This window comes from Nannobrachium achirus (genome assembly GCF_963921795.1).
Source record: "Nannobrachium achirus genome assembly, chromosome: 17".
NCBI classification, from domain to species: domain Eukaryota; kingdom Metazoa; phylum Chordata; class Actinopteri; order Myctophiformes; family Myctophidae; genus Nannobrachium; species Nannobrachium achirus.
Window position 1 is genome coordinate 49,881,308 of NC_137824.1, and position 129,186 is coordinate 50,010,493.

Consider the following 129,186-nt stretch of genomic DNA (forward strand, 5'->3'; position numbering starts at 1 on the left):
ATTTTCAAGAGCCTACAATAAACATACACAAAGGTGACGTCTTTCACAAAAATGAGGACTTCTCCCTGAAGGCAGTAATGTGTCGCAATTTGACACAAGTCTAGTCTAGTCTGCCGGAAACCACAAAAGAAGAAGAAAGAAGGGACGTCATTCACAAGCACAGGACCCCGAACTCAGGCCGAAGGTATTAGGGATGTACCTTTTAAACTGTCTGGGCCAGCAGAACACACTTCTGTCCTTGCTGGCACTTGCCTGCTGGCGCCAGTGAAAACATTAACATTTAATAATTTCACATAATTTCCCTGTAGTAGGCTGCTGTGTTTTGTAACCATAAAATGAATAATAAGTCCCACCCAGTGGAAGTGAGCGGTTGTTCATACGGACAGACAGACAGACAGACATACACACTCGGTCAAATGTTGGAGCCCCCATTCTGATATGGAATAGGCAGCAGATGTGTTGTTTTTTGGCTTGTTTATTTTAGGAAACAAACTGGGATTTTTATTTTAGGGAACAAATTTAGATTTTTATTTCGGGACCAAATTAGTTTGTTTTGTTATTATGGAGATCAATACCTGACACATGTCCTGGGCCAGTGGTTACTAGTGGTTACATTAACCTCACATTACATTAATCACTGCTGACCCAGTTGGTGTTGGGGAGGGTGAAGAGACAGCCATGTGTCTTCTCTGACACCTGACAACACCAGCTTCTTCTTTTCACGTGACAGTGAGGCGTTTCACTGGGATTGTGTTACTCGTCGAGGAGAAACACACTATAACTCCCCCGATACGCTTCCCGCTGAGATCACCCACCCGTGAAGACAGCCAATAGTATTTCTTGTTGGAATGCACCGGCCTAAGACAGATGGACCGCCCACCAACAGTGTCTTCATGTTTTTCATGAATTGAGTACAAAAGGACCCCCATGCAAACAAGCCATTGCACTTTGTGTGGTCTTTAATGCCTTTTTAGTAGACCTTGTATCTGAACTGTTCTGTACTATTCCTATGCAAACTTCTAATAAAGTATTCACTCATATCAACTCTCCTCCGGTTTGCAACCTTTTAAGGATGCGACCCGCCAACGGAATCATATTTGAACTGAGGACCCGGCCCCCACCCTGACAAACACTTTTTTGTTGGAGTTGAGGCATTACATTTAGTTTGTCTCGGTTTCACAGATAAATATTGTGGAAATTGCAGATCTACAAGCTCACACCGGCTCGTGTTGCAAGTCGTTGTGAGCTTGTAGATTTGCTATTTTCACAATATTTGCCTCTTTCTTTGGTAATTTGACAATTTGGGCATTTTTATAGTACAGTTTGTTGGTTACTTTTCTGTAGCCTAATAGTCTTATTTTTTTCTCCTCTTCATTTTATAAGTGTTAAAAAGGGCTTAGGTCCTTAAATTGAGACTTTAGAAATGTGTAGATAACCATCTATACACTTTTTCATTGTACATTTTGGAATTTCTGTAATAAGGATAAATGCTGATATTTATTATTAAGAACAGTTATTTTTCATTAAGAACGGTTATTCTTCGCAGTACAGTACATACACTTATACTGTATGTTGATTTTTTTTAAAGATATTTTTAGGGCGTTTTGCCTTTATTACACAGTACAGTATAGTTAGACAGGAAACAGGGAGAGAGAGACGGGGAGCGACACGCAGCAAAGACCATCGGGATCGGTACCCGTCCCGAACCCACAACACGCTGACAGGCATCAGAGCCATGTGGTAATGCACCTGGCCCTGGACCAGTAGGCCAGCGGGCGCCCAGTTTGTTTACTGTTGAGTGAGAAAACAATGTTGCACATTAAGCACATCATCTGAGGACCCCCTCCCCACAAATTCATTTGGGGACCCCCCTGGGGTCCCCGACCCACAGGTTGAGAACCCCATGCCACCCAGATGCTATCGTGACCACATACTGTCCTTCTGAGTCACTTAACTGAGTTTTCTCTTGGTCAAACAGTAAAAAAGGTTCAGTTTGTCACCAATTTCATTCCTGCTGTTGTGAGTATGCTGAGTAACTTGCTGTGGGTGATCCCAAAGAGACACGTTGCGCTCAGATGCTGTTGCTGATGATGGTGGGATGTGGTTAATGGCAGCAGAAATGGAATACAAGGCTAGTTCAGAGCCACAGTCCCTTCCACTAGGTTGATGCTGTTGATACAATATTAAAATACCAAATGGACAGATTCAAAAGGAGTGTTTCTGTAAATTAACAGGAATATTACATATTATGGTAGTAATGCCAATACCAATACAGGTATAATTCTTTTTTGTTTTTGTTTGGGAATGGTGTTATAGTAGCCATTTTAATGTGTCACTGGAAACTATTCACTTCCAGCTACAGTATACGGAATGGCTTCCACCTTATAAAGCTGTTATGTGGCTTCCACCGTACTGTTATGTGGCTGTTTAACTAGAACACTTACAAGCTTGGATTACACTAACACCAGGAACATGATGAACGGCTAGAAGATAGTTGTTTGTTTTCCTAAAATATCTCTTGCGGCTGAGTCTTTATCTGTTTTCCTTCCCTTTTCTCTCTCCCTCTCTCTTTTTGTCTACGTCTCTGTTTTGTCCTCTCCCTCTCCTGTGCTCTCAGTCCTGCCCCGCGTCCTGATGCTGTTGCTCTGTTTGGCAGGGAGCCACGGAAGGTGCTGCTGCACAAGGGCTCCACAGGCCTGGGCTTCAACATTGTCGGCGGCGAGGACGGGGAGGGTATCTTCGTCTCCTTCATCCTGGCAGGAGGACCGGCAGACCTGAGTGGCGAGCTGCGGAGGGGCGACCGGATCCTCTCGGTCTGTGATTTCAGCTCATTTTCGCCCACCAATTTAACCGCAATTACTCACTGATCATAACTTTGTTGTGTGAGGGAGTGAGTGCACAGATGAGTAGTCTCACGTAGTAAAAGGCCAGACGATCCGAGATCTCTGCCTACCCAATACGTCTGGGGAAATCTAAATTCGATGTAGGGGGCTGGGAGGACAGTAGAGAAAACCTCTGCTAACAAAGAGTACACACTGTCTACACTTTTGAACACTTAGGTCTGGCTGGTGTGTGGGGGCCTTAACAGATGAGAGTCCACCACTAATAGATTTTAAAGCTCTAATAAATATTTAAACAAACTTAACTCCTTAACGTGTAAATTCTGTGCAAGTTTGATTTATGACAGGGAAAATGGGATTTTGGCAATCTTCCGAATCCAACATAACTTAGTTGATACTCAGGTCTGCAGTACTTCAATGTTGTACAAATACTGCTAACGTAAGCAAACTTTCTGCAGCCACTAAATACATTTAACTATGACACATACCTTACTTGAAAGGGTCCGTAAATCATTTTAGTGCGAAAGAATGTCTTGAAAGCACAAAGAAAACTGAGTTAGGGGTTGGTGTATTACACCATACTCACTGCAATTGCAGATTGGCATTTTAAGTGGATGACTGACAAATTGGACTCCAAAAAATTCACTGATAATGACATCTAGCATGGTGCCATAATTTGTTGATAAAACAAGATGTTTAATTAACAGTTGAGGTCAACGAATTATTTAGAGAAATTAAGTATAGTATAAACAGGTTTTGGCAAATGCTGACATTTCCACGATGAAAGACAAGTACCTCTGCAGAGCATGAGGTTGCTCCGCGCATGCCCCCTCCCTGATATGACTTGCATCTAGGCTTTTTTTAGTCGCAAGTTTCTTCATCATCTACATGAGAGTCTTTATCTCTCCTTACTTAAATGAACCTTCCAACTGGAGATCCAGTGGTCATGACAGACAGCCTATTTCCTCTGCGGATCTCCATAAACAAATCAGACTTTCATCTGTTTGTTGTTTTAATCCAGACATAGTCTGGTCATATTCATTGTACAGTACTGTATCTTTCAGTAAATTACAGGGATAAAAAAAGAAGAAGAAGGAAACAAGAACATTTAAAAATAAACCTTCTGACATTTATGACACTTTAAGGCGACAGTGAGCGTAAGCACTGAAGCTCAGCAGGTAGACAGACAGGTATTCAGTGTGCAACACAGAGTGTCATATTAGTATATTAGTATTATAGGTATAATTATTTATGGGGGATTATGTCTGCATGGTTTGATTCAGGTGAATGGGGTCAACCTGAGGAACGCCACTCATGAGCAAGCAGCCGCAGCACTGAAGAGGGCTGGACAGACCGTCACCATTATCGCCCAGTACCGGCCTGAAGGTAGGAGCACCCCTCCTCTAGGGCTGTGGTTCTCAACCTGTGGGTCAAGACCCTCCCCAGGGGGGTCCCCAAATTATTTTAGGGGGTCCCCAGATGATTAACTTAATGTAAAACATTGTTTTCTCACTCAACAGTGAACAAAGTTTAAGTGTATAGAGGGTATCTGCACATTTCTAAAGTGACAATTTAAGGCCTTTTTAATACCTCTAAAATGACAAATTAAACATTGGCCAAATTGTTAAATGTTACGGACAGAAATTGTGAAAATAGCAGATCTACATGCTCACAATAGCATTTAGATCAGCTATTTTCACAATAGAACCGTGTTATACAAAATGTAATGCCTCAACTCGTCAAGGTGGTGTGTGTGTGTGTGTGTGTGTGTGTGGGTCCCCAGGGGGGGTCCCCAGTTAAGATTTTGGGGGTCACGTCCTGAAAAGGTTGAGAAGCACTGCTCTGGGGCTGTCGCCATTATGACGTTCTACTTATGGCGATTTATTGTCGCTGATTAATGATTTAATTGTGTTTCTGTCGTTGAACATTGGAACATTATGAATAGAAATTACATTTCTGTTTGGCTTTTCGGCTTCATGAACTAAAGTTGCACAGCCTGGACAGATATATGACAAATAAATTACATATTTAATAACTTTATTCTCAAAAAATAAAACATTAATAGTGGAAATAGCAGATCTACAAGCTCAAACCGCTTATACCCATATATGGAGATCTTTGACCATCTGTTTGCCTGTGTCCATTTATGCCCATAATGGAGATATCTGTATCTGTCTGTCTGCATCCATTTTATGCCCATATATGGAGATCTACTGTATGCAGACACAGTGCCGGTTATGGAAAACCCTGATGTCAGACATCAGAATCCGAACCTTTCGTGCTGGTTCCAGAAAATCGTGTATCGGGTCGGGTCAAGGCCGGGCACTGCACTACCTGCTGCTGCGGGGGAACGTGCGCCCCGAATTTGAAATAGGGAATGAATGCCCCACCCTTTAATGCAAACCCCATTATACCTGTTGTCATAGGACCCGTTTTGACCATCTGTTTGCCTTTGTCCACTTATGCCCATATATGGGGATCTCTGCAGACACAGTAACGGTTCCGGAAAACTCTGATGTCAGACATCAGCTCCGCATACAGGCATCCATTTAATGCCCATATATGAAGATCTCTGATGTGAATGCCCTACCCTCTACCCTTTAATGCAAACCCCATTATACCTGTTGTCTGTTTTGACCATATGTTTGCCTGTGTCCATTTAAGACCATATATGAACATCAGAACACGTCATACTGATGACATTCAATACGTAACCATGGCATTTTTTGTTTACTCATGTGAAGTAACAGAAGACAGAAGAAGGCCAATCTTTATTCCTTTATAACCAGTGCCTTAATGAGCAACGCTTGTGCTTATCATTTGTTTATTGTTCTTTGGAAACAAAGCAATCACAGGTGGTTTGAGAGTCAACATGGTGATGTTAATTTTGCCTTTTCTGGTTATTCATACATTTATAATTTATAATTGTTTTGTCACAAGTTCACAAACCAAATAATTGGTCTTCAACAAACTGTTAGCATCCATTTCCATGACAATATTTAATAATCGACAAATGAAAACAATGCTTGCTTTGTTCTTTAAAGCTGGCTTGATTTGTGTAACAGTTGTACCCTGTGGGGCTGCAAATGAGGACAGTGCTCCAGTCCTCCTGATAGGCTTACTGTAAAATAAAGGAAAAAAGGACTATTCAGGTTCAGGGGCGCCCCAAAATAGGCGATCTGCAAGCTCACAACGTGTCGCGTAGGCGACGCGTTGTGAGCTTGTAGATCGGCTATTTTGCAAGGCTGAAGGAAGGCGGGCGAATCATGGAGCTCTGCTGTCCTCCCCCCTCCTCCTGACCTGCCCCGTTTCCAAGCCTCTGTCAGCGGACTGACTGGGCGCACGCACACACACACACACACACACACACACACACACACACACACACAGGGCACAGGCACACGGAACAAGGGGAGGAAAGAGGAAACAAGTCCAACGGGGAGAGAGAGTGGAATGGAATACAGCCTGCATTATTTATTCACTGCGAGGAAACTTTCTTATTAAAAGAAAAACGGCTTGAAGCGGACAAAAAGCGGGTAGCGAAACACACGGCGGGACCCTCTCCTCCTCCTCCTCCTTCCGACAACTTCTCCTCTTGCTGTACTACTTACTTTATTTAAACGCGGATGAATGGGGGATGGGCTTGTGAATACAAACAGCAGCAGAGAGAGGAGGACACAGACAGGAGCAGCTCTAGAAGCCGCATGAATTCCCTAATGGCTGGGTAGAAGAAAACACAACAAAACCACCAGAAGTCCATTAACAACTGAACCGAGGTGAGCCACCGAGAAAGACCGACCGAGCCGAGCCGGGGGAGGGACGACCCTCCCCGGACACTAGCAGGCAGGCGGACCCTCCTCGACACGAGCAGGAAGGAAAGAAACGTGTTTGTCGCGGTTGGTAAATAACATGGCACCGTTGTTGTGGCAGGTACAGGAGGCGCTTCGGCGTGGGAGGTTTTAAAGGAGGATTTCGGCCTAGTTTTTTCTCAAACTGTTCATGTTAAGGACCCCCAAATTGACACTTATTAGCCCGCGGACCCCCCCGTTTGAAAAGATACGCCAGGGACCCCCATAAGAGATTATTTGGACGGCTCTAGCTAGTGATTCTAGACCATTTTAATTTCGAGGACCCTCAGTTTGACATGCATTATAGGCTACCGACCCACATTTAATGGTATTTATTATCTCTGAGACCCCAATTTATATTGTAAAATCAATGTTAATCAATGTAAATCTAAATCTAACTTGAGTTACAGTCAGACCCATAAGGGTCCATTTGGTTCCTATATATCATTTAGCTGGGGACCCCCTGGAAGTCTTGAACTCCCTCAAGGACCCCTATAGGTCCCCAGACACCACAGAGTCAATGGGTTAACGTGCTAACCATTGTAAGAACAAGTTTGTGGGATTAGCTGCTCTCAGCTACTGTAGTGTACAGTCTGTGAGCTGCTAGGTCGCTGCTATTCTTAGCTGCAGCTTTTCTAGCCGTTAAGATCACGTTTAGAACTGGACACTGTCGCAGCACCGGGGTTCAAGTTGTTGTTGGTGAGGGGATATCACGTTATTAAATCGATAGACGTTAAACACTGACTAACACAAATACTGGCTGACTGGCCGCAGGCTGGCTGTTAGCCTATGTGTCTCGTTCTACAGGCGTGTTCATGACTGTAGTTTCAAGGGAACTGTCAATGGTTCATACTTCATTCATTCATTCATTCATTCACATTTTTAACAATGCACTATGGTGGAACTTGAACAGTATTCCCGGTTACTGGCCAAGTCAAAACTGGACACACAGGCGTGTTCTCTCTTTTTTACGAGGTGTGGTCACTAGACAGGTGTGTGTTGTCATATCAGCTCTGCGGTTGTGGAGACGTTGACATCACCAGTGAACTTGATTAAGTGGTGTTAGGTTTCGTGAGAGTAGTGTACCAGAGTTCCTGGTTGGCTTCCTCTTTAGCCTTTCAAGTTTTCCAGTAATTAAGCTGGCTAGATCAATTATTATGAGTATATGACAGTGATTCTCAACCCTTTGGATTCCCAGGACACACAGTTTGTTATGCATTGATTGGGCCATGCCCACAAACTTAGAACAAGAGGATACCAGCACTCACGGAACTGTCATTTAAGGCACTTTTATTAAAGTGTGTCAGTTGGCATGGCACGTTCTAAGTTATGTTCCCGACCGTGCACCCGGTAAAAAGATTTTTGGAGTCGTGCTTGCTTCCTTGTTGTAAACATGCCCACAAACCCCATTTAATTATATCTTCTTAACAGCAGTATTTATTTAACTCTGCGAGTGTTGTACAAATGGAACCAAATAGGAACCCTTAAGCATCCATTTGGTTCAGTTTGTAGTGTGTACGTTACACTATCAGAGCTATAAACCCATAAAAAGGTCCATTTGTTTTTTCAAGTATCAATCATTTACCTAGGGACCCCCCTGAAAGTGGAACCTCCTCAAAGACCACTGGGGGTCCCCGGCCAGGACACCACATTGAGAACCAGTGAGTTAGGATATTATAGGCCGGTAATCTGTAATCTTACATGCAGGCACTACTGTCTTAAGAAACTGCTCACTTCCCACTGCGGATGTATGGGCTGTCTGTTAATGGATATTCATCTTGTCATTTACAGTTTTACTCAGTTTGTCGAGTGGCTTTGAAGCTTGTCACGTGCATGGATTTGGGCTTCTGCGGCAGCATGTTATAACAACAACGTGGAGGATATTATGAGATTTATGTCTGGGCTTTGTTCTCAGGTTGGACTACAAGAGGAATGTGGGAGACTTAAGTCGCAGCAAGACCCTCCTCAGATTTCCTTATGCTTTCAATAAAACATAAACCTTAAAACCTTTCCAATAATTCTCCAATGCCATATAAATGGACAGGAAACAAAATGGGCTCACTGAGGGGAATCTTGTGTAAGAAAACAGATCCCAAAAAACCTTTTATGTTCTCTGTGCACCTGCGAAAGTTATTATCAATGTTGCACTATATAATGCCTCTTTCTTATCTTTGTAAGTTCATTCTTGTAGTCTTAAAAGGGCACTAAACAAGCAACATGTTGAATATTTGTTTTGGTTGAAAGGAGACATTGTTTTTGCACCAATCCGTGCTTCAACAGTACTGTGCCTCCTTTGTAGGACAGTGAAGGACACTCCGATGTGCTTGTGTTGCAGAGCTGACAATACTTAACCAGTTTAAACAGATGAGTCAGATGAGTACTACTGGCAAATGATTGACTTCCTGCTTCCCCACTGATGTTCTTAAGATCTGTAGCCAATAACTCCGCTGTTACACTGAGCACTTGTGTTACACACGTCTTTTGCCGGGTTTGGAGTAGGAGAGACCCCAGCGTGCTATAGAGGACAGTCAGTCAAAGAGGAAGTGAAGTGTTAGCGCTTTTTTTCATGCCGGGCGGCGGGCAAGCTGCCTGGAGTACTCTCTGGGGCCCGGGGCCCAGCCGTCCACAGACCTCTGAAGAAAGGCCAGCGCTGAACACTACATGAAGCCACAGCGGAGCACATAGGATACAGCAGGAAGCCCTCCCTGTCCCTCATTAGCTCACTGGAGCATCACCAAATCTATTTTTTTTTTAACTCGGACTCGGAATGAGCAGCCTGGGATTGAATGGAAACAAGGGGCGCATGTTCGCATCCACATGTTCCCAGTTCTACTCTCAAGGAGTGTAATTACAGTAGACCTTTCGCATTTAGGGTAGCGAAGGAGGGGCCATCGGAGGAAACCTCAGACCCCCAGCACAGCAGCAGCACTACATGCATGCAACCAATTCCTGTTGCACACATTTTAGTCTCCACTAATGCACAAATATATGCATGTTGTTTGGAAGTGTGCAGGCAGTTGCCCAATTAAGTTCAAAAACACCTGCATCACCTTGTTAAACTAGGGGTTGTTGAAATATATAATAAATGCCATCATGGGTGCGCTTGTGCAGTTGATCAGAAACAGGACTTTGAATGTGTATGGTGAGGAAGTTGACACTTTTAAAAGCAAGATTAGCATAAATAGCAGCAGAATTGGATTTTAAACAGCAGAATAGAATTAAATGGAACAGCACTTCCTAGGAAATGCGCTAGTGGAAGAATATAGCCTCGCTCCAGGATGCAAACGGCGAGTTAAGTGTCAAACCGTCTCAAACACTGTTTTGGTCTCCAGGGCTGAAGTGAGAATATAACACATTCTCGTGTTACTTGTGCATCCTGCCGCGTTGCATAACCTGGATCACGATGGAAGAGACGAGACGAACCTCTAAAATAAAAATAAAAAAAATGAAATGCCGCACAACAGCACAACTAATGAGGACAAGCCGTGGCAAAGTGTGTTGTAGTAATGACCCAGTTTCTATTCAGTCTTCCTCTTCATCTTCCTGTGGGTCCTTCCAAATAATATAGGCTAGCCTCCTCAGTCCTCTCCTTGCTGTCTTCCTCTCATCTCACATGAATGTGTTGCTCTTGGGTGATTGACATCCAGCACTGTACGCATGTGTGTCTGTCAGGGATCTGAGGACTGCTTGTTCCTCTGTTATGACTTGGATTCAGGCTCACATGTATCAGGTTCCACCCAAATCCCCACGCGAGCCGGGCTGACTGCTGATGGCCCGCTACAGCTGTTTGTCCCATGTGCTGCTGTAGCGACCAGCAGCTGGAAGGGGTCTGCAGTAGGGTGGTCTTCCTGTTCTTGCAGTTAGGGATGGGACGATGTGAATTGTGAACATTTCATATCATGATTATTGTGACAAAAGAAATCACGATTTATGATATTATCGCGATAATCAAAATCCATTATCCTGTGGCGGAACATTTGCCAAAATAATTGATCTACAAGCTCTTGTGAGCTTGTAGATCGGGTATTTTTTGGCAAAGACATTTGATAGAGAGTGAGAAAAGACTGTAGAAAGCACATGTATTATAAGCAATTATACCAATTATAGAGGGTTTAAATGGTACCGGATATGCAGCTCGGCAAATAAAAGGTGAATTGATCCCAGTGCGTGACAGAGGACGATATCACGATAAATTAAATCTCCACGATACGATTATCGTGAGTGTTTTTTATCACGATAAACGATAATATCGCCTATCGTCCCATCCCTACTTGCAGTCTCTCCAGACTGCTTTAGACGAGAGCACTGGGATCTACGCTACAGGGTCTCCACTCCAGGCCCCAAGGAATGTGAGCCAGCAAAGCTTTTGAGCTATGCCACCTGTGCTACTTTACACCACTGTCTCACCACCCACTGCTCGGAGCCAACAATTGTTGCTATTGTGAAGCAGGACATTGAGCTGTCTCTCTTCTTCATTTAGCTAGGCTTTGTCTTCATCCCTCAGCCCCTCCTTTCACTATTTGCCTCCCCTAATGCTCCATTCTCCCTTTCCTCCTGAGTATGAGACCCAATGGACTAGTCTCTCTCTGTGGCTGCTTCCGCATGCAGTGTACCTGCTGCTCCTGATAGCGCCGGGACGTTGCTCCTGGTTACCAGCCGTCAGGCGGTGGTGTCGTGTTACCTCACCTTGCTGTGTCACCCGGCTGTATTGTTAACCCCTTACAGCAGGTAGCAGGGCGTGGAGGCCAGGCAGTGCCTGCCTGAGGTGTGGTTTCTATTTGCTTTCAGTCCACGCTGGGTTTCGTTTCGGCCAGGGGGTCGGCAGAAAGGGGGGCGTTTGAAGCCTGTTTTCACACCTGACCCAGCATTTCTTTTTCTGGATTTCCGCGTAACCTCGGCTAAGTAATCATTGTAGGCATGGTTGTTTATATTTTCAAGGCTACTACTTGTACACTTTGTGTCAGAACCTGGACTTTGATCTCTGCTTTTCATGTTGGAATGGGAGAGTACTGCCAGCCGTGGATGATTAAACCTTAAAGGTAGGAGGCATCCCAAGGCTTGGCAGCAAAAAGAGATGTTGTAAATGTATGTGATATTCTCAAAGATTGTTTCTGTTTTATAGACTAATTATGATAATGAAAGGTATTACAATAGGTAATCAAGCTAATGACTGGTCTGATCATATATCGTCTCCGTCGGGTGTAAAGTGAAACCTCGTCCTCACATGTCCAAAACTTTAACTTTCGGTCATATGACTCTTGTCAAGTTCAAAAGTAGCAGATCTACAAGCTCAAAACACTGCACGAAGCTTGCAGATCTGCTACTTTTGTGACACTAGTATGATCAAGTAGGACATTAATTTACAAAAAAGAGTTACTAGTAGGAAATAAATATATTTTTTATATATTATAAAAAGTAATCGATCAAAAACAAAAGTCTAATTACAATCTCACATTGAGTGTAAAATTGGGAGAGTAAGAGTTTAATCAGACTAATCAATTTAGTTGATTGCCGAATAATAGAAAAAAAGATTTAGAATGATAAAACGACACATGTCTACTCTTTTGATGCATCGAAAAAGTTATAAATTGAATAATCTCCAAGAAAATAATCGATAGTGATTTATTATATTTCCTCATATTACTTCAAATTTGTATTTTCATGATTGACCCCATCGTGTGATCCTATCGTGTGATCCTGTCTTCTTTTGTTTGCTCACATGGGCAGCCAGCAACTAAGCGTACTTGCTTTTCTAGCTCAGTCTGTTGGTCGGCTTGTTTTTCTAGCCGTGGCGTGCACTTGTATGGGTTCGGTTGCCTGGCTTGTTCTAGCAGCGCGGCCACAGAGCAGCACACAGCCGGCTAATGAGTGCATTCTTAATGAGGAGGCCCAGGTGGATTCATATATCATCCCTCAGCTCCCTGCAGCAACTGGATTTACACAGCCATGACAAATGGTCATCCATTCAAACTTGTTGCAGGCCCCCCCCACTGCCGCACCACCTCAACCACGCTAAAGAGTCCATGTTGAACTTAATTAATCTGCATAATTAATTACCTGACATGAGATATTACTGGATGTGTGAGGGCAGATCTGTGATAAACCTCCATCTGGTCCCAGGGTCATTAATCAGGCTGAAAGGAGCCGCTGAACCTTCTCTAACACTGGCTCACTCCGCCGCACAGACCTCCATTGATGATGAACACGGCCATCCCTCCCCAAAAATGTTTTTACCTCCATATTCAAAATATTAAAATCACCAGACGCTTACTTCATGCGTGGGGGTATATCGTAAAATAATAACATTGAAAGTAGGATTATATTGTGTGTGTCTGTGCTTAAGTGCGTGCTCACCGTGCTGTGTGCTGATCCATTTTTGTTGTGTGCTTTGTGTCTGTGCAGAGTACAGCCGCTTTGAGTCCAAGATCCACGACCTGAGGGAGCAGATGATGAACAGCAGCATGAGCTCGGGATCGGGCTCCCTGCGAACCAGTGAGAAACGCTCTCTCTATGTCAGGTACAGACGGAACACACACAGCCACACACACACACCTCATCAAGGGCTGAGCTTCATGGTCGAATAAACCACCCTCTCAACAAATAAAGTTAGCCTGGGAACCAGACAATTATGATAGCTCATTTCTAAATTTGCTCTGGCCCCGCTCCTGTTCAGCCCATGTGTGTCAGGCCCTATATTTATCTTATATGGGTGCGGGTTTCAATGTTGCTCCAGCAATATGTCCGGGTACCAACACACATTACGCATCTCTGTTAACAACCACCCAGCTTGTTTTGACAAACAGAAGGTAAAATGTACTCAAATTACTGTAACTTGGCTCTACTCTACGGTATCATATTATCTCTATAATGTTGTTTTCTTTTACTTTGTTTGAACTTAAAGAGATGAACACGAAAGGCTGTGTCAAGCCCATGTTCTTCAGCTTTCTTCAGAAGTTCTTCTTCTGTGTCTTGAGTTTGAAGTAGAGCAGTTGGCTCGAAAACATCAAATGCTCAGCAGTCTTTGTGTGGAGCCCTAAGAGAATCTGCACTTTCCCCACGGTGTCCCCTTCTAGTGGTCAAGGTTTTCCTGGAAAGAGGAATATTTGGCACCCCCCCAAATAGGTTTCCACTGGTATTCGTAGTATGCATGTCATGTAGATATGGGCTGGTAGGTCAGAGTACGTCTCTAACCAACTTACTATAAGAACTAAGATGTTATAACCGTCTCCTGTGGGGGCGCCCACTGGCCCAGGGGTCCATGCACATACCACATATAGGCTCTAATGCAGCCTGACAGCTTGTCGCATGTTCAAGTTCTGATCCCGACGACCTGTGCTGCATGTCACTCCCCATGTCTCTCTCCCTGTTTCCTGTCTACCTCCTGTACTATCAATACAGGCAGAGTAAAGTCCTTTGCACACAGGACAGTTGTGTTTTTTTCGTTTGCTGCATGAATAAAACGCATTAGATTTGGTGTGCAATGCTGTGCGGAATCGGCGCTGCGGATCCCAAAAGGAGTCATAAAAGGAGTGATGAGTTTTTTTACCGCATGCGACAAGACGCACGAATCGAACTGGGTTCGAGAGAGAAAAAAACGCACGGCCGCAGTCACTCGTCGCACGGCCAATTCGGATCCGGTGTGCATGAGGTTGTAGAGAATCATTGTTTTCTTTTTAAAAAGTGAAATTGTCCGTTTTATCCGTACGGATAAACGCACCTGTGTGCAAAGGGCTTAACGAGGAGGGAAGAGATCTTAGTTTCCTTTGCATCTCTGTTCTCCATAATATACGTTCCAAATGAACTAGTTACTTTGGATTGTGATTAAAGATAAACCACCATGTTAAACATAACATGGTGCTGTGATGTTACACCAGAAATACACACTATATCTCAAAATAACCCTAATTACCGTAATTCCTCTAACCTTGTGCATTTTAAATCTTTACCATGTATGTCACCACCCACCCTCCTACTCCCACCGCCCCCTGGTGATCAGATGGTGTATTATTGATTTGTAATGGTGATGAATCATGTTATGAAAATAGCAAGGATCTCTCGAGCCTATTTATAGGTCTATCCAATTGTGTCCAGAGGCATTTTGATCTGTGTGCCCTTTGGAAATCAAAAATGAACTCGGACATTACAGACTAATTCACATTTGCGTATTGGTCTTATAATTGCCTGACTTAAGTAAAGCCCCATATGCTTGTGATTCTGTAATGTGTGTGTGTGTGTGTGTGTGTGTGTGTGTGTGTGTGTGTGTGTGTGTGTGTGTGTGTGTGTGTGTGTGTGTGTGTGTGTGTGTGTGAGCGAGGGTGGAAAGACAACTTGAAACACTTGCCTTCACAACCAGGCGCTATTGCACAAATAGCATGTGATATATGTTACTTATGGTTTGATGCAAGGCCGATATTGCACTGGTCTGGTGCCCTAGTTTACAGGGTAATAGGCGATTTAGCCGGTTGACACTTGCGTCACTGTCAAAGAAGTTGATGAACAAGTATTTCCTGTCCCATCCATTGGATTGTTGTTTTGATGACACTCAAGAGCCCACTTTATATAATGCATAACCTTTGGCTCCATGTTATCTCACTATGGGCTGCTTGCCAGACTGCATGGAAGCTGTTTTACAACAGGTGGCTCCCCACTGCTCAGATGAAATCAGTCATGAAAGGACCATGGAAGGTCAAGGTGAAAAAGATTACATTGTGATGCAACTCCATAGACCCAAGTGCTTCACTCACTGTGTTTATATCTAAAGGATGTACTTCACCTCCTCGCAGGGTTTTGAACCCAGGGCCCCTGTGTGAGTGCTGACATTAATTCTACTGTTTTTGAGCTTTAACGAAAAGCTGTTTGGGCAGAGGATAAATTGCACTTTTACCTTTGTGCAATACATCTTGTCCACCAGTGAACAGCAATAAATGTCTACGAGAAGGATTATTATCGTCTGTCAGGTGGAATCCTCTTATATCCAAAACGGATATAAGAGGATTCAAATTCAAAAGTAGCAAAAGTAGTAGATCTGCTGCATTTCTGTGACGCTAGTAGTATAAGTAGGGCGTTAATTTACCAAACACAAAGTTAAAATATGGAGATAGGAGGTTTCTAACCCTGCCTCTGCAACGATATATGAGTGTATAGAAGCGTATTACTCCATTTCCTATAGGCTGAGGGGAGTGGCCTTCTTATGGTATAGCTGCTGAGAGACTTGCGGTGCCTAGCCTGCTCCTGTGTGGGTGACTAAGCCCACAGTTATGTAGGAAAAAAGTGGTCTAGTTAGCTGGCGGCTGCCATGTCCTCCTCCCCGGCCCATCCTCAGGAATGCGGAGGCGTTAAGCCTCTAAGGTGTGTGCACAGAGAACACACACACACACACACACGTGCGTGCACGCATGTAACCCATGCTTATTCTCCCACACTGTGTAGCTCAGAAGCTCTGTTTCGTGCCACTAGCAGCATTATTACTCCTTGCTCTGATTCCCACTCAGCCTGACAATGTTGAAAATGCACTGAATTCTTTCTGCAAGACACTCTGGATGAAAGCTTCCACCAAAATGGCATCTTATATTATATTCAGTACAGCAGCACAGCTCACTCGGCTGCTGTTTAAGTCTTTATGTGCAGCCATAGGAGAAAACGCACTTTGCCCGCGGTATGCCGCTTCTAGTGGTCAATTTATTTTTTTCCTGGATAGAGGAATTTTTGGCATCCCCCAAAGAGGTTTCCCCTGGATCGTAGTATGCATGGCCTGTAGATATGGGCTGGTAGGTCAGAGGACGGCTGAACCTGTAAAGCAGGTATTAATACAGTGTAAATGGCTGCCTGTGGGTTTTCCTGTCTGACAAGGTGGTGGCAGTGGCACATGCAGTGTTTATGTTACGACAAAGAAAGAACACACTGTGTCTAGTAACAGCAGTTTGAAATGTCACATAGGACGCCTCGCAGGCAACGTGGTTCGCAGCATACCATATGACCCGAGACCTGAGACAGGGGATATTGATAACCTTGTGGACTTGTCGTCTGTGTGTGCAGGGCTTTGTTTGACTACGACCGGACCAGAGACAGCTGCCTGCCCAGCCAAGGCCTGAGCTTCTCCTACGGTGACATCCTACACGTCATAAACGCCTCGGACGACGAGTGGTGGCAGGCGAGGCTTGTCACGCCTCATGGCGAGAGCGAGCAGATCGGGGTCATTCCAAGCAAGAAACGGTACGACCCAATCCTGGACTCTCGTGCATCAAAACGCCACAGGGCTGGGGGGGGGGGATGTTGGGGGTTAGGGCATTCACAAATAGTGATTTTTAGTATTCGAATTATTCCCTCAAAGTATTCTAATAGTCGAATATTCGACAGGACTGGCTAAACTGGCAAATATTAAGTAAGCAAGAGGCGGACATTGTGAAAATAGCCGATCTACATGCTCACAACGCCTTGTGTTGCGAGGCGTTGTGAGCATGTAGATCTGCTATTTTCACAATATTTATCTGCGGAACCGAGTGCTTGTCAGGGTGGGGGTCCCCAGTTCATATATGTTTATTTTGGGGGTCACGGCCTGAAAAGGTTTGAGAACCCCTGGTATAGAGCATTAACAAATTCATCCACCAGGGCCATTGACAACTCATTCTTATGACTTCCTATCTAGCCAAGCTTTATAAACTATATATCTTTTTAAGAGAAAACAATAAAAATAAGCGAATATTCGACTCCGGTGAACAACGTTGAATAGTGACTTTGATATTCGAATATCCGAATATTTGGTGAATGCCCTATTGGGGGTACATTATGCTAACACTGTTCCTGACTGTCGCAGTGTGTGCACACCACACACAATCCCAACTCATTTTGTTTGGCCCAGAGTAACAAAAAAGTCTGACCTTGTCTCTTCGTTTTCAATGCAGAGTGGAGAAAAAAGAGCGGGCCAGGTTAAAAACGGTCAAATTCCACGCCAGGACGGGCATGATTGAATCAAACAGGGTAAGTGTGGAGGGGCTGGCCATGGGTTCTTACCCCTTCCCTCCGTACCACATAGGCCTCTTGTTAGAGCTGCAGGGCCATCTCCCTGGGCTCCCAGAGAGATGGCCTACTTTGCCCCCCTGAGTGTGGGAAAAGGACAGCAGCACTGGCTCACTGAAGAGCCCAGAAAGGGCTTAAATTACTGAGATCTTGGCTTTACTCACAAAACGTCAGAGAAGACGGGAGATCTCCATACATGCCACAAAGCTCATGACATGTGCTTGGTGGCATTCAAAATGGCATGGTTGGAAATCCATGGCACATTGAATTTGTAAATTATATTGCCGTTTGTATTATCCATAATGCAAAATGAGATCTATTTTTTTTTTAAGTATAAATATGATGCATGTTCCCTTTGCCTGAATCTATCATTCATTTTCATCCCAATTATTTGCTCGTCATATTCATTATTTGACGTGTATCAGACTTTTCCATTTATTTTTATTTTTTTGCATGTATTCAGCGTCCTCATTGAAACCCATTCTGTTGTTGTTGTTGTTTTTTTTTTCTTCATCGTCCTGCTCCCTCCTCTCCATCCACGCATCTCCAACAAGCAGCCGGTCAAAGTAAAGCGCAAAAAAAGCTTCAACCTCTCACGCAAGTTCCCGTTTTACAAGAGCAAGGAGAACATTGTGCAGGAGTTGGTGGAGTCTGAACGTGAGTACCAGCTGTGTGACCGAGGAGGTGCTGTCGCCGTCCCTCCTTCCCCTTTCACGCTTTCTCAACCTTTTGTCTCCCCACTTCTCATCTCTCCGCTCACCTCCAGGGGACGGGCAGTGGGCTGTACTGAAGACAACCACTGTCGCTCCCTTCTCATGCTCCCAGAGAAGGACCCCCACGACCATGCACACCCAGCCCTGCGGGTTGAGTCGCGGGGACTTTCTGGTGTCTGTCCCTTTGTCTGTCTGCCTGCCTGTCTGTATTTGGGCTCCAGAGGAGTCTAGTGTGTTGCAGGGCAGGTGTGTGTGTGAGTGTGTGTTCTTTTTGTCTCCATTATTAACACCAGGCCTTCATAACACTGTGCTGCTACTGCCTCCTATGTTACGCCCCCCCGCTCAATCCCAGTCAATCCTCCAATCAGTTCTTGACCAACCACAAAAGAATCTTATTAATTAGACTGAAGTTTTTAACACTTTAACACAACGGGTCACAATCCCATTTTAATGGGATTGGGCCTGCATAAATGAAAGGCCTTGGCTTACTATGAATAATGGAGGGGGCTCCGGCTTAATGAGCACAGTGCAGAGCCATGTGTTGTTGGTGGGCAAGGCGAACACACAGCCATGCACATAGCACTTCTCTCTCTCTCTCTCGCGCTCTCTCAATCTTTTCTCTCTCCCAGCTCTCACTAACCACCTATTCTTCTTCCTGTCTGCTCTCTTCTCTTGGTTTCTGCTCTCACCTGTCGGGACACCTAGGACTTCCCAGGGTTAAGCGATGACTTTTATGGATCAAAGAGTTTGAGTAAGTGTGTGGTTGTACTGTGTCAAGCAGCTGTCCCTTGAGCTCAGAGCAAAATGCTTTGTCACTGCAGACCCAGCTGGCAATGGCTAAAACCACACACATTCAGACGCATACACACACGGACATGCACCCACCTACTTGCATTCAGTTCACGAATAAACAATGGATGTACAACACATTTCCCAAAGGGTGAGAGCAGGCTTTAGGCTTTGTCTGAACATCCTCACAAGCAGAGGGGGGGGGGGGGGGGGTCGCAATGAAGCAGGGCATTTTTGGATAAACATCAGGGTGCTCCTATGCGTAGTTTGAGACGCTTTTCCCTCCAGTTGTCCCCTGATCTGCCTGCACTCCCTCCAATGTAGCCAGCCACTGCAGCCAGCATGTTTTCTTTGGCCTGTTCCTGACATGAGATCTCCAGCTACAGACCCAGAACTAGCAGAAGGATACACTGGCGAGGGAATGCCCGGTCATTTGGGACAGTGTCACCGGAAGTGCTTAAACTCTTGATTGCTTTGCACCCTTAAACCACTTCCACATTGTAGGCAGAAAAAAGCTGCAGCACCAAACAAGACTTCTGCTTTCCTTGCTTTTTTTTCTTTCTCTTTCTTTTCTTTTTCTAGCATAGGCCTATTTGATAAAGCACAGGGACTTATTTTGTTCTCCCTAAAGCTCTGAGATGAGTGAGAATATGTTTCACCTGCATGAAAACTGAGCACATTTTCAATTGGAGGTGTTTATCTGTGAATAGATCTGCAACCTAAACATTTGTCTTATCCTTCCCAGAATGCTTGACATCTAACACAAGTGACAGTGAAAGCAGCTCAAGTGAGACACTAACCTTTCTTATGGCATTCATATCATATATATATATATCATCATTTTAGAAATAGTATTTTCCTTGAATTGTCTGCAGGATGTCCTCATTTATTTCCTATGTCTAATGAATGTAGTTTTAAATAATAAGTTCCAGTTCCAACTGCTTACTGTACCAATCAGTGGGTGCCTTATGTTTGATGGCTTATTGTTGCCTCAGATATACCCAAGTTATATTATTATAGATCATAGATGTAATGTCTAAGAGGATTGTGTTCATTCATATTAGTTTTTTTAATATGGAAGTGTATTACTGTACATTTGATCTTTCCATTTCAGTATGTCATGTTATTGCATCTGCATTGTTATGTTTTGTGATGTCTTGTAGAAATGTGGGCTGGGCACCTTTTGGTGTCTGACACTTTGAAAATGAAATGAGTGCCCTTACCTGGCTTGCCTTACCTTAAGAGACTGTCAACCTAAATGGAGAGCATATACTAATAGTGTGCAATTGTTCTATTGTTAGTTTACGGCAACAAGGATTCACGTTGCGATAGTGTCTTCTTAACAGAAGTCAAAACATTTTTGGCGTTTTAAAGAGTAGATAATTATATTTAGTATCAGCACAAATGTGGCTTTATCCACTAACACCATCTAATGTTCAATTTTCTATAATTGAGACGTATTCACGAATGATTTGTTTTTGTATTACAGAGGGCCAAGAGGATACGATTCTCTCTTACGAGCCAGTCATTCGACAGGAAAGTAAGTGAAACCATCCACTGTCGCTGGTTTAAGAGAACTGACAAGCATACTGTGTGCGTTTGGTTTGTGTATTGTGCGTTCTAACGTGCTCTCTCTCGCCCCTTCCCCTAACTAACTTTCAGTCCACTACACGAGGCCTGTCATCATCCTCGGCCCGATGAAGGACAGAATAAATGATGACCTCATCTCGGAGTTCCCCCACAAGTTTGGCTCCTGCGTCCCTCGTAAGTTCATAAAGCTTTTTATCACAATGTAAACAACACGATAAAAGTCACAGGAGGACATCAGAACATCAATTTAGACTCTGGAATCTATTATAGTCGTGTCAGAGTCTTTCTGTATTTCTTTATTCTTTTTTTTTAAGCAACTCTTCCCCTGTCTCATATTAAACTTGTTTACACCTGTAACCTTGTGAAAAGTTGTGATATGACAATAATATTTTAGAGTAGCCTGGGATCCAGCCTGATTCACTTCGCTTATCAGTCTTGCCTCTTATTTGACTCGTATTTCAATTACGTCGGCAAGTCAGGAAGTGACTTGAGTTTTGCATTGGACAACACTGGTCCCGCCTCTCCTACCAATCAGAAGCCGCGAGTCGTTTTCTCCCGTTTGTTTTCTTCAGCGTTCCAATGACGCAGTGAAGAGTCAATCTTGCCTGGCAAGGCGAGGACAATTGTTTATTATTAATTTTCTTTTATGGCAGAATTGTCTGGTTTCCAGGCTAGTGTCAATCAGTCATGTTTTTGTTTCACCATTTCCTCTCACCTTCTCTCTGTCCACAATTCCTCTTCTGTGAAATTGGAAGGAAAACCCATTCTTGGCATTAACTAGGTCACCTGTGTTATTTAATCGTACTTTACCTTTATATATGCTTAATACATTTGGCTTGAGCAACACTTGAACAGCAACTCTGCAACAGTTTACCTGACCAAGTTTGGATCTTTTGTAGTTTATTTAAGTCACTGCTAGTATGAATGCAGCATGAGGTTTTAAAAAAAACTGAATACTTGTGCAAGAAAGATACCTCACTTAGCAGCAGATATCAAACGCGTAAATGTATAGTATACATAATCGGTTTCACGTGTCTCCCTGCAGACACAACTCGTCCGAGGCGAGAGAATGAAATGGATGGCCAGGACTACCACTTTGTGGCATCGCGGGAGCAAATGGAGAAGGACATTCAGGACAACAAGTTCATTGAGGCGGGCCAGTTCAACGAAAACCTCTACGGGACCAGCATCCTGTCTGTCAGAGCAGTGGCTGAGAGGGTAAGTGCCGTTCATATTTCTCCACCCAACATTGGCTTACCATATTGGGTTTGTGTGTGGATTTAATGAATGTAACATGCTTTCCGTGAAATTTGAAAATGTTGGATCATGGTGCAGTGCTGATAATTGCAGCATACAAAAAAAAAACAGCTATCGTTCTGAGTAGGGCTGTCACAATTATTACATAATCGTCTAATCGTGATTATTTTTCATAATGTTGAAAAATGTTGGAAAAATTGTGGAAATAGCAGATCTACAAGCTCACAACGGGATGCGACGCGTTGTGAGCTTGTAGATCGGCTATTTCCACTATCAATGTTCTTTTTTAAGTATAAAGTTGTCAAATATGTCAGTAATTTCTTTGTATATTTAGGTTATGTGTCACATCTACCATGTTCAACTTAAAAGCCTAAAAGCCAAACAGAAATGTAATTGTCAACGACAAAAACACAATTAAATCGTTAATTGCAATTATTTGAGTGACAAATAATCGTCATGTAAAATGTCATGATTGTGACAGCCCTAGTTCTGAGTCCTTCACAAAGGTATACAACACATGCCTTAGAATCCAATCTTTTTTTGTTTCTGCAGCAGGGAAAACACTGCATTCTGGATGTGTCCGGGAATGCTATAAAGAGACTGCAACAAGCACAACTATATTCAATTGCCATCTTCATCAAACCAAAATCCATTGAAGCCCTAATGTGAGTTTGACTCTTTGACATGTAGCATAACAAATACATTGTTTTTGACATGTCTGAATTCTCAACAAGATTGTCTGCAATATAGGTAACCGCATCTTCCCTTGTCTTTTCAGGGAAATGAATAAGAGGCAGACATATGAGCAGGCCAATAAAGTCTTTGACAAGGCAATTAAGCTGGAACAAGAATTTGGAGAGTATTTCACAGGTAAGGTTGACTATGTCCCACTGTATTTGTACAGTACAATTAATGCTGCAGTTCACTTGGATTAAAGTTAGCAGTCACCACGACTACTTTCAGTCATTTGGATTCTTCTGTCTTCTATGAAAGCATGTTGTGCAGCAAAGTAGCCTATCTGCATGTTCTGTATGTCTGGCTTGTATATGGGCTACTTTCGGTTATTATTTTAAAATTATAGTGGTCAAACGAGCAATATGTTCAGAGGCATCTTCCATAAAATCGATCTGGGATATTTCATGTCATTGCAAATGTTAAAGCCTTAATCTGTGTTTTTTTTTCACCACCTGGTTAGCAGTATGTAGAACAGCAGCAACATTATTATTAAAAACATCATAATTTTACATATTGTGTTAATTGTTTAGGAAATGGCACTACGTAGTCCTTTCACGATGTTTCACAAATCGCACATTAGGACACTATTTTTCAGTCCCGAGACTTTTTTTGCTTTAATCAATGTGTTCTGACGTGACCATCTAACCTCTCCACGCGTGTCTCCTCTGTCTCTCCAGCCATTGTACAGGGTGACTCATTAGAGGAGATCTACAACAAAATCAAGCTAATCATCGAGGAGCAGTCTGGTCCTTATATCTGGATCCCCTCTTCAGAGAAGCTCTGAGCTCACAGCTGGCCCCCATCCCCCCTGCCCTGCCCATCTGCACCCATGCAGATGACCCTGCCCCTGTCTACCAGAGACCCAACCCAGTCCCGTATAAACCCCCGGACCCCCCTTATACCCGTACCCCCTTTTTGCAGATATGTTTCATATCAAATTTCAGTGTCATCATTATGTTACTCTACTGAAAAAAAGAAGTCTTATCACCATTAACTGTGACTGTGCACACCCCCCTGCATGAGTTTCTCAACAAATCCATTCAAGACTGGATATGCCATTCCAAATGAATTTGTCATTGAAAAAAAGAAGGGGGGAGGAATAAATCCTTTTTTTCCCCCTTTTTCTTTTTTTTCTCGGGTGAAATGGGACGGACTTTCAAAGATCAGAATGTTTTACAGAGTTCCAGAGAGGAGTCGGAATTCGGGGAGGGGGCGGTTGAAGTTACGAGGGGAACAGAGACAAAATCATACCAAGTTGGAACACTTTGTAAATGTTCATCACATGTTCAAAATGAGAAAAAAAAAAAAAAAAGAAGAAAAACACGCAAGACACGTTAAGATGAGAAGTGAAGACCAATTAAAAGGTGGTTGGGTTTTTCTACGAGGACTGGAGCCCAGCTGATGGTACTGTTCAAGGAGTCGTCTCTCCTGTTTATAACGACTGAGGAAATCAGTGGAGAAAAGCCTACAAAACTGGTGATCCGCTTATCACAAACCAGCTTGCCGTTCTGATGGTCTGCCAGCTGCCCTGCCGCGGCCGATAAAAGACACGTTGGGGGAGGCAGAAGCAAAAAGGAAAAGACGTGCATTGTGAATCTACATTTATATTATGATGAAATCACACGATTAAAATTATAAATAAAAGAAAAATCCTGAGATTTTACTACATATTAAAAACTACACATTTTACACTTCACTAGTATTGTCTACTTGGAGGGCTGTTAGATTTCATTTCATTTATTTTATTTTTTATTTCTTTTTTTTCTCCCCTTTTTGTGGGATTCTTTGCTCGTGGTTTTTAGCTGCTCTGTGTAAAGGACGGAGGTTAGAGAAGTGTAACTGGGCTCTCTGCAAAACACCAAACTGCCTTATATCAAATACAAATTCTGTTTTGTGACTACCTGTTCTCTGTGAGGAAGGCTACACAAAATTGACAAGACGAAGGAAAGGGGGGGAAAAAAGGAATGATGTTATTTTTTCCTTTCCCCCCCCTTTTGTGTTCACTTCCCGGAGGGCCTGACTTGCGTGCAATAGATAAAATGCAGAGTCTCCCATCTCTGTGGGGCACCTTTTCTCACCTGTATTTTAACCCTTCCTGTAATCCAAGAGTTGGCCTATTGGATTCCAATCTGGATAGCTATAGCCTCCTCACTCAATGTTGAGCAGCAGATCACCCTATTACACTCTCTGCCTTCCAAGATGATTCTCTTCTGATTGAATGGTCACATGGTACTGTCCTGTATGCCACCGTGGCGGTGGCCTTAAAACGGGTAGAACAAGACATTAATTGTATTGGATGTCCTAACAATTAAAGAGTCAATATAACTTGTTTTCAATTGTCCCCATCCCCCCCTGCCCCCTTTACCCAAAAGAACACTAAAGATGGGTTTGATTAAACCTATATGCTCTGTGGATGGGTTTGATTAAACCTATATGCTCTGTGTATCCTATCTATACAGTCGATGAATTCTTTGCTAATTTGTTCTGGGCAGGTACTGAGCCACTGTGTTGAGCCCTGCTGTATGTGTGGGGCGAGCTAGGCCAGCTCAGGAATCTAACATACAGATAGGAGTTCCTAGTCGAGAAATGTGAATGAGGGACGACCGATGGTGCTGTCTCTTTCGTCATGCGACGAAGCATTAATTGGGCTTTAGTTCAAATGGCATTTTCAGTTTAATCAGAGGATGTATTTAATGTCTCCCTTTCTTTTGTAAGATGTGAAGCTTTTCGCGAGACTACAAAGTGTGTGTTGTGCCCTTGCATGAGTTGGCTGTGTGGTACCAACAGGATTCAATTTATTGACCTGCCTCATCCTCCTGTTGCGGGAACTTGGCACTGTGTGTTCATGTGTACATGCGAGGGGACATGTCTGACTCGTTGAAGATGAAGAAGGAATACTGTGGCCCCCTGACCCCCTTGTGAACACTTTGTTTTCCTCAGCTTTTGAAGAGGGTGAGGAGGGGGATTTTCTGTTTTCTCCTTGGATAGCCAGACCCACAGGAAGTGGCAACCTAGACCCCCTGGGTCGCCCTGCTCTCCACCCCGCAGCGCAGCTGTACCTGCAGGCATTTTCTGAACAGGTGTGAACACCTGCCAGGCACCACTGCTAAACCAGCTGTCATTACCTGTGTCAAAACCATGAGTTCAGGGAATAACCGAAGGGAACAGAGCCATTTATAAACTGCTTGCAGACTGTTTCAAAAAGGGTGTGGTAGCTGTACAATGTAAATATATGCCCCCAACAGATTCCCCCTCACCTGTGCTTCATGCATGTGTGAAACAAACTGGGAAACAAAACCTGTTTTATAGACCACAAATGTCAGGTAAGTAAAACTTTGAGCTATTCTGAGATATAATTTACATACAAAACGTGCCGTATTGTTGGTATTTCTCTATAGACGAATCTTTTCAGATGCCTATTGGAACACTTAACTAGTCAGTTGGGAAGTCAATTTCCTCAAGTAGGGCCTGTCTACATGTGATTTCTTGTGGAACGTGTCTGGGTGTATAGATTTTTTTAAAAATATATATATATTGTAAAAAAAAGAAAATTGAGATGCAGGCAGAAACCTACACCACAATATCACAGGAACCAGGAGTGTTGATCAATATCTCATCTAGAAGTTTAGAATTGGTCTTCTGGTGTTTAGTTGAAATACAGCTGACTGTTAACAATGTGTGTGGTATTCATACCTCAGTCAGCCATGTCAAAAAGCCCAAAGAACTTGATTTTCATTTTACTCTTTCCATTGAGGTTTGTGGTGTAATCTAACGAGATGGAGCCTGAAATGCCTCTGTGTGTGTATAATTGATGAGGGCCTTTGTTTCGACGAGAGAGAAATGACACGTTTTTTCTTTTTTGGGAGGGGAGAGCGGGGCGGGGTTGGGGTTCTTGTTTGTCCTTTTGCGGGTGAAGAGTTTATGATACAGCACATGAGGTGTGCAGCAAAGTGCTTGCAAACATGAACCCTTTGATTGTACAGTAGCTTCCTTCCTGTCACTGCAGGTGGTACAGCCTATCAGGACACATGGCCTCATGGTCTTCCGTGTCCTAGTCATGAGGGAACACAGTCCTGCAACTTTTTGTTTGGGTTTTATTTTGGGACTTGACAAGAGTTTATTTGTTTGAAAATAATAAAATATGTGACTCGGTTATGATTTCCAATGTGTTCTTTATTTATCCCCCCCTTCAAATGAGTTCAAGTGGGTTTAGAAAGTTTTGATCTTTAAAGCGAACAAACAGATCTCATCTATCAATTCATAGCAATATGGCAGAGGTTTTACCCTAAACATTTGTAATGTCTTAACAAAAAAGAATGGAACAGTGAATTCAAGGTCATGTTCAAAACATCATTGAAGTCAGAATTAGAACACATGCATCCAAACTGTTGGGGCAGAAGAAAGCAGAAATGAAACATAAGAGTTGACACACTTGCAACATGGTGTGGTCGCCAATATGTAAATTGCAGTGTTTCTGAAGCTGCATTTGTAGTGTGCGTAGGCTGACCAACACACTTCACCCAGTCTGATTATTCCTCCTTGATGAGGCTCTTCTTGGCTTTGTCTAACCTGTCCAACACGTCACTGTAGAGACTGGACATCTGTAGGGGGACGACATCAACCAGACATGTCATATACCACTGGTCATAGATCGTACATGATACTACTTATGGTTCATACATTATGCAAACCCTACCCGTCCAAGAGCAGATGGCCAGGGCAGACTTTTGAGTCTTATTTTCTTTTATATATTTAATTCATGTTTACCATACTATTTATTTCTAGCTTGTATTTGTGTTTCGTGCCTACTGCAGTGCTGCTATGACACCTGAATTTCCCTCAGGATAAGCAAAGCGTCAGTCTACAGCTAGCCGTTTTGTATTTCCAAACAGGACATCTGTGTCTGTCTGTGCCGAGGCCCTCTTTCATATTTGCCTATCTAGAGGGATGAGTCACCCACTGCCGCGCTTCGCTGATGCCACCTCTCCCGGCGCACTTCATTCACCCCATCCCGCCCACTCCACCTGCCCCATCTCTTACCTGTGTCTGGTAGCTCTCCTGCAGGGAGCCAAGGTGGCGGAGGAAGCTCATGCCCAGGCCACACCACTTCTCCGCCTCGGGGTACTGGGCCAAGCTGTACAGCAAGATCCCCGTGTTCCAGGCTCGAGTCAGTAACCACAGGATCTCCAGCTCCGGGAAGCCCTCGGGCTGCGGGGACAAAGCAGGGATGAGAAAGTCAAAGAGAACCACTTCCTGGAGAGAGACACACAGGGAGAACTCCCTCTGAGCCTTGCTGTGTGTGGGTGTGTATGGATGGAGATGTAACCTGCATCATCAGCATGTGCATGAAGAGCTCTCAAACATACAAAGAATCAAAGGCTGCCTACGCTACAAAGAACAGAGTACACCGTTGCTGTTGGGCAGAAACCTCCACTCTCCATATTTGTGTTTTTTCATAAATTAACACCGTACTTGATCATACTACAAGTGTCACACAAAAGCATCAAAAGTAGCAGATCTGCAAGCTCGAAAAGCGGTGTAGATCTTCCTCTTTTGCTATTTTTGAATTTGACTACATGAGGTTTCCACCCGACAGAGACGACATGCAGTGAGTTGTCCCCTTCAAAGTAATGTCCCCCAGGGGATGAGTGTTTGCTCCAGTTTCCTTGCCACTTGGCAGAAGAACAAGAAATGCTAGACACTTTCACCTGTTAAGTGACTAGCACTAGATTCAATTCACCTCTAAGTCGTGTTAAATTACTTTTGGATCAGACCTTAATTGTTGTGTGAGAAATAATAAGGTAGCTTCCTCCTTTGCCTCTGCTCTACTGTAAATTGACCTTTATAGAGGAGGAAAAAACCCTAAAAAAGAGCCTTAGTTTTTGAGGTACCCCTACCCGGGGTAGAACAAAACGCGACATAGTTTTTTCATATCTTTAGGATGTCCACTTCATGAAATGGATTGTCCCAAGTTTTACTTTTACTGCAAAAGTCATGAAATTGATCCATGAAGGGACTCACCACATAGGCAAAAAAACGCCTAACCTGAAAGCTGGAGTTCCAAGTCAATCCTTTGTCATTTTCTACCTGCAGGTTGTTTTTACCTCATACTTGCACAGAAGGTCTACAGGTAGTGTCCTTACATCCCAGAACAATCAGAATGCAAAAATATGGTTCTGTTTTGAATCGGCAGCCTTTTATATAAGGACTTTCTATAGGCGGAAATTACATTTCTAAAGAATGTTCCCCTGTAAGTCTGGTGATAATCTTCTATAGGGGTAGAACAAAACGCGACATAGTTCTTTCAAATATTTAGGATGTCCCCTTCATGAAATGCACTGTCCCGAGTTTTACTTTTACTGCAAATGTCATGAAATTGATCTATGAAGGGACTCACCACATAGGCAAAAACGCCTATCCTGAAAGATGAAGTTCCAATTTAATCCTTTGTCATTTTCTACCTGCTGGTTGTTTTTACCTCATACTTGCACAGATGGTGTACAGGTAGCACCCTTACATCCCAGAACAATCAGAATGCAAAAATCTGATTCTGTTTTGAATCTGCAGCCTTTTATATAAGGACTTTCTATAGGTGGAAATGACATGCCTTAGGAAAAATCCCCTGTGATCCTGGAGATAATCTTCTATAAGGGGTAGTACAAACCCTGACTGTTTTTACTTGTCCTCTTCATGAAATGGATGGTCAGTAGTTTTACTTTTACTGCAGAAGTCATGAAATTGATCCATAAAGGTACTCACCATAAAAAAAGCCTACCCTGAAAGATGGAGTTCCAAGTCAATCCTTTGTCATTATCTACCTGCAGGTTGTTTTATCTCATACTTGCACAGATGGTCTACAGGTAATGTCCCTACATCCCAAGGCCTAATTCTCTTCACCTCAAAAGCAGCAAAAATGTTGTTCTATAAGCAGTTTATGGTAGTCAGACTTAAATGCAGTATGTATGTATGTACTATGTAGGCCTATATTCAGTAGAATACACTACACTTTAGTGTATATAATCAGCAGCCTTTTCTCATTTTCATTTATTTAGTTTATTTCTTTTTCAATCAACAACTATTTTGAGCAGTCAGTGACCAATGTTTGATTATTTGGCATGCAGTAAGCCAAAGATTCTCAGATCCTGAAGCTCATGCATGTATGTGCTTCGCCAGCTTGTTGAAAGCTGTTGTTTTGCTTATTCTGAACAGGCTGCTCGTTGCATTGCATCCAGTCAATGCGTGCCATGCTGGAATACTCTCATACAAAGCCACTCCCAATGTGTTTGTAATATCAGACATCGGGATGTATTGTTGTCATGACCAGCATGCATGAAAATGGCATCTATTCCAAGGAGTTGTTGACTGACATAGTAGATGAGCAACACAAGTAGTACTGTACAATATAAACTAAAAATACTGTTCCTACGAAACAGTGTGGGCTTGCTCGTGACTATATTCTGCAGCGTGCTAACTGTCATGTGAAGCTTTTTTACTGTCTGCGACGGAACTCACTATATATAGGTGAGCCCACAATAATGATGATAATATAGTGTTCTCGCCTTTCAGGCGAGCCCACAACAATAAATAAAATAAAAACTCTTAATCAAATAAATTCTTAATTTCTTATGTTTGCCAACGTGACTATATTCTGCAGTGTGTTAACTGTCATGTGAAGCTCAACCAATACTTATATTCTGCAGTGTGTTAACTGTCATGTGAAGCTCAACCAATACTCCAGCTAACACAACTCCCAGATTTGTTTCCACCAATTGCGCCTCATTGGCCCTAAAGGCCCTGCCTTTGTTCTGTCTGCGGCAGAAATATGCAGCAGAAATATGTGGGGGAACTCACTATATAAATAATGAGGATAACATAGTGTTCTCGCCTTTCAGGCGAGCCCACAATTAGGTCAGGGTCTGAGAACCTTTGGCTTGACAGATAGTCTACCAGAGGCTTCACCATGTTCAAGACAATATGCCCTCACTCTCTATAGCCTAAAAAAGAAGGCAAAGGGCCAGGTGTGTTCTAGTCTTGATGAGCTCTGTCATCAACGACAGACATGCCAGTCTCACATCTGCCTCCCACTTAGGATACTTTTGAATGTTCAACAGGCTATGTACCAAACTGGTACAGTATGGTGCCACAATCATGTGCCCAAACCCCTTCTGTGGAATTCAGTTGGGAAGGGTTGGATGCTTAAGGATACATCACTACAGCCTGTCCTGTTCAAAAAATAGCCTGCACCAAGCAGTAAGAGACCTCACCCAGTACGTGCCTCAATGTCTCTCTGTGGGATTGTGTTGTACATAATATTGCTCCTGTATTTACAGTACATTGCCTGTAAACTAAAATAAACAAGAAATTACACAATCATTTTGTGCCTTGTGGACCAGCCTTGACTGTGGAGCATTGTAGTGGCCTTGTGGTTGTAATCCACTGGGAACTGAATTCCTTCTTACCGTTTATAGTATAATAATATATACCATATTTATTACCATAACATAAATTGTAAGACAGAATTCAATTAATCCATTGACCAGCCATTGACCAATAGATACACAGCCGGATTATGTCACGAAATTATGACAAAATTATGTCAGAATTTGGGAGATCACAGCTTTGTATCCATTGACCAGCTTTGCAAATTGGTCAGTCCCCCTCACACTCAAAATAGTTGTTGATATGAAAAGATTGAAAAAGAAATGAACTAAATAAATTAAAATGAGAAAAAGCTGCCTTTGATTATTTGGCATGCAGTAAGAATGGCACAAATATATACCTATACCTGAGAACCATCCGTAGATTCTATGACTATGAAGTGTGTAGAGACATGGTATCAAATTGTAATCCCACTTCATTCTGTTGTATTTGAGGCACATACAGTATTAATAGATAGAGGAACTCTGAAAAAAAAACTCCTGATTTACAATACAAGCATATTATGACATATTCTTCTGGTTTCTTTTGGTTGTTGGTGTATTCCCTATTGACAATCTGAATGGAGCTCGTTAATTTGTATTGATAATGAGCACCTTATCGATCCTGCTTATTGACCCGGGCTTTTATCGAGCCCACTATAATATTTTGTGGGAAGATCGAGATGACAAATTCTGAACAGAACTGGTATCTTTTTTTTATTGGCCAGTTGTTGTGACTGTGAGTTTGTCTATGAAGATGAGAATTGACAAAAGTAAAAAACATCATTTAAAAAAAAATCATTCATTTGTGTGTGTTAAATGGCTATATATTATGAATAGTACTGTAACAATGTATTGATCGCTATGGGCCGCTATGCTTAATAACACGCTTGATAAGGCCAAAGCTTATTGATACCGGGATATCAAGTTTGTAGTAGGCCCTTGTTTCGAGCTCCTTCCCTTACCAGTAAGTAGAAATGGTGTATGATTAACTTGTGGGGATATTTCTGCCCTTTCTTGGTAAATCACTTTTTTGCATTCTGATTATTTTGGGATGTAAGGACACTACCTGTAGACCATCTGTCCAAGTATTAGGTAAAAACAACCAGCAATAGAAAATTACAAAGGATTGACTTTGACTTGACCCTAACTCCATCTTTCAGGGTAGGTGTTTTTTGTCTATGTGGTGAGTCTCTTCATGGATCAATTTCATGACTTTTGCAGTAAAAGCAAAACTACTGACCATCCATTTCATGAAGAGGACAAGTAAAAGTTATGAAAAAACATTGTCATGGTTTGTACTACCCCTTATAGAAGGATTACAGGGGAACTTTCCATAGGAATGTCATTTCCGCCTATAGAAAGTCTTTATATAAAAGGCTGCAGATTCAAAACAGAACCAAAATTTTGCAGTCTGATTGTTTTGGGATGTAGGGACACTACCTGTAGACCATCTGTGCAAGTATGAGGTAAAAACAACCAGCAGGTAGAAAATTACAAAGGTTTGACTTGGAACTCCAACTTTCAGGATAGGCGTTTTTTTTGCTTATGTGGTTAGTCCCTTCATGGATCAATTTCATGACTTCTGCAGTAAAAGCAAAACTCGGGACAATCCATTTCATGAAAGGGACATCCTAAAGATATGAAAAAACTATGTCGCGTTTTGTTCTACCCCGGGTAGGGGTATGGTCAACTTCTGGCCTATTTTTTCCTCTACTATTATTCAAGCTTGGGATGGGTGGGTGGGGTCTTTAAAGCATCATCCATAAACAATCTACTGTATCTCAATTGCTTATTTTACAGCATGCTAGTCTTTGATCATTTGGCTTTGATGTAATGCATTCTTAGCAACCAACAGCTCAATATGAATATGGCTGCCAATGTAAAATTTGAGTCACTTCCTGACTTGCTTACGTAATTGAAATAGAAAAGAACAGAAGTGAGAGAAAAAGATCACACGCAGTGTGAAGTGAGCGATGCCTTTGAGTAGTTCATTTCATTATGATATATTTGAATTCTTGTGTTGTCCATTAATTTCAAGACTTCTCAATAGCGCCACTTGGTCACCCAGCTGTATTGCAGCTGTTGAGGCCGTCCTCACCATACAGTAAGACATACACCATACTCATACCTACACACTCTGTCAAATGGTGGAGCGAGCGGCTGGCACAGCTAAAAAATAAATAGAAATAATGTTGAACGGAGCGAATCAGTCTGGATCCCAGGCTATAGAGTGACAGGCTGTGAGAGGCAGTGATTGGTTGGTGTTTTACTCACTGCATAGGAGATGATAGACAGAGCCTCCTCATAGTAGCCCCACACCTCGTCCAGCACGCGGGCCTCCACCTCACACACGCCGTTGGGAAGGGACAGCTGGATCAGGCTGTGGATGCACTGGCTGCAATGGAACGTAAAAAAAAAAAATACTTCCTGATGAGGATGGATGAGAAGCGCCACAGGTTCTTATTGTTCAGAGCGTTGGTTCTCAAACTGGGGTCCTTGGGGAGGTTCCAGGGGGTCCCCAGCAAGAGTAGTTCACATAGCATTACAGTAATTTTCACCACTTTATACGTCTGCTATTCCAAAATAGCAGATCTACAAGCTCCTGACGCGCTGTGAGCAGAGCTTGTATATCGAGCTTTTATGTGCTATTTCTTTCAAGGTTTCTAAAAATATCAGAAATGTTTAATAATTTAAATCTTCTCTTCTGAGGTTACTAGCACAAAATATTTTTCAGATGGGGGTCCGCGGCCAAACACATCAATTTGAGGGTCTTTTGGGGGGCATGAAAAAGTGTGAGAAGCACTGGTTCAGAGTACTGATATACAGTACAGGTGTACCTGAGGTGGGCCTGGTCAGCCTGTGGTTGTTTCTTGTGCAGAGAGAGAGCAATCCTCAAGGCTTTCTTACACAACTGGGGGAAGTGGGCTGGAGGTTCCATGGCTAGGGCTACACAAGCAAATAAACAACATTATATATCGAAAAAATATATAATATCAAAAGCATCAAAAGTAGCAGATCCACAAGCTTGTAGATCTTCTACTTTTGAATTTGAATCCTGAAAAGTTAGTTTAGGACATATGAGGTTTCCACCTGAGAGAGACGATATATATACAGTATATATGTTACAGGGTAAATGGGTAACTCAGGGAGACCTCGGTAAGAGCGCTCGTTTTGTAGTTCACCACACACTAATCACCACCAGATGGCGACGTCAGCCACTGGATAAGAGAGTTACGTCACGCTTTGAACTCGCCGCAGACCGGAAGTGTTTACTCTTTATTTACTAGCCTAGCCTAGCCTAGCCTAGCCTAGCCTAGCCTAGCCTAGCCTAGCCATTAGCTCCATTGTAGTCACTTGGACAGGGCGTTTAACGTGCGCTTGCCCAGGCCTTACGGCCTGGGCATAAATATAACGATTGCATTCACCACGGCTTCGTAACTCGCGCGGCGCTCCGCCGGCCGCGCGGCCCTGGCCCGCTCTTCGCCCCCGAGCGCCGCTGGCCTTCGCGCCGCTTGGGGCTTCGTGGACCCAGGGGGGCCTCGTAACTCGTTTGGGCTTCGTGGATACAGGGGGGCTTCGGTAGCCGCTCGCAGTGTCGTGGACAATAGAGCGGCGCACCGCCTGGAGTACGTTGTATTGGCGACCGCTTGCTCCGCCCCGTGCCGCACCACGAGTGCTCCGCGTCTCGAATGCCCTGGTTCTCTTTAAAACCGTGACATATATATGTATAGTGTCTTAATGAGTAATTGGGTATGACAAGCAACAAATGTGTTCCTTCCTTTACCTGCAATGGTTTCTAAAACCTTGATTTCGACCTTTTCAAGCTCCAGGACAGATTCCAACACTGTCTCAACCTTGGGATCATTCAGTTTGGCACGAGCCTCAAACTCATATAAGAACAGCAAGGTGTCTGTTGGGTCCTTGGAGAAGTTCCCTGAAAGTAACACATCTACGATTAACTTTTTTGTCCATTCGCACGGAAATCAGTTTTGCATCAGGTAAGCCAACAATGATTAGAAATAAGATTTTGACAAGCATAAACCAACTACATTAGACAGTAAATAAATAAGAACTATATACAGTATATGCAGTAGATATATATATATATATATATATATATATATACACACAGTATATACAATATATATATATATATATATATATATATATATATATATATATAATGTTTTATAAAACCACTAATTGTACCAAAATGTGAATGCACTGGTAATAATACTCTTCTTTATATAATATCTTCTGTACAATATTTATTATAGTCTAACTCATATTGAAATGTATTTAGTAGAGAGTGTGCAATCAAGCGGGAGGTGTGATGATACCTGAAGCTTTCAGAGTCTTCCAGACCTCCCAACAGAGCTGAATGTGTTCCAGAGCCTGTGTTAGCTGCTCGCTCTGTGAATCAGTAGGATGGAGATTGGAGAAGAGAGGCACAACCACCATTCTGTGTTCATCATTGCCATCTAGTGGCCATTAGCCCTCATGGACACAAAAGATTAAAAAACAAATAACTACAACAGCATCTTTAACTTAAATTGTCACACCTGTGATCCCACACAGCCCTGCCCTGTGTATTGGGTGGGTAACGGGGCAGAGAGACTGAGTGACACATGAGCAGAGTGAGTGACACACATGAGTAGAGAGAGTGACACACCTGAGCAGAGTGAGAGACACACCTGAGCAGAGTGGGGAGACTTTCTGGAGAGCTCCAGAGAGGCAGCGGCAGCCATGAGCAGACACGTCTTCTGGCCCATGAGAATTGCACGGTCGGGAGGACACAGCTGGGACAGCTGGGAGTTCATAAAGACCATGGACCATAAAACAAAGGTAAGATACAGAGTCAAGTAAGTACTCCCACCAGATGTGCATGCATGAATATGTACACATACCGGTACACTATGTGCATGTACAGGAGAGTTATTGTGTTAAAAAACACAAATCCAACATGTCTCTTTATCTGTGCCTTAGATATCGTTTTATCTAAGGCACTGTTAAATCCCTGTTGAGGTTGTATTGATCTACAGCAATAGCGATCAATTTGTCAGACAAAGATAATAAAGGGTCTTGCCTGGTAAGACAGAACAAAGAAGTCTCTCATTTTGTCCGGACTGCTCTCGCACTGTAGAGCTGAGTTCCAAGCTGACACATACAAACAAATGAACCGTGGGTGAATTAATTAACTCATGGACAAATGACAGCATTGAATGACTTTGGGCAAAAAAAAGAACGAGTGCTGGCATCCAATGCCAGAGTGACATCGGTGACAGATACAAAGGAATGAGTCAACCTCCGTACCAATTTTCCTGAACCAGTTGGCTTCCTCCGCTCGCTGCTCAATAGTCATGCTAGGGATGCACTGGGCGATTTTCTGCAGAGCTACATTGACAGTAAACAACATGCACTGCAGTGAAGACACCCAGAGGAAAACGAAAACTCGACATGCCGTACCTTATCTAAAACCAGTGGTGGACAAAGTACTCAACTCCAGTTCTTGAGTCAAAGTATAGATACTGCTGTGCTGGTCAAGTATTACTCCACTATAAGTGGAAGTTGCTCTGTCAAATTTGACATTTTACTTGTGTTAAAGTAATGAAGTACTTGCTTTAAAAAAAGACTTAAGTATTCAAAAGTACATTATTTTTATTCAAGGTTTTACATTTTCTAAAACATACAACCACTCAGACAATACATATACTCTGGTAAAGTATAGATACAAAAACAAAATCTTAAGTACAGTACTCGTAATGTACTTCGGTATTGTCCACCACTGTCTAAAACACTCACCCATTTTCAGGTATGACTGCAGATCGTCCAGATAAACATTACTACAGTATATGAAGGAGAAATGTGATTTTTGTTAGTGTATTATTATTTTGCTAAGTGCAAACTCTTGATACATAGGGGTGGGAGTTTCAGCTGCTGCTCTTTGGCCCTCACCTCTTCTCAGCACTTTCTTTTTCAATTGTGGAGAGCACGAGTCGCACCAAACACCTACAAATGAAAAGGATGAATGAAGAGTGTGACGGTGACCCGCTTTCTTTCACCTACTAACTGTACTGCACAGAGAGGCCCACTTTCACTGGGGAAACCAGGGGAATATGGGTTAGTGGACCAGAGAGGGAACCTCCAACCTCTCTATTGATAGTCTGCTGCAGACAGACAGACAGGCTGCATAGGATGATACAGATGTTCTTCTTACAGACCTGAGTGCCGTCAGGACCTGAGCGTCATCCTTGGAATTTCCACTCAAAGTCTCCAGGGCCTTCATGGCCGTGTCCTCCTGGTCATTCTAGCAGATGGGGAAACCATGCATCATCATCATCATCCTCCTCCATCAGAACGCACAGAACGGTCACAGGTATGAACCAATCATGACATGACATTTTCCCGATTTCCTCAAATGTTCCTTTTTTGACCGAAGTCATATCCCGATAAATTACTCTCCGTCAGTGGAAATGTCTCATCCTTATTGTGTAAAAGGACTGCGAGGGTAGTGTTATATATTTTTTTCCCCCATCCTGTGTCAAGATAATTCTATTCTAGACTGTTTCCTACCTCTAAAGCAATCTGTGCAGCCAAGCTGAGAAGATTGGAGGCTGCGTTCTCAGACACCAGCAGTTTGTCCTCACTGGACACAGGATCCTTGAACAGAAGCCCCATGGCTGTCACTGCCTCAGCAGCTGGTGAAAACAAAAACCCAGACTCAACCTCATCAAACGGAGTACTGCAATTCCAGCTATTGTGGGACTGAGCACATTTGCGTACACGTATGGGCAGTTATGAATAATAGACAAGCATAGCTATCTTTACCTTTCTCCGTATTGTTCTCTTGGACTGCAATCTTGTAAATACTGAACTGGGTGAAAATGCTGTTGGGATCACATCTCTCTGCCTCCTTGATCGCTTCTTTGGCCTGATAATCACATGTAATAAAGGCAAGATATTTGAGGCTAGATATTTGATTTATATGAGGATGGATGTAAGTGTAAACAGATGGCCAACATAGGAGTAGGGAGGGAACGATACTGCACCACCCGAGGAGTTAAAGTGAAACATAACCAACAGGTGAATGCTGGGTTATGTTTGGGGCAAAAACAATGTGATGGGCCAAAGGTGGCTGCAAATGGAAGCAGCTACCATGAGTGTGAGCTTACAGTAGCATCTAAATAAACTGCCCTAATACTGTCTGTCATTGCACATCTACTGTAACACATCTCCTGACTCAGTGAGGCGGTGTGTACTCGAGCTGTCTGTTGAGCTTGCTCGGCTTGCTTTATAATTAGACTCTAGCAAGCAACTTTTCTCAAATCTCATGTAATTTCCCACAATTTTCATTTTCCTGGATATGATCTTTAACAATTAGCATTGTGCACAGGTGTTTTAGAATAGTCCCCACTCCTTGGGGTGTTTTTGTTTTGTCACTATATTTGCACATTGTGACATTTGTCCTCTGCATTTACCCATCTTACTAGGAGCAGTGGATTCTATGGTGCTCGGGGAGCAGTTAGGGGTTAAGAGTCTTGCTCAGGGACACACATCGCTGGCCTGGCCTGGAATCAAACCAGGGCCCTGACTTCCCAGGCGGGCTCACTAACCACTGCTGTCCCCATCAGCTATGCAGCAGAGCATTGCTGAGAAGCCAAATATCTCCTTTGCATGAGTGATAGATGTTTGGTTTACTTTAAGGGAGACTTGGGTTCATAAATCCAGCCAGGGTACAATTGCCTCACCTTTTCCACTTGCTGCAGGTGCAGCAGACAGGAGGCTCTATTCCTCTGCAGCTTGGCCAGATTTGGATCCATCTGACCTGCCTTGTAGAAACTCATTGAGTAGTCGTACCACTGCAGAGCCTCTGAGTAGTTCTTAGCCTAGGAAGGCAGAGAGAGAGAGAGAGAGAGAGACGTTATGTAATATACACACACTAGAATAGAACCAGCCAGTTAAAATAGACAAGTGAAAGGGACTGAGCGTTCTGTCTACCTCAAAGTGTTTGGAGGCTTTGTCCCACAGCAGGAGGTGCAGCCTTGTAAGGGCCTCAGGAGTCAGCTGTTTGCCGGTGTAGTGGCCTGAGCATGGAAACACTGGTAACAAGAGCATGCTGCATACGGATGCATAACACGGCCCTCGACTGTGGTAACATTGACCTTGACCTTGGGCACAGAATGCCGAAACACGAACTCGTTCAGGTTTTCTTGGTTACTAAAGCCTTGTATATAGTTTCATTCAAATGGGACCTCAAAGGTCGCATGTCACCCTGAGGTGTCTTACTAGTAGGGATGGTCCGATCAGGTTTTTTGGAACCGATCACCGAGCACCGATCACAAAAGTTTGATCACCCGATACCGATCAATCACCGATCTGATCAAGTTATTATTTATATATTATTTATATTTTCTAAATGTTAATGTTTTAACATTAATTAATTAATTCACTCATGAATTCATTTATATATTTGCCTTATAGTTATTTACCAGCATTACTATGTATTTATTATCATAGCAGTAACTAATTATTCCTTTAGCACTGTGGAAATCAATACCCCAAAATGGCCTCAAGTGGGCATACTGAACGGCTGGTTGATCGGATGCACCGATCGGATCGGATCAGTGAATTTACCTTTTGATCTAAACCACCGATTATCGCCGATCACGCTTTGATCGGCCTGATCCGATCCATTGCCGATTGATCGGTAACATCTCTACTTACTAGTACTAAATGTAATGTATCCTGCCTGTATTACAGTAACACTCAGTGTTCTAATGTCCTTTTTAATTCAGTTTAAAAGCATGTCCGCCAAGACTCAAGTGTGAAATGAGGTACCGGTGATGACATCCTCAATCTTCTGTTTGCCCAGCAGCTCTTTGCCTCTCTGCAGCAGCAGCTCAATGTGCAGAACCAAGGCTGTGGCCAGCTCAGGGGATGACTCAAAGTGCTGAGACACACGTCTCAGATAGTCAAATGCCAGCGTCTCTCTGGAAATATCAACATTCTTATTATTCTCGACAGAATCCTTACTGTCTGTCTGTGTGTGTGTGTGTGTGTGTGTATGTGTATGTGTGTGCGAGCGAGCGTGCGTGCGTGGGTGAAATGAAAGTACAATTTAAGATGGCTTGGTGTTTCTACCTGTCTTCAGACAGGAGCAGTTTAACGGTGCTCAGACACACTTCAAGAGGGACCTCAGCATCCAGCATCTCGTAAACTCCTGAAAGTAAATTGGCCTTAATATTGTCTGCTTGTGTGTGTGTGTGTGTGTGCGTGCGTGCGTGCGTGCGTGCGTGCGTGTGTGCGTGTGTGTGTGTGTTGGTATAATTGCTAACCTGCTCTGATGTGATCATCTGAGGCCCCACACCTCAGCAGGATTCTGACCCTCAGGTACAGCCCAGAGGGATTCATACACTCCTGTCAAATTGCAGTGTAACCATGGACATGTATTGTAATTTGAGTAATTGCTATTTGTACACTTGCACTCCAAAGCATACGCATGGAAATTATCACCCAGTAAAATGACTGCTTGTGTGTGTCCCACCTTATTAGCCAGGCTCACGGCATTGAGAGCTTTCTCCTGAAACCGCTGGCAGTCCCACTCGAAATAGACTGTTGCTAGGAGTCTCAAGGCCTTGGCCTCACATGAAAAAGCAGTTATGGGTTAGGACAAATCATGCATTTATCAGCTTTACACTAGATGTAGTTTGGCCTTGCAAGTGCGTGTCCTCTTACTTGAACTTCAGCACCAGCAGAGTATCTCTTGTACAGCTTCCCAATGTCATAGCTCTGGCTGATAAAAGAAAGCAGTTTGTCTAAGAACTTAATATGCAGCGCCGTTATATTCATTCATTTTCCATGAAAGTCAAACATTGCAACCTATACCTCAACCAAAATGAGCTGTCCTCAAACTTTTTCAAGTTGTAGAGCTCTACCCCGAAGTTATAGCACATGAGAGAGAGGTAGCCAGTCTATAAAATGCAGACAAAAAGAAAAAGGAAAAACAGGAAATCATTATTGCAAAAAAACATAATAAAAAAGTACTTAATAATAACAAAGAAAATAAATATAGTAGTTATAAGTTAATGTCTTGACCTCTTTGGGAAGACGCTGCAACATGTCTTTACTGCGCTGCATACAGGCCACAGCCTCTTGTTGCTTCCCTTGACTTATAGCCTGCAAAGAGGAGTAAACCTTGAGCTTCTTACACGATAACGTCAATCAGCACACTTCTATATTAGACGACTTCATCCTTTTGTCATTGTTTAATTCACAACTCATTTTTAGCTCTCACACGTAGTCACGCTGCCTGCGTGTCTGTGAAAATATCACAGTGGAGCTGCCAGATATCTCAAGAACAAATATTCACGTTGTTGTAGGTGTTGTAGGTGTTGTACATCACCTCCGCCAGATCTCACCGATTCTGCCTGGTAGGAGAGAACTCTGAGCAGATCCTTCTCCACGTCGCCTTTGGACATATTGGTGTCGGCTCCTCCGTCACCTCTGGATATCAGCCGGCTATATAGCGTTTCCAGGTTCTGGGGATCATTTTATGTGTGCTTTATAGTTGAAATATTTTGAAACAAACATATATAAACTCATTAACCACTTAAACCACTTTTGACCAAGGTCGGTAGAGGTCGGTAGAGTAGAGTAGAGGACAGAGTACAGCTACTTGCAATGGGCCTAGTCTTCAAGATACTCAAAGGATCAGTGTCCATGTACCTGTAAAACTACTTCAATAACGTGAGCGAGAGACACAATCCCAGAGGGACTTCCACTGATTTTGTTCAACCCAGATTCGGCACAACAGACATGAAAGTCTGTGATTTTTTTCTATACATATACTTTTATTGCTCCTAGTGTTGATGATTGGATATACAATGTTATTGTATATCCTTAGTTGTCTTGATAAATTGAATATTAGGACCACAATGGAAATTCAGGGCCCTCAGGGCTTTTTGTGTTATCCTTTTAGCATCATTGTACAATCTTAACGCTTTAATTTTTGCAAACTGTTAAAGTATTCAATCTTGTGTACTTCTGTACTTGGTCCACTATTTTTTTCCCCCCACCTCAACAACAAAACTCTTCGCCGAAAATAGCCATTTCACAAGATCACAAGGCGTCACCCTAGAATAGGGATGCTAGGGTTCAAGTGGTTAAATTCATGTTTACCTTGACGGCCAGACACAAGAAGTTGTCGGCTATCAGAGGCTTCTTACAGTCCAGCCAGGTTCTTCCTGTCTTGCTGGCCATCTGTACAAAACAAACACACAAAATGCAAGGCCTTATTATATGGGCTTTATCCTGTGATGGAAGAAGTACCCATAGTTTTTACTTTAGTAAAAGTATCAATAACAGATTGTAAAAATACTCTGTTACAAGTAAAAGTCTGGTATTCAAAATGTACTTGAATAAAAGTACTAACAGTACTGGCGTCAAAATATATATAACGTATCAAAAGTAAAATTACTCGTTATGCAGAATCTCCCATTTTACAGATTTTCAAAATGTATAAAAATCTTTTGCTCACAATGAGTCGGCTAATTTCAAACAGCATATGTATATAGGGCTGAAGTGGTTAATGTTTTGTAATTATCTAAATCTACAAAGTAACAAGAAACATTTTATTTTATAATTGTAGTGGAGTAAAAGTATTGAAAATTGGAAATACTTGGAAAATAAAAATAACTCAAGTACAAAAAAACCACTGGGTTTTATCCAGCTGAAATGGTTAAATGTATCAGTTGCACAACATACCAAGATCTGCTTGCGGATAATGCCCTCTGTTGGATTCTCAGGCTCACAGCAGTGCAGCAGACTACATGCCACATGACGCACTGCCAAGATATTGAGACAAGACTCTGAATTTGATGTGACACAACCCTGACCACCTATTGCTGTATTGACTTTGACCTCTAAGGACCTTCCAGGGAGAGTGCTCATGTGCGTCTTGCGGTGACACGCTGCCTAGTTTCTTCTGCTCTGAGCTGTTTCTGTTGTTTTTTTTTTTCGCACTGTTTTTCGACATTGCACTATTAGGTTGTGTTGGTAGTTTCTGAGTATTTGTCTTGTTTAACAATGACAGTGAAATACTTGTTGCACTAACTAGCATTGACTGCTTTGGTCTTTTTTTTGTAAGACACTTTATGTATATATACCGGTACTTATATTTAATTTGCCCCCTCTATTGATGCACCTTCTCTTTTTTGGTACTGTACTGCTCTTGTTTTTTTACTCTTATCTATCTTTTCCTACTTCTCTGTAACTTTGTAAATAACTGTATACTGCTGTGCTACAACTGGACAACTGAATTTCCCCCTTGGGATAATAAAGGTATCTATCTATCTATCTATCTATGCATGTATTGCTACTGTACATAGTGTCAACATTTGAGATAATGCAAAGTGCTTAGCTTGAGTGTTATGTTGGTTATGCATTGTTCCTAGTGTCAGAACACCGTAATATAAACTTACCTTGGGCTTTCTGGTTTTCACTTATGAATGTGCCCACGCGCTTGGTAACAGCCCAGTTCCAAAGCTGGATGGCACACTCCTCAAGCTGCAATATATACATACCGGTATATTTATATATGTAAAATATATATGCAATGGAATGGAGATTTTGCCACAGTAAATTTCATTTCATTTTCCCAAATGTTTTCATATGTAATTTTACAAACATATCTGAGCTTTTCTTTCATACCTGGACTAACCCAAACATTCACACCTGGGACTGACACTAAGGCCAGATTAAAATAAAAATTATAACAATATTATAATAAGACTCACTCCCTAGCTTGCGCCGTGGTCTGAAGACTCACCTATTCAGACTCAACCTTAGCCCATAGCACTTACGCCCCATAGCAATTTAGATTTTTATTTTACATAGCTTGGTCTAGCTTTGTTTTTCTTAGATTAGCCTACTATTTCTTTGCATTTGATTGATGTTGATGTAGGCTACTGATGTATTACCTTGCTTATTGTAAATCGCTCTGGATTAAGAGCGTTGGCTAAATGCTTAAACTGTGAACTGGAGATCTCTGTGTCAGTCCTTGTCCCTTTTATGCCCATATATGGAGATGACTGATGTCATCAATATTAAGCCCATATCTGGGAATACCCATACAGTATATGGATACTGTGTCAGTCTCATGTGGTCTATGATGTCAGTCATCTCCATATTTGGGATTTTCTTTTTTTTTATTAAAGAAAATTAAACTATATAACGTATCTCTAATAATCAAAATGCAAGGAATCAATTCCCGATGAAGTCAGTCGATTTGACATAATATGGCCCAAGTGCGTGCCACCAAAACTGTGGGAGGAGTAGCGCGGCAAAAACAAGTTCAACTAGGATGGGAAAGAAAGATGGATGGATGGAATAAAGTGGGATAAGTCTGGTTGCCCTGCAGGGGCAACAACACTAATAATGATAAAACAGAACTAATTTACAATTTGTGTTCAAAATAGATAATCAATGTTTTGGGATAAAAGATTATAGAGCTGATTTACAGCTGGAGTAAATGGTTTGTGCTTAACCTTTTTTCTTAATCAGTAGGCTACTTCAAGAACACACACACACTTGCACTTATTAGACTGGTATGTACCTGTGGATCCAGTGGCTTTGGAAAATCCTCGATGGCAGAGATTTCTGAGAAAAGCTTCCCTATCACCTCATCGTGACACATCTCATCGTGACCCATCTGCTGTTCCTGGAGCAGGCTTTTTGTGAGGCCTGGGTATGATTACAAATATTTTTACTGCAATTAATTGACCCATTATGTCAGTGGTAAACAAGTCTTTGTGTCGCCCTCTTCTGGTTGTCTTTAATAATCCCTGACAGTGGCAAGTTGTCAACATTATTTTTAGTTGCTGTACTTGCTTAAAAATAAACTTAAACTAACTTCTCGTAGATTTTGCTTATATGAGCTGTAAAAGATAAGATAAGTTGTTATTATTTTAACATACGGTTTACCAGGGGCGTCAATTGGGTATGGCAGGGGTATGCAGCTGCCATACCCTGGGTCCAGGGGGGGAAAAAGGTTATTTTAAATACAGTATAAATCCATGAATGTCTCTTTGTCTATCTGTGCTGGTTATTATGTTGTTAAATTACAGTAAAATAACTAAAAATGCAACATTTTACAAAATGGTCACTTTAACAAGGTATTATAATTATATTCTCCACACTTGTATTCTCCCCATCTTGACACAATGGTATATTCCCATGCAGGCACACAGGTGCAATGCATTATTGTTAACTTTATTTGTAACTTGTGGCACTACTATCATGTCAAGATTTGCTGCACTTGAACAACCGTTCCAGGCTGCCATATCCAGCCCAAGAAACCGTAGAAACATGGTAAAAAACTAACAAAACCGGGCGTGCGCACGAGGACCCCCATCTTTGCCATACCCTAGCTTTTGCTGAACTGACGCCACTGCGGTATACAATTCTCAGAGTTCCCACAGCTTGTGCTGCTATCATCATCTGTATTGTACAGTATGTGACAATAAAGTCCATGAACCTTGAGCAATTCATACCTACTGTAGCTATATCTGTTCACACTGACTTTTTACTGACTTCGTGGTTTTAATGACCATGAAATCTGTCTTGGGAGGCCAGCGCTATAGAGGTCATAGACTGACTCACAGTCCCTCAAGGAGTCCTTCTAGAAAAAGCTTTTTGTCCAGACTCCAGAGTCTACATGAACATTGTCCAATGTCCAACTCGGTGTGTAATCTACTCGGTGGACAGAAATTACAATAACAGAGGTAGACTGTTAAATAGCAATTATACTGTAATGTTAACCTTTCGCTACATCTATGCATTATTTCATTAAACAACAAACCCTGCCTACGGGTAGACCATGAGTTTACACATGTGGAAATGATACATCTGTAACCAAAGACCACCATTCACAGGCCCTGTTAGGAAAGAAGAAAACAAATCTGTCACTTTACATTTTAACAACTTCAACCAGTAAGTAAACCTTTGGCTATTCAAAAATAGCAGATATACAAGCTCATAGCGCGAATCATTGGGGTGGATGAAGACCTTGCAGTATTAAAGACAAATAGACCATTGGTTCTCAAAGTGAGATCCGGGGACCCCCAGGGGTCCTTGAGGGACTTCCAGGGTTAGGAACCAATAGGGTCCCTATGGTTATGTAACTCAGAGTGTACAAATGGAACAAAATGGACCCATTTGTACACTCTCAGAGTTAAATTAACATTGCTTTTACAATATAAATTGGGGTCTCAGAGATATAAATGACATTAAATGGTGGTCCGTAGCCCTAATGCATGTCAAACTGGGGGTCCTTGAATCTAAAATGTTTGGGAATCACTGCTAGAGTGTACAAATCTTCTTTTATGGGGGTCCTGGCATATCTTTTCAATTGGGCGTCCGTGGGCTAATAAGTGTCAATTTATGGGGGTCCTAATTGACATGAAAAAGTTTGAGAACCACACACTGACCAAAAATAAATAAAGCTATTTTCTGACCTACACCGAAGTTGAAGCTATAACTTAGTACTAAACTATTTAGGTAAAGACAAATAGACAATAGGCCTACCTTATAGGCCTAAGTCTGTCATTTATCATTATTCAATATTATATATATAATAAAATTTAATAAATGATATATAATACTTAAATAATCCAGTCTCAGTCACTCACACTCACATTGGCTAGCTAGTGTTAGCTGCCTGTCATGTTAAGCTAGGCTACCACCAATTGGTCGAAAAGTTGGGCTACAACATTAATTTATGCAAATACAAGTAAACCAACACCTTTATTTCAGGTGAGAAACAAGCCCAGACAGTGAAAGTCTAGTTTCACGGTAGAACTATACGTACATTTCACATTTGAGACGAAGTTCTCCATCCTTCTTGTTTCCTGACAGAGGGAAGGTGCTGCCGCTGTAAATCAATCACTGACCACGCACAGCTAGGCGCTCGTGCCATTGATGATGTTGGCGCGCAGAAGGGAGAGGTCACGTGACGTGAGATTATACAGTGGTGGAAAAAGACCTCACATTTCTTACGTAAGTAAAAGTATCAATACTGGAATGTAGTGAATCTGTTATGTTAAGTAAATGTCCGGAATTCAAAATGTACTTGAGTAAAAGTACAAAAGTATTGGTATCAAAATGTACTTAAAGTACCAAAAGTAAAGTACCAAAAGTAAATTTAGGCCTATTATACAGAAACTTATTTCAGGTTTTCAAATGTAGGCCTATAAAAATATTTTGAAAGCTCACAATGCTTGTAGTAGATCAGCTATTTTCAAAAGGTTTATATGAGATACTTCAATGGTTTCCAGTGGAAATAAGCTTAGTCTTTTCATGGATCTCCTTTTAGTAGACCTTGTACCAGTGAACTGTACCGTCATGAAACTGTACCTTTTCCTATTTAAACTTCTAATAAAGTCTTCAATCAATCAATCAATCAATCAATCAAAAGGCTGAAATGTAGATAGGGCTGAAATTATATATAAGTTATTAATAATAAATAATAATCAAAAGTAACTAGTAACTAAAGTTTTCAAATAATTGTAGTGGAGTAAAAGTACAATATTTCATGTAGTGGAGTAGAAGAGTATTTGGAAACACGAGTAGTTCACCACTTTTCAACCTGTCTTCATATAATAGGTCCTCACTAATGTTCATGATAAAATATCAATTTTTTTTCTACTCAGTCCAAGTCTCCTAGGAGAGCTGTGGGAAATTCAGAATCCATCGTCTTGTGACATCATAATTTTCCAAAGAAATAAATGTATCAATATTTTTGAAAAGAATATTTAGATTTTTATTATCGCGAGAACAATGGCTTCCACTTTAAAATTGCAACTTTTCAGGAATAGAAAGCCTGCAGTTTCTATAAGCTGGATTGGCAATCGATGATGTCACAAGACGATGGGTTTCTGACCTGCCCACAGCCCTCCTCTGAGAAAAAAAAAAAAAAAAAAAGCTATTTTTGAGTGAGGACCAATTATATGAACATAGGTAGAAAAGTGGTGGAGTGCCCCTTAAGTAGGCCTACAGTACTTGAGTAAATGTACTTTACACCACTGGAAGGGAGAGGTCACGTGAGATTATACAGTGGACACCTGTGTTGCCAAGTCAGCTTATTATGGCGGTATACAAAGATTATTAAGCAACTTTGGTCTTGTTTTTACTGTAAGTCGCATGTAAATATTGGTAGTTGCAGGTATAGCCTTTTCAGGGGCCCCCATGTTTCCAAAGTGTAGTCTCATTGATTACGGAATCCTCGTTTGGTATCGCGATGCCCCAGTTGCCTTCAAGTTAAAGCTCCAAACAGCCCAGAACAAACTAATTAGGGTCGTGCTTGGTCTTCCTCCTCAGGCCCACCTTACCGATCACCACCACGAAAGCGTGGGGTGGCTCTAAGTAGCTGATAGAGTACAGCATCTTGCAATGGGCCTGGTGTACAAGATACATTACACCTCCAAGATACCCATGTAGGCTACATAATAGTGATGACCTTATGATGATGACACTGCTCAGTGGCTCTCAAACCTTTATTTATTTGTTTCAAGGAACTCCATAACACTCTCAGAATTACAGACCTGTAAGGGTCCATTTGGAACCCCCTCGAGGAACACGGAGGGTCCCCTGAACCACTTCCTTAAATCATTGATTTGGGTGAAGAAACACAGGAGGATGTTTCACGCAGACGGACAGGGTGAAGTTTTTGAGGTTGAAGAGTGACTCGATCCACACAGCATTTAAAATCTTTTGGCAAAGGTTATTATTACAACTATTGACTTATTGTCAAATAACCTGTTATTACAATCGATTTTGATAAGAACAAGAACAAATAGTCCTGCTAGCAAATCAGTTGGTTTATTCTCTTCATGACGGTGCATGAAATTCCCACCCTATTCCCATTCCATTTTGAGATAGGATCTGTGCATGGGGAGATTTTGGCGTGGCACTAGATGAAAGGCCATGGAGGTTCATCCTCTCCAGCGAGCATGAAGGTGCACAGAGAGTTCAGTGGCAATCCAGCCAGTAGTTTTTTAGATATTTTGTTTGGGAACAAAGTGTTGGATGGACTAACCCAAATTCCAGTCCCCATAGCCCTGTCGCTAGCAGGCCTTTTTATTGTGGAACAAGCCAGTCAATCAGGGAGTGTTGAGTGTATTATGTGACTTAGCTGTTGTATTGGACATGACATGTAGAGCTTCCTTCAGTCCAATTGCTAAGCCTTGTATGAGAGGGTTCCCAAATGTTTTCTCTGGAGACCCAAAAGATACATTTGTCTCCCCAGGATCTGTACTTAGGAAAATACATTATGTAATAGTGAAAATAGCTGATCTACAAGCTGAAAATGTGTCATGAATGCTGCGATGCATTGTGAGCTGTTATTTTCAAATAGCTGATGTAAAGTGGTAGAATTTTGTCGCTTCTTTTGGGCTTGTTTTCATAGACCTGTCCGCTTGGTTTTATTACAAAATCTGGCAACACTGTTCTGGGCATGTCGTGATAGGCAAATGTTCAGTGAAAATAGTAGACAAAGTTCTACAAAGTTCACAGATGTGACACGTTGTGAGCTTGTAGGTTGGCTATTGTCTGCGATGACATTTGGTAGAGTGAAACAATTAGGGGACCAAGTATAGACCCATATAGGGGGAGCCCAGTCAACACAATTTAGGGTTTAACTTTAAGCAGTTACATACAGACGATACAGAATTTTTATTTGCGTACGTATCTGACAGTGATTCCTGACAGCCAGTCCTGGGTTCAACTGCCGGGCCCAGTGGACCTTTTCTGCATATCACTCCCCAACTCTCTCTCCCTGTTTCCTGACTCTCTAGTCTACACTATCAATAAACCAAAGACAAGAAAAGCCTGACATTTTTTAACTTAAAGAAATGCTGCTGCCGTCCAAAGAATGTTTCTGTATAGATGAAAATGGTTATGCTAATGGTGTGGCTCACAAATCCTGCTTCATGGACCAACAACTGTAACATGAAATGATAAACATAAATTCCTTCTTCCGGAGCCTCGGTAGGACAAAGGCTTTGAAAGTGAAGTATCGCTCATACTCAACATTCACAAGAATCATTTGTTCACCAGGACAGACAGGCAGGGGTTAGGGTTAGGGTAGCAGCAGCACTCCCCCTTTCTCTCCTGAGCCAAGTCTTTGTTGCTAATGGTTGTGCTTCTTTAACTTTTTATTGTTGGGTCAAAGGAAAGTGTGTGTGTGTGTGTGTGTGTGTGTGTGTGTGTGTGTGTGTGTGTGTGTGTGTGTGTGTGTGTGTGTGTGTGTGTGTGTGTGTGTGTGTGTGTGTGTGTGTGTGTGTGTGTGGTCTATCCCCCATTATTGTGTTTTGAACTCCAGATTCTAGAATAACGCGTCTTAAAAGTCCGCCCCTCTCAGTTTGCCGCTTCCAGCAATTGTTCAGACAGGAGACTTATCTGCTGCCCTCTTGGCCCATTGGGAATGTGTCTTTCTATGAAGGCTTATCATATACACCAAAAGGGCAGTCATAATAGGTGAAATACAGCATTCCATCAAACTAGTTTTAGCACTTCAACCTCAAGAAGAGACTGAGGCTATGTGATATACCTTTGTGTCAATATAGACTTGATAGTCCTGTGTCATGTAAGGACAGTTTTCCCTATGAAATTTACATTGGCACCAATTCGAAGGCTCTACGTCCCCCCGGTTGGGGCTCCTCACTGAACTGAGCTCATGCTTCCTTCAGTGCATGAGTAGTGATCGGGCCGCTTCTTATCACCTGACAGGGGGAGCTTCCCTGGTTGGACGCAGTGCAGTGCGAAGGAACATGTTATTCCAACCAGTTCCTTTCCCCTTCATCAGGTGCCCCGGCTGGCCAGGGGGAGGCATTATAGAGACCAGGATTACTGCATGCTTTTTTGTGAGGGTACCTACCCTAGGGGAGAAAATGCAAACTCCACACAGAAAGGCCCTTTCGCCAACCCCACTTATGTGGGCATTGATGACGCGGAGGAGAGACCATGCCCCCAGCGCCCACAGTGTCTCCCAGCGGGAATCGAACCCAGGACCTTCTAGCTGTGACTGAGGTTAGCGCTACCAACTGCACCACCTGCCCCCAGTGCATTTTATTGCGACCGTCAGGTCGCAAGTTACTATGAAAAGCTCCACCGGCTGTCCCTCCATCACGTCACGTCACACCTTTCTTATCTCTGCCACCGTTGGCCCTATCAATGCCAAACTTTGCACACACACTCCTTGGATGGCAAATCACAACCTCCGCCCCTGATTTCTCACATGGCCCTCTTCTAGCGGCACCATCAGGCCGACTTTTGCAAAATACATTTTTGGACACTGCTACTATATAGATTTTGGCCTAAAAACACACAAAGTGGTACACAGTATCTCTAAAGTCATCTCATCATCATGGATCTGTCCCATTTCCCATATTCCCTCCTGATTGGCTACAACTGCCTTCTAAAGTTTGTGTATGTGACGTGACGGTCGCTTATCCGTTTAGGGAGTCTTACTCAGTGCTGTGTTCTACCTGTAACGCACGTATACGGCATCTGCTGTCGGAAATAAAAATATGAATAGCGTCTGCCCTTGTGAACCTTTCAAAGTAGCGTATTTGATAGGCATTATGCACTGGCGTATGCGCTGGCGGATCATAGATTATAGTATGCCCTAAAAAAAAGTCTACAACACACCACTGGTCTTACTGGTTATTAGTTGATTTAAACATGTAAACCAGTAGTTTCACATTTCTATTTCTAATCCATTCTAGCCCAAGAATTTAAGAAAGACATATGTCTAGTGTCCACAAAATGTCTGAATCATTTTCCATCTTGACAGATATGAAATTAAATTGTCTTGTTTTGCATTTCTCCCTCATGTGTTGCTCTTGCTGTGACAGAGAAATGTAGACAGGACTGAAGACAGAAAATAAATAGCCTATAATTGTAAAACGTTTACTCTTTTGCTATGGCTTTTGTCTGAGAAAATTCCCTATCCAGTATGACCCCGGCCCTTGAACTGTGAAAATGATCTGATCAAAAAAACAGCAAGACCTCTCCAATACAAGCATTGCTGTCATGTCCAATATAGCTGTTTTTCTCATTTCCGGGAAGAAAGATGGGTCTTCTTCATCACATTTGTCACAGGTTGCTGTCTGGACTCACCTATCCGTTGTAAAGCCACAAGGGAACACTATATATGTGTATACCATGTGGCACACACATGTCACCAAAATGGTGCCTTCTGACATGAATGGAAAGGTAGAGGCAGGATGGTCTTATTTACAGTATAGCATATAGACTACCTGCTATAAGGAGATTTATTTGTTGTAATGATAACAGTACTGTCTACTGCACATCCACGCACCATGGGGCCACGGCTGGAAGACAATTGGGGGCCCGAGGAGGATTATTTATTATATGATATAAAAAGCTGCATATATCCTGTTTCTGTATAGATGGAAATAAACCCAGCAAATATTTATTCTAAACACTTGTGCAGAAACATAGGCGTGCTGTGTGTGTTATCTGATCACAATGATTGTGGACATTGTCTCCTTTTAGCTTCCAACATTCCTAAGATTACTATACTGACATGTCACCTTTAACCTAATTGGTTGATTTTATCAAGAGCCATGTTAAACACAAAGCTCAAAATCAATATCAAAGCTTTAGTTTTCTATTTATCTGTATGTGGCAATACAATACTAGCCTACTACAAAACATCTGACCACATGGTGACATGGTGAGAGAAAATTATGTGACTCGTGCAATTATACCATGATGTATGGCATAGTAGCCTAAATGTTGCCTATACTGTACACCAGTGGTTCCCAAACATTTTAGCTCAAGACCCAAAAGAGAAATTAGACGTTTGCCTGGGACCCAAACTAGTGAAAACAGCAGATCTACAACTCACAACGCATCACTTAGTTCACCATTGTGAGCTTGTAGATCGGCTATTTTCACTAGGCTACTTCTTAAACATTTGTGTTCTAATTTATGGAATTTATTTGATTTTTCTTTTTATTTATTAACCTACTTAGAATAGAAGCATTATATATATATATATATATATTTAGCTTAGCTTAAATTTTGGGGGAATGTTTTTTGAAAATATAACAAAATGTAGGAAACAAAAAACAAAAATGAAGGGACCCATAAAAATGTGTCGGCGACCCACAAATGGGTCCCTCCATAGGCACTGTTTGGGAACCGACCAGTGATGTACACATAGACCTAATCTGCTCCACACAGTAGCCAGCCAACAAGCTGGAGTTTGTCCTAAAAAAGTGACGTTGCGTCCTTCCTGTCTCCATAAAACCGTGCCTCCGTCCGCATGGGCTGCAAGCAGGCTGCAAGTGGTACAGAGGCGAAAGGCAGGAGAATTTCTTCCCAGTTGCGCACGAAAGAAGGCAACATTCTCTCACTATTTGAGGAGGGGAGTGGCTGGCTGATCTTGTTTTGTATATTACACACGGGTTTAGTAAATAAAATAGCCTACAGTTTGCACTCCTCAGCCTTTTGTTTTGCGTGGAACTTAATTCAGTGAACTATTGGAATTCAAGACCGAGGAGAAATCCCGCACCTGCCCTGTTGTGGATCCACTCATCTGACTCCTCCACGTTCAACTTGGACTCAGTGTGCAGTGCAGCGCAGGAGAGGAGAGAGCTCCCCTGCGAACCCACCAGAGAAATGCTGCAGGCTTTTTCATTTACACCTGAGCGTTGTTGTGCGGATTAAACATTCATTTTGGTTTCAAATACCTTTCCCGCAGCTCTGATTTTTTCTTCTTATTTTCTTTCTTCCATCATTCCTACCACCTGGGACTATCAATTTACAAACTCATTTGGATTTTTTTTTACCGAAGATGTGGGCTGACAGGATGGCCCCATCCGACTGCCTGAAGTTGGCTGTTGTCCTTTGCTTCACAGGACCTATAAATGGTAACATTTTTAATTCGTATTATTTATCCATAGTAGCCTACAACCTATTCATTAGGACTATTTGGCTTGACTAGCCTACCACACATGAGTCTATAGCTTGCAGTTTATCGGCAGATATTTTCAAGGAAAACTCTAAATAGCCTATAATTTGTTCTTTAGCAAATGTTTTAAAAATATTTATCATTATAATATATTTTTCGTAGAGTAGGCCCAGACTAGTTGATCCTGTCTTCTTATTACCAGCCTAATCATCATTAAGAATATTGGTAGCCTATCTACCCTAATTCGAGATTTATCCTACAATATTATTATAATATTCCTATGATCGACTAGGCTACTGCATTGCTTCTCAAAGTGGGGTCCGGCCGGGGACCCCCAGCGATCCTTGAGGGAGTTCCACTTCCAGGGGGTCCCCACTCCCCAGCTAAATGATATTAGGAACCAAATGGACCCTTATGGGTCTGTAACTGAGTCAGATAGTGTAGCCTACAAATGGGTTCAATTAACATTGATTTTACAATATAAGTTTGGGTCTTTAAGATAGAAATGCCATTAAATGGGGGTCCGTAGCCTAATGCATGTTAAAATGGTTGAAAATCACTGACAGCTGTAAACATTTCTCTTATATGACGGTCCCTGCCTGGCATAACTTTTCAAAAGGGGGTCCGCGGGCGAATAAGTGTCAAATTTGGGGGTCCTCGACATGAAAAAGTTTGAGAAACATTGATTTAGTGATGGTGCAAATAGTCCCAGAAACGTTTTGCATCGCTTATGCAGGTAGGTGACGAACGAAGGAGCCGTTATTTGAGTGCAGATTTCAGCAGAATTAGCGTGCTGCCGTGCCAAGTTGCCAACAGGTAGACTTTCATTTGTGCCTGCACTGCCCTGCAGTTATTGCTTTGGCCGCTAGAGGTAGCCTCACCCTATAGTAAGCTAATTGGACGTTAATATGGATTGTTATGGGAGATGTTGTATCCTGGAGTGCATTGAGCTCCACTGCCAATTAGTAAACTGTATGCTAAGCTTAGGTGGGCTTTAGACTATATTGCACATTGTGAAGCTGCTGGATATTTAAGTGTGAATCTGGTAACTAATTTAAATTATTCTAAAATATAGGCTGCCTGCATGTGCATTTGCTTTTGGGTGTGAGAGTGTCTCAGGTTTAATCCAGTTATGTGTGAACTATTCTCCTGTGAAAGATGGGTGGGTAAACATCTTGACAGTTAGTCGGCTACAGCAACTGTTCATGCTTGACAGCTCCATGATGTTGATGTCTCTATAAAAGGTGGCTGTTGTTCCCCCACATTTAGCCTTTGCCTTGATGCACTGCAGAGATAGGCAGATGCCTTCCTCACTATTATTGTCCAAACAAAGTGCACATCCAAACAGAGGAAATACTGACATCCCCACCCCCTCCACAACAAACACCTTCAGCCCTTGTAGCTTTGTCTGCTCTACTGTGTTTTTGAGTTGATTTCCTTCACTATCCACATGCAGAGCGTGGGAAAGACACAAGGAGGAAGCGGACGTTGGAGCAAGAGGCGCCCTGGAATTGTTCTGGCCGGTAGAGGTCACGGAAATGTGACACGCTACCTGGGCAAAGATTTCTTAGCCAAACTCCTTGTGCTCACATGTCATTCAATGTCAAATGCCATCTCCAATGCCATGTAGAGAGGTAGTGTAAGGAGAGCTTTGTTTCTGAATGCTGAGAGATTCAGTCAGGCGCTGAATATGTCTTGCTCATTTATTTTTCAATATTAGTGCATATTAATTATTTCCCAGAAAACTCAAAACATTTTTATGGTGTCCTAGTCAGCTATATTGACAATCTAAAAGTATTACTGTGAAAAGCTCCCCATCTCCCTCATGATTTGTAAATGAGGCTATCCCGACCGTTGTTCAATAAGACCCCGGAGAGATGAAACTCTAGACTTATAGGCTATTGTTTTAGTCACTCAAGTATTAAAATACTTGTATTGTTTTAGTAAGTTGAGTGAATGTCAGTGGCTTTGAGTAGGTTGAATAAGCAATAAGCATAAGCAATGCAAAAACACAAGCTTCTTATTTTAGGATCCCTTTCATAGCAAATGTAAACCTGAAATGTTATAATAATAAGTACAGCCCAAGCTATCCAGCAATTTCTTGGTCCAGTATTGCATCTGGACTCATCTCTCAGGGTTAGGAGTCGATTTGCCAGCTAATTTGTCTTTGAGTTTTTTTTTTCTTTCTCCACTGCTTTCACATTGAGACGGAGTGGAAAATGGGAGCAATGAGAGGTCGTCGAAGTGCGCGTGCACACACACACACGCACGCACGCACGCACGCACGCACGCACGCACGCACGCACGCACGCACGCACGCACGCATGCACACACACACACACACACACACACACACACACACACACACACACACACACACACACACACACACAACTCTGATGTACATGAGGGATTCTAGGATATATTAAACTATTAAGCAAAAGTCTATCAGTTATGCTGGGAGGTATTATATATAATGTAAAAAAGTTGGTCCTTATTGCAGTTCTTAAATGGGAGGATATGAGCATCCTGTCTATAACTATTGATATCCACTCTGAGCCAGCAATATATTTTTGTTTTAACCCTGCATGAAATTTCAATTTCAAGGAGCTTCTGTCTGTTGGTTGTTCCTAATCTTACTTGTTATGGAACAAGGTTAGGAATATTGTGCTGGAGATATCTCTTGTTTGCGATGCTCAACTCTGTATAACCTGGATTTGCCCACCCATCATGGCCAGATGTTCCTTTATTTTGCTTTTTTAAAGGGGAGTCTGGAGCATTTTGTTTCCAAATCTCAGAAGACTTATACACGGCTAATAAAAAAGGCTCTCTTTAGCTGTTGTCTTAACCTTGCAATTGGCAAAGTGGATGGGGTTTCCAAAGATCCCAATGTCGGGTGAATACTCCGGAACTTGGAGATCATGACCAGCCAGAGCTGTAGTACTCCTGCCACTTCTTCTTTTGGCAGGTGCTCCCAACTGTTGTTAAAGGTATCAACCCAATGTTGTCAATCTTTTAGCAAGATTTAGAACTTCCTATTTATGAATTTGTCTTAACTGTTTGTCTACCCTGACATAGCCCATAGGCAACATACCACCAAATGACAAACAATAGCACAAAGAGTCATGGCAGTAGGGTTGCTGTTTTGTCGCACCTTAGAATAGTTGTATGACAATAGCTGACAATAGCTAAATTTAATTAGGGACTATTGTTTGGCATATATATTGTAGGCCTATTTGGTTTTAGCCAATTTAGCCATTTTGTCTCAACTATGGGGTAAGGCTTTGTACTCGATAATGGTTGCTCCGAATATTGCTTTTGTTATTACTTAGGTAACAGCAAATAAAGTGGACCTCTTTTAAATGTATAATAGTCAAAACTAAACCTCTTAATTAATTATATAAAATACATTCCATTGTGTTAGTGTAATAATTCACATTATTAGGCTATTATTATTATTATTCTAAGCTGAATGTGCACCCACTCCCAGGCACAATGACAGGAAACCACTCACAGTTGTCCACTTGCTGGCTACCCACTAGCGCTACCGTTGCACTGCTGTATCCATGGACACACTCCAGCCTACAGATGATTCATCAGCCTGTGACCCTGCTCGCTTCTATAAAGCCGTAGCCTCCCTGTCTGTCCTTTCTATTGCTTTTGTAGTTCACATTTAGAAGTACAAAGCAATGGAGTGGCAAGGTTAAACAAGTGAGTCATTATGCTGTATTGTGTTTTTTACCTTGAAAACACCCAAAAAAGATCCTCTTCCCTCACTCCAGAGACTGTCTCCCTGTTTGATGGTGTGCCGGAAAGTACATCGATGATGATGTGTGTACGCACTGCAAGAGGAGTAGGGAATTCCGTACATTATGCCCAGCACTTGAAGGGTTGTGACCGGGGGTTTCCGGTAAAGCTCAGTGATAGCACAGTCATATGTTACAGTAACAGTGGCTTTTATTACGCACATGCCCAGGAGAAATCACAAGGCTGCCGACACACGCTCATAACCTTACATAGGGTCATTGAGATTCTGTTTGTGAAAACAATGGTGTTTGGGCAGCCGCAATGAAAGTTTGACTTAAATCATTCAGTGCTATTTTAGAATTGTATGTCCTCTAAGGGAAAGCTATGAAACAACTACCGTATTTTCCGGACTATAAGGCGCACTTAAAAGCCTTTAATTTTCTCAAAAAACTACAGTGCGCCTTATAGTCCAGTGCGCCTTATATATGGATCATTCATTGACATTGACATTCCCTTTAGCACAGCTCCATCTGTTGGATGCATAACGCAATGGTAGCGTCTATTATGTGCGCCTTATAGTCAGGTGCGCCTTATATATGAAAACAGTTTGAAAATAGACCATTCATTGACAGTGCGCCTTATAGTCAGGTGCGCCTTATAGTCCAGAAAATACTGTATATATTATATTTCCTTAGCTTACACAGATCTGCACTTCCAGTTGCTTTTGGAAACCACTTGCAAAAAAAGTGGTTTTCAAAAGCTAGCTCCGTGCAAGCTTTTTTTAGTTACAGAAGGCGTAAATGAAAAACTGATGATCAACTTAGGATTTATATTTATTTCCTGACTTGGACAGTTTGGTTGGAAAAACACTCCGGGTTAGGATTTGTTGGATGTTGTTTGGAGTCCTTGTCCTTTCGTTCAGACTAAATATTTGTATTGAATTCTCTGGACCACAAACATTTCAGAATAGCGCAGAGCAGATCTTGGAGTACAACACTGCGTGAAGCAAAACGTTAAAGTCTCCATTTCCGGGCTTGATGTGAATCTACTGCATATGTTTGCCAAACATATGCAACTTTGCAAACTCCAGTGCCCTGTGCTGCTTCCTCTTCTCATATGCCACATGAGGACAAGGGCCTATAAAAGGAATCCTAGAGAAATAAGGCCGTGTTTCAATTATCATCTACAATTGTATGCTCATGATGACTGGTCAAATTGTCTGAGGTATGGAAACTTAGCTTGAAGTGCCATTCTCTCTCTTTTTCTCTCTCTCTTCCCCCCTTCGCTGTTTGTTCCATGCCTGTCCTCATCTTAATGGCTTCTAATGAGAACCAGCCCTGGACCCCCCTGAACCATCACAATAAGCACCGTCTCTGCCATTTTTTCAGACGATCTGCTGGAGAAATTCAGCACACAGCTGTTTTTGGTGGTGGTGGGGGGGCTTGCTGAGGTCGGCGTTGGGCAGCCATTGGGGCAGGTGGAGGATTTGATCGCGGGGGTTATTGGTGTAGGGAGAGTGGGAGACAGGGACCGAATGGGAGAAGAGAGGGGTCTTTTATGTTGCCTTGAGGCGAGTTCATCTGTAGTGTGTTAATGTAGAGACACACTGGCTTGGTTTAAAGAGATGGGTTGCCCACTAGCCAGGTCCAAGGTCAAGTTGTAGTCGATGGAAAAGTGTGCATGTGTGTCTTCGTGCATGTGTGCATGCTTGCTTGTTTTTCAGTGCACACGGTAGTGACAGAACACAGATGTTACATGCACAGTCATGCAGACAGTACACTGACACACTACCTAACCCCACAGTCATTCTGACTAAGCTTTTATTTCCAGCAGTTTAATTGAACCAACTTGCTGGTAGTTTCCCAGACATAATGAGAGACAACAGGGAATCCGATGACAACAATCATCTGGCAATTTAGCCACGACAAATGAGGACAGACAAACAATACATTTAGCTATAAACGTGCAGATTTTTATAATCGTGTTCTTGGATCATCATGTTAGGCTTTCGTTAATCTGCGACAACAGTACTGTATGTGGTATTCTGATGGGAGTAGAATAACATGAAAGAACACAAGCCAAGTCCCTTCCCCTCCAAATAACCTTGGACAATAAAACAATGATGCTATAACATTGTGTGAGGAAGTTGATATTGAGTGCCAACATTGGCATGGTCAGCTCATTCTTGTGCAGCAGCTGTTCATAATATGAAACGCATACTGGGGAGTGTTTTTTTGCGCACACGTGTGTGCGTGCAGGTGAGTGCATGACAGCCTAGGGACTAAGCTGTTGTGTAATTCGATTGACTTTCTCATTTTTAGGATACTAATAACAGTGCCAGGCTACTATAGACAACAAATGATAGGGCTCCCTGCAAGCAGCCTGGGGGGAACGGGAACCCAGTGAAAGGAAGTCCTGGGTCTGTCACACCTCCAGGACAGCACAGAGAGAACTAGAAGCAGTGCTCTTCCGAGCACAGGTCTCCACCAGGCCAGGCGTCCTGGTGGTGCTACTGTATAATAGGCCAATGTAAAAAGGGTGGCATATGTTCTTCACCTTAGACCTTTCATGGCAATCGGACACTGCATGCATGATTTGAAGCATTGTGTTCCAAAAATGTGTTTTGCTAAAGTCTACCTGCTGGTGGCGCTATAACAGGCCAATGTGAAAAGGGTAGCATTTGTTCCTTGACATAGTGGGAATATGTGTGACAAATTTCACGGTAATCGCAAGCTGCGTTGAGGATGGAATATGAAATATCAGACGGATCAGACTTGATCACATGACTATAGAGATACTGTGTACTGATTTGTGTTATTTTTGGAGAAAATCTGAAGGAGTAATATCCAAAAATGTGTTTTACATAAGTCGGCCCAAAGGTGGCGCTATAAAAGGCAGATGTGAAAAATGCAGGGAAAGGGTTTTTCCTTGGCTTCTAGGGAGTGCGCTTACAAAGTTTGAAACTGATCGGTGGAGTTATAGGTAAAAACACAAATCGGCCTGTTATAGCGCCACCATGAGGCTGATTTAAAAAAAATTATGTGGCATTTCTTCCTCTGCCTAGTTGGAACGTGTGTGTGCGATTTCATGATAATTGCACTTTGCGTTTGTGATTTGAGGCATTTTGTTCAAAACGGCTCAATCCTACAAACTTTGGAAGCCAATCTTAGCCAATCAGGATGGAATATGCAAAATCGGACAGATCCGTGTCGATCACATGACTGTCGAGATACTGCCTAGCGATTTGTAAGATTTTTGGACAAAATCTGTAAGAGTAGTGTACAGAAATGTGTTTTGCGAACATCGGCCTCATGGTGGCGCTAGAAGAGGCCCATTTGAAAAATGTGGGGCAGAGGTTCTGAATTGGCATCCAGGGAGTATGTGTGCTCATTTTGGCAGCGACCGGCCCAACGGCGACTGAGATTAGGTGGTAACAGACGGACGGACGCACACACGCACGCACGCACGCACGCACGCACGCACGCACGCACGGACGGACGGACGGACGGACGGACGGAAGGACGGACGGACGGAGGGGAAAACATACTCTCACCATGCCTTCGGCTGGTGGAGACAATGACAGTGTTCCCTTTGCAGAGCACAGTGCAACAGCTACTAGAATTAAGAACCCGCCCATTCAGACTCCCTTTTCCCCTTACAGATGTGAGATTAGCATCCAGAGCTTGAACAAGGTCACTGGTGGTAAATGCAACAAAGACTAACGCATGACAGGTGCATGTGTACTACAGGCCTATAGTGTGTGGTGGTGGGGGAGGGGGTTGTTATATAACTGGGAAGTAAGCACGCACACGGCCAGCCCAGTTTGAATGGCAGGTTTGGGGGTAGAAGCTGGTTTTGTTTTGGAGGGGCTTATGTGGGTCTGTCCACCACAGTTCAGCCTGGGACTGACCCCTCTCAGTTGAAGGTGAAGGTCACAACTGCTCACCATGTTCAACTCCACCATCTCTCTCTCTCTCTCTCTCTCTCTCTCTCTCTCTCTCTCTCTCTCTCTCTCGCTCTCTCTCTCTCTCTCTCTCTCTCTGTCTCTCTCTCTCTCCTACACATACTTACACACACTGCTCGTCAGCTATCCATTCAGCATCCTGCCTTTCCCAGTAGGTACCGTAATAAGAGAGACATCCGCCACGGGTTGCACAGATTCATGGGAAAATGTTGTTTGATAAGGATGGGGTTCAAAACTGTTAAAGTGACACCGTTAAGATGCAGGTGTGTTTGAACCACTGTGTGTGTGTGTGTGTGTGTGTGTGTGTGTGTGTGTGTGTGTGTGTGTGTGTGTGTGTGTGTGTGTGTGTGTGTGTGTGTGTGTGTGTGTGTGTTTGTGTGTGTGTGTGTGTGTGTGTGTGTGTGTGTGTGTTTCTGCAGGACTCCTGAGCAGACAGAACTTGCCAGCACCTATAATGGTGCCCTCTGAAAATCCACAGATGCACCGCAGCGGGGGCTCACTCACAATCACGTGCAGGTAACTCCAAGCTCACTGTGTGAGCTTATAGATCTGCCATTTTGGCCGTTCTTTTCTCATTCAATCTTTTTTTATTTTTCACAAGGAATCAAATAAAAAATCTCAAGCAGTATAAAAGCAACTTGAACTCCAGTATCCCCCAGCCTTCTCCTTCTACCCACCTTTCATCATCCGTCCCATCATATTAATTGAGCAACACGTCCATTGCATCATTAAACCACAAGACCTTCCAGATTTGATATAAAATGTGTCCATAGTGAAATCATAGTGAAAGCTTTTGAACATTTGTAGAAAAAGAATTATAGTTACCGTAATTATGTTCACATATATAATGATATGCTCAAAATATGGACGCCAGGATGAAAGTGGTTTAAATGCATATATCATTAAGGTATAGAATGTGCCTATGTATTGGGAAATGATTGCACGCAATGTGCTGGTATATTATTAGATTTGAAAATAATTGCACACAATGTGCTGGTATATTATTAGATTTGAAAATAATTCATAAATGTGTCGTTATAGCCTAATAGTAACCTAACCCAATAATAGCCTATTTATTTGTTTTTTAATAGTTCTAACCTAATAATAATGTGTGTGTGGTCACAAAAAACCCAAGGCACAGCTGGACGTGTCCCGGCGCACACCAGTGTGCCTCGCCGGCTTTGGGAACCACTGGACTAGGTTAACTTGGCGTGGTGGTGGTCCACATTTATAAATCTGACGCAACATACCCCAGGGACGGTGGAACCCCAGTGTGCCACGTACGCATTTTGCTAAGCATTTATGGAATCTTGCATCATTGGGTAGCCATGCCAGGAATGCTAAGTTAAGCTGTGCACACAGATCTATCTAATGTAATGCTTCCCTAGAAGGCGATGTGCTAAAAAGCCCTGGCCCATACTGTCATGGGTTCTGTCCCTGGGACGAGGGCTTGACCCAAAGGGCTGCAGGCTAAGGCAGTGGTATGCGAGTCATGTTTGAAGCTCCTCTGGGATCTCTTTAATGACAGCTCTAAAATGAATACCGTGTGGAAATATGTGTTAGCCAGAGCACATCGTCCTATCGGAGGCATGTTCCCATGTGAAAGTTTAAGTTATCAGATTATTGTAATGGGCTCTCAAACAAAATACGCTTCAAAATAAACACCGTTTGAGACTTGAGGGACAGAGAGCCAGCTCACCATTAGGCCGAGTCATTTGTTACTTTTGTTTTTCCGGAGAATACTGCAGGACATGCTATCTTGACAGGTCAAATCCCAAATGACAAACCTAAGATCAGCTGTGGTTTTGAAGACTCATGTCTGTGGAATTTCAGCCCATGTTTTTTGAGTATAATTATTCATAGTTCATAGGTATCCCTTCTGAGAATTGAATCACTGATCGCGTAAGTGTTTTTTGTGTGTCTGTGTACGTGCGTTTGTGCATGTGTGTGCGCGCATGTAGGCAACAGTATGCATATACTATGTTAGTGATGAACCTAGTTCAGACAAAAGATTTGTGACGAGACAAAACCAGTTTAAGTCTTGATTGTACAATGCGTTAAAGCTTTAAAATATTGTGGAGGAAAATCGCACCAGTCTGATATACGCCCCCGGACCCCCTGTTGAAGACCCCTGTATTAGATTTAATAAAAATAAATGGAATACCGACGCGGCGGTCCCATCCCTCAGCCTCGCTGTAACTGTCTGTGCTTTGTCGTCTGTCAGGGGCTCTGCTCGTCTGCACTGGAGCCTGCCCTGGCGCTCTGCGCTGTCAGACGAGGTGTCAGTGAAGGAGTGCGAGCCCAGGGTCCACTCCCACTGCAGCAGGCTGACCGTCAGACACCTGCTGGCCAACGACACAGGCCTGTACAGCTGCAGATACTCCCAGGACCTTCCGGACCACGTCAGCTCGCTCTATGTCTATGTCAAAGGTGAGAAGAACTCGACTCGAATGCATGGAACGGAACCCCCGAGTCATTAGCAAGTGTGTGAAAACACGAAACAAGAGTTCCATTCCAATGAGAATAACAACTGGCTCCATAAACTATAACATCGATAAGGAGACCCTTTTTCTAAAAGGCGTGTTTGTTTTTCATCCATTATTTTGTTGTGGTTTTTGTGCGAAAAAAAAGTGCCACGAGTTCACTGGAGCCTCTCAATAAAAGGTTTTACGCGGGGGTGATTTGCAATGGGCCGGCACCTACATTACAGTGGGGTCTAGTGTGGAGCGAGCCAACGCGTAGAACACGTAATGGCCAGGGCTCAGACACAGGCAGGGGTGTCGCACCAAATTCTGGGCCCTGGGTACAAGGATTCACTGCGGGGCCCCTGTGCTTTAACTATTGAAAAATAGCAGATATACAAGCTCACAGCGCGGCACCGAGTGCCGCGCTGCGAGCTTGTAGATCTGCTATTTTTGAAAAATCATGAAATCTTTGAATATTTTACCTACCTATACCTATGTTTCTGTCAGTGGAGCTCAAACCTTCTCATGTGAAGGACCCCCAAAATGGTATGTATTTGGCCACGGAACCCCATCTCAAAATATTGAGTTCCAGGGACCCCCCAGAAGCAAAATTTGAGTTAGAAAATGTTCGCTTAAAAAATACATATATTCAAAGATTTTCACACATTTTAACGACTTTTCAAAAATAGCAGATCTACAAGCTCGCAGCGCGGCACTCGGTGCCGCGCTGTGAGCTTGTATATCTGCTATTCTTCAATAGCTAAAGTATAAAATAATTAAGGCCCCTCCACCACCTTGGGCCCTAGTAACTCAGTCCCACTTTCATACCCCTTGTGACGCCCCTGGACACAGGCACTGAGCTGTCTGATGTTTTCCTGAATGATATAAGACCTGGAGAACCTCCAGCCCTGCAGGAAAGAAAAGAGAGTGTGTGAGAGAAGCTGCGAGGAGGCACAAGTTATGAGAGATCCTATACCTCATTTAGTCTTCAAGACGTTATATTAATCATGTATGACAGAGTATGCAATTTGTTGCTCTCAAATGTGTGACTGCAGCTATTAGCAAGAGGCAGGGATTGGTATTTGCTGGCACAGAGCGCTGAAGACTGTCCGAAAGAGGGAGAGATTGAGCGATGTATAAGGCGTTCATGTCTGGAGTGGGAAGGAGAGCATGATTGCATGGGAAGCCCTGCTCATTTATTTCCTCTCCTGGCTACTGTTTGTTTTAATAACATCTCCTGAAGCTTCACACTGCTTCACTTATACTTCATAGTTTAAGATCATCCGACGATGACACAAAAACAACCCTTTAGCATTAAGTTCCTTTGACCTCTATATGTGTACGCCACGGTACAAAAGTAAATATGTACTATTTTTGCATTTTTCTTATTGAGACAGGTGTGAACATTGCTGGGTGAACTAAAGCTTCGATGAAGTCCACCTCTTCTTGGTTTACTGTGTCGACTTGACTCTTTCTAAAAGCCTGCCCCCCCTCAGCCGCCATGTTTAGTCTAACACACTCTTTTCAAAGCCCTTCAAGTGTTTATTAGATCATTTTCAATGTTTGTTTTTCAAATAATAGCCCCTTTATCACACGGATACTGCTTGACCTCACACAAATCACTCAAGTATGTGTCAGGCCGTGACGTTCCCACAGCAGATGTTTGATGGCTGGTTGCCTAGCAGACTATAACAGCACCGGCTGCACCCTGTGTTGTTAGATAGATGATACAGGAACATTCTATTTGATCTCTGTGTGGAATCAACTGCTTTCATTGCCTTGATTCAGTTGCAGAAAACAAAAAACAAAAACAGAGCTACTGTATGGCATTCAGTGGTGGAAAGTAACTAAGTAGATTTACTTAAGTACTGTACTTAAGTACAATTTTTAGGTATTTGTACTTTACTTTTTTTTCTCCAATACTTTTACTTCTACTCCACTACATCTCGGATCCAAATATTGTACTTTTACTCCACTAAATTTATTTGAAAACTTTAGTTACTAGTTACTTTTCGGATATAAATTATTATATTATAAAACATAGGTAAACCACTTTAGCCCAACTTTATACCTTGGCTATTTGAAAATAACCGATCTGCAAGCTATTTTCTGCTATTTTCAAATATTTATGTACTTTTACCTTTAGTACTTTAAGTACATTTTGATGCCGACACTTTCATACTTTTACTCAAGTACATTTTGAATTCCGGACGTATTTCTATATTGCAGCATTGATACTTTTACTTAAGTAAAACATTTTAGTACTTTTTCCATCACTGATGGCATTAAACACAATTTGCTCTGCTTGGCGTTGAGCACATTATTTCAACTAGTCCTTACCCGTTCAAAGATATGAGCTCCGAAATGATGTGCAGTGTGTGGGTTATGGGGTGTGCACTGTGCACACAGTATATGAGGGATGGAAAGTAACTTTCTGGTGCTTGCATGATAATATGTAGGAGCATCAATGTAAGAAATACCCGTTTCGTTTAAAGGCTACATAGATACTGTGTACCGATCTACATGACAACATCTGAAAGAGGGCCAGCCAACAGTTGTGTCAGGTGTGTTCATATGCTAATGGTGATGCGATTTCAGATCAATTGCTCCAGCCACTGAGGAGAAACGCTGTGACAGACACTCAGACATTCGCAAAATTATAGTATAGATGTGCTTGCAAAGGACAGCCATCCTAAAGAAAGAAAATACGTAGGGTAGATCTGCTTTGAAATGCAGCTCCCAATTCACTCATTCTAACTCCCCAATTCCTCATTCTAACTTTGTCATTTTGAAATTCATTCTGCAGATCCTGTGCATCCGTTTGTGGTGCGCCATTTCCCCACTCCCCATGCTGTGGGTATATACAGGGATGAGACCCACCTGGTGGTCCCCTGCAGGACCTCCTCTCCTGAAACAGTTGTAACGCTGCACGGGGTAAGGACATACGTTAGCATAAATGTGGCTGTATGATGTGTTTATTAGAAAAGTGCACATCCACTCTGGTAATCAGGTGCAGGACAAGATCAGCATTAAACAATTATACAGTCCGCACACAGTTTTGCTAGATCAATTTTTTAATTTAACCAAAGAAAATCGTGCTAATATAACTAATATTCAGTGCTGTTATACTGTAGGTATTGTTTGAATGAGACGGCTTATTTTCATGTGAAAGAAAAAGCCCTCTGTGACACAGGATTTGTGTGACAGTGCTCCTAGCCTTTGACGTCAGTGTTTTCAAGGCATCCTTCTTTGTCAGGTTTGTAAAAAGGAAAAAAGGATTTCCAAGGGTAAACACATGCTGCCTGTACTTAAGGTTTCCCGTTCTTTTCTCACACACTTCGTGCAGTCAGATACTCTGGCATACGGAAACGGACGAGGTTGGGGGGGGGGTGTGGGGGTGACAGTAGCCAATAAGAGAAGCGTATGGGCCAGCGAGCGGAGTCATCCTGTCTGCTTCCTCTAAGGACAGAAAGGTGTTCCAAGAGTGCTTTTCTCAAAATAGATCTGGCCGGCCAAATTTAGCTCCCCCTCTTTTCCAAACATCTCGCTCAGGAAATGCATTTTGGTACACGCTTTGTCCCAATCAGAGGAAACAATAGGTCAATGATGCCCCCGAGGGTCATGATGCTTGATATGAAATTTTGGAGTGGAGGATAACGAGGGCCTATGAGATGCAGATCAAACAACACCGCTTGTCCACATTCAATGGAGCTTGAGATCCATGGCAAGAACCCTGGTCCTTATGCAGCATGAAGCTGGCTAAAGATGCCCTCGGCAACAACTCGATATCTGTGTTGTTTTGTGCTGCACACAGAGGTTGATATATGACGGCGTGTCACAGCGCCTGGCCACAGACAAACAGGTCTTATTCAGATGACAAAGATAGTGGCTGTGTGACACAGGGAGATCTACGGCTAGTCCTCCTTCCTGCATCGTCTCCTTCCTTCCTAGCCTCCACTTCCCTCCTCGGCTTTTAATTTCTTTGGCCTGAGAACAAACGGTGGTTAGAACTTGGCCAGGCACGTACATCCACACACAGGGGCGTCACAAGGGGGGGAAAAGTGGGACTGAGTAACGAGGGCCCAAGGTAGAGGGAACTTAATTATTTTATACTTTAGCTATTGAAAAATAGCAGATATAAAAGCTCTGTGAGCTTGTATAGCTGCTATTTTTGAAAAGTCGTGAAAATGTGTGCAAATCTTTGAATATATGTATCTTTTAAGCGAACATTTGTAACTCAAATGTTGCTTCTGGGGGGTCCCTGGGTGTTCGGACCAATGCCATGGCACCGTCCCTGGAACTAAATATTTTGAGATGTGGGTCTGTGTTCAAATGCATATAATTTTGGAGGTCCTTGACATGAAAAAGTTTGAGCACCACTTTCAAAAAACCTTAGAAGGATTTGAAATATTCAAAAACTTGCGCAAATTGTCACATTGTATATCTGCTATTTTTCATTGGTTAAAGCACAAAATAATACATAATAATGTGTTCCTTGTACCCAGGGCCCAGAATGTGGGGCAACACCACTGCACACACACACAATCCTTTCAAAGTCAACAGTCAGCCCTTCGTGTTCCACTGCATGAAATCCTAATTAGACCTTCACTCGAAACGGGGCGATTGCCCCCAGCTGAGACCAGTAGAGCATGAGCATCTCCTTTGCGAAATGAAGCTACCCACGCGATATAGAGCACAGTCCACCTGGCCAGTGGCCCAGCAGGGTCCTTGTAAGCATCCCGATCCCGTTCATATCCTGACAGACACCTCTGCTCGTCCACTTGTCTCCCTGTCTACAGCTGCCTCCCTTATCGGAGGATGTTATGCAGCGGAAGGTGTGGGACCCCACCAAGGGCTTCACCATCCCCTACGGCAAATGGACCATGTACAACCTCCTCACCTGCGTCACCAGGGTCAACGGCCACGACGTCGAATCCAGATACATCCCCCAGAGGCTAAGTGAGTCCGTGGACCACCTGACTGAGTTCAGACAACCCGATTATTCTAATATATGATTAGAAAGCTTGAATATTATGATTTATGATCTTTTTATTTATGATGTATAACTCTTTTCTCCTCTGTTGTACAGCTAAAGTTCTTAAGAATGTGAAGATTACCCCAAGCCGTGTCCGGGTTTTGGTAGGGGATACGCTTGTCCTTAACTGCTCTGGAGAGACAGAATACAACGGAAATATCAACTTCACCTGGGAGTTTCCGAAAAGGATTGTAAGTGATGGACCCTTAATACTCAGTTGCCAACAGGAACACACCAAGCTTTCTTGTCCTGACTATTACAGGCTTACATGTTTACAGTTTACAGTTTACAGTTTAGGCATTTAGCAGACGCTTTTAATCCAAAGCGACTTACAATAAGCAAATAAACATCACAATAATAAACAAGATTAAGTGTCAGTACATCAACAGCAATATAACAAATGTGAATGAATATATATATAGAAAAAAAACTATATAATCCGTAAAAAAAAAAAAGAGAGACTAGACTGGGAGAAGTCTGTGTTAAAAAGTGTTGACAGATGACAGTCAGCTAATGGCACTGTTTTGTGGGAGAGGAAATATGTCTCCTACCATATGGACAAATATGGACAAATACACTAATGAGTGACATGAATCCGTTACGTTATACAGTATCCCTTGCAAAAAGGTGACTAATGAATGCAGCTCTTTGAGTTGTTGAACACACTCCTGCACTGTGCAGCGTTTTGTGTCTGCTACATTCACATGTTCTTTTGCCAATGTGTGTTTATGTGTAAGCGTGTGCCCTGCCCACAGTCAGTGATGGCCCACAGTCAAGGGCCTTTTCCACCGGCAAAGAACCGTCTCTGGTTCTTTCTCCCGCCTATGGGATGAACCAGAGGTGAGCTTTTCCACCGTAAAAGTTGGTTCCGAATGGGAACCACAAAATCCTTGGTTCCTCTGGTTCAATCATGGTTCAATCTGGTGGAAAGGCAAGACAAAAACAAACCAAGGTTCCAAGAAAGTTGAACCGGCACTGGTTCTGGAACCGGTTCTTTGACGGTGGAAAAGGCCCCTCAGTGATGGAGCTGCTCCATCACAAATAAACTCACCTGCTAGAAGTTGGACACACAATCATAATGATCTCTCTCTCCCTCCCTCTCTTTCTCACCATCCTTCTCACACACTAGCCCTCTGCCTCACTCTATCTGTTCTCTTTCTCTCTGTGTGTGCCATCCAAATGATCTCTCCGGTTCACACCGGGCTAATGTGAGGGAAATGCTCTCCCGACCCTTGCCAATGCGTTCCGCCATATTTTCAGCGATTCAACTTTTGAATCGAGTGACAGACCCACGCAGATGTCTGACTACCACTGATGATGCTGCTGCACATTAATGAACAATGTTTCAGACACAGGCGGTAATTGGCTGTCTGATGGCCTGGCCACCCAGCGACCCCGACGTTGGCTTGATGTGTGTCAGGGCCTTAAGGCTCTCGGGTAACTGCTGATAGTGAATACAGATGTATTATGATGAAAGAGCGGGGTGTTGCTGTCAAAGATCATCAGGGTTAGGGTTGACTTGGCTCTGGACAAATAAACAACCAACATTATGTCAAACACTTCCCTGAAGCAACTATAAAAGACACAATGGCCATACAGATTAAAACTGTGCTTATGCATATCGTCACTGTCGGGTTAGAAACCTCGTATCTCCAATTTCAAATGTGTAAATGTTTTCGCAAAGTAAAGCCCTGATTCATCATACAAGGCCGTCTCACAAAGGTAGTGAAAACAGCCGATCTACAAGCACACAACAGTGCTGTTTTCACTAGTTTAAATCATTTTAAAAGTGATAAATACAAAACAAACAGTTTTGGACATACAAGGTTTCCACCTGACAACGACGATATTCTCAATTCTGTGTCTGCAGGTGAACCGGAATCACTCTCTGATCAAATTAAGGGATCGTCCAGCCGAGGTGTTGGTGATGAGCAAGGCACTAGTCCTCCACAACATCACCATGGAGGACAGGGGCACCTACCGCTGCAAGGCTGAGATCGACACTCTCAAAGAAGCCACAGCCAAAGTCATTGTTTTTGGTTAGTGGATTTAAGTCACACATTCACAATTCAGACACTACACACTCAGGAAATGTCAAGTTCAAATTGAAATACAGTATCTCAGTGTTGTGTAAGATGCTTATGTTAAAACATATTTAAAAAATGTATGTGAAATACTGTAAATAATGAAGCAAAAACTAAATATTAAGCTTGTTCCTTTTAATGCAGTCACTAGAGGCTGTTGTTTTAAACCTTATTCAAACGTGTTTCAGAGCACCCGTTCCTCAATGTTTCCTACAAGCACGAGCAGACTCATATGGTCTTTGCCAACGAGGGCAAAAGGAAGCTGGTTCTCGAGCCCAAGATCAACGCTCTTCCACCTCCAGACATATTCACATGGTAGGTTAAGTTCGAAGTATTTGGTTATTGTTGCTCTCATTTCAAGTAGCTTTCTCCTTACGGTCCACCACATGACAGATACAGTATATCGTCACTGTCGGGCAGAAACCTTGTATCTCCAAGTTTCACATTTGTAAATTCTTTCGCAAAGCAAAGCCCTGCTTCATCATACAAGGCCGTCGCACAAAAGTAGTGAAAACAGCCGATCTACAAGCACACAACGCCTCGCGGTGCGAGGCGTTGTGTGCTTGTAGCTCTGCTATTTTCACTATAGTTTAGTTCATTTTTAAAATGATAAATGCAAAACGAACGGTCTTGGACATACAAGGTTTCCACCCGACAACGACGATACGGAATAGTAAAGACAGGGTTTTTTCGTAACTTGGTTTACATTCCTGTATTGTCAGGTACAAGGACGGTGTCCGCATCATTGCCAATTCCACCTGCTACGTGGTGTCAGGCTCCAGTCTCAACATCACGCATGTGCAGGAGAAGCACTCTGGGGTCTACACCATAAAGCTGGGCAACAAAGAGAAGGGTCTCTACAAGAACCTGAGCTTCACCCTGGTAGTTAACGGTAAGCCTATGCGTGTGCAGACGCCCCGGTAGTGACTGCAGATCCAGAGGAAATGAAATCATAGTCCATATTGCCAGTCTTTGTGGAAAGTAAACATTGTATGTCCAAAACCATTACTTTTCAGTGGATGGAAAAAAAATTCAACCTATCCGATGTAGTTATTATTTTGTCACCTTTTACAAGTTCTTGTTAATACTTTCGTTGGTTAAAACCCACACACAGACTTAAGCACTTTCACTTTAAAAACGCTTTTAAAATATTTTAGAAATAGAACTAATAGCTGATCTACAAGCTTTTAGATCTTGCTTGTAGATCGTCTCTTTTAGCAAATTTTGCGACAAAAAAAAAACATAAAAAGTTGAAACATGGAGTTCACAATGTGTCTGCCTGACAGTAATGTCTTCAACAGGGGGCCCGGGACCACTTGGGGGTCTTCAGAGTAACTACAGGGCGTCCGCTAAATCTTTGTGTGAAGGGGAACATTAGCTCAAAACAGCAGATCACAGCGCCTCGTGCTGCGAGACGTTGTGAGCTTGTAGATCGGCCATTTTCGGAGAGTTGGTGTAGAGGGAAAAAGCGCAGGCCAAGTTAGGGATGGGACGATATGAAAATTTCTTATCACGATTATTGTGACAAAAGAAATCACGATTTACGATTTTATCGCGATAATTAAAATCCATTATTCTAGGGCGAAACATTTGCCAAGAAATTGCAGATCTACAAGCTCACAACGCGTCGCAATGCGACACGTTGTGAGCTTGTAGATCGGCCATTTTTTGGCAAAGACATTTGTTAGAGAGGGAAAAATAGACGTATATTATAGTAACTTTTACCAATTATAGAGGGTTTAACCGGATATGCAGCTTATTGGCAAATGTGAATGTGAATTGATCCCAGTGCATGACCAAGGACGATATCACGATAAATTAAATCTCCACGATGATAAACGATAATATCGCGTCCCATCCCTAGGCCAAGTACAGAGCTGAAAATATACTTTGATATGAATCCAAGAAAGGATAATGTGTGTGTCAAACAAGTGTGTAAAGTATCTATGTAATCTTTGACAAAGTTTAATCTGCAACACAACCTTATGCAACACGTAGTCCTTGGCATGAAAAACCTTGAAGACCCCTGTCTTACATCATACCCAGGGGTATGGGATTGAGACTGCGCCAGCAGCACCGATACCCTCTGTTCCTTTTCGTCCAGCGTGCTGGCCTGGCCGGCAGGTAGCAGCTCCAGTATGAGAGGAATTTGGGGGCTTGTTGATTCCAGGGCTGGATTGACGTAGCCGGGGCAGCTGGTGTTGATTATCGGGGCGCTTTTGAAGGGGCTTTGGCGCAGTGTGTAAACGGCCCCGGACTCTCCGTCTTCTGCACGCAGACCCCGGCCCGCTTCGAGACCCCCCTTAGACTCCAGCATTTATTTGCATCCTCGCCATGTGTATATATACAGTACAGGCTTGTGTAAACAACAATGTTCTGTACATTTATGTGTACAGCTTGAGGCGAGCGGGGAGCGTGCTGCATTGTTATGATGGCTTTGTCTCAAAATGCCCCGCGAGTGCCAGAGAGGGAGGAGGATGTAGTACGTTTGCGGGCTTTAATGGTGTTTTGGCATCATGGGATGGAGACTAGAATAACCCATAGAGTGAGCTGGCTGTTTGGAGAGCAGGGGAGCAACTAGCATGTACCACATGTGTCAGTTACTACCAAGCTGCCTATGGGGGAGCAGAAACTATTTTCACTGCATTCTTTTGCACATTATCTAGGAATCCCGATGCCGTGCCAGAAGTGTAAAGATCAGCCCCTTCTGGCCTGTATAAGCTTTATTTATGGTCCTTGACTGTCCCACTCAGCAAAACATATTTTTATTGCATTGTCAAAAAAAAAACTGCTCAAAAGGAAGAAACAAACAAACGAAACGAGGAGACTCCTGGTAACAATTACCGAACTATTTTAAACATCGTTCATCAATTGTTTGATGTCGGCCCAGTACTTCGGGAACATGAATATGTTCTGTGGTCCTTGTGTGGGTAGGGAAGGGGGGTTTCTGCCGCAGGACAGCTGCAAAAGAGAAACCATATCAGTGCATAAGCCTACAGCACGATGATTAAACGCTTTTTAGACATCTCCTCCTGAGGTGGCACAGGGATCTCTCGCCTGTTGTTGATTAACTGGCTGCTGTGCTTCTCCCACACGGTTGATCCACTGACCCGTGCATGGGCCACATGTGGGCCAGCGGAAGGGTCACCGTCTGACCTACGGCCCCCTCCTGGCAAACACTCGACTGTTCCACTCTCTCTCGGAGACCTTCGCGCAGCACAGTGTCTAGAGGACAACTGGTGTCGTTGGCACCTCTTTTCATGGCTAATCCATCATGGTTGTCATACTTCATTATAAAGACATTAAAGTGATTTCACAAAGGAAAAGTGGCTCAGAAATAGGGATGGGACGATACGCGATATTATCGTTTATCGTGACAGAAAAACATTCACGATAATAGTATCGTGGTGATTTAATATATCGTCCTCCGTCATGCATTGGGATCAATTCATCTTTTATTTGCCGAGCTGCATATCCGGTACCACTTCAACCCTCTATAATTGGTAAAAGGTACTTATAATATGCGTACTTGATACAGTCTTTTTTTTCACTCCCTTTCAAATGTCTTTGCCAAAAAATAGCTGATCTACAAGCTCACGGGACGCGTTGTGAGCTTGTAGATCGGCTATTTTTTGGCAAATGTTCCACCCCAGGATAATGGATTCTGATTATCGCGATAATATCGTAAATCGCGATTTCTTTTGTCACAATAATCGTGATATGAAATTTTCATATCGTCCCATCCCTACTCAGAAATGGATGGATGCAAAGATTGGCTTATCTCTCTCTCTCTCTCTCTCTTTCTCCTGGGTGTGTGTGCGTGCGTGCGCTGCCTACAGTGAAGCCAACTATTTCCGAGGGGGAACTGGCCTCTCTGGACATGCAGCCCTATGCGTTCGGCAAGCAGCAGCAGCTGACCTGCACCGTGTACGGAGTGCCCCTGCCCAGGGTCACCTGGCTGTGGCAGCCCTGCCACTCAGACCCAACGCAGACAAAGTGAGTCACCGCTCTGCTGCCTTTATTACCACCCCATCATACCTTGACAAGTTTACAGAAATGTTATAATTGAATGGTTGATATGTTATGTAGGGCCAGTTGTGTAGAGCAGGGGTTCACAAACTTTTTTGTCTCAGGGCACCCCATGAATATTTTTTTAATCCGAGGCACCCCTAGCCCTACATTATATTTTTTAATCCGAGGCACCCCTACATTATAATTTTCACTCTCAGTACCTTATATTTATAGCATATCGTCGTTGTCGGGTGGAAACGTTGTATGTCCAAAACTGTTCGTTTTGTATTTATCATCTATAAAATGTACTAAACTAGTGAAAACTGCCGATCTACAAGCATACAACGCCTCGCATAAGTGTCCAAATATATTCCAAATATTATCAAATGATCTCGCGGCACCTCTGGACTGCCGTCGCGGCACCCCAGGGTGCCCCGTCACCCCAGGGTGCCCCGTCACCCACTTTGAAAACCCCTGGTGTAGAGTGCCGTGACTTCAATCTCTGAGGTTTTCTCTTTTGTTTGTTCTTTACAAGAGTGTGTGAATCTTAATGGGATCACTTCATATGGACAGTATGTGTCATTACTATCCCCCTGCCTAAGCATCAAGACAGGCTTCATCTGTGCCATTTCCCACTGGTTTTGAGGTGTGACTGTTCGATGCTGAGGTCACTAAATCTGCACACGCGCACGCATAATATTGTGGTTGTGTGTGTGTGTGTCTGCTTCACAAAGGTGGGCATCAAAATGCATAGAGACGTACGCCTAGGCCGACTGCAGCAGATCACATGGTCCCCCGACTTGCCAATACACTGAAGAACCATATCCCACTGACCTTGAGTCTGTGCTGACTCCATGACTGTGTGTGTGTGTGTGTGTGTGTGTGTGTGTGTGTGTGTGTGTGTGTGTGTGTGTGTGTGTGTGTGTGTGTGTGTGTGTGTGTGTGTGTGTGTGTGTGTGTGTGTGTGTGTGTGTGTGCGTGTGTGCGCGCGTGCGTGCGCGTGTTGAATGCTGGCCTGTTAGCGAACCCATAAATGGCAATTTAACCCAGAGATCCGGGCCCGTCAATGGCAGCAGGAGACCTGCAAGTTGTAAGATCATGAAAACAATGGGCCATTACCGCTGGGTTATCAGTGCCCAACACCGCTAGCAAAAACAAACCTGCAGACCACAGCACAATCGAGGGACTAAATTATGCTACACTTCACATGGTGCAACTTGACAAGTGCTTCTGGTAATAATCCATAATAGCAGGAAAATAAATCACTTCTAGTTGCCAAATTTGCAATGGAAATAGTAGCGGGTGGTGTGTGGGGTGTGGGGTGGGGGGGTCAGCCATGTCAACGTGACTCTCCCTGCAGGGGTGAAGATAATTGGGCTCGGTACAAGAAACAGTGGCCCTTTGCCATTTATAAGATAAATAAAATAGTTGATTTATGAGCTGGTGCATTTAAGCTTGTATAGATCTTTTTTCTCCACATTTTTGGAATTGTTTTGAATTTTTTTGGAAGATTAGGGATTTGAGGTTGAAAGTAGTTAAATGTCTGGGTTGAGGGCACCCATTTATTTTCTTCTTTTTTTTTACCAACTAATGAGATGGGAGGAACAACTACACAGGCTGGCGGGAGGCCCGTTGTGTAACACAAAAAGAATCACTGCGAATCCAAGGCCCAAAATCATACCTCAGTTCAATCTCAGCATGTTGTGTGTGTGTGCTTTTAGGAAACCGCAGATTGGGAAAAAGCAGAGCATAAAGCGAGAGTTTGTAGGGGTATAGAGAGTTGCAACAGTGCAAGGGCTCGTCTTTATCAGCAGGTTGGGAGAAGTTATCAGGAGTTCCTTGTTGACCCGCCAAGGCCCGGGGATCAGCCTTATCTCCTCTGTCCAGAGCCTGGGGGTGTTTCCTGTACGAGGTGACGCACAGCACGGCCCTTCCTGTCACGCTGGCGTTTCCTTGACTGCCTCGATCCTCTCATCAGGCTGATTGTTCCCCACCGCAGGCAGCAGGGGAGGGGGGGGGGGGGGGTTAGTCCATCCACGGGTTTCTCTTCAGCAGTCGAGCCAACCAGGCCCATTACACTCACTATACACTTAATACCACCGCTATCATCATATATCGTTGCTGTCGGGCAGAAACCTCTGGTCTCCATCCTATCGGCCTCATGGCTCGGCAAGGCTTACTTGATCACTCTGCAGCGTCACACAAAAGTATCTAAAGTAGGAGATATGAAGCGCTGTATTTCGAGCTTATAGATCTGCAACCTTTACACTTCTTTAATTTGAATCCTGAAAAGTAACATTTTGGACATAATGAGGTTTCCACACCGACAGAGACGATATACTATAATCTGTAGTCTGTCCTAATCCATTTTTCTCCTATGAGCAATTGATCTTAAATTGCACATGGACATTGAACACTAGCTGGCACATGCAGGGAATGAGGAAGCTGATTCTTCACTTCTCTCGAATTTAAGCTGTTTATTAGCATTTCTCTTTTGCTAATAATCTTTGGTGGAAAGGTGGGTATGGACTAATAGAATTTATGACTAGTTCCAACCTATTATAAAGGTAATAAAGGTAAAGGCAACCTATTACAAAAGCAAATGTTCTTTTGACACACTTTTGCCATTCTGTGTGCGACCCATTACCTTTCTAAATGTTGTTGAGTGTTAATTGAACGGACTCGTAAATCTGTATACTCTACGAGCTCAATTAGGACTTTTGTGTTACTGTGCAGGGCTGTTATTATAAGGCAGTCACGTTATTATTCTATGTTACAGAGGTCTACTGATTCCAAAGAATCTGATTCCAAAAGGAACTTATAACTTAATTTAGTCATGTTTTCTTTGCCTGCAGGTGCATACTTTACACTGAGCCGATCCCAGTTCAGATGAACAACAGTGGAAATTATTCCCAAAACCGTATCAAGACCATAATCAACAAGGCTGTACTGCTCAAAGGAAAGAACAAGGTATGTGGTCTTGTTTTTAAGTATTTGGTTTCCTTGTGGATTAAAACTATTTGAAATGAACATTTAGCCTGCTAAATCACTCATCAATAGTGATTTATGGGAGAACAGACTCAAGAAAAGATCTTGCAAAGAGACAGCACATAGATCAGTTTGAATTAGAAATCTTCCGTGACCAGAAGTCACATTCAGCATCTGAAACCAATAAATCCATTCAATTTCCTTTCTATTGGCATGCATTGCGAATGATTCATTTTGTCCCCTTTGGTTTAGCTTTGTTTTACCAGCGACCAAAACACATAAAAAATCCCTTTTGAGGAAATCAATATTAATTCCTGTTAATTGTGCCCAATAACATAATGATTTATACTAAGCATATTAAGTGACTGTCAAAATATGGGCAAGATCATCTGCTTTCATGTGTTCATCTGGACAAACATCTACTGTACTGGCATTTATTCAGGAAATAAATCCTCCCTTAATTGTTTGTATGGGAGTAATAACAACACAATTGATATGCAACTCAACAATATAGAGTATTGAACAAACACATTTTCGATGAAAAGAGGCCCCTCTAGAGAGCAAGACCTCTGCCAGTGATTTTTTCTTTTGGTGCACTCCTAAAGCGCCTGCCCCGTAACTGAAAGACACAGTTCATTTCCCTCTGCTGGAGTGAAATATACCCCCAATCCACTGTGGCTCTGACATGGAGCAGGCCTGTAAAGGAACCAGCTGCGGCTTCGGCGTGGGCTTTGCCAGAGAAACAGCTTTTATTCTGCCATCAGTGAATCTTTTTGTCTGCTGGAACCCCGAGAGCTGAGCATGCCTCATAAACGGCACAATAGCTGCATGGCTCAAGCCATGCGTGGTCCTACAGCTGAGAACGGGCCCTTTATAGAGAATCCCCACAGGCACCACTGACCTGGGACAATGAGGTCTTATACACGTGGAAAAACAATTGGAATTGTGCTCTTGTTATCAGCATTTTGATGTCTCTATTGGCCTCATTGCAACTCTCTGAAGGAGGTATTCTCTCAGAGAATGACACCTGATGAGTGATAAAGGATAGATAGCCAGTAGCCTCACACTTATATCGGTTGTGCTCTGCTAAATATATATATATTTTTTTGTGACAGAGTTTAATTTAATGGTCGTTCACTTCATTTGACCAATAAACATCAACCCATGTCGTCTTGGCACCACATACCCAAAACATGCCATACAATGGGGGGACTGTAGACATTACAGCAAATGTCCTGAGGGAGCTTGTTACTAAAACCACTCGCCCCAAACTTAATTAAGAGCAGACCTTGACTGCTTTCCCAAAAGCCTATCTATGGGATTAGATGAAAGCAAACTGTTTCAGCTTGCTGGGTCAAATTGGGGCATAAATCCAATAGTGTGTAAGCATTTCATCAGGAGCTCAGGAGTATGAAACCTCCAGGTAGGAGAATAAATCTGCTTAGTCATTAACCAAACATGTCTGCCAGTCTGCCAGCAAGGTTACTGTATTAAATTAGTGTTTCTTCTGTTTCACTGCATTGGTGATTTATAAAGGTTTCCCCCTCCGGTTTGGTACGGTTGATGGAACTCAGAATCGCATCAGTTGTGCGCGCACCAAGTAATTGGAACTTTGGCCACATTCACAGGGTATCGCCTCCATATCTGTGATTGACATAAATAGCGAGGTACTCCTTATTTACAAGCATTTGTGGCCAAACCGTTGGTGCTTTATGAGGGCGAGGACTAAGGGTCAGTGATAACAAGCACCAGTTTAAAAGAGAGGGATTTGTTGGGAGTGAATTCCTTGCTGTCACCTCACATAAATTGCTGCGGCCCGTGAACAAGGCGGTGGTCAAGGCCAAGCCTCCAAGGGGCTCCCCAGAAGTCCTGGTGGTACGGGGGGGACGGGGGGGACGGGCCCAGGTCACAGTGGCAGTGAAGTACATAGAGAGCGACATGGGCACAGAGGTCATAGGTGGCCGCTTTGAGACTGAGCGCACTTGTTGAAATGACTGTGTCTCAGGCTCAGGTTACTTCATAGAGAGTTATAGCCGTAACGTGAAACCGTATGACTGCTCCATCAGTGCCTCCTTGACAAATGTCATAACAGCACAAAGGGGACAACCAGCGCGGCGGTTAACACCTTTATCTGGCATTCAGAGAACTGCTGCACAACGTTAGGGCTGGAATTTCTGGAAAATGTACTTTTTGATTCCTGTGCAGTTTGCACAATTGCCCATGCTTTCCGGAGGGAAGCCGGTAGTGGAGGACGATCTCTGTCGTTAAGCTACCAAATCAATAGCATGTTCCTTCCCATGCCTTACTGTACGTCCTCTAGTCTAGGGCATTAACGACTTGTGATTTTTGCAAGTCGACTCGACTCAGTAAAAAGTTGAGTTGAAGTCGACTTTATCGTTTGATGACATCATCACATCACACACGACCCCCCCAATTATTTTGGGGGGTCCTCAGATGATTAACTTAATGTGAAACATTGTTTTCTCACTCAACAGTAAACAAACCAACATAAAGTCTAAGTGTATAGAGGGTATCTTCATATTTCTAAAGTGCCAATTTAAGGACTTTTTAATACCTCTAAAATGACAAATTAAACGTTGTCCAAATTGTCAAATATATAGAGGTAGAAAATTGTGAAAATAGCCGATCTACATGCTCACAACTCCTCGCGTTCACAATAGAAAGTATTTTTATTTTTAATTTTTCAACTTCGACTTTCTCTGGTGGGAGTCGACTTGTGTAATGAAGTTGACTGAGTCGACTTGTCGACTTTTTTGTTAATGCCCTACTGTAGTTCTCCCTGGGAAACTCCTCACTCTCAGGTAAAGAGAAGTCGCTGGCAATTGCGCATCCAAATCTAGGTTTTTCTTCTGAGGGTCAGCTCAATCGCCTGCCCCAGAAAGAAATCCAGGAAGCACACACCCAGATAATACACGCACAGCATTCACAAACCTTGATGTAGCTGACCGCCCTGCAGACAGAAAAAAGAAAAAAACACAAAACAGAACCCCATGAAATCTGGCAATCTCCCAGATTTGACTTATTATTATGTCTACTTAAGCCATTACAACGCGTTCCGCTCATCCGATGACAGAATCGAGTGTGGCGTTGTAAGTGCTCTCCAGGAAATGACCGGGAACCCCAAGCTCTGCATCTGCGGAGCTGCTCTGATGGAGACACAGCAGGTTTTAAAAGGCCAGATGTATCCTTTCATTAATGTGAAGCACTGGAGAGGATAAAACAAGGCCAGGCTTCGCCCAGACCTCTCGCCTTGCCTACCTGTTAAACCCCCCAAATCACCACACAGATGTCGCTAGAAAAACGCCACATTATTTTATCGCATTAAACCAGGGGTGTTAGATGTTTTCAGGCCAATGACCCCTTAGTTGAGAGAGAGATGAAGCAGGGACCCCCACAACCTTTTCAGAGATTCCATCTACGGTAGTTTCATCGTTTGACAGCACAATCATCAGTGTATTTTGGATTCATGTTAATTTGTGTTTTCCACTTGAACCGTCGGTACTTAATAAACCTGACCTTTCACTCTGTACTTGGTCTGGTCTTTTTCCCCTCTACACCAAACTTCTTAGCCGAAAATAGCCGATCTACAAGCTCGAGGCGTTGTGAGCTTGTAGATCTGCTATTTTTGGCTAAAGTTCTCAGAATATGGATGCTATGGTTCAAGTGGTTAATATAAAAAAAAAACTTTAGTAACTCTGTGGACCCCCTAGGGGTCCCGGACCCCCTGTTGAAGACCCCTGCATTAAACCATAAAATCAGTGCAAGTCTATTACTGTATTATCGTGCTATGGTGCATAACCTACGCTGAACTTCTGAACTGAATTTTTAGTTACCGTTGCGATACTAATTACTGTTTTCATCCCAATTAGACCATGAGCACTCTGGTGATAGCAGCAGCTAATGTGTCTGGATTCTACTCCTGCATGGCCCAGAATGAGCTGGGTAACAGCACACTGAGGAAACGCTTCTTTGTGCATGGTAAGTGGGTCAGAATAACAAAGGGGTTCCATACATGCTTATGTTCACAGACAAAAAACCTTTTAATGCTAGGACATACATTACTATGACAATACATAAGCATTTCAGCTATCCAGCTTTCAAAAGTGTGACCCGTCTTAGTCTTAAGAGCAATACCTCCTTTTAGTTTTTCTCATGGTGATTCAGTGGGTCTTAAGAATGCAAAGCACTGGTTGAGGCACACTAAAAGATGCCTGTCGCTGTGAACACTTTTAATTCAACTTGAGGCGTACTGGTGTGCCATTGGAAAGGTATACAAACAAATTATGATATTCAATATATCAGTGCGCAGTCATTTCCCAATACAGAAGCAAATTCTATACCATAAAAAATATATTTTAACCACTTTCAATCTGCTCAATTTTAGGCAGGTTGAAACTGGTTAATTTAATGTATTCAAAAACCTATATAATAATCTAAGATCTACAGTTTGAAAACCAATAGTTTAGGGCACATCAATCTTTCCTACGGATTGTCATGGTATAGAATACAACATGGAAATAAAGTTGCATAAATGGATATATCATTTTTTTTACAGACAGAAGTACTAATATGATACGAAACGTCAGATACTTTCGTGTAATCTACACATTTGTACAGTGAAAATTACATGAACGGAGCAAGAATGTGCAGATTGTATTGTGCAATAAACAGACTGGAGGGGGGCATTAATTGAAGCCATCTTCCACTGCAGCAGAGCAGCCCCAGGACAGAGGAGAGGCGAACATGTCCCGGGCCATATGGCTGAGTGTAATGCACGTGTTTGAAAACACTGCTGAATACATGCAACCTTAACACCGGTAACAGCAGGTCATTGTTCTACTTTTCTAGGAGCTTCTGAGCCTCTCCAAATGTCCCCAAAAACAATACGCATTGAGGTCGTTATGTAATAACTGGAGGGATGAGTTGTCATGGCAGAGTTAACATCGCAAATAAGTAGATAACATCTCCTGAGAAGTTGTTGAATAATACCGGCAATGGATTTTCCTAGAAGAAGGGCATCGGGTTGACCCTGTAATCAGTGGACGCCACGGGGGGTGGGCATCTCAAACATCTCATAGAGAGACGGCAGAATTCCCGAGAGGAAAGGCCGCTCCATTCCAGGGGTGGTGGGGAGAGATGACTGAGGAGGATGGAATGCTGGTGAAAAAAAGAGGGACGGAATTGTAATAACAGCTGTCTTCTCTTACGGAACACAGAATGCTTTCCAGCGTTCTGAATAAACAAGCACAGTCTGGCTCCCCCGGGGCCCGGCCCCGGCCTGACTCCTATTGGAGGGATGCTGGAGCGCCATCAGCACCGCCGTCCATGGCAACGTGCTTCCAATTAACGGTGATGAAACAGGAAATAACTGCAAATTTGACGTTCCTGGATCACGCCACGATGAGCAGCTCCGTGTTTGTAAAACGCACAGTCCAAAATAGTAATGGCCTCGGTCAGCAGGAAGTGCTTTTCATCCCCATGAAAATAGCGAGGTCGCATCTGGACACAGATTGGCACAGACTACCGTGTAAAGCAGTGTTCGTGTTCAATACTTTAGTAAACAACCAAATGTGGAGGCAGTCTCCCTGAAATATGCTTGTTTTTAATTAGCTTTCCCCCCACTCCTACTCTAGATCTTACTGAGCACATGACCATCGAGCCGCAGGAAGCCATCGAGGGCGATGACATTACCCTCACATGCCGTGCGTCTCGCTACCTGTACACGGACCTGCAGTGGTTGGACGCCCGCAATCGCACCGTCGCCTCTGACGTCTCGGACCTCCAGCTGGGCCTCTACAACATCTCCCGTTCGCTCACCCTGCGCAACGTCTCCAAGGACAACGCCAACGCTTACTGGTGCCGGGCAGACAGCCATCCCAATAAGTTTGTGCAAAAGACCTCTGCGCTCGTCGTGAATGGTGCGTATGATTTCAGGGTTTATGGCTGTTTTCTAGACCAGTGGTTTTCAACCTTTTTCATATCAAGGTCCATTATTTATTCGGCATCTGAGCCACGGACCACCGTTTGATGAGATTTAGCCTCTCAGACGCAAAACGTATGTATTTTGTTGTTGTTGGATAAAGATTTTGTCCACAATTCCGTCCTGTATTGATGTTGGTACCATAGGAGAGATAACAGGCAAACGTTGATCAAAATAACAATTCTTCTACATTCTGTAATTTTGTAGACTTCTTGTAAATTGAGTAATGCAGGTGTTTAACAATAATGTAACTCTTAAGAGCATTGAAAACCAAATGGACTCTTACGGGTCAATTTAGTTTAATGTTACATTCTCAAGAGTAAAAGATCTATAAGGGCCCATCAACTCTCCATCATTTAGCTGGAACCCCCTCAAGGACCACTGATTGAAAACCACTGTTCTAGACGTTGCTGCGTCTGTCTCATGATTGCAAAACTGCTGTCATCAGTGTGGCTTAGCATTCCTTCGTAGAATCATACTCATTTTAATAAAATGCAATTGTCTATTGAAGTGTGAGGGGCAAACACAGTAGTTAAGTATGGGTAATAATATTAAAGCCTGATTTATACTTTATTGTACGGCGCTGTCTTGTACCGAAAATAGCCAGTCTACAAGCTTCGCAATGTGTTGTGACTTGTGAGCTTTATATCGGCTATTTTTACCCTGTAACAATTAAATGAAGCGTAACAAAGCGTGGTGACAGAATGACATGAGCGACTTGTGAAGCCTGATTGTTTGTGCTCGTGTCCAGAGAGAAGACGTCCCTGGCTCCAGCAGAATCTGACCAATCAGGACGTGAACAGCAGCAGCACCTTGACCCTGTTCTGCCTGGCTCAGGGAATGCCCCCACCTTTAATCACCTGGTACAAAAATGACGTGGAGGTGACGGGAGGCCCAGGTACAGCTGTAATTGATTAACTATACGCTAACCATAATATGCGTTGTAATCCCAGCAATGTGATGATGATGAGAGCCTTTACACTATATATCGTTGTTGTCGGGGGAAAACCTTGTATGTCCAAAACCGTTGGTTTTGCATTTATCATTTAAAAAATGATTTAAACTAGTGAAAACAGCCGATCTACAAGCACTCGCCGTGCGAGGCGTTGTGTGCTTGTAGATCTGCTGTTTTCACTACTTTTGTGCGACGGCCTTGTATGATGAAGCAGGGCTTTCTTTACTTTGCGAAAGGACGTACAAATGTGAAACTTGGAGATACAAGGTTTCCACCCGACAACGACGATACAGTATATATATTATGCACTACAAGACTTCCATAAGACCTGGGTTATTTAGTGTTGGTTGTGTTTGCCTGTCGCAGGCATCAGACTGGGGGAGAATGGCAGTCTGATCATCGACCGGGTGAAGAAAGACGACGAGGGTCTGTACGAGTGCATGGCCAGCAATGTGGACGGGTCCGTGACTACCAGCGCGCTGGTGACTGTGGTTGGTAAGTCACTCAAGAACTGGAGCTGTGTAGTTACCCAATCATCGCCATCACTTGGTCCACTTCTAACCTCCCGCAGTATAAGAGCACCGGATGTGTATCACCAATCAATCAACCTACGGTCCGTTGCACACGTCAGGGACCAAGTGTACCAAGCACCGGTCACCAAGCACGACACTTAACTCTGTGACCGACCGGACCGTGTTTTTCCTGCGCCGCTACAAATAGGCCTGGCTAGACATCAGAATGAAAAGCCTCCCCTTGGGAGGGATGCTGAGGCTGCCTTGGAATGTCAAGTGAATTCTTCCTAGGGTTTTATGACGGGGGCTCTGGCTGAGGGTCCCTGCCCAGGGGACGTGACCTCGGGGAGAGTGTTAAGGGGTCCACTAATGACTGTGGTTCGGGGAGCGAGTTCCCCCCCAGCCATGGGTCTAGAAACATGACACAGTCTGGAAGAGAAGGACTCTGAGGGCTTGTTTGTGTGTGTGTGTGTGTGTGTGTGCGTGCGTGCGTGCGTGCGTGCGTGCGTGCGCGTGTGCGTGCGCGTGCGTGTGCGCATGCGTGTGCGCGTGCGTGTGTTGGTGGCATTGACAGCCCGGGGTCATGTGACCATTTTCTACCAACCCCTGGCACCAGCTGTGATCGTTCCTCAGCTGGAGTTGAATTCCCTTAATGTTCAACCTCAAAGTCAACATTATCCATTCCATCATCCCAAAGATATTGAGGCCTGTGCGTCTGTATGTTCCACTTTGGTCTTTCAGCGAGCAATTCCATGAGAATGATATGTGAGCAGTGCTGGAATTTTTTCATTGTAGGGGCAAGGCCACTTGGCCTTTGGTATTGTCTGTTTTTTAGGGCACACAGACCAAATGCCAGGGCAGGAAGGCCATAAAATAAAACAAGATTTTAGTCCATTGAATCTAATCTAAGGGTTAGGGATGATAACCTAATTTGCAGTGAAATAGATAAATGGTGGTAGGCCTATTTACAATCTGATGAATGCATGCTCAGCCCTGCACCAATCAAAGTACTGGATTGGTTTAAAGATGGGGACTCGGGGAGTTAAGATTTACATGACAAGAGACACCGGTGTCTACTGTCTAGGCCCTACATATTGACAAGAAAGAGAGAGGAGAAAGTGGTACAGTCAGCTGGGGCATTAAGGCCACTGTGGCCTCAGGTCATGCCATTGGTTTGAGGGGCAACGGTGGCCATGGCCTTCATGGCCTCCATGAAATTCCTGCCCTGTATGAGAGCCAGATAGATAACTTGCACATACTTGAAGGGATGTGAGCCTCTAGTGTGTGTCGACATGGACGGTTAGGAAAACAGCGTTTGATAGTTATCGGAAAACAAGTCGTGGTATGCGTGTCACAAACAAAGTAAGGATAAACCGTTGAGTTGTGGTTCCACTCACAGTGGGTAAACAACCCTCCCGAGAAAATTTGGGAAGAAAACAAACAAGTAAAAAGACAAGAAAGAGAGGAATCTCTTGACTATACCATACTGTAATGAGAGTGTATTTATTCTGTTGTGTTCTCAATCATTAACCATACTGTACTGTATGTAACCCAAGCACAGGGAAAATCACTTTCCACTTTTAACCTTGCATCCCCATATGGGCATGTCATTATAAGCAAAAACTTTCAAAAACCTTGAAAAACATTTATAGCACATCTACAGTACAGGCTACCATTGCGGTTTGCGGATTGGCTATTTTTTGAACATCGACCGGGGACGGTGGACGCCACAAACCAGAGCCTTGTATTAGAGATAGTTCTGCCAATGCGGGGTCAGAAACAGCACTGGTCATTTGCCTGGGTGCCAGCCTGTTCGCTCCGTTCCGCGATTCGTTTTGTCTCGGGGGGACAAAACAAATCGCTCTGTCATCCAATAGGGCTCTGTCACAAACGTAACATGCACTGATATCAGACACAACAGAAATCGTTGCCTAACAACAGCGATTTGCACATGTGGCTGCCTGGGGCCCCCGGTGCCCAAATATGGAGTCCAGTGAGTTTGAAGTCGATCGGTCAGACAGTCTCCATAGGGGTGTATCGGTCCGATTGGCAATTCAGGACAATCGAATCTCCATATATGCCCAATGTACAGTATATGCCCACATATGGGCATATCTTACGGATCTACGGTGGGATTGCATATCTATCTGCCTGAACGTCTAGTTTTAAAAGATTGCCTATAAAATAGGGATTTTGTAGTTGATTAACCAGGAATGAAAAACATTTCTGACAACTGATTAAGATTGATGCGTTTCCAGGTGATGACGGGAAGGCGAATATTGAGGTGATCATTCTGGTGTCCACCGGAGCGGCGGCCATGTTTCTGTGGCTCATGCTCATCCTCTTCATCCGCAAGCTGAGGAAGGTAAGAGAGCCCATGCCGTGTAAAGGTTTGAGGGTTAGTGCTCGGGTGGCGCAGTAACACCAGACCCATTGATAGAGAGAGTTCTGACACTTACGTCGACTCCCATTGTAAGCGTGGAAAGCGGACGTGACGTCACCATTTAGCGTACTGGAGTCTGGTGATATTCCTGCTGCTCTTCAGCCTCGTCCACCTCCATTGTAACCGAGGCATTTTCACTCGCTGGTAAGTAGACTAAATCACATCTTTTCCCCCTTTTAACACATTCACGGGCCTCTCCAAGTTAAGCCCTTTGCACACAGGACAGTTGCGTTTCTTTCGTTTGCTGCATGAATAAAACGCATTGGATTTGGTGTGCAATGCTGTGCGGAATCGGCGCTGCGGATCCCAAAAGGAGTCATAAAAGGAGTGATGAGTTTTTTTACCGCATGCGACAAGACGCACAAATCGAACTGGGTTCGATCGAGAAAAAAAATGCACAGCCGCAGCCACTCGTCGCACGGCTAATTCGGATCCGGTGTGCATGTGGTCGTAGAGAATCATTGTTTTCTTTTTAAAAAATGAAATTGTCCGTTTTATCCGTGCGGATTAACGCGCCTGTGTGCAAAGGGCTTTAATTTAAGTCAATTTTAAGTAACTTTTCTTACACTAAAAATGTATATGTGAAATAATAATGTTGCCTAACTTGGAGAGGCCCGTGAATGTGTTAAAAGGGTGGAAAAGATGTGATGTGGTCGAGTGAAAATGTCTCGGTTACAATGGAGGTGGACGGGGCTGAAGAGCTGTAGGAATGTCACCAGGCTCCAGCGACGCCACTTCCAGTCTGCGGCGAGATCAAAGCGTGACGCCACTCTCCTCTTGAACAACTCTGAGTAACACCTGTGAAGGAAGTAAGGAAGGAGCCCACTTTCTTTCCAATAATGTGCACAGAGCCAATTGGCCCATGTTTCGGTGGAGCGAAGCCGGGTGGGGAGGGTGATTGTCACTACACGTAGACACTGGGACAGCACCGGTGAGTGTCGGGTGGGATCAACTGTACCTACATAACGTAGGGGGGCAAAAGGGGGGCAATTAATTGTCTTAATTGCAAGATGGCCGCTGTGTGAACATGGTCAATAGATGAAGGCTCTACAGCATGGGCAACTGGCGGCCCGGGGGCCACATGCGGCCCCCACCTTCACTTAATGTGGCCCCCAGGTTAATACCGGAATACTGACATATTATTGATTTCAGCTGTTACAATTCCAAACATGACCTGCTTTAATTCCGTCAGTCTATATTAGTAGCTTAATGACTAGTATAGTAGTATTAAAATGTATTCTTTTATGTCCAATGTATTTAGGTTCATGAAGTTAACATGAGTATATAACTAAATGCGTTTGAAATTGAATCAAAATCTTACATTTCAGGATTCCAATTAAAAAATAACAAAAAATAATTCAGGATTCCAATTCAAAAGAAGCAAAAATAGCAGATCTACAAGCTCAAAACGCATCGCGCTGCGATGCATTTTGAGCTTGTAGATCGGCTATTTTTGCCTCTTTTGAATGAGATATGACAAAGTAGGATGTAGCAATATGCATTATGGCCCTGTGGAGTGAAGGTGGAAATATAGTGGCCCTCACCATCATCAAAGTTGCCCACCCCTGCTCTACAGTCTACATCCTCACTGGCATGTGGGTCAGTGCCAACACACCGCAATGTGTGTGGGGAGGAATCAATTGACATAACGACTAAATTGGGGCCGATCTACTGATAGATTGAGTGCCGGTGTCACTCAATCTATCCGTAGATCGGCTGTTTTATGTGCTAAATATAAATCAGGCGTCACATTCCAGGATGTGGTTCTTGGTAACAGAAGACTAATATGACGTTTCCGAGATTTTTGGCTGAGGCTGTTTCAGGACCTTGAGCCCGTTATACAGATGGTGTGGAATGTGAAACACTGACTCATTGCTCTTGCAAAATGCAGCTTTAATGGGGCGATAAATTTAGCCCACATTCATGATTTCCACATTTCCTGATGAGTGGTCGGAAGTTACATTTACAAGTAACTTTTGGAATAAACATTCTGCAACATATTTGTGAATTATTAGTATAAAAGTAAAACTAAAAGTAAAAAACAACAACAAATGATTTGGCTACATTCTGCTTGTTACTTTTATTTGTACAAGTTTTATTGAATGCACATTCTATTAGTTTCATTCTCTCAGAGAGCCAGTTTCTTTTTTATTTCTATTGGATAAGCACTCATAATTTGATCCTAAGTAACTCAGTAACTTGAGTAGTCTTTTCAAAAGATATTAATCAAGTAATTATTTGGATGACTAGTTTTCACGCTAATTGAGTCATTATTAATTTAAAGTAACAAAACATTTGAGTCCTTTTGGCTACTCTACCCAACCTCTGCTGATAAGTGAGATGTGCTGAGCTGGCCTTTGTACATTCTGTACATCCCTGAATAAGAACATATGCCACATCATCAGAGTGTGAAGAACATTTTTGGCATTTCTCCCCCTCCAACAAACTCAAAAAAGGTTTGGGCGAGTGCATCATTTCGGGTTTCATAATGTTACAATATCTGCGGTTGCCCATGAAATAAAATGAAAGTTAGTTATACTAGCCCTTACCCGTTCAAAGATATGAGCTCCGAAATGATGTGCAGTGTGTGGATTATGGGATGTGCACTGTGCACACAGTATATGAGGGATGGAAAGTAACTTTAACTGGTGCTTGCATGCTAATATGTAGGAGCATCAATGTAAGAAATACCCGTTCCATTTAACGGCTACAGAGATACTGTGTACCGATCTGCATGATTTTGGACAACATCTGTAACAGGGCCAGAACCCCCCCCCCGCCCGCCTGCCCGCCTGCACACACACACACTCCCCCCCCCCCCCCCCCCGTGTGTGTGTGTGTGTGTGTGTGTGTGTGTGTGTGTGTGGGTTTGTGTGTGATTGTGCATGGCCTGAACAACAGCGCCCCTCCCTTAACATGTGTGGTCACAAAAGGTACTGTAGGCTAAATAGATATAGATACACCATAAAAATGCTATTATACAGCATACGATTTGTGAAAGTGACAAACGGGCTTCACAGTTATGTCAGGTGTGTTCATATGCTGATGGTGATGCGATTTCAGATCAATTGCTCCAGCCACCGAGGAGAAACGCTGTTTCATACAGACAGACACTCACTCACTCAGACAGACATTCGCAAAATTATAGTATAGATTGATTTCATTCTTCTGTGACACGCATACCGGTATATCATCAGGTAGAAACCTTGTCCCAAAACCGTTACTTTTCAGGAAAAAAAGTACCTATGTTCCAAATGGATCCATTGTAGTTATTATTTAGTCACAACTTCTCACAAGCTCTTGTTAATTCTTTTCATTGGTGAAATGTTTCAAAAGTAAATCCTAAATGTATAAATCGATTGCAAAAAAATATCAAAAACAGTCGATCTATAATCTCACAACACATTGCATTACAACACATTGTGAGCTTGTAGATCGTCTGTTTTCGCCACTTTTGCCTGACACTATCATGTGACAAAATATGGCATTAATAATTTATGAAGATTAACAGCAACAATATTTTGTTCTTCCGTTTTTTTCTTCTCATTCACTTCTACCACTGCAGCAACCAGCACACTATAAGATGGGTCCTTCCATTATCATTGATCCTGATGAGTGTCCTCTAGATGAACAGTGTGAGCTTCTGCAGTATGATGGCAGCAAGTGGGAGTTCCCACGCGATCGCCTGAGATTAGGTGAGAAGCACTGCACACACATATATTTTGAAGATTTTGTGCACCACAAAGTATAAATTATTGCGACCGTAGTTTACTATGAAAACCGGCACGTCTTGTCCACGTATCCGTGTATCACGCCTGACACATCACTGTGACATCACCTATGTAAAAGTCCATATATGGGTATTCCCCAGAATCTCTTTTATGCCCATATATGAAGATCCATGATGTCACCGATATACATCACTGGCCAGATGGCCAAGACAGACATGGACCATATCTGGGTGGCTGGTTCAGATAGGGATCTCCATGTATGGGCATAAAAGGGATTGTATGTTTTGATGTCATGGGAACCACTCTAACAGAATCCCTTTTATGCCCATATATGGAGATCCTATATGTCATCAATATTAAGCCCATATCTAAGGACTTCATATGGGAGTGCCCATATATGGAGGAAGACAGCCCATATCTGTGTGGCTGGTTCAGACAGGGATCTCCATGTATGGGCATAAAAGGGATGTACAGGTACCATATACAGACAGTACATGGATCTCCATATACAGTATGGGTACCAGGGGTCTCCATATATGGGTAACTGGTCCGATATACATCACTGGCCAGAAAGGGCGAGGTCGCATGTCGCCGTGAGGCGTCTTACTAGTATAAATTGTTGCTTGCCGAAAAGAATTACCAATCACAATAAATAAATGACTTCATAATTAATTCCTATAGTGATGATACTACATAATGTTCTATACATTACATTGACATACAACTGTAGCTACAGTACAACTGTACATTACTCAGGCTAACCACTTTCAACCCAACATGCCTATTTTTGGCCATGTCATTCAAAATGTAATATTTAGTTTTTGTTTCTCACACATTTCGTTTTTCACCGCACTGCACTGCAATCCTCGCACTGCAATCGTTTAGTTTCGCCAGTCGTCGCCCAGCGGAGTATAGAGCTGAAGAGCTATTTTGATATGGTCGATTGACTAATTGAATGTGTTTGGTGATGAAAGATGTGGGTTTGAATCTGCTCCATAACTACAAGATACAGCACCGTATAATCGCATGTGACAGAGGGGTGTCACCCTATCCAATGTGGTTGTGTGGGGCTGTTACTTTGCAGTGACCTGCCGCTGTCATCCTTCGGTAATGGGATCATAAATTCCCCAGAGGAGCGGTTCATTGGTCAGAACACCAGCAGGTTGTTTTAATTACAGAGCCATAACCCGGGCTGACAGGGAATGCGGTGTGATTTACAGTACCGCCCCCGGGGGCAGAGGACTCCCATGGAGGTCCCATCTAAACGAAATGCCCTCTTTTACTCTGTCCAGGCAAAACTCTGGGCCACGGAGCCTTCGGAAAGGTAGTGGAGGCCTCCGCCTTTGGGATCGACAAGCTGTCCACATGCAAGACGGTCGCTGTTAAAATGCTGAAAGGTACCGTACCAATAATATTTCAAAATTGCATTCGATTGGAGCCGACCATTTGCTGAATGTCATCCCCCTAATCTCTCTCCACATTTCATGTCTGTCTCTCTGCTATCACTGTCAATAAACGCTTAAAAAATACATTTGAAGAATGTCCTCTGGCAATTTTTCATCTAACCTCCCATATTATTCGTCCGTACCATCCCGGAGATGGGAGTCAGGGAGGTCACATGGACACATGGACCCGTCGTGCTAACAACACTACACTAGGTATTGTCATCAGCGCAGCAGATGAATAACAACTTCCCTCGTCCTTTCAGCAGAGGATTTACTTCTGCACATGATAGACGCGTACGCCAGCGAGAGCAGCACATGTGCCTGCAATTAACGTGTGCTCGGAGTAAACGGTTCAAAGCGAGGCACGCGGTGGCTGTTCCTGACAGAGTACATGTTGGAGTAGAGGTCAAGTCTTTGCCTTCCCTGATGAGAAGATGAGAGCGTGCGGAATCAGATATGATGTTCTTCAGATTGACTGAAGATCCCGCAGCGTTCCAAAGCGGAAAAGTTATAAATTGAGCAATAACAAACGTATCGGTGTCCATACGTTTTGGACGCGATCCCCTTGCCAGCTGGCCTCCATCTTTCTGCAGAAGCACCGACAGCCATGTTACAAAAGCTTCCAGAACATTCATAAACAAATGGTATTTAGCATTTCAAAATGGAAACAATAAGCGTGATGAAAGAGAGTAGAAGCATATGACATACCAGTGTTGACTGAGGTTTATGTGATCACATTGCTTTCATTATTGTAGAAGCAAACGGTGTGGAACTAGTGAGTGACCCGTCAGTACTCTTGGGTGAAGGGATGAGGAAGTAGCTCTGTATGGATGAGCAGGAGGTCTATGGGTTAGATCTATCACTTGTAGCATTCATCATTCCTCAATATAACTCACAGAGAAAAACGGCTCTCTCCAGATATAATGGAAAGCAGCAGGCCTGTGCATATTGACCATGACTCGATCAAGGACCCCCCACTGGAACAAATACTAGACATTAAATACTAAAATTAGATCAAATGTTTTTTATCAACCATTCAATTTGTGTCGCACCAGTAGATTTACTCGTTAGTGTGTCGACCACATAATCACAATGTCCCTAGTTTGACTCTGACACGAGACGTGTGTGGATGTCACCCCCCCTCTCGTCCTCCAGTCCTGTTTAATTAAAGTGCAAATGTTCAATAATATTGGTCTTAAAAGTTACATTAAATTAACATAATCATAACATTGCATGGACACTACTGGGCTGAGTAAACTTGTTCAGTTTGTTGTTCCTAAAGCAATAGTTTTGTTTGTGATATTGATATGAACAAGCAATCAGATTTGGACATTAGCTGCTCCAACAGTCCATATTGTAGCTGTATATGCCAAGCCATTTTGACCAAACGTGACTGCATAGGTGACATAGGTGACATGCGAGGGTTCATTGCACATGAACTCATTTGGGTTGTGCATGCTAAAAGGTGAAAATGTTAAATGTTGCCTTAAGCAGCACTAATGCATTGTTTTAGAATATAAAAACAAGCCTCTCTGGTTCTGAATTTCATCATAGTGCTCACAACTCAGGTTCAAGTGAAAATAAAACTGTTCTATTCTGCGATGCAGAAATGTGCACCATTATTCAAATATTAACTCCATCTGAGAGTGCTCAACTTTTAAGATGCTGTGTCATATAAAGCTTGCTCTTCTGTGTATAAGAATGTGATTTAACATTTGATATAGCTGTGTTTCTCATGTAAACTCATTTCTCTCCATACCATTATCCTTGCATACAATGACATTTTCATGTGGGATTAAGGTATTTTGCTGAGTGGAAAGCATCTAAGCTATCCTAAAGCTCTACTACAGTATGTGCAAGTTGAAATCTGTTCCTTATTTTCATTCGATCCAGCTTGGCTTCCAAACGTTCTGTACTTGAGCATAACTCTGTCTGAGTGGTCCTTTAAACAAACCAAAGGGCTTAGATGAATATCTGATTGAAGCAAAAACTACATATATATGTCCGACCTCGTGGAGATTTAAAATGACATACTAACCGCTGCTGCGCAAAGGAGTGTGTTTTCCATGATCTCATGGCATGTTGTGTGTCTCTGTGTCATAACAGGGGGAGCTACCACTAATGAGCGGAAAGCCTTGATGTCAGAGTTGAAGATTCTAATCCACATTGGCCATCACCTGAATGTGGTCAACCTTCTGGGAGCTTGTACCAAGCCTGGAGGTGGGTCAGACTAGGACATTGCGTACATTAGGGCATTCACGAATAGTGATTTTTAGTATTCGAATGATTCGACCTCAAAGTATTCGAACAGTCGAATATTTGACAGGAAATATATATATATTTTTTCATCCAATAAAAACTAGCAATTTTTGGTCTAGTAGTGACAGTTGCAATAGCTGGCTTTTCCTCCATCATGACATTGAGTGTTTGCCGGCTGGACGCTGTTTTTCCCATTGGTAATTAGTTCTGGGAGACGAAACGTGAGGTATGACATCAGTATAGAGCATTAACAAATTCATCCACCAGGGGCATTGGCAACTCATTCTTATGACTTCCTATCTAGCCAAGCTGTATAAACCTTGAAGAAATAATATATTTTTTTTAAAAGAGAAAGATAAAAAATAAGCGAATATTCAATGTCGAATAGTGACTTTGATATTTGAATATTCGAATATTCAGTGAATGCCCTAGCGTACATAGGAAGCTTTAATATTTATATTTGAATAGTTAGACAATAGAATAGTTAGATAAAGTTATTTATACTTTTTCTATATATATAAATGTTCACAGGTCCATTGATGATGATTGTGGAATTCTGCAAGTATGGCAACTTGTCCAACTACTTGAGAAGCAAGCGGGCTGATTTCGTCGTCTACAAGGTTGGCCTTTTTTTCACGTCAGAACAGCGAGTGAACATGTTAACGGCTGCGTAGGGAAACAAGGGTGCCGTGAAACACTCTCTTATGGATGCTGGCTCACATCACATTGAACGTGTGGTCATAGCACTTACTGTAACACTCCCCTTCCCTCAATGACCATACATGAAGCTAGATAGCATTTTTAGGTTTTAGAAAAGGTTGATTTTCTTTTTTACTGATTAGGTGCGTTGTCTATCTATGTTATTGTTTTACTAGACTGATATTCCTATGCATTTGTTGTATTGTTGTTGATGTACTGACAGCTTAATATATTGACGTATTACCTGCTTATTGCAAGTCGCTTTGTATTAAAAGCATCTGCTAAATGCCTAAATTGTAAATTGTGTGTGTTGTGGTGGTGGCGGTTCAGAGCCAGGACGGCAAGGCGGTGTCGTCGGGGTCGGGCTGTGAACTCAGCGAGCTCATGAAGCGCCGCCTGGAGAGCGTGGCCAGCACCGGAAGCTCGGCCAGCTCGGGCTTTATCGAAGATAAGAGCTACTGTGACTCTGAGGAAGAGGAGGAAGGTAAGGGCCAAGAGAGTCTTCCTTCCCTTCCCCGCCTCCCACCTCCCTCCCTCCCTCCCTCTCCCTCCTCCCCCTGTCTCCCCCCCTCCCCCGCTCACCTCTGCCTCACCCATCCTTGCACAGGAATTAAGCCCCCCCGCCCACACAATTGTTTTCTGGCCCCCAAGTCCGAGGGGAGGTTTCCTCCTCCTGTTCGGCTGTACAATCACTACAGCAGGAGCCACTGTCACCCCACTGAGTCTGGGGAGGCCTTCTGTTTGTTTCCTGCCTCCTGACCTGAGTGTTTGTCTGCTCCAGAGAGCGCGAGCGCAGAGGCCAGGCCCGGGTGCGGCGGCCATGTTGTCCCCGTCGTGTTATTTCTGGTTTGATTGGCTGTTTACTCAGGTGTTGCCAGAGTGGAAGGACTCCCCTTTGAGTCGTTGCATTCAGACCCCCCGCCCGCGGGACTCGGCCCATTATCACACGTCTAACCCAACATCTGAGAAATAGGAGGAATCCAATTATTATTATTTTTTTTGTTCATGTCCGGTGAGCAAAGGATGTTTTCAAGACAGGAGAGTGTAGGTGGGACATACCTACGTGACAAAGTGGATGTCAGTGATGGTGTACTGTAGATTCAGACAGTTATCTTGGAGGCTTGCTGAGATATAAGGGAACCCATTGTCCAGGCATTTACAGATACAATAGTATGTGTAGATTGTGTACTAACTTTGAATGCATACGTTTCTGAAAAATGCTACTTTCTGAAAAAAGTTTCTATATTAAGTTTTAACCAATGTTATGCTGCTGTGCCCTCAGAACACGAGGACCTGTATAAGAGAGTGCTGACATTGGAGGATTTGATTTGCTACAGTTTTCAAGTTGCAAAAGGCATGGAGTTCTTGGCTTCACGCAAGGTAAGCACTTCCTTTAGCATAGGTCCTACAGGCAAACATCAGCAAATCAACATCTTAAAAAGATGATAACTTTATATTAGTATTCATATTAATAATAATTGTGACTGAAGGTTGCAGTTCATTATGAGAAACATCACAGCTTGTCCGTCTGTCTGGACGTGTAGACGTGTACACATGTTTACGGTCTATGGGTTTGCCGCTCTGATGTCACTGTGATGTCAGGGGAACCACTCTAACAGAATGGGTTTGCCACTCTGACATCACGCTTCACTGTGATGTCACACTAACAGAATCCCTTTCATGCCCATGTATGGAGTTCCCTGATGTCATCAATATTAATGACGCAACAGAAACACCGAACGCAGTACTTGTGCTCTCTGCTGTAAATACACAGTAGTTGGTTTCTGCCCAGCCCATTTGATATGGAATGCTGCCGTGTCCTGTGAGACCATTGTCACACCACAGCTATAAGTGTAGAACTCACTCTCTGGTCATTCATGAGATCGGGGAGAGCGGATGCCGGTGATTAGTGTTTGAAGCTATTGTTCTAAATAAGCCATTTGAGAAAATAGGATAACCTGGATATGGAAGACATCAGATTCTATTCTGATATCTCTGATGGTTGCACCATGTGTTACTCACGTGGCTTCCATGTAGCAGCCCCATGTAGCAGCCCCTCCCCCACTTGAGTAAAAGTATTGGTATCACATATGTTCAAAAACTAGCCGATCTATAAGCTCACATTGTAAGCTTGTACATCTGCTATTTTCAAATGGCCGAAATAGAGGGTATGCGCGTGACATCATCATCATACCCGGAAGTTATGCGGGAACACCTACTGAGTGGCAAAAAAACTACTTTCTGGCCTTGATAGACCATACATCCAAAGAGAAAAGTACATTAAACTCACTTTGTCACTCACTTTGCCACTCGATTTGAGATTCACTTTATGCATGCGCATACCCTCTATATATATAAGTCTGAAGTGGTTTGTGTGTTTTGTAATAATAATCAAAGTAATTAAATATTTCTTATAATTGTAGTGGAGTAAAGTACAATACTTTCCTCTGAGATGTATTGGAGTAGAAGTAAAAGTATTGAACATAGGAAATACTCAAGCAAAGTACAAATACATCAAATCTGTTCTTAAGTACAGTACTTTCCAGTTTCCATGTGCAGAAAACATGAACTTGCACATCATTGACTATTCCCAACAACTTTTTGTTCCCCCTTCCCCTCATTAGTGCATCCACCGCGATTTGGCTGCGAGGAACATCCTGCTGTCTGAGAACAACGTTGTGAAGATATGTGATTTTGGACTTGCCAGAGACATCTACAAAGACCCGGACTATGTGCGCAAGGGAGACGTAAGTCTATTTATTAGGCAAGTTGTCCAAATATTATCCATGATGAGCCTCCAGTTGATTGTCATTTACCATCTTGCACAGACGGGAAAACCGATTTGAACTCCATTATACGGTCACTCGAGAGGACTTAACGCTGAACACTGCACGTCAATGTATGCAAGATATCTTGCTGTTGCCGACTTTGCAAATGCAGAAATACTGATGCAGAGGTTCTTGGAAATGTCCAACAAAAGTGTTACTGTGTTCAGGGACGTGCTGGCCATTGGGAAAAGCGGGACAATTCCCGAACGGCCGGGTGATTCCCAGCCGGTCCAGGCCGGCCATTAGGAAAAAAATAAAATGACGGCCTTCGTTCCATTTTGGGGGCTGGGCGGCCAACAAAGTAAATTGTCACTGTCGGACAGAAACCTCGTATCTCCAAGTTTCAAATTTGTAAATTTTTTCGCAAATCGAAGCCCGGCTGCTTCATCATACAAGGCCGTTGCAAAAAAGTAGTGAAAACAGCAGATCTACAAGCACACAACGCCTCGCGGTGCGAGGCGTTGTGTGCTTGTAGATCGTCTGTTTTCACTAGTTTAAATCATTTTTAAAATGATAAATACAAAACAAACGGTTTTGGACATACAAGGTTTCCACCCGAAAACGACGAAATATAACTCATGTACAGTAATTGGCCCACTGGCTTGTCACTTGTCATGATCTGAAATGGCAAATCTTTGAGTAGCAGCAGTGCTATAGAGAGAGATCTCTCTCTATAGCACGCAATGAGGGCCTCTCCAACTCTTTTTCCCGGGCTGAATCAGGGGCCCAGCATGTCCCTGACTGTGTTTGTCAGAAGTTCAGAACACTGGATGAAGTGCTCTTGATGAAAGTTCAGAAGAAGTAGCATCTCACACAACCCCAATCAAAAGACCCCTCAGATGTTGACAGCACGATGATTGATGATGAGTCTGTGATGAGCTACACAGATCATGTAAATGATATCTTACCTCCATATCGTATCTGCACACAGGCTAGACTTCCCCTCAAATGGATGGCTCCTGAGGCCATCTTTGACAAGATCTACACAACCCAGAGTGACGTATGGTCGTTTGGAGTTCTCATGTGGGAGATATTCTCCCTTGGTGAGTATGATGATACGGCACTGACCAATGGGCCTCAACTCACATTCTATTATAGGACCTTGCGTATTCATCTGACTTAACAGTCAGATGAATGGGCATAATTACCGTACATGGAGGAGATAACATTTCTATGGTTTAATTGACAAAATTATTTGTGTCTCCTGGCAGAGATGTTGCATTCAATTGATGAGCCGTCCGCGGCTAATCTCCCAAACTACTTGGCCAATTATGTCATATATTTATTCTGCAAGCTGCCAGCGGGCCAATATTTTTCAACTCGGCCAAAGACAACATCATCATTTTTTAAATTACTAATCACAAAGCCATCTTCCCTCCAGTTTATGGCATCAATTAAACTGTCATTTTATTAAATAATTTGCGGTTTTCTAATTGTTACGATTTCCATGTAGTCATAAAGCATTTTCAGCATTTCAACCACTGAGCATGCCTATTCTGGGGGAAACATCAGCCAAAAATAGCTGCTCTACAACGCGTAGCAATGCAGCGCATTTTGAGCTTGTAGATCGTCTATTTTTGGCGTATAGATTTGGAATTGGTGTAGATGGAAAAAAACGATCCAAGTACAGTTGTAACTCAGGTCTGTTTTACTAAGAATAGGCGGTTTAAGTGGTTAAATAGAGGATGTTCAGAGAGAAGAGGCTAGTTGGGTGCCCCCAGCCACGGAGCCTCACCAGATGTACTGGGTAATAACTGTCTTCTACTGCTGTGTAATTGTGCCTCTGGGACAAAGAAGGTTTGCATTGTCAGCTTGAGAAAACTATTTTCGTGCCGCTCGCGCGAAAACATTAGTGAAGTTCGACTGTGAATTTTAGAACAAGGCAAGGGACATTAAGAAGAAAGAATACCTCCCATGTAAGCCGGCTGTTTCTTTCCAGCTGGCAATGCAAACTGGCTGTAACCAAGCAGCCCATCAATGTAAACGTTTGCCCCCGCTGTGAAACCGCTGCAACCTTTAAGACTAGCATTGTGTGGCGGTCCATGACTTTCTATGAACTGCGGCACGGAGCTCACCGCCACACATCTCAGTTCTATAGCAGGACTTAGCATGAAATATTGTTTCAAAAGTCGCCATAGGAAGCATGGCCGGCGGTAAAAGTAAATGTCAGAAAGGAGAGAGTAAGTCCATGCGGATCCAGTGGTGTGCACTGCAGTGCTTTTGATGGGGCCGCACATGAATCACTGCCACGCCATGTTGTCACCGACCGCACACTTCTTCAAGGCATAAAGACCACTGACATCACCCCTACGCTTTTTCTGCCTCGCTTTCTTTCATTCTTTCTCCTCCACTCTTTTAGGCACAGACATATACCATCACAGGAACACATATGGGTAGTGTTAACTGGATCACGGAGAGATAAATCAGGAAACAAGGAAACTAAATGACAAAGAAAAATGGCAAAGTGCAAGTCTTGGAGCCTGATAATGTTCTGGGGGTCAAAAGTTTGCACTAGTTCAATTCTTTGGGGGCAGATTGGCATGTGAACCAAATGTCCAACCATCCTATGTAATTTAAATGGTGCATTTATATAAAGAGATAGGCACATTGGGCAGCAATAAAGTATTACAATATTTACACAATTAGTTTTCAAAATATATATCAAAATATAAAACAAGATAAAACAAAACTAAAAAGATAAAATAGAATAGTCTGTGTTGAACAAAAGAGCACTATATTACATTATGAGACACGGGGGAAGTATCTATAGTATGCATGAGGAGGATGCTGTGAGATATTGTGTCAGGGATTTCAGCCAAGCACAAGATAATGTTTAATACATCAAGAAATGTAATGGATTGCATAGCGTGGGTAATATTTTACTAAAAGCAGTGGGATTAGATAGCAGATATGAATTGGCTTAGTACGTGACTGCTTATGTCCAGAAGAAGAATTAGGAATCATGTTGATGGTCAAAAACATTTATTGTAGAACACCACAGTTCTACTGTATATACAACTATATATATATATATATTTGTGGGAAATCATGCTTTGCAAAACATAATAGTTCCATAGGGCATATATTAGTCCCCCAGACTAATCAATCTTTTCTGACTGGTTTTGATGATGGATAATAGGGTATATCTGAATAGTATACAGTATACATTACTAAACTGAATAAAGTGTAGTCATGCTCTGTGAGAAATAATGAATTGTGTGATAGTCCACTTAATGGCTTTCCTCTCCCAGGTGCCTCTCCATACCCGGGCCTCCAAATTGATGAAGAATTTTGCTGTAGGCTGAAAGAAGGTACCAGGATGAGGGCTCCAGAATACTCTTCCTCCGAAATGTAAGTCGCCAAATAAATCACCTTTGAATTATTACACTTTAGCGCTCATGCACTCTAAACCATTGGTTCCCAAACATTTTAGCCTGTGATTCAAAAGAGAAATTAGACATTTGCCCGGGACCCCAACTAGTGAAAATAGCAGATCTACAACGCTGAGCTTGTAGATCAGCTATTTTCACTACTTCTTAAACATGTGTTTTCTAATTTATGGAATTTCTTAGAATTTTGGAAGAAAAGGTCATTAAAACAATTTTGTCTGTGACCCACAAATGGGTCCCGACCCCCCAGGGGGGGGTCCTCAAATTATTTTGGGGGGTCCCAGAAGATTAGCTTAATGTGCAACATTGTTTTCTCACTCAACAGTAAACAAACCAACATAAGGTTTAAGTGTATAGTGAGGGTATCTCTAAAGTGACAATTTAAGGACTTTTTAATACTTCTAAAATGACAAACATTGGCCAAATTGTCAAATATTAGAGTCAGAAATTGTGAAAATTGCAGATCTACATGCTCACAATGCCTCGCAACGCGAGTTATACAAAATGTAATGCCTCAACTCTTAGTGCTCGTCAAGGTGGGGGGTCCCCAGTTATAATATGATTATTTTGGGGGTCGCGGCCTGAGAAGGTTGAGAACCACCGGTCTAAAAGAAGGCTGCAACCGAGAGGAGGCCATCCTATCTGTTTTTCAAACTTCTGAAAGGCCAGCAGCGCCTGATAAAAATCACGGGTAATTGTTCCCCCTGAATGTTTGCAGAGGAAACATAAGCCTCTGATTGGCTCTGGGTTGGTGGGCTCGAACATCGTATTAGTTTTCAGACTGCCACGGACGCTGCTGGTAAACTGAGCCCCACATTAAAGGCAGCGTCATGGGACAGAATGGACGGAGCCATGCTGGGCCCCTGATTCAGCCCGGGAAAAAGAGTTGGAGAGGCCCTCATTGCGCGCATCATTTTGTAGGCAGAGGAGCACTTCTGCCCCCAGTTTCCGTGAATCTTTTTACTATTTTTACTATTTACACATTTTTCTTCTCTTTGTTGTTGAAAGGAAAGTGTTAGAATTATACTTTAGTCATTATTTTTGTCTCGGATCTGTTGAAAATAGCGAGGGACAGAAAATGCTCTGGGGGCAGATTCTCCTCTGCCTACAAAATGATGTCACGGCTTAAAAGCCCCATAGAGAGAGATCTCTCTCTATAGTGCTGCTGCTGCTACTCAAAGATTTGTGACAAAGTGACAAGCCAGTGGGCCAATTACTGTACATGAGTTATATTTCGTTGTTGTCGGGTGGAAACCTTGTATGTCCAAAACCGTTTGTTTTGTATTTATCATTTTAAAAATGATTTAAACTAGTGAGTGCGAGGCGTTGTGTGCTTGTAGATCGGCTGTTTTCACTACTTTTGTGCGACGGCCTTGTATGATGAAGCAGGGCTTTGCTTTGCGAAAAAATTATCAATTTGAAACTTGGAGATACAAGGTTTTTGCCCGACAGTGACGATTTACTTTGTTGGCCGCCCGGCCCCCAAAATGGAACGAAGGCCGACATTTTATTTTGAATTTTTTCCTAATGGTCGGCCTGGACCGGCCGGGAATGAACCGGCCGTTCGGGAGTTGTCCCGCTTTTCCCAATGGCCAGCACGTCCCTGGACGGAGCCCTCGTGAGGAGAGCCAGAAGCTGGATACTCTCTATCCCTGTTGGCCAGTGGAGGCTGTAAAAGAATACCTGTGGAGGAGAGGAGGGTCACCTCCTTTGGTAATAGTGCTGTCAGTCTACGGTGTAGCCAGAGACCAAGACCCAGACCGGCGCTGTGTCTGTGCTGCCCATCATCACATCTCCTGAAGATGTTAAAAGCCTGCTCCCAATTCAAACCCCACGCTCACACATCCTGTAATTTACCCTTAGGCTTCTGTCTAATAGGTTATAATAAGACTTACAGTATATGCTTCAGTGGTGTGTTCTAGACTTTTTGGGGGGGCATACGATCCGCGGCTATTTGTGTGGCCAGGGCAGACGCCAGTGCATAATGCCTATCAAATACGCTACTTTGAAAGGTTCACGAGGGCAGACGTTATTCATATATTTTTTTCCGACAGCAGACGCCGTATATGTGTGTTACAGGTAGAACACAGCACTGATATGCTTGGAGTATGCAGTCGGTGTGGTTTGAATTCTAAATGGACCATGTTGTCAAGTGCCAAGCGTCTTATATGTTTTGAGACGATTAAGGCTGTATAACGTTGCACTAAGAGTTCCAGGTTCTTAAAGCGCCTCGCGCCAAGTGGAGCCGGACTTAATGGATTTGTCAACCAAGCACGGGAGACAGTGATTGGACGTGACCAGGAAAATCCAATCCAGAACTTACTGCAGTCTTCAAACGTAAACAAACACAGAAACCCCGTAGATCCTGTCCCACCGGTGCCAAGAACCTCTCCCAGGTCCTCTGCTACTCACATGCTGCTTCAAAGCAGCACATTGAGAGTGTGAAGATATACATGCCAGATAACATACGTTCAACATGCTTATGGCTCTGAAACCTGCCTCTAATTACAAACCACAAGATGAGACCCGCTGACAATATTTTAAACACATGAACCCTAGCGTCTCTATTTTGAGGCTTGTAGATGGGCTATTCATGGTGAATAGATTTTGTTGGGCAGGGGGGAGTAGAGGGACCATGTATAGAGCCCTGGCGGACCCCATTGTCACTGTCGGGCAGAAACCTTGTATCTCCAAGTTTCAAAATTGTATGTTTTTTCGCGAAATAAAGAAAGCCCTGCTTCATCAGACAAGGCCGTCGCACAAAAGTAGTGAAAACTGCAGATCTACAAGCACACAACGCCTCGTGGTGCGAGGCGTTGTGCACTTGTAGATCGGCTGTTTTCACTAGTTTAGTTCATTTTTTTTAAATAATAAAAACAAACGGTTTTGGACATACAAGTTTTCCACCCTACAACGATAAGGGGTTTAAGTGGTTAAAGTGGATTCAGAGCTGCGTAATGCACCATTCAAACAGGCATGAATCCTCTGGTATCCCAGGTGTTTGTAAGCCTGGGTTCCGTACCGTCGTGAAAGCTCGACCCTCACCCTGACCCCGGCCCCCTATTACATGGATGCTGAAAAGAGCAGCACGGCGCAGGCAACGCTTTGGCTGTAAATCTGCGCCACTACTGCACCGGCTCATCAGGAATGTGACCTGTTGATTGGCTGGAAGACCCCCAGTGGCTTTACCATCCATCTGGCCTGATGCATCGCGGAGGAATTTGAAGGATGCTCCTCAACAGGCCGGAATGGAGGGAAAAACAGTGTGCACACACACTTCCTGACCTTCTCCACTTGCCCAACTGGACAAAGTACGACGAAGTGCTAAGGAATCCTACAATGGCCCCACGGCCACAGCGGACTCCCTGAAGACTGGAGCGGTGGGAGGCATGCGACCGCGGTTTTCCCGGTGAACCTGAGCGCAACGGTGGGGGCGCGGGAGTGTGGGGAACACACACCACTGACTATTGCCGATGATGGAGAATTATATAGCTTTATGTATTGAGAGGCACTCTTGCCGATTTCATAAGAGACTCGTCGCCAATTGCAAGATATTTAAAAGTTATTTGGGGCCATGATGATAACCTCTTCTTCCCACTACTAAGGATTAGTAGTGGGATATACAGTATATAAGGATTTATATTGTCTGTGTTATTGTTTATTCACGTCTGGCAAGATCGCGGTTCCACTAGTTTTACTAGTAGGCTAGTGTAGGCTTAGAAGCCTTTTCAGAAGTTAATTTAATGTTTTCCATTTAATGATTTCCTTTATCCTATCTAATCTTGCGCTAATGCACGCAACTGTTTTCGCCAGGTTTAGTTGTTTCTCATAAGCTCGCGACCCTCCTTGCCCATCGGCCCCCACCGTTGCGCTCAGGTTCACCGGGAAAACCGCGGTTGCGGTGGGGGTGGGTTTGGAGCCGTCAATTTATTCTCATTATGCGGCAGACAGGAAGTGTGGTTGTAATCGTGCAGCCTACATCCCCGCTCGGTGATGCGTTGCGGAGGGGTGCTATGATCATGCTCTCGACATCCTGTCACTGTTAGGAGCACTTCCACCTGGCCCAGACCACTCATTAACATGGGAATCACACACAGCCGCGCGGCTTCCTGAAGCCAAACATGACAGCACTGAGGAGTCTCCTCCTCAGCTAAGGTCTCTGGCTGAAGAGAGCACAAACACGATTGTGGGGGCGGGGGCGAAGTCAATCCAGCGGTAATGAACCACCTGCTCCTTACACTGTAATTTTCTCCCAACTTGAGATTGACCGAATCTGGTGCCAATGATGGAAACATAATGGGCCTAATGGGCACCTGGCTCTATTTCCGTAGTGCTCTGCGTTTGGAGGAGGGGGTGGGGTGGGGCGCGGGGGGGGGGGGGGGGGGGGCATGCGGAAGAAGAAACAGGATAGGGACGGGTCCCAATCGCCAACATGCAGAGAGGGGTTGATTTAAACAGCAGCCGCGGCGCTCCGTTTCTGAATTCCTCCACGGCGTGAGACATGAGGGCCATTACAGGCCACTGCAATGGAAACTCGCACAGCGGCTCTTGAGTCTTCCCACATGGGAGGAGACGCTGACAGCTTGTCAGAGGCCTGAGGAGGAGGCCCCAGTGTGCACCCAACGTTCACACCGGGACCAGCAGGGAATCAGATACAGCCCTAGAGGCTCTGAATGTGTGGAAAGTGGACAGCGGAATGTATATGTAGGTATATTCTAGAATCTAGATGACAGTCAATTCAGATGCGGACCACATGGAGGTAGATTATCCGCGTGTGCCATTTTCCATCTGGCACGTCTATTGAAGAGGTCCACTGACACAAGGGTTCACTGCTAGTCAATGTACTCCTTTGACTTTCTGGGTGATTTCTCGCTCTCTTGCTGTATGGTGTGAAGTGTTTTTTCCATCACTCCAATATAATTATCTCTATATATCTTGTTATATTGGTATTGTGTTTTATTGGAGCTGACAGCAGCTCCACATGGTGGTTCCAGCACTGTACTTTATGTCTTAGTGTGAGCTATAGATAAATACACACGGCAATAATATGCGTAGCAAGATACATGCAAGTATCTTTAGGCTGCCAAATGTAAACATATCGTGTCGTTGTGTTGCCTTGTTACAGCAGCTATATTAAATATGAAGAGAATCAGGTTGTGATTCCAACGAAGGCAGAGACTTGGGAGAGATGTAGCTTTGCACAGATTCTGGGTGTCCTGTGTGTGTCTATGGATGGAGTAATGTGAGTTGTATTGAATTCTCTTCTTTTAGATATCAGACCATGCTGGACTGCTGGCAGGGAGAGCCGCTGGAGAGACCGACCTTCACAGAGCTGGTGGAGAGGCTGGGAGACCTGCTTCAGGCCAGCGTGCAACAGGTAACCACACTTCAGTCTTCCACACTTCAGTCAGACATCTTTACGTCAAAGGATTTAGGACCATTTATTTGCAAGAATTGGTTGCAGTTGGCCAAACAGTCCAGCGGTGCCAGAGATTAGCTGTTCACAGACGGGAGAATAAACAAACAGACAGCACGGACAGACAGACTGGGACAAAAACTATTTCTGGCATTTGGACGTCCGGCCTGTTGGAGATAAAAAGACAACGGTATTGACTTTTGAATGTGATTAGGCGATGTGACAATCAGCTGGGCAGCTTGTGCAGTGGGTGTGACGACTTTAGTGCACCGTCTGAACTACTGCTTCATTTGCAGAATGTAAAATGAAGGTTTCTGCTTGTGTGCGTGCTGCATACCGATTCTTCCTGCAGGCACTCTATTGCCAAACGGAAGAAAATTGATTAAATGAATCTATGGCATTATTTCAACAAAAACAGTCTTGAAGGTTTCCTGTCCAAAGGCCTGAGCTCTGAGCTAAACCCATTGGAGCCAATGCTGCATGGTTACACCCTAACTTCCCTAGCTATTCCTGTTCTGGGCATGTCATAATCGGAGATCATTTTGCGAGAATAGCAGATCTACAAGCTCACACTAGCATCCATAGCTTTGTGGGTAGAGAGGCCGTCTGGTAATCAGAGGGTCATGGTCTATGTGTTGAAGACAGTGTCTCTGAGCAAGACACTTAACCCCCAATCTTGGAACACATCGGCACAAAATCTCCCCAAGCTCTCATCATAACCATCTGAGCATCAGCTGAAAAACTGAATTTAACGTGGACTTAGAAGGTTATTATTAAATATGTAAACAATGCAACGTGTAGATTGACTATTTTCAGTCAAGAGATTTGGTGTAGAGGGAAAAGGGAAGGGACCAAGGATCGGGCAGAAACCTTGTATTTTTGTACGTATTTTTCGTAAAGTAAACCCCTGCTTCATCACACAAGACTGTCACACAAAACTAGTGAAAATAGTAGATCTATCTACAAGCACACAACGCCTCGCGGTCCGAGGCGTTGTGTGCTTGTAGATCGGCTATTTTCACAATTTAATATCAGTTATATATATATAGTCTAGACTAGGATGTAAACAAAGTGTCGGCCCTACAATGAAAACGTTGACTATAGCTCCTTTAATAAGATTCATAATCCCCAAATGTAGGCCATATCCACGGCCATATCCAACGCATAACTGAGGTCTCCAGTGGCCTTAACAAAACCACGTTTAACAATGAAATTAGTCACCGAGTAGTGAGTCACGCTCGTTGCAAGCGTTCAGGAAGGAACGCTGAGTTAAGTGCTGTGGTCTGAAGAAGATGCAGCATGGATTCCAGCCCAGGGGGGTGCTTACAGTAAACCGCGAGCGGAAGTCACACTCAACACAATCACTTGGCTACTACCACCAGGCAGCCTCGTCAGAGGAACCAGTCATGGGAATACATTAATTACTAAAGCCCCTTTTTGACTGCAGCTTTAGCACCACACTACACAACACTACACCGCACCACACCACACCGCACCACTTAAAATTATCTACATTTTCCATTACACAAAAGTACCCCTATCGGTAAGAAATACATTTTGCCTTTTAACTGTGATTATAATACAATATAAATTTGTATTACAACTATCCTAATTATACTATAATGGATTATAACTGTGATTATAATATTAATGTATTACTATGATAACTATAATACCGGTACACTATAATTGATTATAATAGTGGTTATTATAACACAATAGAATCTATTATCATGCATTACAACTATATCCTGGTGGTCTAAATGAAAAGTCAGTGAGTGATCAGTCATTATGATGTGTTTGGCCCCGTTTGGCCTAGCTCAGTAATCTGGAGTTGATACTTTTTAGTACCATGTTTAGTACCACTTTCACACCACTCTACCCAGGTCCTTGTAGTGGAAAACCTGGCACAAGTGGGCGGTGTGGAGTGGTGTGGTGTTGGGCCATGTCAGTGGAAAAGGGGCTTAACATGACACAATATCTTTTTGCCTGGGAGTATGAAATATCACATTGAGGACGTTTTTAGATTTTGTAAGGTCCTGGTACTCGACAGCCGTTAGTAAAACATATATACAAATGGCTTTTTAATCTTGGAGACTGTCTCTGTTATTTATGGACGGTGCATTAGTAGTGGATCTTCTTTATGTATGTGAATCATTATGTTTATCCTACTGACATAATCTAATCATCCATTCACATGTTTTTCTTAGCTCCTCGTCACCTCCCTAAATCAAACAGAGTGAAAGATGACCATAAATCAATGAGAGTGAGACATTGGAGCGTTTTCACTGTAAAAAGAAAAAGGCTTTGTGGTAAAAGAAAGAATCACAAGGATGAATTGAAAAAAGGGTGTAAATTGAAAGAAAGGGAGTTTAGCAGCATCTTTGGCTGATGACAGAACATTGGCCACATCCCCAACGAGAGCAGTGGATTTTTCATTCACATTCAAAATGTTGTCAAATATCTATAGACGTGCTCCCACTTCTGACTACAAAAGAGACTAGGCCTTTGTCCAGGTAGTACATTAGTGCAGAGGCAGCCCGACAGGCAAAGCGAACAGAGGAGTTACATTAGACTAGATGGGCAGTGCCGATTCCGCAAGGTAATAAGAGATAAAGTCGAGGCCAAGACACCACATCAACATAAAACGACAGGGTGTATATGCATTACAAATGACTTTGTGAAAGCAATCTTCATGGGAAACAATCCTGATTGGACAGAAAGAGCTCTCCATTAATCCAGTTCTGTTCGCAGCGTAGGGAAGGCTGCTCTCAAGAATCAGTCCTTTATGGGGGTCATCGGTAAGGTTGTCTCTAGCAGCATCATCACCTCGTCGGCCTGTGCATTCCACGCTGGATTTATTAGGCATAACCGTAGTTTCCTTGGCTGCTTGCCACAGCCTGCCGTGGGTACTGAATGTTTGGATAGCATGCAGACAGCGTCACCCATGAATTGTCCTGACCGAGTTTCACGTATGCAATTACCATCATGCTACCATGAGCCTGCTTTTAACAACTGCTAACGTTAAGATGTTTCTTTGGTGGACTCAGGAAGGGAAGCATTATATTCCCATCAACACGGCACTGCTGACCAAGGCAGGAGACCTGTGCACCGCCGTGCCGTCAGAGGAGACCCCCACGCGGCCAGTCTCTCACCGCGACTCGGGGAGCAACTGGTGAGAGCAGACACGTACAAAATCACGTACATTTATTTTGAACAGACTGCCAGTTCATTTCATTAGTTTTATTCTTTGCATTTGCTCACGAGATGATGATGTGGTTTGACCTTGTCAGAAATCTAGTATGTAACGTCTGTGAGAGTGGTATGCTATTCAAGAAAAGGGGAAATCATAGAACAGGTAGTCAGGCTCTCAGGGTAGAACAGGCTCTCTACCAGTGCAGTTAATGAGCACTACTACACTGTCTCATCAAACAAAGATTTCAACTGTGCTCGTTGAGAAAGGGCTGAAGCTCTCCCTCTCCCCACACTATGCTAGGATAGCGGTTTTCATGTGAAGTTCAGGGATATAGTAGCTAAATGAGGCATTAAAAAAATTACAAATTCCTATCGAATATCTTAATTACAATGAAATGAAGTTGACGTGTTTTTTTTAAGGGTTAAGGTGGTTGCACACTGCTGCGTTTTTCGTTGCGAAATGCGTTTTTCAGGACAAGGAGAGAGAGGGAGATAGAGAGAGCAAGGGACTGAGTGGTGCACGAAACGGGCGGCAGTGTGCAAACGTGACTGACACAACGTGAGGTTGATTTTTTTATTTGCGTGCTCCGAAATTCACTCCGATATTCGGCCCGAAAAACGCAGCAGTGTGCAACCAGCTTGCCATCGGCTCGTTCCTGCAGCAAGCCTGGTGTGGAAATAACCGTGATAATGCACACCCTCTCGCGTAATATTGCATAAATAACAAGTGCCTTTAATCCATTTATGGTTCATGCCAGTGAGTCTATTTTGTTAAGATAATGGCCGAATCAGCTGTTTACTCTGAACAATATCCAAAATACACCACATTCTCTTAACGTATACACTCCATGCGGCGCCCAGAACCATACTCTACAGTCTACACAAGGTAAACATTCAGGTCTGCCTTCAGGACAATGAGCAGCATGATTGGTTTATAAATACACACATCAGCAGCCTGATGGCCAAGAGAGCTTGTTGCATTGTGGCCTCACTCAGCGAGGAATTTCCCCCCAAAGCATTTAACCCGGCCTCAAGATTTATGTCCACTTACAATAATATTTGTCGAGCTCTTGGATTTTCACAGGTCCTTGAAAGGTGTTTATTGAGAAGGCGTTGAAATGTGGTAATGATAGCTATCCCTTAAGCTGAGGTAAACAGTCACGTTAGACATTTCAATAAGTGAAATTGCATTAAGCCTCAAACAATTTCATGCGTGCTATGCAGTTGTTAATCTGTTTCATTAGATTCAGGCTTGTGTTGCTTTTGATCTTGATCTTGATCTGCCATAAGACTTAAGCCTGGGATTTTCTCAGAAGAACATTTTGGAGGATTTTTTGGGGTGTTAAACTCTGTGAATATTTTCTCATCAGGAACATAAAGATCCGTCCAGCCAGTGTAAAAACATTTGATGAAGTTACCATGGAGAACGGGACAAATGAGAATCATGGGGTAAGTTTTTTTTATCGTCACTCTGTCGGGAAGAAACCTCGTATCTTCCTGGTTTCAAATTTGTATGTTTTTTCGTAAAGCATCATCACACAAGACTGTCACCCAAAACTAGTGAAAATAGCCGATCTACAAGCACACAACGCCTTGCGGTGCGAGGCGTTGTGTGCTTGTAGATTGCCTATTTTCACTTGCTTAAATAATGATAAACACAAAACGAACGGTTTTGGACATACAAGGTTTTCACCCGACAACAACGTTATGCTGACTATTCAGGCACACTAAGAGAAACAAACCGAAAAGGGTACAGATTCTCTCCTTGAACATTACAAATCAGCGTTGAATTCGACGTACAAAACTATAACGAAACATTTTCAGCGACTCCTTTTTTTCACAGACGAAAGACTAAATATGTTGACAATTTCGTAGACAAAAACTAGACTAAAATGTTGGGGAGGGACTAGTGGAGAAGAGATCGAGTAGAACTAAAAGTCAAGTAATTTTATTTTTGGTTGCAGTCGGGTGTTGTGCTCTGAAAATAGCAGATCTACAAGCTCACAACGTGTCGCGCTGAGACGCGTTGTGAGCTTGTAGATCGGGCTATTTTCAGCATGCAACCAAAGGTAAAATCTGCCATTATGACGCCATCAAGGCCTGCCAAAATATGTTTTTATCGACAAAATCAACTGTAGATTTAGTCGACTGAAATCTTGCGATATTTAGTCAACTAAAACTAGACTAAAGGGCTTTGCAGTTTGCCGTTGCGTTTTTTCCATTTGCTGAATGATTAAAACGCATTGGATTTGGTGTGCAAGGCTGTGCGGAATCCATACTGTGGATCTAAAAAGGAGTCATACAAGGAGTCATTGAGTTTTACCACATGCGACAAGACGCACACATCGAACTGGGTTCGATCGGGAAGCAGCCACCTGCCGCATGGCAAATTCGGAGCCGGTGTGCATGAGGTCATAGAGAATCATTGTTTTCTTTAAAAAAAAAATAATTGCGTTTTTTTTCCGTGCGAAAAAAACGCGCCTGTGTGCAAAGCCCTTAAATCTGAAACATTTCAGATGACCAAATATGACTAAAACTCAATGAAATTTTATTCAAAAGACTAGGACTAACTATACTAACTAAATCAAAATTTGCTGCCATAATCAACAGTGTTAAAATGTGATTAATTTGTTAGGTGAAGGGCATTCAAGGTTTATGTGGAAAATGTACCTTAAAACAGATTTCACGAATATTCCTGGAACTGTTCCATCTATACTATAATTTTGCGAATGTCTGTCTGAGTGAGTGTCTGTCTGTATCTCTGTAGCCATTAAACGAAACGGGTTTCTTACATTGATGCTCCTACATCATGCAAGCACCAGTTAAAGTTACTTTCCATCCCTCATATACTGTGTGCACAGTGCACATCCCATAACCCACACACTGCACATCATTTTGGAGCTCATATCTTTGAACGGGTAAGGGCTAGTGTACATAATCGACTGGTGAGACACAGGGCATAACGTGAATTCACTGTACAGTTCTCTCTCTCTCTCTCTCTCTCTCTCTCTCTCTACCTGAACAGGGGGGTCATTCAGACAGTGGAATGGGCCTGTCCTCGGACGATATGAAGCGTTTTGAGTCATTTGTCGGCCGGCCCCTCAGCATCATGGCTCTGGCGACGTGAGTACAGTACATCAAATCCCTCCATTAGCTACGCTGACTGACATCATCATAACACGCATAGTGTGAGGGCCTGCCAACTACTAGCTATCCATACAGCCCTGGAAACCCTCCCACCGTGCTGGAATGTAGACATTATAACTGTCACACACACACACAACGCACGCACACACACACACACACACACACACACACACACACACACACACACACACACACACACACACACACACACACACACACACACACACACACACACACACACACACACACGAGCACATACACAGAGTCCCTTTCACCCCCAAAAAAAAACTTCAATGGCTAGTTTTCCCTTTTGTCCAAAGAAACCACGCAAGAGAAACTGTGACACAAAAGGGAAGAGGGAGGGATTTACCCCAAGGTGACAAACCAAAGGATTGAGGACAAAAGCGGAGTGGAAGTGTGACTTGAGGCTAGGGCTTTTTTAGAGCAGCACACATAAAACTCCTTTGTTTATGTCGAGGCTGTTTTGTCCTGATTGAGATGTCTGCCATACCGTTTGAACCCCTCGCTCTTGGCTGGTCCTAATGCCTTGTTCTGCTGTCTGTCTTGAGATAATACAGTAGATATGCCGTGCATAAACAAAAGGACAAAGGCATTGATACATTATATGGTGTTATCTGAGGATGTAGTCTCTGAAGAAAGAGCAAAAACAGAATCGTGTTTACTGGATATCCTTGACTTTAAAAGCAGATATCGAGTTTCTCTGCAGCCAAGTGGCAGGGTTAATCGGCAAGGTTATACCCCTGGACTCAGTAATTACAGTCCAGAGACCTTCCTGACATTATGCTGCTGCGCTAGCACACCAAGACAGGCACTCAAGGGCCTATTATGGATGCCCGGCCGACGCCAGAAGTAAAAGTGGAAATAAAACATTGCAAACATCCGCACCAAATGTGTGTCAAGTTGATGAAAACAGAGCAAATCCCATGTTAACGACAACCGACGCAAACATAAAATGTGAAAACAAAATTGGCTGAAAGGCAACACATAAACAACGGCGAGGAAGTTTGATATTGGCTTACGGAACATGATTAATGGTGTTCTTTGAACCCAGTAAATTGACCAAGAGATCTTGGTTTGATTAAAAACATTGTTGCACACACGTCACACTCGACCCCCCCACCACGGCCCCACGTGGTGTTTCTTGTTTTCCTTCTGTCTTCGATGCAGCTCTTTGGCCAGAGACTGCCGTGCATGGAGACTTTAACCAAGAGTGGGCATGGTAATACCCATGTTCAGGGGCGTTACAAGGGGGGGGGGGGGGGAGTGGGACTGAGTTACTAGGGCCCAAGGTGGAGGGGGCCTTAATTATTTTATACTTAAAGGAGCTATAGTCAACTTTTTCATTGTAGGTGTACATCCTAGTCTACAGACTAGGATGTAAACAAAGTACGGGCCCTGTAAATGTAAACAAAGGGCCAAAATGATTATTTTATCATTATTTTACGCTTTTTGTGGTAATTTTTTAATTGAAACACATATATGAAGCTTATTTTTTTATAAAATATTTTCGAAACATTATTTTTATTTTAGCATCCGTTTTTCAAGAAAAAGTTGACTATAGCTCCTTTAAGATGATTGATTTTTTTTTTAAAAGCTTGTGGCGCAGCACTCGTGCTGCGCCACAAGCTTGTATATCTGCTATTTTTCAATAGTTAAAGCGCAAAATAAGGTGTTCCCAGTCTAAACGGGTTAAACCCCCTCCCCCTATGAAAAACATTCATGGGGGCCCCGGCCCGCAGTGAATCCTTGTACCCAGGGCCCAGAATTTGGTGCCACACCCCTGCCCATGTTACTGTGGCCTCTGCCATGGGGTGAAAGAATGAGCCCCCAGGCATGCAGAGAATGATCCATATATTTGAGGGGTGGGGAGACCTTTGCCAGGCAACCACTTAGATCACTGGCACCCTATGACCTTATGAGAGTTTTACAAGGTACAGCCCGGTTGGCTGTAATGATACTCTGTTATTGTGCTGCTGAATTCCACCTGGTCGACCCCCGTCACCCCCCCTTGTTCTCTGGTACACAGCGCTAACAACTTTTCTTTCTTTCTTTCTTTCTTTCTTTCTTTCTTTCTTTCTTTCTTTCTTTCTGTCTGTCTGTCTGCTTTCAACCTGGTGTCCCTATTTTGGGTATGTCATATTGTCATACATTCAGCTTCTATTCGTTGTTATATATATATATATATATATATATATATATATATATATATATATATACACACACACACACACAAGTGAGTGTGTGTGTGTGTGTGTGTGTGTGTGTGTGTGTGTGTGTGTGTGTGTGTGTGTGTGTGTGTGTGTGTGTGTGTGTGTGTGTGTGGCCCAAGTAAAGTCGCTGCCCCTTTTGTTTCCTGTTGTTCCAGAGATGTTCATTATTCATTCCACATGCATTCACTAAAAACAGTGCATTGTTGTGTGTGTCATTGTGGATGCAGCATCCTGACATTCTCATTAATCGTCTGGTTTTTGTTTAGCATTTGATGCGTTATTTTAGATACGTCTGTGCAGAAAGACAGGAAGCCAAGGGCAGAGAGACACATGCAAGACAAGACATTAATAAGGATGGGATTCAAACGTAGGTCCACACACTGTGTAGGCCTACTAACTGGCACCCTAGAACAGTGGTTCTCAACCTTTTCAGACCACAACTCATATTTGAACTGTGGACCCCCCACCCTGAAAGACACTTGGGATTGCAGGAGTTGAGGCATTACAATTAGTTTGACTCTGTTCCACATGCAGATACATATTGTGAAAATAGCAGATCTGTGAATATCCGCACCAAAAAATGCCTTGCGTTGCGAGGCATTTTAATTTTGTTTGCCTCTTTCATATTATTTGGCCAATGTTTGACCAGTTTTTATAGTCTAGTAATGGTCTTTATTATTATTAAGTCCTAAAAGTTTCACTTAACTGTCATCTGGGGACCCCCCAAAATATCATGTGGGGACCCCCCTGGGTGTCCCGACCCCCAGTTTGGGAAGCACTGCCCTAGAACATGCATTCCTCCTCAGCTCCCTGTCATCTACCCCTACTGGGTTCTGACCCTTTGGCCTTGAGAGCGGAGTTCTGGAAACCCCTAGCAACCCCCAAAAAACAATGGGAGGCAATTACTCATATTCTGAGTATCAAGTGGAGCAGAAGCCATCAACAATAGGACAAACAGTTTCGGTGATGAGTGAATGGCTCATATATGAATGGTGAAAGGAGTTCTGTTTGATCCCATGTTTTTGCAAAGACATGGAATTGGATCCTGTTTTTATTGCTTGGATCCAGACAGTGTAATGAGCAAGGGGTTCCTTGGGCCAGAAAGCACACAATCAGCAGGTAGCCAGATAAGTCGACCTCTTTCAAAGTCGACCCAGACTCTTTTCCCAACGGGTCTGTGGCTAAAATTAGCCACAGATTTGACTAAAATCAAATCTGTGCTTCTGGGGGTCCCTGGAACAAAAAGGTTAGCAATAGGGGTCCATCCGTGGAACAAACTATTTTGAGATGGGGGTCCACGGCCAAAAATACATTTTGGGGGTCCTTAACCACTGATAGGCACATTCTACAAATGTCTTCTAAATCATAACAATTTTCTGAAAAAAACTTATGTGGCCATCAGTGTTTCTCAAACTTTGTCATGTGAAGGACCCCCAGAATGATATGTATTTGGCTACGGACCCCCATCACAAAATATTTTGTTCCAGGGACCCCCAGAAGCAAATATTTGATTTGTGTCTATTCTGCATCTAGCTAAAGGCCTCAGACCCGTTGGGAAACGAGTTTGGGGTCGACTTTGAAAGAGGTCGACTTTTCTGGCATTCCAATCAGCACAGTGATGCTATTGGGTTATATTTCATTTCAATGTATTAAATCTGGATGCCATGTGCTCCCTGTGTCCCCAGGATGAAAGCTGGAAGTAAGAGTAAAGAGTCTGTGCTGACTGAAGGCGAAAAGGAGAAATATGCGCCGGTGTCTGCGCTGGACTTCAGCCTGGACGACTCAGCACTGGAGCCCAGTCTAGAGTGTCACAGCCCGCCCCCCGACTACAACTATGTGGTGCGCTACTCAGCCCCACCTGTGTAGCCCCCCCCCCTTGTCACCCCAGACCCTGGAGTATCTGACCCTATTGTTTTCTTCCGTCTTCCTACTCTATAATGGACTTCACAGCAAACCACATAACTCCCCAACTTCCGACCTTTCGCTTTTTTAAACATAACTTTGTTCTATATCAGGGGTCTTCAACGTTTTTCAAGGACCTCTTAGTTGAGAGGGAAATGGAGCAGGGACCCCCAGTCCCCCACAACCTTTCATAGATTCCATATAGTTTCATCGTTTTACTGCACAATCATCGTGTATTTTGGTGTATCTTTGCCGAAAATAGCTGATCTACAAGCTCACAACGCCTCGCGTGTAGATCTGCTATTTTTGGCTAAAATTCTCAGAATATGGATGCTAGGGTTCAAGTGGTTAATATAAAAAAGGAGGAAAAAAGGTTTCTATCACACAAAGATTTGGAGGACCCCCTGTAGTAACTCTGAGGACCCCCTAGGGGTCCCGGACCCCCTGTTGAAGACCCCTGTTCTATATTGTGGTTAGTGATACAAACACGGAGGAGATTCTCGGTTATGCGCTGGTTTTGTTTATGAAGGACACTCATATCACAAGAGCAGGCGTGCAGACGCCTCTCTTTGCGTCCGCTCAGTTCTGACTTGCAACTTCCTACAAGTTCACTGTGCAGGAAGATCTGACCTCTGGATAGATTGATCGTCCCTTCGGAGCTTTCATACTAAGAGCCTCATTCCAATGCTGCTGGTCCGTCCACGTCCACTGTGATATCCTTTTATACAGCTCAACAAAGGCTCAGGTATTTGTCTGTTAATCTACTGTGAACACAAAGGAAGCACAATGGTTCCAACTAGCAGATTTCCACAGTGCTTTAAAGAGATAAAAGTGTTACCGTACATGAAGTATGTTTTTACCATGAGGACCGTTCAGAGAAGCAAGGACACAGAATATGTTAGGCTTTTCTTGTTTTCATTGTTAGTTTTTTATATATCAGAACAAACATTTTAAGAAGTTGAAAACTGGAAAGTAATATTTTATTTTATTATTAATGTGTTGTGTTACTTTTGCTATTAACATACAGTATGTTTGCATTGAAAAGAGACCCTAATGTGTGTGGAGCCAAACGAGTCACATCAATGAATGACTCGGTTTGACGTGTCATTTTAAAGAATGGAGTAATATAAGGTTAAAGAGACGCTCTTATTAGAATGCGGATAAACTGTTATCCACGTGAATGTTGGCTTGTTTTTTCCTCAAAGCGCCTGACAGATGGCTCAGAATAAGATTGCGGTTAATAATTGAGGGTGCGTTTATAGAAAGAAAACAGGGCGAGAACTCGCTTCACCTGCTTTCTCTTTTATCTTGACATATTTACTGTGCCAACTCAGGTCGATCTCTACGGAGATATTGAGGAGAGGGATAATCTGTATTCTAGTGGCAGACGGTCTGTTTGATACTCGCTGATCATCGAGGGCCTGTCTGGGATATCCAAGGTTATTTGAGGGAATAGGATACAGCCTAAAGTGAACCCATAGGCTGCTTTGAATATTTAACACATCTTCACAGCGAAGGCATTTTGAATTAACCATTATACTTGGATCCCTGATCCGATCCAGCTTCTAAGGAAAGTCAAAGGAGGCAATGTGAAGTAGAACCAGAGGGAGACATGTGGCGTTGTTTATTTTCTTGTGTACAAAGCAAATTTAGTAAAGCATTCAAGTTTTGTAGGAAGTACAAGTCTCCAAAATCACTAGTAAAATAAACCCGGCATATTTATTTAGATTACCAACATTGTGTTTTTTTAATCCAGTTCCGTTCGTCATTTAGATTCACACTGAATTGTTGACCAAAGGATTTGCTACGAGCTACCACCTCCTGACAATAATTATGTACTATTCCAGTATTTCAGTCCAGAATTATATGCTGATAACGCTGCTGTATACACTATAATTACATAGTAAAGCTGAGGGAATCTGCTTTGGCAGGAATGTGTATATGGAAATATTCTGTAGCTTGCAGGGCAGGCTATGGAATCTCTACATTGGTATGAAGTTAGCACCAGGCTGGACACTATATACTGGTCACTGTAAGTTATATTATCTGTGTTAAACGCATGTAATATCATTGATTATATTTTGAAACATGAACATTTAATTCACAATACAGAATATACTGGATGTACTGTAGATAAAAAGTTAATTTACTTCACCTGGTATAACAGTCCAGCAAGTGTTTTCCAAGTCTAACACATGCCCTGTGAGAGTGCTTTGTGACCACTAATGAAACAGATTGGTTAGTCAGTGGTGGTGATGTGCGGGTCGGACGTGTTAATCAGCAACACAAACCCAATTGAACCTGGGTTGTGGGTCGACCCGTGCACCACTAGTATTTTTCAACGTTGTCTCTGAAATCCTAAATATTGCCAAATGATGATTTGTTGTGTGGAACAACCTTTTTTTTATATATATATTCTTTGTCCAATGTGGAAGGGAAATGTGTATGCACTGATGTTTTATATAAATGTAATTGTTTGTATTCTAAATGTATTTTATTAACCAACAGTGTTGGGGGTAACGTGTTGCCAAATTACTTTTGTGAGTAATTTAACCAGTGTTTCATTTCATGTAATGGTGTAGCTTTAGTTTTTTGTTTTTCAAATAAGTAACTGCAGTATCCTGTCATATCCATGATGACCTTTCAGCCTAAAATCAATCTCGTGTTTTGTTGGAGTGGATTTTGTTGATGTCTTATAAGTCTGTTTAAGTTTCTACTTTGTTTGAATGGTTTGTTATATTGACATTTAGGCTATTGCACAACTGCAACATGCAAAGGCTACCATTTGAATACAAAAGCCAGATTTATAATTAATCGTACACCGTAGTCCAGCACCGAAAAGAGCTGATCTACAAGCTCACAATGTGTTGCATCCACGATGCATTGTGAGTTTGTAGATCTGCTCTTTATGCTGTGCAAACAACACGTACAATGATCTACATACAGCTTTTCAGTTTGATGGTTGGATTGTATAAATATTTTTTATTAAACAAAGTAGTGTTCCCCAACACTGTTAACCAAGCATATGAAGTAAATAAATGAATAAAGATCTATATATTTATATATTACTCAAGGTCTACAGTCAGCATTATTCAAATATTTGGTATTTAAAAACACTTTTTACACACAGAACCATACACAGGTCATATACTGTATATGACTTAAAACCCTTGAAATTGAATGACTCAAATTTGTGAAATCATGTCAGTATCATATCAGTATCATAGTCAGTATACTGACATGATACTGTCGACAAACCCATAGAACCACAGTGTCAGGCGTGACAGACAGAGATACAAACGGACAAGCTGTGGCCGTTCATAGTAAACTTGCAACCTACGGTCGCAATAATCACATATAACAGTCCAGTCTCAGGAACCAGAGAGGGAAATATCAATATCAAGGGTAATATCTTAATATAAAACGGGAAAAGCGGGCGCAAACCTCTAGTCAAGTTAATGGATGACCGTCGGCGAGGGCTGCGTCCCTCCCCCTGTGTCTGAGAAGTAACGGTTAGGGGTTATGTCTGAAAGAACCCTGATCAGCTAATGTTTTACTGAGAAACATTCTATATGATTCATTTAATTCGATTTGATTCACAGTTAGCAAGACAATAAAACAATCAACACCCAGTGTGAAGTGAGTTCATTTCACCCACGGGAAGCTTGGCCAATGAAGCAAGTGTGGGACATACGTACATAATACACATCATGCCTTCGGTTAGTAAAGTTGAAACACTACAGCATTGAGCTATAGGAGGACTGGGATTTGAACATGTAGTATCTATGCTGAGAGTCTGGTCATTAGACCACTACACCATCACTGAGTCTCTCTCAGATACAGTAATGTCTCTTAATACTCTTGAATGGTTCTTTTGTATGTTACTTATTGTTAGCCTTCAGTAGTTGAAAAAAAGTTGAAATACCGTTACTCCAGAATTTAAGAACAACCCAAAAGCTCAAAAGCACTAAAAGACAAATCGGGGGTAGAACAGGAAAGTTACATAATGCATCTTTAAATGCTGGAGTATTTGTAACTTTGTTGCTTGAGTACAACTTATCTATGGTTGAATATGGAACCTCTAGCTTGAACCTCTAGCTTGAATCAGTAATCAATCATTCCATCAGCCCTTGACTCCGCCTCACCATCCCATTGGTCCTCCAATCATCGGTCCACCAATCATCTCCCTTCACCTGCAATAAATACACCTGTGTGCACCTTCATTTCTAACAGTTCATTTTCCCTTCAGACATGTTCAAGAGATAGCCATGTGTTGTGTTTAATTCAGGCCTGTTAGTGTGTTTTTAACAGGGAATGAAGGGTACCCTTTACTCAAGTAGTTATTTTATGTAAAACAAACTAGGTCAGGTGTGAATGCCACCCCTAGTAAGTTTACAACTTACAACTTAATTTAGATAAGTTGTTTCTGTTGTTTAGGTAGTGAGGTTTTGTTGTGTATTTAGATTTTGCACTCAGCTCGCCATTTATTATCCCTGGTGAACACCAGACACTACAGAGGAACTGACTTTATCCATTGTATGCACAACCTCGCTTGGGCATTAGAAAAATACTTTAATTTGCAATCAAATGTTTTTATTTCTCCATATTCTCATTATGGCATGCTTCAGTTGTGTCATAAGGAACCCTGATCATCAGTGCAGGGTGTATCTGTAGATTCAGTCATTCTGTCAGCCAGAGGGAGGCTGTGGATCGGCTGTGGATTTTAATATTTTGACCCTAATCTTGAATAACCCTGAAATTCTTTATTAGGAATAACCCCTTGAGATGAACCATCTAGTTTTCAAGGGGGGAGTAGTTTTAATTTATAGTTTTTGAGTTTTGAATCTAGAACCTTTGGTTTGTAACTCTTGACCTTATTTGCCTGTGCCACGCCGGCATGTTAGATGCAAGTGAGGATGAAATGATTAACCTTATAGAATTAGATGGATCAAAATAGCATCCATATTCTCCATGTGTTAAAATACTATTTTGAACAATTTCATGTGATAAATGCAAGTGACAAACTAGAAAGATACAATTTGAAATGGCAAGTGTATAAGTAAATGGGGAAAATTTATTCACGAATAAATTTATATCAATTAACTACAACTTTTCTCCACAGAAGAATGCACGATTCCAGATGAAGCTGTTTTTTTTTACATTTTGTGTGGCACAAAAACTGTGAGAGGAGTAGCGTGCAAAGCTTTTGGTCACTCTTGAATAATAAAGTCAAATTGTTAGTGTGGTTGCCCTGTTAGGGCAACCACACTAACAATTTGATTCATAGTTCTTTGTCAATTTTCACCACACTGAATGAGTCAAATGCCTCCATTGCTGAGAACTGGGCAGAACAGACAGATTTTGATGATAGGTTTGCTTATTTGTATGTAGGATATTGAAGTTAAATGGACAGTTAAATGAACATCATGATACAACTGCATCAAGGCACAAATAGTACCCTTTCCAGGGCACCTTTAGCTATGTCAGATAATGTCACCCTAGAGGCATTCCAAGGCGAGCGTGGAGATATAAAGCTATATTTTCGTCCATGCCTATCCCTAATAGTCCAGTAGCCAGCCCATAGAGCCCCATTATGAACCCGGACATTTTGAGTACCCTAAAGTTTTATGTTAGAAATGTTGAGTATGGGTCCCCAGCATGTAGAAACTGCCGGATGCTAACTTGCATATGTTGAGCAATTTTCATAATCTATCTATAAATGCGAGAAGTCTCTGCGTGTCTGCGTGTGTGTCTGTAATCCACGTATCTCGAGAACCGTTCGTCCCACCGGCTTCAGATTCGACATGCGCGTTCCCCGCAGCGGCACGGAGTGCAGTGCCGGGCCTCGACCCGACCCGACGCGCGGTTTTCCCTAACCGGCGCGAAACGTTCGGAATCTCCTTATGCGGGGCTGATTGTTGACATCAGGCTGTTCCGGAGGAAATCGGCGCAAGTGCTGACTCATTGTGAGATCACATCATAAAAGGCTCTGACATCACGTACGCCACATGAGTCAACAAAAAATGCCATGGTTACGTATTCTGATGTTCCTATATGAGCATAAAAGGACACAGGCAAACATATGGTCAAAACGGCTCTTATGACAACAGGTATAATGGGGTTTGCATTAAAGGGTGGGGCATTCATTCCCCATTTCAAATTCGGCACGCGCGCTCCCCGCCGCAGCAGGTAGTGCAGTGCCCGGCCTCGACCCGATCCGATACGCGATTTTCTGGAACCAGCACGAAAGGATGGGCATAAAAGGGTAAAATCGGCGCAAGCGCTGGGCATAAAAGGGACACAGACACAGACAGATATATGGGCATAAAAGGGACACAGACTGAGATCTCCATATATGGGCATATGGGCAGATACAGAGATATGCGGGCTGATTGTTGACATCAGGCTGTTCCGGAGGAAATCGGCGCAAGCGCTGACTCATTGTGACATCACTGGCATATGGGCAGATACAGAGATCTCCCTATATGGGCATATATAGACAGATATCTCCGTATATGGGCATAAAAGGGACACAGACTGATACAGAGATCTCCATATATGGGCATATGGGCAGATACAGAGATCTCCATATATGGGCATATGAGCCTAAAATGGACGCAGATAGAGTATATGGGCAAGTATATGGGCAACCTATAACTCCATATATGGAGACATCTAGCTGCTGACATCAGTAAATCGGCGCAAGCGCTGACTCATTGTGACATCACTGCAGTGCCGGGCCTTGCCTCGACCCGACAGATATCTCCGTATATGGGCATAAAAGGGACACAGGCAGATATATGGGCATAAAAGGGACAAATCGGCGCAAGCGCTGGGCATAAAAGGGACACAGACAGATATATGGGCATAAAAGGGACAGACTGAGATCTCCATATATGGGCATATGGGCAGATACAGAGATCTCCATATATGGGCATATGGGCATAAAATGGACGCAGTCACGCAAACAAATGGTCAAAACAGATCCTATGACAACAGGTATAATGGGGTTTGCATTAAAGTGGGTGACAGGGTCATAACACGAAAAAACGAAATCTCTTACTTAGGATGTATCCTTGAAGCTAATCTTTCCAGCGAAAAGATGACTTCTAAAGTAATAAAAAAAATCAACCAACGAACTCGTTTCCTACAGAGGATCGCCCCAATGGTCAACTTCAACACACTGAAGACCATAGCTGGTGCAATTATCCAGCCCCTCTTTGACTACGGAGTCCACGTATGGTATCGTGACACCCCACAAGCCCTAAAAACTAAACTCCAAACAGCCCAAAATAAACTAATTAGGGTCCTGCTTAACCTTCCCTATCAGACTCACCTCACTGCTACTCACCAGTTAAGAGTGGGGTGGCTCAGAGTAGATGACAGAGTACAGCAACTTGCAATGGGCCTGGTGTACAAGATACACTACACCACTATGATACCCAAGTACCTGTCAAAATACTTTATAAACGTTAAGGATGTCCATAATTACAACACCAGAGGCAGTGCCACAGATCACGTTCAACCCAGAGTCAACTCAAAGAAAGGGTCAAACTCGTTCTTCTGCTATACCACAAAAATGTGGAATGCCTTGCCGAAGGCCATAAAGGAGTGTGGATCACTAGCATCCTTTAAAATTGCACCAAGAGTGTATGGCTGCAGGGGTGGAGCCCACCTCTCTCAGCAGATCTTTCTTGTCAGACCTCTCGTCTCAGGTACAACGGCAAGTCTACAGGGTAAAAAATCTTAAAGGAAGCTGCGTTCCACTGTACTGTGGCTTGTCTGCCTTTTTGGAACACGGAAAATAAAACGTTTCTTTACAATGAAAAGTAACTTTTAATAATAAATAACAGTAGGCTATTGCATTAATTCTTATTGACAAAAAATCCTGGAAAATAACATTACAAAAAAAGAAAAAGTTCTTAATAATGAAAAATAACTTTTAATAATAAATATTTGTGGCGAGGGACACCCGGGGAACCCCCCTGAGGACCGGCGGTCCGCGAGAGACACCCCGGTGGAGGGTCGCCCGCCGACCACGGGGCGACCGCAGCGAAGGTCCGTGAGAGGTGCCGTGGGACCCCCGCCCGGTGGAGGGTCGCCGGCGACGGTCCCCCGCACGGTGGCCGTGAGTCGGCCGCCCTGCGAGGGTCTCTCGCCGCTAACCACGGGGCCGCTCTGACCGTCGCCGGCGACCCTCCACCGGAGTGTCTGTCGCGGACCGCCGCTCCTCAGGGGGGGTCCCCGGCGATCCCTCGCCGCTGATATTTATTAAAATAAATAAATAAATTATTAAGAAATGTGTTATTTTCCAGTGTTCAATAATGGTTTGAAGAGGAATTGTCTGCAATAATAATTTATCCATGTAGCTGTCTCTAAAAACGACTGGGTACCGGTGGCAGTGTTGGGTGGCGAAAACAGCCGATCTACAAGCCCACAAAGCGTTGCGCTTGTGATGCGTTGTGAGCATAGAGTTATAATAAGAAGGGTTGTGAGCTTGTAAGTCTGCTGTGTGACGTCACTCGTAAGCGCCGGAAGCGCACCCCGCACACTTCCGTTCTGAGACGAAAGGTCTGACAAGAAAGATCTGCTGAGGGAGGTGACTCCAGGCCTGCAGCCATACCCGTCTCTAAAATTGCCCTGAAAAACCACTTACAGGCAGCAGCCGTTCGCAACTGGTAAAAACCTATCCCAACCCTACCCTCCCCTGCCCCTTCCTTGTATACTTACTGTTTGTTTAGACTTACTGTTTTCTTTTTTTTCCTTTTCTTTACATATCTACTGCATAGTACTGTGTTCTATTTGTCTGTCATTCAATGTTATATGAGATACTTTAATGGTTTCCTGTTGAAATAAGCTTAGTCTTTTCATGGATCTCCTTTTAGTAGACCTTGTACCAGTGAACTGTACCGTCATGAAACTGTACATTTTCCTATGCAAAACTTCTAATAAAGCCTTCAATCAATCAATCAAAAGGGCGGGCATTCATCCCCTATTTACATTGTTCCCGAGTTGGCCAGGGCGCCGACTAGACGCTCGGCCGCCCTTTGGGCGGCCGAGCTTCTAGTTAGCATAATTAGCTTTAATTAGCATAATCACCTATTGATGGATAATATGTCAAAAGCTGATTGGCTGATTTGAACAATATTGGAGTGGTTTTGGGGGTTATTGAGGATGCTGAATCCATTTCTGACATTTTCTAAATTCAAAATGGCTGTTGTAAACCGGAAATGGCCATATACAAACTTAAATTGGGATGATTTTGATACTTTTTTGTTGATTTTCCAAATGATGAAGTGACTATTTTTGCTAGGCTATTGTGGCAGTCATTGTTCTAACCATTTTGTGTGGATTGTCTATATTTGGCTTTTGAAATGCAGATATTGTATAAGCATATAAATAACCACATTTATAATTTAATTCATAATCAAAATCAACAAAAAAGTATCAAAATCATCCCAATTTAAGTTGGTATTTGGCCATTTCCGGTTTAAAACAGCCATTTTGAATTTAGAAAATGTCAGAAATGGATTCAGCATCCTCAATAACCCCCAAAACCACTCCAATATTGTTCAAATCAGCCAATCAGTTTTTGACATATTATCCATTATTATAGGTGATTATGCTAATTAAAGCGAATTATGCTAATTGTGAAAATTGCTCAACATATGCAAGTTAGCATCCGGCAGTTTCTACATGCTGGGGACCCATACTCAACATTTCTAACATAAAACTTTAGGGTACTGATGATATGATGTGATGACATTGTAAATACTTTTTGTACCAGAACGTTTGCTAAATATCTGATCTAAGCTGATTTAAGTAAATCTATATTTTTATATTATATCTAAGTACCAAAAGCCAATGTTTTACAGTATTGTCCCACAGTCAGGTTACTAGAGTTCATTTTAAGGTTCATCCACTCACGCACAGTCCTGTCTCACACGCACGCCAGCATGCACCTAGAGCGTGATCAGCTCATGCTCACCTCATGTCACCAATGATATAGTAGTGCATGCTCTGTGAATGTTGTTTTGCATGAGTTAGCTTGTGCGCACCGATACTCCTCAGCCGCCTTGAAAAAGCTACATTTCTCTGTTATCTTCTGTGAATGATGTTTTGCACCTGTTTTGCACAAGTCAGCCTGTACGTGCAGATACCCGCACCCACGCACTTGCGGGGTCTCAGCCGCCTTGGAAAAGCTACATTTCTCTGTTATCTGTAAAGAGAAACCCAACGATTCCTGGCACAGCCCAGGGGCGGGGGAAGGAAGAGTGAAGATCACGTGGTGATGGGGCGGAGGCAGACAGCCTTGCCCCCCTGAGTGTGTGGCCCAATCATGCCTGCCCAGCTGAAGAAACATCCAATAGAGTCCAGCCCGGGACTCCTCCCACGAACCAATCAGAAAGTCTCACCTCCCCTGCTGAAGACCTGCGAAATACTATAAAGACTCTTGTTACTTTCATTTTGCGTCCGTCTCTACGAGAACACCACAGCTTGCTGTTGTGTGCTTTACTGAACGAACCTCTTGGTAC

At 43.0% G+C, this 129,186-nt stretch overlaps 3 protein-coding genes across 9 annotated transcripts in view; 2 read left to right on the top strand and 1 right to left on the bottom strand.

Annotated features, from left to right (window-relative positions):
- Positions 1–26,940, top strand: part of dlg3 (discs, large homolog 3) — a 132,386-nt gene extending 105,446 nt beyond the window's left edge. For 5 of the 7 annotated variants that reach the window (XM_080745518.1, XM_080745524.1, XM_080745520.1 and 2 more), the window contains 13 exons: positions 2,618–2,813; positions 4,124–4,226; positions 13,091–13,205; positions 16,724–16,900; positions 17,590–17,665; positions 18,262–18,361; positions 19,952–19,993; positions 20,696–20,746; positions 20,869–20,970; positions 21,842–22,014; positions 22,606–22,718; positions 22,832–22,923; positions 23,466–26,940. In XM_080745518.1, the coding sequence (XP_080601644.1) occupies positions 2,618–2,813; positions 4,124–4,226; positions 13,091–13,205; positions 16,724–16,900; positions 17,590–17,665; positions 18,262–18,361; positions 19,952–19,993; positions 20,696–20,746; positions 20,869–20,970; positions 21,842–22,014; positions 22,606–22,718; positions 22,832–22,923; positions 23,466–23,572 (1,447 nt within the window). In that variant the 3' untranslated portion in view covers positions 23,573–26,940. Of the gene's footprint in view, positions 1–2,617; positions 2,814–4,123; positions 4,227–6,231; positions 6,737–13,090; positions 13,206–16,723; positions 16,901–17,589; positions 17,666–18,261; positions 18,362–19,951; positions 19,994–20,695; positions 20,747–20,868; positions 20,971–21,841; positions 22,015–22,605; positions 22,719–22,831; positions 22,924–23,465 lie in introns of those variants that run through there. The other 2 variants (XM_080745522.1, XM_080745523.1) reach the window with 2 other exon arrangements.
- A 344-nt stretch (positions 26,941–27,284) lies between these two features.
- tex11 (testis expressed 11) lies at positions 27,285–44,901 on the bottom strand (the record flags this gene model as incomplete). Its single annotated transcript, XM_080746787.1, has 28 exons — positions 27,285–27,389; positions 27,829–27,996; positions 33,483–33,603; positions 34,046–34,154; positions 34,993–35,142; positions 35,549–35,621; positions 35,903–36,016; positions 36,295–36,365; positions 36,522–36,602; positions 37,011–37,051; positions 37,164–37,217; positions 37,430–37,515; positions 37,782–37,906; positions 38,037–38,139; positions 38,957–39,094; positions 39,207–39,292; positions 40,047–40,198; positions 40,350–40,428; positions 40,544–40,625; positions 40,753–40,848; positions 40,944–41,001; positions 41,094–41,179; positions 41,304–41,384; positions 41,627–41,746; positions 42,387–42,467; positions 42,972–43,051; positions 43,688–43,772; positions 44,821–44,901. The coding sequence occupies 28 exons, from the start codon at positions 44,899–44,901 to the stop codon at positions 27,318–27,320; spliced, it is 2,673 nt and encodes an 890-aa protein (XP_080602913.1). The 3' UTR covers positions 27,285–27,317.
- Positions 44,902–53,594: 8,693 nt separating this feature from the next.
- On the top strand, positions 53,595–121,667 carry kdrl (kinase insert domain receptor like). The gene is made up of 30 exons (XM_080745428.1): positions 53,595–54,163; positions 62,335–62,431; positions 64,140–64,345; positions 67,187–67,314; positions 69,180–69,339; positions 69,470–69,606; positions 71,286–71,454; positions 71,688–71,814; positions 72,222–72,391; positions 75,339–75,495; positions 78,366–78,480; positions 82,389–82,497; positions 84,153–84,437; positions 85,251–85,397; positions 85,821–85,949; positions 88,225–88,331; positions 91,975–92,104; positions 93,433–93,537; positions 95,692–95,805; positions 96,376–96,464; positions 96,874–97,027; positions 97,826–97,923; positions 99,168–99,290; positions 100,303–100,414; positions 102,623–102,722; positions 108,032–108,137; positions 111,227–111,351; positions 112,742–112,820; positions 114,397–114,494; positions 118,435–121,667. Exons 1-30 carry the CDS (start codon positions 54,088–54,090, stop codon positions 118,613–118,615), a joined length of 3,933 nt encoding a protein of 1,310 aa, XP_080601554.1. The 5' UTR covers positions 53,595–54,087; the 3' UTR covers positions 118,616–121,667.
- Positions 121,668–129,186: the final 7,519 nt, after the last annotated feature.

Excerpts from the sequence above, each read along its gene's own strand:
- kdrl (XM_080745428.1), top strand. The coding sequence starts at position 54,088 with ATGTGGGCTGACAGGATGGCCCCATCCGACTGCCTGAAGTTGGCTGTT. Across the intron at positions 96,465-96,873 it reads CTGATTTCGTCGTCTACAAG|AGCCAGGACGGCAAGGCGGT; the intron begins GTTGGCCTTTTT and ends GTGGCGGTTCAG. Across the intron at positions 114,495-118,434 it reads AGCATCATGGCTCTGGCGAC|GATGAAAGCTGGAAGTAAGA; the intron begins GTGAGTACAGTA and ends CTGTGTCCCCAG.